Source organism: Rissa tridactyla, chromosome 1 (genome assembly GCF_028500815.1).
Source record: "Rissa tridactyla isolate bRisTri1 chromosome 1, bRisTri1.patW.cur.20221130, whole genome shotgun sequence".
NCBI classification, from domain to species: Eukaryota; Metazoa; Chordata; class Aves; order Charadriiformes; family Laridae; genus Rissa; species Rissa tridactyla.
The window spans coordinates 9119308-9262302 of NC_071466.1; the positions used below are offsets into that span (position 1 = coordinate 9119308).

Genomic DNA, 142995 nt, shown 5'->3' on the forward strand with positions numbered 1-142995 from the left:
ATCTCTGGGGGGTGTCCATAGGCTCTGACATGCTTATCTTTCTCTCTGTGCCTCTGTCTACTCCACCCCTGGAGGTGTAGACGCAGCCTCTATGCTATCAAGGTCCTTCACAGTGTGTTCTTGCCCACCGTGGCAGCCTCTCAGCCCCTAGGTCACCACTTTATCCGCGTCTCTGTGTTTTCTCCAGGGTTTCCTGATGGAAAATCTATCTGCAAATATTTGTGGATTTATATCTGCATCTCTCTAGCCTCCCGCACATCCCACCTTGAAGGTCTCCCTTGAGAGCCACCTACTCACAGAGCTGAGACTGAAGGAGTGGCTGATGTGCAAACCCACCATGTCTCAGCCTGGCCAGACCCACGTCCTCCCTATGTGGCTGCTCGTCCTCCTGCTTGCAAAGATTTCTGACTATCTCTGTATTTGTGCCCATCCTCTGCTCCAGAGCACTCCTGCGGTCACGAAAAATCAGAAACTGGGGGAAAAAAAAGGTGAGCACAGATTCCCCAAAACTTTATGAGTGCAATTTGGGTACATCCAGCTGCCAATGTGCAGTTAGGTCAGGTCACTGAGAGGAGCAGGAGATGGGGAGGATGGAAAGGGAAACCTTTTTTAACAGCAGGTATAACAGCAAGAAGGTTTCAATAGCAAATTTAGCTGGGGAACGTTGTTTTTTTTTTTTTCACTAAAGTTTGCTCAGAAAGTTATAACGGTGTGCACAGCTTGGAACCATCTCAGGTTCTGGTCTCTTTAGCAAATGACATTTTAACTAGAAAAGTGAGGTGAGAGGGATTAAAATGTTATGGCAGCCTTTATCAGCGCCGTCTGAAAGCACTTCTGTCCTTCAGCGCCCTGAAAGCAACAGATTAGGGTGAAGCTGGGAATATGCTCAATGATGCAGTGTCAGCCCTTATCAGATCAGGAGGATAAAGGATGTTGTTCCCTCGCCACAATAATTTCAGAGCCTTCAACAACAAGCTCCCGCGTAACTTTGTTATAAGTACACTAAGCTCCAAAGATGAATTTCATATTTCATGAGTAATCATTACTCAACCTGTCTCTAAACACAGAAGAGACTTCCTGATTTATTCTGCTCTGTTTGTCTTGGACCTTCAAGTAAGCACAACTGGAAGAGAAGAGGGGAGGGCAGTCGGAAATCAGTAGGAAAACGCATTCAATTGAGCAACACGGGGAGATAATTTTGTGCCTCAGAGTGCAAGGGGTCACACCTTCTCCGCATAGGACAGCAACTGAATTCTGGTGAATGCCAATTTCATTGAGAGGGATATTATGAGCTTAAAACTCTTATAATGAAGGCACAGCATCTTGGCCAAACCCCAGCAAATTCTGCTTTTAGATATACTCTTCTGCATTCAGGCACCTGCCATCTCCCCCGTGTCCTGCTATGCTCTTGGCCAAGGGAGAGAGAGGTCACCCCAGAAAGGTTTGCATCCCATGGGTGGCATGGTCGCTCCTCAATGCACAGCTCATTAATTCTTTATTTTTCCTGAAAGTATTTTGAGATTCAGCTGCGTGAAGAAAGGTTTGTAAATGGCAGGTCCTCTGTGACCTTCGATGTCACGGTTCTGTAAGGAAATGTTGACCCAAGCAACCAGGACTGCAGTGCAAGTACCTCTTGAAAAGGACAGTCAAATGCCATGCAGCACTTCAGAGCAGGAAACGAAGAAGGGAGTCATCGGATCAATGGCTAATAGGGATGGTTTTCTTGGTCTTGATCTGGTGGTGCGATTACTGCTTATAAGTAAAGCCCACTCAAGTAAGCAGCAGCATTTCATGGGATGTGAGATATTCTTTCTTGGTTCCTGATGTCTGAAAAAGCACCATTTTGGAAAGCGCAGCTGTCTCCTACCTCTCCCTGCCCTGCACCAGGCAGACCCCACCTTCAGACACCAGTCTGAAGTGGTGGTGGGTCAGTGATCAAACCCAAGAGCAAAGCCAACCATTAGATGACAACAATGTTTCCTGCAGGACACAGTCTTTTCTTGACAGTCTTCTGTCTGAATAGTGGTGCTGCCCCTGCCCTACTCATCTTGTGGGCTCTCATATGGTTTAGTGGTGGGTTTTGTCAGTGTTGGGTTGATAGTTGGACTAGATGGTCTGAAAGGTCCCTTCCAACCTAGGCAATTGTATGAGACATTTCTGGAGACATTCAAGGTCAGGCATGATGAGGTTCTGAGCCATCCAATCTAGTTGAAGACGTCTCTGCTCACTGCAGGGAGGTTGGACTAGATGGCCTTTAAAGGTCCCTTCCAACTCAACACTTTCTATGATTCTATGGTACTATGATTGTCCTGGAGTCAATGCATGTCTCCAGCTGTTGGCACGACTGCAGTTTGCTTGGAGAGTTGAAACTCTTTAGAGACTCTATAGAAAGTAAAAATTTACGGTTGACACCTGTTAGGCAGTGGAGAAACATCTGTGCCACTTCCTTAACCGGCTGCAACAAGGTATGGTCATGGCACAGAGAAGCAGAGGAGCAGCACAGATCCTTCCCGAAGCCACAAATCCCTCAGCTCTCCCATTCCTCCTTTCATTCAGCATGATGGAAAAAGCAGGTTTTTGTCCCAAATCTGGGTTCTTTACCTGGTGTGCAAGCCAATAAGACACAGGGCAGAGGTATTTCCAAGTTTATTCCATTAATGCGCAGAAATGGGGTGCACCTTACTTTCAAAAATTTCCCTTTTTATACACTGATTATTATATATTCGAACATTTAATACATATTCATTGTTATTCTCTTCAATGATCGGTCAAGATTTCTTTGTTTCCTATGTAAATTAGTGCGCAGACTCTGTCTTCTTCTTCTGTTGTTCTCTTTTGAGTAAGTGGTATCACTTGGGTAGGTGGTCAATGAGTCGGTGGTCGTGATCTCCCCCTGCTGAAATTACCTTTTACCTACTTCTCCTCTAATTTTGGTAGTTACAGGTGGTTTTCTCAGTTTGCCGACCAGGCCTGCGGTTCATCATTCTCTTGATGGAAATATCCTGCTTATTAAAAAAGCTGCATTTTCTAGTAGTTTGTTCCTTAATCCAACCTTAGATAAATCATGTCTAGTTACTATTTCTCTGTAATTAATGAAATAAGGTTGGGGCTGTACAGGTGACTTTTAGCAGCAGCAGCAGTTTCTCTTGGTTGCTTCAATTACATTTCATTTTTCTAGTTAGCATCAATTTTATTACAACAAGGTGATCTGTTGGGGTGCAGCTGCTTCAGTGTGAGACATTCTGGAAAGGGGCATCAGATCAGGTTACACAGGTGTGATTGAATCATCCCCTACCTGCTACAGCATTACAGGGTCTCTAAGCCTTCCTATTGCCTTGTTCATGGATAGTCTGTGCCAATCAAGACAATGTACCCTTGCTACTGGGGTGGCAGATCCCAAAATCTGCTCCCACATGTCTCCTGGTGCTGGGGTGGGAAGCCTGGCTGAAACTCTGGGGTCTACAGGCTTGTAGAGTGCCTGGGATGCTGGCTCTGTCCCTATGCCCGCATCCAGATACATGGTCAAAACCCACAAAGGAAGGCAGCAAACCAGCCGACGACTGCGCCGGAGGCTGTTTTCATGCTTGCCTGCACAGTGCAGACATCTCTACAAGAAGCATGAATTTCTCTTACACGTTTCCATGTCAGGGTCTGCTTTCTTTCATGTCACCAGCTGGGGAACAAGCCACAACACCAAGACACGTGTTGTTGGACACGGGTGCTGCCAGATCATATCACAGCAGCGCTTTGCATGGCTTTATAACCTGCCTCACATGCTGGACCACAGCAGAAACCCCAAAAGAAAGCTCTCCTGCTCTCCACCTGCTTTGAAGTATGAGATTTTCTTCCTTTTTACGTTTGCAACCATGCCTGATGTAACTCTGGGCATTACCAAGATCTATATGAATCTTAATCATTCTAAAGTCCAAGTTAGTCTTGGCTTTAGCTCTCCCACCAGCCAGTGAGACGTGCAGGTGAAAAAAAATGTTGTTCTTTGGGAAAGTGTGTCCTGTGACCGCGTTGAACATGTTGCCTGTCAGGTTGACTCACCGTCACACAGCTGGCAGCGCCAACACGGCGGCGATTCTGCCAGCTCCCGAGCAGTGCCAGCTTGCACAGCATCCCCACGAGGTCTCGAGACATCCTCTCCCTTTCGCTGCTCTTCAACGCTTCAATAGAGCCTGGGAAGGGCAGGTTGGAAGGGGCTCAACAGCATCATATATATGCTGGTTAAAGAAAAGACTTTGCCTTTATCTGCAGTCACCCTGTGACTTTGGATTAGGTACTTGCATCTCCCATTCCTAGAACGTTCCACTGATGATCCCAGGGCTTTGCATTGCAGCTGGAGCTTCTTCCTGCTCCTCCTCCTTCATCTTTTCCCCAACTGAGACTTTTTTTCTCCTACAAACAACTGATCTTCCCTCCTCCTTAGAGCTACTCTGCATGAGAGGCGGCTGCCACATCCCCTTTCTCACAGGGCAGGTTTTGCACCCCAGCCCTCCTCTATCCGTTTGCTCTCACTGTTGAATCCCAGCCTTATCGATTTCAGGCCAATCTGCTGTGAGTGATTTGAATTCAAATCCTGCCATCCGCAGCACTCGCGACTGCAGGCAGAAATTTTATTAGCTCCTCTTTCTCTCATCATCCAAGTCATTAATTAAAACATTGATTAGTGCCAGAGACAGGACAGACCCTAGTGAGATTCTACTGGATAAATCCTTTCAGGTAGGCAGTAAACTACCCGTAACCTCTGGAAGTGAAGCTTTCCAATTAAGCATGCTCTTTCCCCTTCTTTTTCTCCTCGCTGCAAGATAATTTCATATGGCTAATTAGTTTATGGTGGGGTAGGGTCAAAATCCTTACTTACGTCAAGGGGTAGCACAGCTTCCCCAGATGGGCCAGATGCCTCCCCAAAAGAGAAATTAAATGTTTGATGTGATCTGTCTGTGACAATCCACGACATTATTAGCCAAGTGCTTGTACATGGATTAACAAATTCTCAGCATCTCTCTGGTGCTCAGTGCTGAGCTGCGTTTGGATCTGCCCGATTTCTCCCTTTTCCCTGTCTATGACCCTCCAGGAACCCCCAACCTCTGTGAATTTTGGGGTTAATCGATGGCAGTTCAGTGATGCCTTGGATGGTCTTTTCAGTATCCTAATGGGAACTTCCCAGACCTTCCTAAAATGACTATTTCTGCCTTTTGTATATACCTATATGAATTATTTGCTTTCCTTTTCCCCAGCTTGGGGACTAGGTTTTTCTCTCCCAGCTCTGCCTCAGACTATGGCCAGGCACAGGGATTCTCCACATTTTTGCTACAAACTGGGTCTCTTTGCTGAGCCTTTTCAGGGAACAGATTTCGGGTTGCCGGAGGCAGTTTGAGGGAATTTTAATAGAAGCGTTCAGTGGGTTTTGATACACATTTTTTTGTTGGCAGTCTGCAAACAGTCGCCAAATCCACGTGGGACCATCCCTACCCCCCTCTGCTGAAAAACCTGCTCCTTTAACAGCAGCAGACGACCAGGAGAAACCCTTTGGGCTTTGATTGCAGCAGAACGGTGGCCAGGAGCACCGCAGGGAGAGATCTAGCTGAGATAAATAGACCAAGGGGATGCTAGGTGATTTAAAAGCTTTAGCTTTGCTCTTTTCCAGAAGAATGAGCATTGTGCTTAGCTATAAAGTAGCTCTCAGCTCCATAAATGCCTTGGATCCTTCCCCGCTCAGACAGACAGCGATGAACCAGGTTCGCTGAATCTTTGGCAAACTCTGCTGATGTTTTTCTTCTCCAGCCTGCAGAGATTTGAACCAACAGTGAATATTCATGGGCTGAAGACAGAAGACAGGCTGTTGAGTGGCAAGGGGTTAAAATGCCACGAACCGCACCAGTGCAGTTGTCTACCAGATGCAATGTGTTAAAAACCCTCATGGAGATGGATGTCTGGAGTCTGGGTTCCTCTGCCCCAGGCAAGGATTCTAATCATGGGGCAATTGGATGAGGAAAGAGAGATGCTATGGCTTGATCTCCCCCAGAGAGGGCAGAGATCTCCCTCACCCCTCCCTGGTATTTGTCTCTGCTGGGTTCAAGAAACACCCAGTACTGCACCTCAGCTTTTGTGAACCCTGTTTTGAGCTGCTGGTCTCCATCCCTGCCTTGTGTAGACACTGTGGGGGAGGGTAATCCCAATCATGAGCGGGTCCTCACCATGTCAAGCACTGGAAATGCATCCATGTCCCTTTTTGAACCTTCATTTATGCTTGGTGGGACTGCAAGGCACCCAGCTCCCCCTCTACTGCTGGATGGATGGAAGTCCGGGTGTTAGCCAGGGACACCCAAAGAACTGCTACGTTAAGCTGTCTCAATTTAATACAGTTGACAAGAGCAATTACAGAATTTGCTGCTCTCAGCATTTGCACCACTGTTTGTCACTCCTCAGTAACAAGTCAGGCATCGTCCCTGGCTGAGACACTTGTGTCACATCTGCCTGAGTAATGGATGGCCTCTGGCAAGGGGCTGCTGGGAAGGGCTGGGTTACGTCTCCTCAGGGGTGGAGGAGGTGGACTTGGCCATGCTTTGAGGAAATCAGATCAGCCTGGGAAACCTTTCAAATTCCTCCCTATCCTCTTTTCTTTAGTGTGCATCTCTGTTGAGTGTTGTGCTGATCCCCATGCCATCTCTCATCCCGTTCCAGCCATTTCCCAAACTCCTACACAACAAAGCAGTGCCCTTGGGTACGAAGACCTTGTCCTGGACACAGCCATGCTCCAGTGCTGTAGGGTCTCCCAGTTGATGGGGCTTTGAGGGTGAAACTGTCCTCCATGTGTTTTAGCACTGAGCATCATCATTTCCTTGTTCTGGCCAGCCCTGAGGAAGCCCCAGCTCTGCCAAGCCAAGTGCTACCCTTTCAGAGATGTATGAAGGAACCAGCGAGAGAGCGGTGGAGACAGTGATGGATTTATTAGGGGTTTAGAAAACACAAGCTAGGAGGGAGAGGTTGAAGCTGTTGGGTTTGTTTACTCCAGAAAAGGGAAGGTCAAAGGGTAATGGGTAAATGAAAAAAAAAGGTTGTTCTCAAAAGGATAATAGCCAGGTTTTCCCCTGTGTCTCCTGAGGAAAGACAAGAGGAAGAGTATTTATTTTGCAAAGGAGAAGATTTGAGCTGGCTGCTCTGAACTGTTTCCCAGTGCTCTGACGACTGGGCCGGGTAGCATGGGTGAAAGGGGAAGGGAAGCTTTGAGAGGGCTAGTCCAGCTTTAATTTTGGTGTCCCATCTCCTTCTGGTTTGAAATTGACAGACGGTCACAGGACAGACAGACTTGTTGAGGTACTTCAGGTTGGTGCCTCACCATCCTGGGTGCCACTCTTCTACCAGCAGAAAATCATAGAATCATAGAATGTGTTGGGTTGGAAGGGACCTTTAAAGGCCTTCTAGTCCCACCCCCCTGCAGTCAGCAGGGACATCTTCAACTAGACCAGGTTGCTCAGAGCCTCATCAAGCCTGGCCTTGAATGTCTCCAGGGGTGGGGCCTCCACCACCTCTCTGGGCAACCTGGGCCAGTGTCTCACCACCCTCATTGTGAAGAACTTCATCCTAATGTCTGATCTAAACCTGCCCTGCTCTAGTTTAAACCATTGTCCCTTGTCCTATCGCTACATGTCCTCGCAAACAGCCCCTCCCCAGCTTTCCTGTGGGCCCCCTTTATGGACTGGAAGGAGCTCTAAGGTCTCCTCGGAGCCTTCTCTTCTCCAGGTGGAACCCCCCCAACTCTCTCAGCCTGTCCTCCCAGCAGAGGGGCTCCAGCCCTCCCAGCATCTCTGGGGCCTCCTCTGGCCCCGCTCCAACAGCTCCATGTCCTTCTTGCGCTGAAGGCTCCAGAGCTGGATGCAGCACTGCAGGTGGGGTCTCATGAGAGCAGAGCAGAGGGGCAGAATCACCTCTCTGGATCTGCGGCCCACGCATCTTTTGGTGCAACCCAGGATGTGATTGGCCTTCTGGGCTGCGAGCACACGTTGTTGGCTCATGTCCAGCTTCTCATCCACTAGGACCCCCAAGTCCTTTTCCGCAGGGCTGCTCTCTGTCACCTCATCCCTCAGCCTGTATTGATAACAAGAATTGTCTCGACCCAAGGGTAGAACCTTGCACTTGGCCTTGTTGAACTTCATGCTATCCTGGCTTCTGAGGGGCTCTGGGCAGCTGTTGGCACTGAAAGCTTGTTGGGGCCGGATGAAAAAGGTGTGGGTCTGGGTTAGATCTGACAAGAAAATGGGTTAGGGACTAGTAACAGAGGTGGAGGAACAGGATCCATCAGGGGAAGGTTCTGGGCTGGAAACCTCAGGCTGTTAGAGACCACAGGTGACTACAGCAGCAGTGCAGGTGGTTGGAGGCTCCTCTGCAGGACAGAAGCACCTACCTGCTGGCCAAACCTGCTGTTTAGGGGGGTTTTCTGCTTACCTGGAGCCCAGATCCATTATGGTATGGAAAAACTTGCTAAGGCTCATGCAAATTCCCAGCTTCCCTTGGCTGTTATCCATGTGGTCATCAGCGACTCAGCCAGGGGACACCGTCAGCAGATAAAGATGAATACAGCACTCAGGGTGTGATGGAGTGGGGAGTTATCTGTCTCTGCTAACCAGCTCACTGCTTTTGATGGAACCGGTGCCAGCCACCCATCCTCCTAGCACCCTGCAAAGCCTTCTTGTAGTTGGGGAAATACCATTCCCTCCTGTTTTAATTCATCCTCTTGTCCTTGTGCAATTCTCACCAGCCCCGAAGGCACTTGTTTTATCTTCAGGTCTGTGACCCTTGGTACCGCAAAGTGCTGCATGGAAACACCCAGTGCATTCAACTCCTGCTCTGGACATCTTTGCTATACCTGCCTTGCTGTAGGTTATCTCCTTCAACCTTTCTGGAGCACAAAGGAGCGAGACTGAAGAAAGTCAATGGACTTATGGCACAGCTGGATTCACTCGTGTTACCCTCCCCTCGGCAATTGATGGCTGTTGCCTAAGGTATACCTTTAAGTGCTTTGTAAAATCTATTTTAAGCTATCTCCAGGGGTATATCTTCTCAGGGGAAAACCTGGCAAAGCATCAGAGCCCAGGGCGGATTTTGCTGATGCTACACCTTCCTTTGCTTCCATTTTTCGCAGTCCTCCTACCTGCCTGCCCCTTGCTCTCCATCAAACACTCTTCCTCTCACCTTGGTGCTGGCAACCTTTTCATATTTCCTGGGTTTTATCTCCCTCCCTGCTGACAGTGGGAGCTAGCCTTTCCAAACTGCCTCTTTTTAATCTTCTCTTGCAAGTCAGTCCCTTTCAACAGTGTTCTTAAAGAACACAGAGGAAGGGAAGGGGAAAAAGTGGCTTTATTTCTCTTTATAGAAACTCCAGCCCAAATTAATGGAAATTACCACAGCAAAAGCATAACAGGCCTATACTTGACCACAAAGCTAAGACACGCGGTTCGCAATTGCCTTGGATGCTTACCTACAGGGAACTCTCCTCTGCTGGAGGGGTAATGAGGAAAGGAAGAACTCAGGCTGCACCAGCTCGTGCATTGCCTGAGAAAAATCTCTATAGGATATGATAGGAGTTTTCCAAGCGGAAAATGGATGCAGACTCCCAAGCCCAGTAGTGAGAAGAGGCCATGCTGGGACTGAGCTGGCCAGACTATCCGGTGGGTTGTTTCTGCATCTGTCATGAGCCCAGCAGACCTGGCCATCGTTCCAGATGGATGGCCAAGGGATGGTGCGGCCTGCTGGCTGCCTGAAATAGCACCATGAATCCAAGGGAGGTAATTGAACTCACTGTTTATTTTTGCATGAAGTTGTTTGTGAACAAAGTAACAAGACAAATTGCTGTGTAAGGATTTTTCCGCCCCTCTTTTTCTTCCTCATAAGCAGCACAGTGTTTTGGTAATCATGAGGATTAAGGAAGAGTGGTTGGAGGACTTTCAGAAAGGCTGCAGTCATCCCTCTGAGGGTCTCCCTCCGATTTCTAACAGGAGAAGTCTGGTGCTACGCTGTCTGCTTTGCAAGAGCACAGCTACCCCCTGAGCCTGTCCCCACTGCTGCCCAACAGCCCGGCGTGGCAGATCCACGCAGCAAAGCGTTGGCAGCAATTTTGCAGAAGGATTGCACCGGCAGACCAAGACAAAAAGCCTAGGACTCCTTGGACTTGTGCAGTGGCCACCAGCCAGGCTGAGTTGCTCTGGTGCTTGAGCATGGTCTGGCCCCCAGCTGAAGTCAGCTGTCCTAATGGTAGGGAGGTGCAGCCTTTCTGACTTTATAAAGTCATTCTGCTACCCCATCTGGGGGTGTTTCTGGCAAAGTGCACTGCAGCTCGACTTTTCACACCATATGAAATGAATTGTGTTGTTATTAGCTTGTTGTGGTTTGGAAAGTACCCTGGAGCAACTTGAGGTTGTGCTGAACAACACAGGAAACCGTCTGCAAGCTGAGGACTTGTGCTTAGCCAGGAAAGAACCTTCTTCTCCACTGGATGCAGCAAGGAGGACAGAAATCCATGGGCTGCCAAGAGCTGGAGGGATAACTGTGAACATCATGGCCCACCTCTTCCCTACTCCTGACCAAAGAACCTTTTTCTTATTCCTAGTCTGGTTTATAAACAGATGCTACATAGTCATGGCTTGAAAACCAAGAATAGTGCAAAACTTCCCTGGATTTGGCTTTCTGATGCTCATGGTGAGCATGTGCTATTCATCCTTCCTTGAATGGGTCCACCTACAGTGTCCACTCTCATGTCTGTCTTCTAACACCTTCTTCTAAGCCAGAAGTCACTTCTGTGTGTAGGCACCATGAACAGGGCTGTAGATTCTCTTAACCATCTCTTCAATGAACAAAAGGTACTGAACAAAAACATGCAAAAAAAACCCCCAACCCTAATAAAATAAAATTAATCTTTCACTCTGAAGTATGTTCATTTGGTCTCTCAAAGTGTCTGAGCAAACAGTCTGGTGAAATATCTAAACCAGCCACTTAACGACTGGCCTTTCCACCCTCCACCACTGTACTTCTCTGCACGTCTTACCATAGGACTATTTGTCAGGGCGTGAGGAGTTAATGAATTTTCTCTACTGAGTATTTCTTTCCTCTTCTGCGTATTTGGGCTGAACTCAGAAGTTTTGGTTTCTCTACTGAATTCCATTCTGGAGCCAAAAATGACAAGTTACCCTATGGTCTGTGGTTGCACATTGATGGTATGAGACCAGCAACACAATCTGTGCTTGGGTGGAACGGAGCCCCGAGATGGGAAGAATGCAGGAAACAGAGGCAGCTGCACCAAAATAACACCAGACTTGGCTTTTACCCCGTAATTACAGCTGCATCTGACAGTAACCCCTTCAGGGAGCACAGCAAGGCTGTCTGGCTCTGTGGTCAAATGGCTTAGCCACAAGCTCTGCCCAGTCTGCTGGGTTCAACCTCCCTTTCTGGTCCTGCAACCCTGGGAAAAGTTCTGCCTTTCTCAAACTGGAAAACAGGAAGGAGCCTTAATACTCACATGCTTCAGTAAGCTCCCGTAACAAGTACTGATAATGCAAAAATAAGGATTATAATTATTATTATTTGGGCAAAATGTGGCCATGCTGCCAAAGCTCTACAGATCTGCGGGCATTGGTGTTTCTCTCCTGGGCTGGACCTGAGGTTCCTTTTGATGTCCTCCCCTCCCCAAATCCTCACCCCTGCCCCTCGCTGCCAAAGCAGCATCTACACAGCACCATGGGACTTGGTCCTTGCAACGGTCCACAGCCTGGGACAAAACTCCCATCAATGTCAGCTGGAGCTGGATGAAGCCTTCAAGAAAGAGAGACCATCTAACACCACGAAAGCAAAAGGAACAAGCACAACTGACGTTTTGGGGTCAAGGACAGACCATCACTCATGGAGATGTATGGGTTCAGTAAAAAACCATTTCTTAAAAATGATTTATTAAAACAAAACAAACCACAAAACCCTTCAGCTATATGGTTAATGCTCAGTGCTGGCACCACCAACGTTGTCAGCAGGAACAAATGCTTTGGAGGACATAAATCCAGAAGACTGCAGTGTCCAAAGGTTAATGTGTGTGGACTAATCCACATGAAGGAGCGAGCTGCACCACTGAGGTGGAGATGACAGGTGTAGTACAGCATATGGACAGACTCCCACACTGTACAGATGTAGTACATCCCACCCAGAAGATTAGGGAGCATCCCCATCATCTCTCTCTCCAAGCATCCATCCTTCACAGTTCAAATGTTGTGTGATTCACATGGCTTCACCTCCCTGGACACGGATTGCAATTCACATTTTTGGCATCACACTTTGGATTCTGGGCACTTTATGGAGTTTACTGCCAGTTTCTCCTTCTCTGGGTCTGCCTTTGTCTCTGCTGTGTCACTGGCTTCCCTCTCCTGCCGTCTGAGAATCACATACACCATCACGAAGCACAGGAAAGCGCCCACCTCAAAGAAGAACTGGAGACCGAGATATCTGTGGTGTGGAAACACAAGAAATCAGGGCACCAAGCACCAACGCCCTATGTCCCCAGGCCCCCAGCAGATAGTGAACATGGGGATGGGCTCCTTGGGCACACTAAGCAGTGGGCAAGCAACAGGTGTATGCCTGGCTCCCGAGAAGGGTGGCAGAAAGAGGAGGAATAGCTAAGAAGAGCTAGTAAGAGCTACTTCTTTTGGTGTTACATTAACAAGTCATATCTCCTGGCGAAAAGGAGGCACATAAAAACATGTCTTGGGGTTGAGGGCAAATAGGACTTGCTGTGGCTACTGGGCAGGGCGCCACTTAACGACGGATTTACAACAGGGATGGAAGACCACCTACAGCTCCCTTCCAGCCTCCCCACCGTGCACAGTCTGGATTTGGTGTCAAGCTGGGCTGTTCTGTTGGAAAATGAATCCCGTGGTAAAAGGCACCCTGCATGGACTCTGCACCACCTCATGGGCAGCTCTGAGGCTGGGGTCACCCCTGCTGCTGCCTTACCTCCAAAGAGGAGGTGTCAGGACAGGCTGTTTTTGTCTATGCTCACGAAATAAGTAATCATAGCATTATAGAACAGCCCAGGTTGGAAGGGACCTCAGAAGATCATTTTGTCCAACTTTTCATGGGAAAGGGAGCCTAGATGAGGTTACCTATCACCTTGTCCACTTGCATCTTGAAAACTTCCAGCAATGGGGACTCCACCATGTGTCTGTGGAGGTTGTTCTGATGAAGGATTGTTCTCACTATAACGCAGGGAGTGTTTCTGGAAGTGGACCTGTGTGGTCTTCTAGCATCAAGTTAGCATGGTCCTTGGCATGGTTTCAGCTTGTGCCAATGACTTCCCTCCAAACCATTCCTGAGCACTGCTGGGAGTTAGCACTGGCCAGGGGGATGCCAGCGTCCCTGCTCGCTTACCGCGACATATACAACATATCCAGGTTGGAGGTGACCTGATGCCACATTCCCCCTGGGATTGCCTCTGCCCATCCCTACCTTTGCCTGAAGAGGTTATTGTTGTAGTATCTGCAGGCCGCCTTCCTGTCGCACTTCTTCTCCCAGAGGATGCAGGTTGTGTCGATGGCGCTGCCATACAGAACGGGCCCCGGCATCCACGCTGGAAGCAGAGGGTCAGAGGGGGGTTTGTTATGGGAGCACCTCTGCTGGGACAGTCCCAACCCTGGTTACTTTCCCATGTCTTAGGGAGGAAAGTGGCTGGGGGTGGTTTCCTTTGCTCGTGAAGCCACTGGTCCTGCACAGCACACCAAGGGCTGGTTGCATGTTTGCACCCCACCATGATGCGAGAAGGTCCTTATTTATCATTGCTCTTTGGCAAGGGACCATCACTCATCCCAGGAATGATGTTCACCTCCTTCATGCGCTGTGCATGTACCCTCCTTCCCACAACTGCAGTGGCACGTTCTGGGGGCCTCCAGGTGAACGTGAATTTTCACCATAGGAAAAATAACTATAGTGGGATCACAGGGCATGGTTTGCAGCCACCCTGATATGCTGGAGGACAACATGGGAGTATCTACACACAGCCAAGGGTTGTCCTCCTGGACCTGAACTTATTCCCTGTCCTCTTTTATTTAGCTGCATAGATGCACCCCCATGGAGATGCCTCATTGTCTCCCCACCATGTGCAGCCCCCCAGACCCTGCAAGGTGGCATCTTTCCCTGGCTCTGGACAGGCTTTGACCAGTCCGTAACTCTGAAAAAACAGCACTTCTGCAGCCCTGGGGCTGCTCAGGGATGAAATGCCCACGAATGCCCAAGAGCTGACACGATTTTCCAGGACGGCATTTCAACACATTTTAATTTACCTAAAACTCTCAGCAGCATGAACTGTATCCCCACCGCAAACGATTTGTCTTCAGGCTGGATGCTCCTGAAAAACAAAATGGAAAGTGTGCCCTCTGGCATTCCCGCAAAGATGTATGTTTCCCTCCCTGGCATTGCATGAGGCCTTACGGCACCTCACCCAAAAAAATGATCCTTCGACCCAACCACCAAGGACCCCAGGCAGCTCCCATTTACGTCAGCAAAAATAATGAAGTTTCATTCATTAGGGCTAGATGCAAACCACAGCCTTTTCTTGGCCTGAAAAACCTACCAAACTCCGTAAGAGACGGGGTGGAGCTCAGCTGAGTATTTTTGCTTTAAATTTAAAGAATGCGGACAAGGAAAACACAAAGAGAAACCAATATAGCCACTGGCTCTGCCAAACAAGAGCAACACAAGGGATGCTTTTTGTAACTGAAAGAGAAAAGTGATTTACCCATTGAGGAAGTGGCTTTTTTTTGAGGTGGGATGCCCCAGTGTATATTTCGGTAGTACCCCAGTTTCCTGAAATAAATATTTCAGGCTGTGGTTCCTGCTGGGGTCAGACATGGGAGAGGACTGGGTGGCAGAGGACCTCCAGGTGAGCACACCTCAGGGAACTTGGCTTCCCTTTCCTCTCTGTCTGCCTGGTGTGTGCACTCATGGCATAGAAGGAGATTTAATAATGCCTGGGAGCCAAGGTAAAAACAGGTTTTAACCACAGCTTTTCCCTAAAAAGACACTGTTCGGAGTGCTTTGACCACAGAAGCATCATAGAATCAAGCAATGGTTTAGGCTGTAAGGGACCTTTAAAGATCACCTAGTTCCACCCCCCTGCCCTGGGCAGGGACACCTCCCACCAGACCAGCTTGCTCCAAGCCCCGGCCAACCTGGCCTTGAACCCCTCCAGGGATGGGGCAGCCACAGCTTCTCTGGGCAACCTGGGCCAGGGGCTCACCACCCTCACAGCCAAGAATTTCTGCCCGAGATCTCAGCTCAGTCTCCCCTCTTGCAGTGGAAACCCCTTCCCCCTCGTCCCATGGCTCCCCTCCCTCATCCAGAGTCCCTCCCCAGCTTTCCTGGAGCCCCTTGAGGGACTGGAAGGGGCTCCAAGGTCTCCGTGGAGCCTCCTCTTCCCCAGGCTAAACCCCCCCAACTCTCTCAGCCTGTCCTCCCAGCAGAGGGGCTCCAGCCCTCCCAGCATCTCTGGGGCCTCCTCTGGCCCCGCTCCGGCAGCTCCGTGTCTCTCCTGTGCTGAGGCCCCAGAGCTGGAGGCAGCACTGCAGGGGGGTCTCCCCCGAGCGGAGCAGAGGGGCAGAATCCCCCCCTCGCCCTGCTGCCCACGCTGCTGGGGATGCAGCCCAGGATGCAGGGAGATTCTGGGCTACCAGAGCATGTTGCTGGCTCATGTTGAGCTTCACATCACCCATCACCCCCAAGTCCTTCTCCTCAGCATTGCTCTCAATCCAAAATTGTGTTTGGGAATATCATTTATAGACTAACATAGAGATTCCCCAATGACTTTCCCCTCCTCCCCAGCACAGTCCCAGCCTCAGCCTCTCCTGCCCATCCCAGGCTCCAGCCCCATCAGCCCAGGGCTTGTGTCGAGGCTGGCTCCAGCCTGCCCCATAGGCACCTTTCCAAGGGTGTGGGAAACCAAAGTCCAGGTTGCTTGTCTGCACTGGGAAGGGAGGCTGTATTCAAGCGAGATCCTTCAAGCGAAGGAAGGTAATTAAACTTCTTAACTCAACACAGAGATGGATTAAGAAGTGCCAAAATACTGCCGTGCTAAATTAAAGCTGAGTTAATGGTGCATCTCGTTACTGAGGTATCAACCGTGGGTGGGGAGAAGGAACAGGATGGCTGCTGGATCTGAAGGTTGTGCTGACACCAGGAATGGGGGTGCTGAGGGTAATGTAGGGATCCTGTGACCCCCACGGCCCCATCGGTGGATGGAGGTCCTGTAGGGGCCTGACATGGTGTGACACCCACCCACCCACCCACCAGCTGCTCTTTGCCTGAACCTGTTGGTGAACACCACGTTGCCTGCAAGAGCAATTGGCCATGCAGCGCTGGTGGCTCCATGGTAGAGCCTTCAGGAGCCTGAAATCTCCATTTGCTGCTTAACTCTGCAGGGATCAGCAGCCGCAGCCAAGGAGACCTTGGAAGAACCTTTGTAGTCTTAGGGCAGCAGGACCTCTGTTAGTGCAGGGTCTTCAAGAGCAAGTCCTGAAGGTCTCTCCTGCTTCAACATTTGAGACTGGAGATGCTCTGTGTTTCTGTCCTGCCCAGACATGCCAGGTCTTTGCAAGGAAAGCACAGCCAGCTCCTGAGCCAGGAATATGCTAGAAGACAGACAACCACGTGCAGGAAGCCCCATTCTCCATTCCCTGCACCAACACATGCAAAACCCATGTAAAGGCAACTGGAACAAGCAAAAGGAACTGGGCGCAAGGTGCAATATTGGGGTGGTTTAACCCTCCGATCCCTCAGCTGGAGAAAACCTTCCTCCCCAATTCAAGGACCCCTTGGTTTCCCAAACCCAGACCCTGGATGCCTTTTCTGCCACGCTTAAAGGTGTGGTTGGGTTGCACCTAGACCATGGCCAACCCACGTCTGCTCACCTGAGGATAAGCATGAAGGACGGTGTGTGGGATACACTGGCCAGGATCCCTGCCAGGCAGGACAGGACCACAAAAGGCAAGAAGAGGTGGGAGCAGCCGGTGCCGCAGGTCCCGGGCTTGGCAAACCCCGCAAAACCGTTTTCGGAGATGCAGCTGCAATGGGTGTAGTTCTGCAAAGAGGAGAGAAAACCCAGAGGCTGCCCATCTGCTCAAGGCTGTGGAGATACCAGGGATAGCTGCCAGCTGTCAGAGGGTAGGAGAGTATTTAGGTTTTGTCTGTAAATAATTAGCAATAATTAGCACTCAACACTTAAGGGAGCAGAGGGAAAGAAACACATAGAATGAAGCTGGCTGGGAATAACAGACTGAGGGGATGAGGAAACTCATTTTCCTATCCCTACTTCCAGCCTCCAACATGCTGCCATCTCTGAAAAGAGGTCTCAGTCCCATCAGGTCCCACGGGCGTCGCTAGGATGTCACACGGGAGAGCATCCACAGCTGACGGAGATGCTGGGACAACCGTGGTACCTTGGTTCGTCTATAGTGGTACCTTGGCTCATCTCTCTGTGCTTCCAGGGGCCCCTGGGAGTTCTCCCAAGCCAGAAACATCCATGTCTTGTTGATGTGAGCCCCAGCCATGGCTCCGTACCCGCTGCAGCAACCCTTCTATGCTCGTGCTTCCAGTCCTGTGTTTCACGCCTGTTGTGTGTTGAAGATACTTATGCACAGGTTTATTTCAATGTCATCCTTTGCTGCTGAACGCTTTGGCATCCTGCATAAAAATCTGGACTCCTGGCATGGAAAAATCTCACCCCCAGCTGATTCAAGCCTGATGTGAGCTTAGTGGCCTGTGTTATAACTTTTGGAGGAAATCTCCAAGGGAGCAGCCTGGGCTCCACCACCTGTACCCAACTTGTCTCCTGCTGTGAGACCCTTCATCCAGGGGCTACGTCTTGAGCAGAGCTGGCAATCAAAGCCAGAGCCCAAGCACAGGGGAGCATTAAATCAGAAAACACTTGCTAAGGGAAAATGCAAAACTTCACCTTTGAAAGAGGGTCATAAATAACCGGCTCAGCGTTAGCAATGGAAGAATGCCCTGGGGCGAGGGATATGGATTTTTTACTTTTCTCCAAATTTTAGTCACAACTCTCTTTTTTTTTTTTTTAATTTTAAAATAAACCTCTTTTTTTTTTTTTTTTTGGAAGAGACCTTTAAATAAAATGAGCATGATCTTATTGTTGCCAGAGGGGATAGATTCATAGCAGGATGGCAGTTTACAGAAGGGTGATCCAGAGGCAGGGGCACCTCAGGGTCTCCCAAATTCCCTTTCCCGCCTTGCTGCCTGGGGAAGTGGCATGTCTGACGCCCATAAAAGCTGCCCTGCTCCTTTCATTTGGAACCTCGGAGGATTTTAGAGCAGGGAGCATGACCCTGGCTGCAAAAACCCCTGAGCATCAGGGACAAGCCACAAAGTGGCCGGTGGCCGGTCTCCATGAGATGAATCAACTGGGCAGCAGTGCCACGAGGCTGACGCAGCACCGGGGATGGGGAAAACCACCCAGAGTAGTGGAGAGAGAAGAATAACTGAGAGCAACCCCCAGACAGGGCTATGGTTTCTGGGCAGGATGGGCAGCTGGATGGCACATGGCCAGCCCTGGGTTTCTTAGGAGACCTTAGAGCCCCTTCCAGTCCCTCAGGGGGCTCCAGGAAAGCTGGGGAGGGACTCTGGATGAGGGAGGGGAGCCATGGGACGAGGGGGAAGGGGTTTCCACTGCAAGAGGGGAGACTGAGCTGAGATCTCGGGCAGAAATTCTTGGCTGACAGGGTGGTGAGCCCCTGGCCCAGGTTGCCCAGAGAAGCTGTGGCTGCTCCATCCCTGGAGGGGTTCAAGGCCAGGTTGGCCGGGGCTTGGAGCAATCTGGTCTAGTGGGAAGTATCCCTGTCCAGGGCAGGGGGTTGGAACTAGATGATCTTTAAAGGTCCCTTCCAGCCCAAACCATTCTGTGATTCTATGATTTTCCCCAGTTGGGACCTCCAGGTACCCCAGATTTTGGAGTGTGTGTTGACCATCTCAGATCTGACCCAGCTCGCAGCAGAGGGATGTTGTCCCTGCTCCCACCTGTGACCATGTATGATGAGAGCAGAGGAAGGCTCAGAAACCCAGGAGCCCCGTGGCATGGATATTCCTGCAGTCCCAGGGGAGCCCCTGAGGCCACCTCACTTCAACAGGTCACGCTGGACCCAAAGAAATAGCAAAGCACTAAAAGGTTGTTACTGCAAGGTCCTGCTCTTGGGGCAAAGCTTCCTGTTGACCATGAAATTTGGGGACATCCGGCGATGTAAAAAGCAAATGGCTTTCAGCGTACGAGAGCTTTCCAATGAAAAAAGCCAAGCTTGCACTGTGCAAGCCTCCTCTGGAAGGGCTGCAGCAAAGCTGAGCAAAAAACTGTAAGTTTTTTGGCACACTGGGAGGGTTTCTAGAAAGCCAGGTGTTTGGGACATGGAGAGCAGTAGGCAATGAATGCCACAGGTCTCTGCACTGGAAAAGAAATGCTGAAAATGGTAAGAAAAGTGTAATATAGCAGAGAAAGCAGGAGCTAGAAGAATGCCATAAAACGCAACAATCTCTTTTTTCCTTTCCTGCAAGAGGCAATACCCAAAATTGGAGAGACTGAGGTTGCTCTGTGGACACCTGAGCTCAGCTCCTCGTCCCGCACGACAAAGGAGCAGAGCTCAGCATCTGCAGCCACGTCACTGTGTGCCATGAGCTCCCCCGTCCTGGGGAGATGCAACCTGCTCTGGCCACTGCCTGCTGGCACATGGCTGGGCGTCTACAACACCATACCGAGACACCGTCCCCGTGCGGAAGAGCCTCTCACACAACTGAAATTGGGTCAAGATGCGTCAATAGGTGGAAAGAAGATTCAGCAAATTATCTCAGTGCTAGAGGAAGAGCTAATGCTGGTGTTACCATGTGGTGTTTGCATGGCACCATCAAGGGAGCCCTGATTTTGTTGTAGCATGTGACTACATATAAAAATACGTATAATGAATGCAGGAGTGGGTCACGTTCCAGACCCCAGGATGCCAAAGGGCTGGAGGCATCTTTGAGGAGGAAGAAGCAGTTGAAAAGCATCTGCTGCGCAAAGGACAGGCACGGGGATGCAGAAAAGCCCATTTGGGACCAAGCTCTGGCAGAAAACATAATTGTTATTAAAATGAAGTGTTGTTAATTAACAGAATGCTGCTAAAAAGTGCCCAGACAATCCCATGCTGCCATTATATCCCGTGCCAAGAACACAGCGGAAAGCTACTCACCCTGTATGGATTGCTAGCGTTTTTCAGATAGGTATTTGAATTGGCAAAGATTTCCTTACTATTTATTTGTTGAGCTGAATTGCCTGGAGACCCAACAGGCAATTTGCACTCTGAAAACTCAGCCCTGTTGGGGTTTTGGTAACAGGAAGGGAGTAGCAGAGGAGCGAGAGGCACAGGGCAGCAAAATAACCCTGCCAGGTCTGCAAATCAAGGCAAAGCCAAGAGCAAAACCCATTTCTCTACCCACTGCATTGGGACTCTCCCACTAAATTATCCTCTCAAGTAGATACTTGGCTTGACAACTGGTACTTATGGAGAGGATGCACTCTGCAACTGGATCATGACTTTTTGACCTCCAAATCTGCAGGATGAAAGGTGGAATAACACTGCTCTGACGCAGCCGTCCCAGGGCATGCAGCGAAGGTCTGCTAAATGTCAGTGCTGTGTGTACTGGGGCAATGGTCCCTCCAGGCTTGGCTTGCCCACAGCATATACTCTGGTCATAGAATCACCAAGTCCGTTTGGTCACAGAATTGTAGAATTTAAAAGGTGAGTAGGTGCTGAGGGACACAGTTTAGTGGTGGTTTTGGCAGTCTTAGACTGATGGCTGGACTCAACGATCTTGAAGGTCCCTTCCAACCTCAATAATTCTATGATTCTATCATTCTGTGACTTAAAGTGCCTCCCTGAGTCCCCAATATCACGATTTACCTTCCCTCTCTTCATCCCTCCACATGATCTATAGATGAGGCATAACTAGAGCAAAATACGTGATGGAAACACCCAGGCTGCTTCTGCAACTGTAGGTACCAGTGGAGCGTTTTCAGCTGGTATTTGCCCCGACTCTGCAGGAGGGCGGTTTGGACCAAGCGCAGTTTTGCATTTTGCTTCAGCAAATAAATAAATAAATAAATTGTTCATTCTTGGCTTTGAGCATTTTTTTAGGTCAAGCCCCCCCAAGCAAACACTACTGGGTGAGCAGTCTGGGTTGAGACCTGCTGCAAGACATGGAGGTATGTGAAAATGTGTACCACCTGCATTAATATTTTGCCTTTACAACACTGCAAAAGTGGAAACTGTCCAGTTTCAGCTAACTTTGGGCATATGATACTTAAATTAGGACACTGATTTCCGTAGGTCCCTATTGAAGGAAAACAGATGGAGAAATTCACAGCCGGAGCCTAGAGGTGGCTTGACTCACCCCATAGAGAAAACACCCCTTGAGTACAAGAGGCATCCATGGACCTGGGGTCGTGCTAGGTGCTGTGATTAGTCCTTCCCATACTGCACTTCCTCCTGTCCCACGACAGGAAACATAGCTAAGAAAGGTGACTTTGTTGGTCATCATTTAGGTGGGAAGGGAAAGCAGATCCTTGCATCATCCATGCAAGAAGTCTGCTCAATCTGCTGGGTAGCATGGGAGATATTGAAAGTACGGTTTGTGGAGCAAAATCTGACCTGAGGTGGAGCAGTGGGTGGGGAAGGACACCTTGACATCCTAAAAGGTTGGAGACCTAGAAGGTTTCCGCCTGCTGTCTTGGCCAAGGACCTGTACTGGCAAGGGCTGTGTTATACTGGAGAGTGCTGAGAGACACCATCTACAAGGGGTTTTCCTGGGACATTCTCAACCTCCTCATCCCACAGGGTCATGCAGAGCTTGTCCAACACTAACGAGCTTCAGAAAACCTAATTGCCAGACTTAAGTGCTGCATTGGTCATCCCTCATTAGCCATCCCAAGACAGGACACTGGCGCAGACAGAATGACTCACCAGGACTGAGTTGTCCGCATCGATATTTACGACTCTGCAGCCAGCGGAACAGGGTGAGATGTATTCAATGTTGTTGGAGCCGCAGATGGGGTTATAGGCTTTCTCGGGGCAGTTACACTGGAGGTTACACTCCAAGGCGTAGTGTTCAAATTCAGAGCTATGACAGGAAGAAAATATTAATACACGCTATTGAGCATCATTAATACACATGCTACATAGAAAATATACTGCATGTATATTGAGATTAATAAAGAAACACTCGATTGCTAAACAAAACCTTCCCCGTATGTAAGAGAGGACCCACAAAAATTCAACTATAACCCCCCTGGGCAAAGCATCATGACCACAAATGGTGAAGGGAGTCACCCACTTCCTTCATATTTGGCCCCAAACGTGGGGTCTTGGGGTAACGCAATACCACGCTGTGGGAGGTGGTGAGGTTCCCGCTGAGAACTTGGGCTGGCTTCCACCGAGACCACAGGATGCTGAACATGTGAATTTACAGAAACTTGGATCAAGCCTTGAGGGAAGACAAGGTGCTGCCTGCGGTTAGCTCCGTAGGGAAGCAGCCACAGCTTCAGAGGTGTGATCCCAGCGCTGGCCCTTGCCCAAATTATTTGCCTGTGAGTAACGCGCCGCACTTTCCAAGACGCGATTTTAATCTTGTGCTGCTTGTGTCAAAAACGCGTTCACCTTGGGTTTCACAACCAACGAAGTTAGAAGGAATAAGGATGCAGAAGATCCAGTGTTTATGCACAAAAGCATTATTTTCTCGTGTTATTCTACCACTGTTAACTGTTTCTTTTGAGGGAATAAACCAATTTTGGGGTATTCTGCTTAATTCCCACCCAACTCCACCCTGAGGAGTGCAGCTGGGGATGAGGGGTACCCACAGCCCTGGGAATGACCCCTCTGTTCCCAGCTTAGCTGGAGCTGCCGGTACCTCTCACTGTAGGTAACACCTGCGACCTTCTGCGTGGGGCAGCCGAGGAAGAGGAGGGGGAAAGCCACGAGCAGGCAGAGGAACATGCCGAGGACGCACATGGCGCTGCATTGCCGTAGGGACATCTGGAACCGCTTCAGGATGGCACCACCCACCACGATCCCCACCATCGCTCCGGGGATGTTCACAGCACCTGGGGAAAGGCAGGTCCTTGTTTTCTATCTTCCGAGCTGCATCATTCCCTTCATTATAGTGAAGGGCCAGAGGATTTGCTGTTGGGTTCCTGTTTTTCAATGTTGGTGATCTGGAGGGGACCAAGGCTTTTGCAGAGGCTGGTGGAATAATGCTAAGAAAGAGCAGTTTTGCAAAACCAGCAGGTTCCCACAGCAAACTGGCCGTTACTTATCCGCACATGGAAGATGTAGGGACCGGTGAAAAGCTACGCTTCACCCAGCAAATGTGATTTTTCAGTGTAGATGGAGGAAAATATCAAGTAAACCTGGAGAGGATATGTAATTTCTGCACAGTCATGTGCCCACTTCTGTTGTCATCAGCATAAAAATGAAGATTTCCGTGACAGACTTAGCGTTTTGCAAAACCCAGCTTTCTAATGGGATACCAAAGAAGCGCAATCTGTTTAATTCAACAAAGAATCAACAGGGAGGTTGCTTTCAGCCCATAAACAGCCACAGAAGGAAGGGATTTCTGACTACAGAAAGCCTTTTGATCTAACAGAAAAAGGCAAAGCAAGATTCAGTAGCTGGGGACAAAAACTAGATAAATTCGAACAAGAAATACGGCGCACGTCTTTAACAGAGCGGGTAAATCAAGGGTGAGAACAGCTCAGCAGGGCGCATGGGTGGAGGACCCCACTGCTTCAGCATTTAACCTTTCCGCCTGTATTTAGCCAGGTTTGCTGGGCTTTGCCAGTCTGCTCTGCTCACTTTCTTCTGATTTATTTTTTGCAGACTTCAGAAGACTCCTTCTCTGAGGACGCGTGCTGGTTTTTTTTTTTTCAAAAACATATTTTAAATCCTTCTGTGTCTAGATCTACAAACTGATTATAAGAGTAAGGCTTTATTCTTCGTATTTTTATTACCATGAGAAGCTCGCACAGGGAGACCTCAGTGCCGGACAGGACGTTCTGGATATCACAGTGCAAGCAAAAGCAGTCTAATCTCACGAGCACATATCCTGCTTAACACTTACTCCTTTCCTTCCTAACAATACCAACAGCAAGCAATTAGCCCAACCATTACGAGCAATTAGTTTGACTATAGCAAACCTTTTGAAGGGTTTAGGCACGATCAGTACACCGGCCTGAGTGGCCTCTTGCTGCAGACTATCTTCAAAATGCATGCTTACATTTCTGCAGTTTTTAATTTTATTGACTACCTACTTTTTTAAAGACCCTTAACCCAATGATCGATGTAAAGTAATCCCTGCTACAGAAATGTGCACGATTCATATCTGATGTTTCTTTGCTCCCTTAATGCAATCAGTTGGTGTCCTCTCCTTGATTATAGTGAATAGCTTTAGATAATAAACATTTCCCCAGGTCTTAAAAGGTTTTATTCTAGCAAGCTCAGGCTGCAATGTAAAGGAAAGAAGGCAGATAATAGCTAAGAAGTTGTATGGGCAAGGACCTGGTGCCACGTCTGTCTGTAGGTAATGGAAGGAGCCTGGCAGCTCTCAAGGAAAACTTGCTTTTTAGTAATCTCTAGATTATTTTCTAAGGGACGCTCAAAAGCTGGCAAGCCTTGACAGCAACACTCACCGATGATCATGTTGGCCAAGGACGCCGTGAGGGAGAACTGCCTCTCCAGGAATTTCCCCATGAACGTTGCTAAACCAGCAACCATGGCAGAGAGGTTGACCTGAGCCAACACCACCAGCAGGAAGACGGGATGACGCAGGTTCCTCAAGAGGACCACAGGAAAATCTGAAAGGAAAAAGGGAAACCTGTTGCATACAAAGGAGGTGTACAGCATAATATTAATCCACAGAAAGTGACAAACCCTTGAATTTTCCTATATTTTTTCGCACAGAATTAACTCTTTAGGAGCAGTGAGCTCTTCCAAACATTTCAGAATGCGTGCTTTCAGGGTTTATCATTTGAGGGTGTGATTGCATGGCCATTGGAATATTAAAAAGTCAGGATGACGCATCAGGACATTGCAAAAATTAAACACTTGATATCTCACATCAGCCTTTGGGTAATGTGCTCAAGCAACCCTGAACATTGAGATGGGATGGAGAGCAGCCCTGGGGAGAAGGACTTGGGAGCATTGGTTGGTGAGAAGCCCAACATGAGCCATCAACGTGCTCTGGTAGCACAGAAACCCCCCGCAGCCTGGGCTGCATCCCCAGCAGCGTGGGCAGCAGGGCGAGGGGGGGAATTCTGCCCCTCTGCTCCGCTCGGGGGAGACCCCCCTGCAGTGCTGCCTCCAGCTCTGGGGCCTCAGCACAGGAGAGACACGGAGCTGCCGGAGCGGGGCCAGAGGAGGCCCCGGAGATGCTGGGAGGGCTGGAGCCCCTCTGCTGTAAGGACAGGCTGAGAGAGCTGGGGGGGTTCAGCCTGGAGAAGAGAAGGCTCCGCGGAGACCTTGGAGCCCCTTCCAGTCCCTCAAGGGGCTCCAGGAAAGCTGGGGAGGGACTCTGGATGAGGGAGGGGAGCCATGGGACGAGGGGGAAGGGGTTTCCCCTGCAAGAGGGGAGATTGAGCTGAGATCTCGGGCAGAAATTCTTGGCTGTGAGGGCGGTGAGCCCCTGGCCCAGGTTGCCCAGAGAAGCTGTAGCTTCCCCATCCCTGGAGGGATTCAAGGCCAGGTTGGCCGGGGCTTGGAGCGACCTGGTCTGGTGGGAGGTGTCCCTGCCCAGGGCAGGGGGTTGGAATAGACGATTTTTAAAGGTCCCTTCCAACACAAACCCTTCTGTGATTCCATGATTGTGTGATTCTATTCAATGCTAATGCACAGGACAGATCTGCCGCCTTCTGCAGAGATACCTCCTGCTGAGCTCTGAGCTGCCAGGGTCTTATGATGCCTTAGGAGAAATGCAAGTGGCTCCATAATAGTTTTTCAGCCTCAGCTGAACCTGTCGATAAATAGTGTTGACATCTCCCGCTTTCCATGGGTGGACTGTACTGGGATGGCTGAGAGCAACATGGAAACCTGCCTGTCTTTCCCCCACCACCCATGGGCTGAGGCTGCAGCGTTGAGTCATTACAGGGGCTGCTACAAACATGCATGGCCCCAGCAAACACGGCCTCAGTTCCTTTCCCTGAAGCTTTCTGGCAGGGCTTCCACTAAAGCAAATACAAGAGTAGCTGGGAAGTCATTAAAAGTTAATTTATTTGTTTGCTGCAGTTGCAATTTCAATGTCCTTTTTGTTTCCATCACAAAAATGTATTTTTTGATTACAAGCAAGAAACACTCAGGCAAATTCCCCTGTGGCTGAACCCTCGCTGCTTGAGAAGAAGACATCTTTAGCTTGTTCAGCAAAGACATCTGCCCCGCTCCCAGTGCCGTGGGAATCGGGATGCCTGATGCTGACACCCGCCAGCTGGGAGGCTACAGTTCTCCATCCCCGAGCGATTTCTCCTTCGTGCCCATCCCAAACCCGCTTTTCTGCTCAAGCCTTTGCTCCCCCTGAACCATTGCCTTCCCCCCGTGCTCTTCGTCCTGCTCTGCAGCTCGCAAGCAAAGGGCGTGCATAAAGGGCAACCTCCACACAAACAGATGATGAGTTTCCCAGATGAGGGCTCTGAAAGTCAATATGCTGAAGCAGAGATAAGGAATTAACTGGGGGGATTAACGCAAGGGCCTGCCATAAATTAATGGTGTTAATTCTTAGCAGCTCACAAACAAGTGGGACAATCTTTCTATCTGCTCCAACACGGAGGCGCTGGGAGACGGCAGCGGGGAGAACTTTCTGGTGTTTGTCTGGGAGTTGCCCCAAGCTGTGTATTTGGTTTAGCTGTCCTAAAAAGTTATGTGAAGAGCAAAGGGCCCTCCGTGGATGCGAAGGGGTGCCCCGTAGGGAAAGGCGAAGCTCTCATTCATGAGAGTATCACCTCTCCAGTGCAGCCATCTGCTCTTAGGGGTAGGCAAGCAGCTACAGACCTTGGGGAGCAGCAAGCTCAGGGGCGCTGGAGAGGGTCCAAGTGTGCAAGGAATGTTCAAGGACCCTGAAATACTGACACGCTGAAGAACTGTGAGGGTAGGAATCCACCAGAGAGGGAGTGAGCCACGATGGTATCTCTAAGCTACATAGAGACCAAGTGAACCCCAAAGAGGGCAGAGGGTTTTGCTCTTAAGTATCAATAGAGCTCTTGTTTTTTGAAGTATATTCCATATGGAATATCTCATATACTGGAATATCTCAGACATATTGCAAATACGAAACCTCAACTTGCTGAAACATCTCCTGAGAGCTAATCCAGCCCTTTGTGGGAGGTAGTGGGAATCTTCCACCAAAAAGGTTTTTTTTCCCCAGACTGCTTCGGTCTTTTCAATCAAACTTCGCCCCCTCTGCCATCCCAGATCAGAGCCATAAAGGTAGGACAGCGAGCAGGGCTCCCACTTCATGGTGGGAGGCGGCAAGATTGCCATCCTTTGCAATCACCGTCTCATCACTAATTCGATCGCCCTTATAGCTCCAGGGAGGAAGCTGAGTAGATACTAAAAGCAAGTGGAAACTTTAAAATAATGATAAAAAAAAATCTTGAAACCATCTTTAGGCACCGTAGAGAAACAAACAAGTCACAAGCCCAGTGTTTTAATTGCTTTGAAGATCACCTTTAACGGATTAATTCCCAGTATGCACAACAGAAGCTGCACATCCTCCCAGGTGTTTTCAACAGAAGCCTAGAAATTAGCAATGGAAATGACTTCAGGCTGGCTAAATCCTACTTTCTTGATTACTGGGAGCAGGTCCGATGCCTGCAAAAGGAGCATTCTGTGAGTACGAGGAGCAGGGTGCAACCCAATGTCACGCAGAACATCTGTGCAAGAGCCAAGATCCTTCCCCACAGTGCTTTGATTTTCCTACTTTTGAATAACTCCGGCATGCGGAGCCTGATCCCTGCTTGGGTAATTGACCTCATTGTTTGGAAATGTCCCTAGTGCTTTGCCTGAGTATTTATCCTGTACACAGCTCCATCCTGTTATTGCTGATTGTGGAGGGAGAAGCTCTTCCTGTCCTTGAGGCAGAGTTCCCAGGGCTTGGCAAACTGCTCTCTGCTCATCACACCTTGCCCCAGAAAGATTTAAGGCCCGGTGGCTTCCAGAGGAATGGAGAACGCGAAGAACCTCATGGCATGGGCTCTAAGCCGTCCTCTTTTTGTTCCCAATAAAGCAAACGGCAAAAATTCCCGCAAGCCTTATTTTGCGCTCAGTTATCTCCATGTGCACTGAAGCAACAGAACAAATGACAAAATGCATTTCCTTCTCCATAATCATGCTTCATTTTGCATCATTTAAGCTGAAATAAGTGACTAAACAGCATTTCTGAGCATGTTCCTCCTCCAGGTCAGCTTAGTAATTTAAGGCTTGCCTCTGCCAAGCCCTTAAGAAAATTATGAACTATTACAGGCACTCTTTAATCTTCTTCTGCTCAAGGAGCAGCCCCAAGCGTTTTGCTGAATCACAGCCTAAATAGATAGTGTCTTTCTCACCTGGAGTTTCCCCAGGCTTGGGCCAGGTGATGCATCTCCAACAGGAGATCCATTTTCCCCACTCATCAAGAAAACCCATCCCCATTCCCTCCAGCTGACAGGCAAAGGGACACTTCTCAACGGGAGTTGCTGTCTTCCTCCCGGGTGAAGCGTTCCTGGTCTCAGGTTGGGTTTGCAGCCATCCTGCATGGGTGGCCCATGTGAAAGTGTGAGGCCAGTTTGCAAAACTTTTTAACACCAGTGATGAGCCAACTCCAAGCGTTGACTCAATGGACTCCAACTCCAAGCACGTTGTTTGGCCAGACACAACACCAATGGTACAAAGTACTTTCTAACTGAAAGTGGACAAAGATCTGCAGATGAGCCAAATAACCAAGCACAGCCCTGATCTCTGGGGCCATTTGTAGATGTGTCAGTTAGGGACATGGTTTAGAGGTGGACTTGGCAGTGTTAGGTTTGTGGCTGGACTTGATCTTAAAGGTCTTTTCCAACATAAACGATTCTGTGATTCTACAACCTACTTGAGGTATTCAAACACCTCAGCCAGAGGGAGGACTCTGTCTTACAAGCAGTGTGGGAGGAAAAGGACTGAAATATCACAGGGAAAAATCAGAGACCTTGTGTGGTCCTTGCTTGATCCAATCCCTGCTGGCATCTTAATGCTTTCCTTCATCCCACCCTGAACAGGGGACCCAGAGTCAACAGCGACCTTCATCCCACCCTGAACAGGGGACCCAGAGTCAACAGCGACCTTCGTCCCACCCCAAACAGGGGACCCACAGCCATTAGCATTGGGCAGGGCTGGGGCTGCCTGTCCCAGGGACAGCACCAAAGTACCAGGCAGCTCTGGGGAGGGGACCATCTGTAAAATATCTCCTCGAGATGCAGATGTACCAGTGAGCAGAGGCCCAATCCACTTCTTGCCAATAGCCATCTCCAGCATTAAACTTGGCCCCTTGCCCATAAAACTAACATATTTTTTTACAAGCAGAGAAAGCTGTGAGCATAAGACTGAATTGGCATGCAGGTTGCTATTTCTCCTGTAAGATATTATAAAAATCTGCCTTGCTGTCGTTTCTGCCGGTAGATTGGCATTGCTCACCTCCTGCCTTTCTTCAGAGTGGGCTCCTTCTCCCCACACCACGTCCAGAGATGCAATTGGAAAAACCAAGGAGGTACGCCTCAAAGATCCCCCAGCTCAACCCCGCCAATTCCAGCCTGCTGAGACCAGCAAAGCGGGACCCTTCTCCTTCACGAGCCGGGTCATCCTATTGCACAGGGGTGTGGTGTAAAATGGGATCACTATGAACACTATGAACCTGGTAAAAGGACCAGAATGTCCTACAGCATTTCTCCATCACACATGTTTTGTTCTGTCTTTCTTTTTAAGCAACTGAAGGTATAAAATTCCAAGGTGATTCAGGCTGGAAAATCTCCAAACGCCGCTTTCATAAACTCTCATATAGAAAAGAATAGTAACAATAGAGAGGAAAAAAATGCTTTGTGACAGAAGAAACAAAATAAGGAGAGGAGTTACAAAATAGGAGGTAAATTTCTCTTTCCAGTGACCCATAGATGAGCCACCACTAAAATCTTCAGCCTTTACTCAAATTGTCCCCATCTACACCATCACACCCTAGCTACCATCCAGATTCTGGCTCTAAAATGAGTTTCGTATTAGAAATTTCGGTGATTTCAGCAAGATCGCTCTTCTGAGAAAAAATCCAGGCACTTCATTTTTTTCAGAACTGGGCTTTAGGGGATAAACTCCCATAAATAATGAATTTATTAACACAGATCCCGCAGCCCTGACGACACCGAGCCAAACCTGTGGCTCGAGCGGAGGTAAGATCTTTCCTTCTCTTTTCACCCAGGGGCAGGAAGCTCATTTTTATTCGTTTTTCAGAGGCAAAGAGCAGAGCATCGGTGTGAAAATCCCATCTGAGCACCATAAATCTGTTCCCACGCCATCACTTCCATCACCCAGGTTTTCTAAATGACGGTGCAACAAGGTCAGCGGGGGAATAAAACTCCGACTTGCTCCTCTAATTTAGCGTCAGGCCAGCGAGCAAATGGTGCAAACCAGCAGAATAAAAACCTGCCCACGCTTGTCTGGCTGTGCCTGCCCTGCGCTGACCTTAATAAAGCGGAGAATTTCCAATAAATTAAAGGGATGATATTCAGGAAATATGGAGGAAGCTGACATGGATTGACTTCAGAGGGCCACTTTTCTTAAGTAATTGCCAAAGCGCAGAGTATTTCCTTCACAAAAAACAACCCTGAGCGGCAGCCTCCACAGCCCAGCTGATTCCCTTCAGCACAAAGAGCCTCCTCGTCTCTAAACAAGCTAATTGCACCAGGTTAAGATCACCCTGTACAAACATGCATCTGATTTTAATTGCTCAGACCCTGGTCCCAGGCAGCGCCAGCTGTCTTCAGTGGGACAGGGAGGGGAGCCTGGCTCTGATATTGTTATCAGCCTTGAAAGAGGGGGTCTGAGGAGGGTTTTGGGGATGAAGAGCCACCAGTGCTGCTGGCGGTCTGGTTTCTGCTATGTCCTGGAAGCTGAGAAAGAGCAGTTGGATGCACCCAAACTGCAAAACCCCTCTAACTGGGGGGTTCTTTCCCTTCCCATGGCTCTGCTCCAGGCTCACAGCTTGCACCCCTTTTTCCGGCCTGGCTTTGGGCTCCGATGAGGTTTTGGCCTCCGTTTCCCCCTGCCCAGATGAGCTCTAAAGCCACGCAACGTTGAGAGCTACCAACCCCAGATGCTTTGATCAGCATGAGCTGGGTAGTCTGGACGTGATGGCATGTGCTGTGAGCAGACCAGGAAGAGATCTGCAGATAGAATTAAACCCAACAGTAGGTCTAAGTTGCATCTTGAGGGCTTATCTAGGAGGTAGCACAGGGAGGAGCATCTCTTTTTCTTACCAGCATTGCAACCCCTTGCATTGCCCGTTGCCGGGACGTATGTTTGTGCAAGCAGAGGAACCCCATCCGTGTGGGAGGCAGACACTTACGTTTGATGAACTTGGTTAGAGAGAGGTTTTGGACGTGTTCAGACCTCGACCTGAGCTGGCTCAGCATACCCTTGCTCTTCTTGCTGTCGCTCTCCTTCCCACTCGCCACCTGGGGACAGACGAGAGGCTGTCACTACAGTGACCGTGCCAAAGTTTCCACTGAATTCACTTTTTCTCTCCCAAATCAGGGCAGACAGCAGCCCGTGCTTCTTGCAGACGGAGTTTGAAGCATTTCGGCCAGCACGGTCCATGTCCAGCATGGGATGTGCAGCCACCACCGAGAGGGATCTTCCCACCCTTGGTTGCTGCTTTGTGCCCACACCGTTGGGTTTCTGATGGGGCTGAGAGCATCCACGCTGTGCTATAGGGGTAAGAGCCAGCTTCCCTGCCTTTTCCAACCGCAATGAATCACTTTTTATAAATATTGAGCCAAGCCATTACCCAGGTACAAGCACACTTTGTGCTCAGCTCACATGCATATGGAAATTCAAGATTTTGCATCGGGAAAAAGCGATACCCTTAGGGAGATGCGTTTCTTCCCCAGAGGGTCTCCTTTGCCCCTGTGTGGGGGGGACACAGGAACAGGAACCCAAGGAGAGATGCAGCTAGGCCTGCACCCAAAGCAGGTTTGGACCTCGGGTTTGGATGGAAGATGAGGAAAGACTTTCCTTTGAGGGTGGCAGAGCCCTGGCACAGGCTGCCCAAAGAGGGTGTGGAGTCTCCTGCTCTGGAGATGTTCCAAACCCATCTCCAACCTGCTCTGGGTGACCCTACCTGAGCAGGGGGGTTGGACTCGATGGTCTCCAGAGGTCCCTTCCGACCCCAACCATTCTGTGATGAGCATTTTCCCTGCGTCTCCGTGTGTGCCGTAACAAGCTGCTGTGCAGGTGCCAGCAGGGAGAGCAAGCAGCAAATGCAGGAGGAAAAGATCCAGGCAGTGAGAGGGTTTGGGATGGAGGCAAAATATTTTTCACCTCCTAAACTGAGAGGGGTTGACCCAGAGCCATGCAGAGCAGGGGAGCAAGGGGAGCAGCCACAGACCCCTCAGCTCTCCCAGCCCCTTCCCTCTCTTCTCCTGCTCCTGGAAACCTCAGCTGAATTCTAGCAGCTCCTACTCTCGTTAATGCTTTTAATTCTTTTTAGCCACATCTTTCCCACTGAACAGCAGCATTGTGGAAGGGGCATCCTTTCCCATCCTGGTCCATGCAAAGGGACAAATCCTGCAGCTCTCCTCTTTATTCCTTCTCTATTCAGGGGCAAAAACACTTTGCAGCTGGAAATCAGATGGGTCCAGGTGTCTCTGCTTAATTTAGCCTCAGCTGGTGCTTAGGCTAATGAGCAGCTCTGCAGGACATTAATCCGGGTGCTCTCAGGATCCGCGCCCTGAATGTCATGTTGCCACTGCTCACTGTTGGCGGAAGAGGAGAGATGGAAGATGGAGGGCTCGGATCATCTCAGGTCCATCCCAACCTCATTAGATGACTGCATGTCCGAGGCAAGTGTCCAACACCCCATCAGCAAGCGGGAGGTCAAGGGAGGGGAGGATTTCTTGGATGCGCATCCCATCCCCTGTTCCGCAGGATTTAGGGGAATCACTGGAAAGGAGGGCATTAATTAAATTAGATGTGCTACTCTACACGTGCAATAGCAGAAAGCATTCAGTGGGAGTGCGGTTTTCACGGAAAACCACAGCGTATTTTTAGCCAGCAGGACAGAGCCAGCGGCCCCGTCTCCCACATCCCGCATCAGCTCGGCAGCAGCGCTGCTGCACCTCTCGACACAACTTTAATGTGAGTCAGACAAACGAGTTCATTCACCAGAAATTATAGATGCTCTTAATTCACAGAAAGAACCGGGCAGGCTAAAATGATCTCTTTTCCGAAACCGATTATTAAACATCGGAGAGGTCAAAATGCCCCACACTGCGCTTGCGCCACATTCCCTTTTTGAAGAGCCACTACAAGGCAAAAGCAATAAAATTCCTTTCATGGTTTTTATTGATCAAGCTTGGGGTTTAATATATTTTTTGAATGCAAAGATAAAATCCAGCTTCCTTTCACTTTTCAATTAGGTTACAGGGTCTCTTCTCTCTGCTCTAAAACTGGAGTGTTTTCCAAAAGTACGTTCAAGCTGTTACTGACTGTGCCTTTCTCAGCTTCCAGCTGTTTGTACTTCAGAGAGCTGACAGTCTGCTGGGCACTCTCCGTGCGTCCAAAAAAAAAAAAAATTTTTAAAAAGCCCCAAATCTCCCCAAATTCCCCAGTCTGGGATGCCTCTGCGTGAGCATGACCCTTGCAAGCAGGACGTTTCTGTGCACATCTGCTGGCTCGGCACCCACCTGAGGAGCAGCTGGACATGGAGCAGAGCACTCAAGGAGGAGAAAAACTCCACTCTCCGTGCTGGTTTGGCCCCAGCATTTTTTTTGCTGTCTGAAAGGATCCAGAAACGCATTCCTCTGGGATGAGGTAGGCATGTTCACACGCCGGGAAAGCGAGTTGTGGAGGGACCGGCACTAATCACAGAATCACAGAACGGTTTGGGTTGGAAGGGATCTTGAAGATCATCTCGTCCCAACCCCCTGCCCTGGGCAGGGACACCTCCCACCAGCCCAGCTTGCTCCAAGCCCCGGCCAACCTGGCCTTGAACCCCTCCAGGGATGGGGCAGCCACAGCTTCTCTGGGCAACCTGGGCCAGGGGCTCACCACCGTCATAGTGAAAAATTTCTTCCTGAAACAAGGAGCATCCCTAACATGACCTCGACCCGGGGAAAACCCCCTGTTTCCCTGCACGGACATGAATAAATCGGGTAATGACTGAGCAGGGCTGAGACCTGGACTTGCTTTGCAGGCTCCTGCCTTCACCCACCTGCTATTGCACCTGCAAAAAGGGCAGCCAGAGGTGCTGGCGGTCTGGTTTTATTCGAATATAGCACTGGAAAAAGGGAAAAATAACCTGCTCTGTGACAGTGAGGTTTTCCTTGCTTAATTTGAGGCTTCTGCAGAGTTTCCCTTTGGCTGTGCAGAACCTGGCACTCCCGGCTCGTTGAAAAATAAGGTCAGAGAAGCTATTTTCGTGTTAAACAAACAAAATGTAAAAACTCATAGCTTGAAAAAAAGAATTATTTTCCTCCTGACAAGGTCATGCTCCCTACACACACTTCTTTGTGCCTCTTCCAGCGAGTGTGGGTCCCACCAGGGACCCAGTTTCCTAGAGTGCTAAAATAACCAGCCAACAGGCACCTCGCTCACACGGAGTGGGATAATTATTTTTAACTGCTGTTTTCGCCTGTCTTTGAAGCTCCCTGGGGAAAATCTCAACGCAGAGACCAGCCCATTCCTGTAACATACCAGTGGCACCACCACGCCCTGCCATTTGGCCCCCAGTTGCTCCCCAGGTAATGCCCTGTATTTTCCGACTGCCTTTGCTGGTGCTTTAGGAGATTTAATGAGGTAGCCTCGGAGCATCGCAGCCTCAGGAGCAAAAGTTTCCAGGCAAAGACTTAGATTTCCCCGTCCCCGCTCTTTAACCTTTCCCTACTGGCTGATAACCCAAACTGGAGCAGGCGTTTAAGAGAGTTTCCCCCTCGGTTATTTTCATTTCAGCTTTTTGTCTGCACTGGAAGCGCACCAGGTCACTGCTGAAGAAACGTGGGAGGAGGGTTCATATAAATGCTGGCAATCTGTCCCGAGACAGAAACCGGAGAGGTTATTTTTCACTTCCCCAGCGCCGTTGCACAATGTCTCTGCCTGCGCAGAAGGGGCTGAGTCGCTGCCCCAGCACCATCCCACCACGCTGGACCTGGGATGTCCACTTGGAGCCCTGAGGACAAGCCCAGACAGAGCTGTCAGCTCTTTGCACCCTGAAAATAACTTCCATGGGTTGGGAAGTCCCCAACGACCCTGATATAAGGCAGGAGGATCCTTGCAGGCTTGGACATGCTGGTGCAATCCCGTGATGTAGCCAAGAGCAGCTCCAGCATCCATGGAGCATCTTCAGGGCAGGGCAGGAGGGATCCCAGCTGCATTTTACCTGCAGCATCTTCTCCTTGTCTCAAACCTTTTGCTTCAAGAGCAGAGGGACAGGCATTGCCTAGACCTTGCCAAGCAATGCCACCTCCAAGCAGGGATGGTGATGACACATCTCACACCTCATTCAAGGTTTCTCTGTGCTTGCAGCCCCCTCCTGCCACCATGCACCAGGTGCTTTTCGGGATGAAAAAAGTCCACCCAGTCTGCAGGCTGTGGTCCTAAACTGTCTAGCTCTCCCCGCTCCACGGCTTGAAGCACTGTCCAGACAATGGGTTTTGCCCTGGGAAACGGGGGGTGACTTCTTAACCCTCTGCTCTGCCATCTACATCTCCTCCAGGACGGAGCTGCACGTCCAGCTTGGTGTTCCCCTCTCTTGCCAAGCGTCTGCTCCAACTATCCAGCAGGGCAATTGAAAATAAGCTCTGGAGGTACTGTACAGATGTCAGGGGGCACATTCCCCACCATCCCAGCAGAAAATCCCATCAGATGCATTTTGCTAGGCCACCACAGAGCTGTCGCATTGCTGCACGCCCTGAGCACTCCCGCAGTTCACATCCCTCCAGCTCCACTACGAAACACCCCTAGAAATCCACCTCCTCTCTTCTGCAAAGGATTTAATCTCCCAGCCTCTCCACCCCACAGGAGATGACCATGCCCTTTCCACCTGCCCCGTTAGCAACACCAAGGAAGGAGCATGGTTACTTTTCCATCCCATTTCTGCACTTCTCCCAGTTGAAGTGACACATGTGAAGCTTTGAGATGAGGAAGGATCCAACGTGAAAGAGGCATCACCCTGCTCCATCATCCTGCTCATCCCTTCTGGTTGGCACCCACGTGTCCCCCAGGTTGATGGGTACCTTGGGCTAGGGACTGAACGTTCAGCAGCAGCCTGTTGTCCCTCCTCAACAATATCGGTGGCTAGATAAATAAAAGCAATGCAGTAGGTCTAATCTCTACAGCCCTAGGCAAAGCAGAACGTGCAGCACCATATGGGAAACCGTTAGCTAAGCTGGAGAACGTGAAAATTAGGAGAGTAAACACAACATGAGTAAATAGGAGAAAGAAAACAGAGCATCCCAGACGGATGTACTGCGCTTCTGGGAGGTGCTGGTGGCTTCCTTAGTGGTTTGGTGCAGAAGCTCCAGCAAATATTTTCAGTAATCCCCTTGGCATAGCGAGAAGACAAGTACTACTTAATCTGCAGAGCAGAAGGAAGGTGGGAATTGTCCACACAGAGTGAGGTGGGGTACCATGTAGGAAAAACTAGGCAAGTAGAAGGCTGAAATAACAGTAACTGAACCAAACTTAGTAAAAAGGCATAGCTGTACAATTGGGGTTTAAAAATAATTTCTGCTGCACGTCTGGAAATGCTGGAAATGAGAGGAGGAGAATGACAAATAGATCCAGGTGTATCTCTGCATAAGCCTATGGTGCAGCTGTGGAAGGAGTAAGTGTGATGTGAGGAAGAACCGAGGACGGTGTTTCCAGGAGAGCCAGGGAAGTGCAGACCCCGCTGCACCACCACTGGAGACCAGATCCAGACCAGTGCAGCACCAGGAAAACCAGTTTGTGAGTGGGATGGGTGAAGAGCAGAGCTTCTGGGATGGAGAAGCTCTCTGGCAGCAGAGGACTAGCTAGCATCCCCCGCCCCGCAAAAGGAAGGCTTTTTTTAACGATGCCAATATGGCAATGAGTAGGAAAGAATTATTTATTCAGGATTAGGGGCAGAACAAACTAAGGGATAAAATATAGACGGGAGATTAGACAACATGCTTTGCAACATGCAATAAATATCTGAAACCATCTACTGGTGAGACCTGAGAGGAAAGCACTGCTGAGATGGATTGATATCCAGAGGGCATTGCGTGACGGTGAGCTGGAACCACTAGGGCTTGGAACTGGTAGACCTGCTTCCTATAAAATCTATCCGAGCTTTCTCACGGGGCATCTGTTTGCAGATGACATGTGCTGACACTACAGGGGAGGCTTTGTCAGGGTGAGGAGGAAGTGTCAGTCACCCCCTTGGGAGATGTTTGGTTCTACATGACTTCAGAGTGTCAGAGAACAAAATTTGATCTGGGAGATAATTGAGTCTACAAGACAGATCTTGCACAGGAGCAATGCTAAGCAAGGTCAATGCTCCTGCTGTTGTTTAAGGGGCTCCCCAGAGACATGGAGGTGCTGGAGTGAGTCCAGAGAAGGGCACCGGAGCTGGTGAGGGGTCTGGAGCACAAGTCTTGTGAGGAGCGGCTGACGGAGCTGGGGGTGTTCAGCCTGGAGAAAAGGAGGCTGAGGGGAGACCTTCTCGCTCTCTGCAACTCCCTGAAAGGAGGGGGTAGCCAGGGGGGGTCGGTCTCTTCTCCCAAGGAACGGGTGATGGGACAAGAGGAAATAGCCTCAAGTTGCCCCAGGGGAGGTTTAGGATGGATATTAGGAAAAAGTTCTTCACCGAGAGGGTTGTCAAGCATTGGAAGAGGCTGCCCAGGGCAGTGGTGGAGTTATCATCCCTGGAGGTATTTAAAAGCTGGGCAGACGTGGTGCTGAGGGACATGGGGTAGTGGTGGGTTTGTCAGTGTTGGGTTGATGGTTGGACTCGATGACCTAAAAGGTCCCTTCCAACTTAGGCAATTCTATGATTCTACCTTTCCCCTTTTCAAACCCTTTTCACGTCACCTGCGAAGCTGCAGGGACTGGGGAGGTGCTTCACCAGCTGCAATGCAACAGCCGGTGAGATGGCAAGACAGACAGACACTGTGCCCAAGCAAAAGCACAGGGAAAGCCTGTAGCAGACAGGCTACAACCGCCTGGGTTGGGATACGATAACATCGCCAGGGATAGGTGGTAAAGCATGAGCTAAACTTTGGCTACTCAGCAACCGGAAAACACTCAGATGCTGTAGTTCCCCAGAATCCAGGACACAACCCCGAGAAATCGTTCAGGCTCTTGGGGGCAGGATTAAACCATAATTACTGAACAAAAGAACTGGTCTTGACTGGAAACAGTTTGTCCAGTAACAGCCTTATCCTCATCCCCTGCCTGAGATCATGACAGCTTTACAGCTTTGCTGTGATCGTCCCTCAGATAGGATTATTGAGGATAATTTGGTGCTAGAAATTTACTGACAAGTTTCAAAGCAGAGGAATAAAAATGTTCCGGGTCTGGAGTGATTGATTTATGAAAAAAGATCAAAAAGAGCAAACTCCTATTCTCATTAATGTTAACACTAAGTACACAAGTCATTCCAGGAACTTCAAAGAAAGAAGCTATCAAATAAAGGTAAAGCTGGAATGTGGCTGGAGAATAAATAATCTGCCTGGGTTGGTGGGGAGAGGCAAATAAGTCTCCAAATAGACCGAGGACTGTGCTATATTCAGTGTTTGCTGGATGATGCCCATTGACGAGGACGGTCCTTGGTCCGGAGAAACCACCAAGAGCTCAGATGAGTTGTATAGAGCGGGGCAGGTGAAAGAAAGGCAAATGAAGGCAAGAGGAGAATCAGAGAAGAGAACTAGTGCTTTTGGCAGTGAGAAGGACCAAGCTATGGGCCAATCTTTGCTACAGGGATCTCGTTTAGTGGACTCTGCAGTGGGAAAATGTACCCACAGCTTGGTGTGGACACATTATTCCCAGGTTGTTTCATCATCTGCTGAGGAATGTGTGGTCCCAGGGGTCTGCAGACAACAAGTGACACAAGGACAGCTTGGCCTGGGGCACCTGAAATTCATTTTGGGCCTCTTGAAATGAAGCTCACAGCTGGTGGTGGTGCAGAAACATCTCTGTGGACAGAGCAGATCTGTGCTTTTTCCATGCGTTATCACAGCTGCCATGCCTGGAGGTGTTTGGTGTGGGTAAGATGTTGTGCTAGACCTTTACAAACACAACGAAAAGCCCGGCTGACGCCTTCAAGGACTTGCAGCTTGTGGTTGTTCTGCTGCTGATTGCTTTCTTCCTGCTTTGGACAGGCAGAAGCCCTGAAACTGAAGGCAGCCAAGGAAATGCCGATTGTCTTTGAAACTGCAACTGTATTTAGACAGGGTTGACCCAAAGGTTATCACAGTGTCCGTTCTTGCTGATTTGCTGGTCTGCAAAACCCTGGGCTGACCCCATCCCTCCCTTCCCCTCTGCAGTGTGTCGGGGATGGGGCTTTGTCCTGCAGAGCCTGGCAGGGAGCTACCACGGGGATCCCACCTTTCTTCACTGCAATGCCGCATCTCCATCCCAAACCAGAGCCAAGCACGAGAGGAAACAACAGCTCTGCTCTGCGCAGTGAGAGGGAACCTGGAAGCAACCCTAAAACCGCAGCGTGAGCCACCGTGACTCTGGAGACCTACCAGGAAAGGGCCGGCTACTCCAGCTGGGCAGAGGAAGGCAAAAGCGGGGTCAGAACTGAGCTTTTTGGCTGGAAACACATGTTTCCTTCCTGCGTTCATGTGTCATACCAACTCTCCCCATCCCTTCTGTGGGGTGTTGCAACATGTGCCCGGCTGATGCTCTTTTGGGGGGGAACCACATCTCAAACAAGCTGCAGTAACTCAGTGGCCTTGGAGATGCTGCTGCCTCCAGCTCACCGCAGAAGAAAACGGGCTGCCCTTCGCCATAGAAAAGCGGTCATGCTTATACCCTTAGCCAAACACTGATTTACTCCAGGGGCAAGCAAGAGAAAGTGATTTATAATTATATTTTTTTCTGCTATACCTACAGAAAATCACCCTTGATAATACAGATTTTCCTACAAAGCTTTGAATGCTCCCACAGCAGACAGGTGTCTTACCCAGAATAGCATCTGTCAAAGTTTCTAAAGAGGCTTTTTTTTCTTTTTTTTTTTTTTTTTTAATTTAAGCAGGGCCCTTTGCTGCTGCTTGTGGCACTGACACCCCCATGGGACGGGCACAAGCCGGTTTGGCTGGCCCTGGCGTCCCCTGTCCTGCAAGGGGGTCAGAATTTTGCCATCCCTTAGATTATTTTCCCTTTTATTATTTTTTAACTGTAAACAGTTTCCAAAAGCTTTCTGGGGGAAATGGGGAGAAATTCAAGAAGATCTGGGCTGCAAAGGGATAAATGGGTGCTGAGCCATGCGGGAGCATTCCCTACAGGCATCAGCCAGCAGAGCGGGGTGAAATCTCCCTGCGGCTTTTTTAAAATCAATATCCAACCCATCCTCCCTTTAACTCTTTGAAACTCCTCAGACTGGTCAGAGGAGTGCAGCGCTTGCAAAAAAAAAAAAAAAAAAAAAAGTACAGTTGTTTTAGTTTGAAGTACCTTATTTTGTCTCAAGAGCCGTTTATGAAATTAATATTCCCATCGGCCCTAATAAAGAACGTTTGCCCTAAGATGGAGTGTGCCGCTCTTGCACACCGAGCGGGTTCTGCTAACATAGATCATCCGTAATGACTTTAAAGTGAACCAAGCTTCAGGGGCATAAATCAGCCACGTTGCATTGGGTATTGCCCTCATCCTGCAAAGCGCTGGGCGGTTTCCACCCCATTACCTCGCAGGCCCACAGCACCTTTGCAAACCTCACACCACGTATAACCCATGAATAGAGCATTATATCCCCAGAAACGTAACTGGTACATCAGGTCACATTTTTCCCAGGCAGGTGAAACCCAACTCTCCCTAAGAATCACTCATTCCTGTGAAAATTCAGGAGGCACAGCAGGAGGAATGAAGAATTATTACACACCAGACAGCGCATGCACTTGTTTAGACAAGAAATTTTCAACACTGCCCCAAGGTAAAATATAGGTGAAAGGCAATTACACAGGCTAGAGTAAGGCCAAGACATCGAGACGAGCCCAATTTCACCTACTAAGCGCGTCCCGGCGACTTCAATAACATTCCAAACCGTAGCGTGATGCCTCCTCTAAAAGAACAATTTGTTTTGTGTTATTCCTCGCGATGTGTCGGTTGCCAGAAAACCATGACCCGCAGCCAGCGAAGCGCTCAGGGAAGCTCGCAAGCTATTTTGCATCTTGGCGTGAGCACTGAAGCACTCAGGAGGGCTCCGGAGATGTAAAAACCTTGGTAGTAGACACAGAGCAAAGTACAGTCCCACCAGTGGGCTGCAGCAAGAGCCAGGGACACGCATTCCCTGAGCAAACTGCAGGAAGGCAGATGTTTGCCCGCAATAACGAGTTCAGGCTGCTAAAGGCTTTTTCCCCACCAGAAAACTCTGAGGACTTTACAGAGGCAGCGTTCAGGGGCTGGAAAGTGTCTAAAATCCTTTTTGGCCAGCCAAGAGGTGGCAGTGAGAAGGTGGTGGGGGAAGTTTGAGGCTGGAGCAGCAGTTAACCCCCTTCTGGAAAGTGAGAAGGGGCTTTCGCAGTGGAAATGAGACAAACTGCCCTCCAGCCTCAGTGTTTCAAACACTCCCAGGGTACAACCAGCTTCTAAGGAAAGGCTCCTGATTCATCTTTCCAAAGAACTGGGACTGATTTCCTCATCGGGCGCACATGGCGTCTCTTGAAGGAAAGCAAGTGCCATTGGCGCAGCATCTCCCACCACCTCCCAAAAGAGATCATAGAATCATAGAATGGTTTAGGTTGGAAGGGACTTTAAAGACCATCTAGTTTGATCTGCAGCAGAAGGAGCAGGACCATCTCTTTCCTAGGGAAGGCAAGGAGTCCCATCTCCAGGTGAATCAGGAGGGCGGCTGTGAGAATGACCTCAGTCTACACAGGACTTGGCTGGTGCTAGATGTTCCTATGCAGAGGAACCAGCATGCAGGTGCTGCTTCAGTGCCCCACCAAGGAGATTATCACATCCATTAAGCTGCTTGCACCATGCTGGGTTTCACTAAGCATTTCCAAGAGCCTCTGACGCAGGAGATGAGAGCAAACCACAGCTCACATCTGACTTTGGGATGCAGATCTAAACTACATGACCACTTCCACAGTGGTGCTTCCCACCCACGGATGCAGCAGCGAATGCTGTTGGTGAGGGGGGAACGGCGTACTTGTGTGCAACGGCAGAAGGGCAATCTGCAGCACCTCTCTCTCCTACCTCTTTCGGCATTTCCCGCGGGAAGAAGAAATAAGGCACCGCAGATATGGCCACGAGACTGGCTGCAACCAGGAAACCAAGCCACCAGGCGCCGACCCACCGCGGGTCTTTGTTCGTGAGCTGGACGTCGTCTGGAACACAAATGGAGAAATGGGCAGTAAATCAAAGGTGAACGGAGGGACCCCAGTGCACCAAAGGGATGGGGATGAACGGCCCCTGTCATCCCAGACATCAGCGTGCTCCAAAGCGGTGGCCCCAACCTGGTGACCATCAGCTTTGGGGTCTGAGCAGCATTTGCACCCAATTCGTCCCATGGCGCTAAATCACATTTTGTTCTTTGTGTCTTAAAAACCCACTCAGCCCTTTGGATGGAGACAACTGGGACAGGGATGTCCTAGGGCTGGAAAGGCAAACAAAAGCATCCCCATCACAGCTTTTTCAGACAAGGGACATCCCTGTTGTGAAAAAGCTTCGAAATACTCACTCGAGGGAATTAAGCCATGGTGACTGTCAAGACAGAAGGGAAAATCCTTTCATAAGAGCATAATGGAGATAACTCCAATTAACTTTTGGCATCCAAGAGCGCTGGTTTAGTTTTTTACAGTCTGGCTGCCTGCACAAGGACCCCTGTTCACAGCAGGACTTGGACCCTGGAGCTCTGCCCACCAGTCTGGTCCATCAGCCAGTGCCTGGCTTGCAGCTCATACACTGGAAGCCAATCTTAAAAAATAGTTTAATAAAAATTATATCCCTTTCTCCTGGCTGCCTTCCTTCAGTTCACAGAATCATGGAATGTTTTGGGTGGGAAGACACCTTAAAGGCCACCCAGTGCCACCCCCTGCCCTGGGCAGGGACACCTCCCACCAGCCCAGCTTGCTCCAAGCCCCGGCCAACCTGGCCTTGAACCCCTCCGGGGATGGGGCAGCCACAGCTTCTCTGGGCAACCTGGGCCAGGGGCTCACCACCCTCACAGCCAAGAATTTCTGCCCGAGATCTCAGCTCAATCTCCCCTCTTGCAGGGGAAACCCCTTCCCCCTCGTCCCATGGCTCCCCTCCCTCATCCAGAGTCCCTCCCCAGCTTTCCTGGAGCCCCCTGAGGGACTGGAAGGGGCTCTGAGGTCTCCGTGGAGCCTTCTCTTCTCCAGGCTGAACCCCCCCAACTCTGCCAGTTCACCCAGCCTCTTCTCCTGCCATCCTCAGGGCGCTCTGACAAAAATAACATTTTCTGTGGGGAGGATACTTGGCATAAATAAAATGGGATATGCAGAAGCCAGAATGCAAATTCACAACAGGGTGAGTCTGAACCAAGAAATATTTCTACAGAAAAAGGGGATGCCTGTGGTTAGATAGCATTCATGAGCAATCCCAGGAAACGAGTCCTCCTGGAAACCTCTTCCTCAAGTGTGAAGTTTAACACAAGTGAGCTATTCTCACTGTGAGGGGGGGATGCAATTAAAACTGCAATCAGTTTACTAGATTTTGGTACTGCCACATCTAATCTCCCATCTCTGGAAGTAACAAGTGATAGGTCAAAGAAATTTGATAATCTCCTCCCTGCACGATGCGGTTAGCAAATTGGAATTTTAAATCCCTTCTTGAATAAACACCAAGTTTATTTTCTAGGAAAACATGAGGTTAAATTGCACTTAGCATTAAGCAGCCACTAGCTTTTCCCAGTAGGCTGAAGACATCTTTAGGCTGAAGATGGCTCTAAAATTGGCTGTTCTCTGGTTCTGGCTACTCAGGCACATTTCTCACTCAATGCCTATCTGCAGAAGATGGCTTAGAAGAACTGAGCATCCCATTTCTTCACCTTTCAGAGGCAGGTAAGCCAAGACTCCAGACACCTGGCCAAGGTCCACCCACTGAGGAGGATGGATGGCAGCAGGACTAAGTCTGGAGGTCGCCTGATAGCAGGAGGCAGTGTCGAGACTCAAGTGTGCTCTTGTGCTGCAAATACCATAAACGTGCGGAGTGACAAAGTCCAGAGGAAAAAAACGTCTGGCGAAGTCAGTGAGCAGGAATGAGCCCGAGGCACCGAGAAGGAGCCAAAGCATCCTTAGTGTCAACACCCGCTGCTCATCCAGCCCCAGCCCTGATGCTCTCTGGTCATCACCCAAAGGAGCCTGTCCATGTCAGGATAAGCTGAGCCGTACAACGTATGTCTGCTCTGCTAATAACCAGGAAAGAACCTCTTGTTTTCCCAGCCAGGATTCAAGAGCAGACAAAAAGGAGGCGACTAAAAATGCTTTAATAGCGTGGCTCAGGAAGAGACATTTGAAAAAAAAAAAATCCCCTTTCATGCTCCTTTCTTGCCCTATCCAGCATTTCTCTTCTACTGATTTTCACCTTCCTCCCATCCTACCCTTCCCTCTGCTGCTTCACCTCTCAGGATCCTGGTACCCATTCTCCATTCCTTCTCTCTTACTTCTCCCCTCTGACTTTCTCTTTTGTGCTTCTCTCTGGGTTTCGTTCATCGTCCACATCCCCACTCTTTCCCAGTGCTGGCAGCAAAATGCTCCCACTGCTGTTGCTGGCATATGGCAGAAAATTCGTAGGAGAATGAAAATCAGGTCTGGTCTAACAGCACAGTGCAGATGGGAATCTCTCTCTAACCAGACCTGGCAGCAGCCCAGGGCTGAGGGTTCCCCCAGGTCTTGAAGGAGGAGAAAGCACCGATTGAAATGCAGCGGCCATGGGGCCAGGTTTAACCCTCGCAGACGTGTGTGTGACACTGATTCAGGTGGCAAGGACCCACTTATTTGGGGAACTCACCCCAGCACTGATGGGACCCAGAGCATCCCCAGGTGATGGAAGTGATAAAGGGAGCCAGCCCCTGCCAGACAAGTTGTACCCTCATCCCTTGGTGGTTGGGATGCCCAGAGAGGGGCTGGACCACTGCAGGCTCAGTCAATGGGATGCGAAGGGTGCTGGGTGGCTCTCCGAGGGCGCGTTCACTCACCTCCAGCAACTTTGTCAATGTCGACGTAAAAACGCAGCATGGCAGAGCCTAGCATGAAGGCCACCCCCGGCCCGATGACGGTCACGGAGAACAAGATCCCTGCAGAGGGGTGAGAGCAGAGAGGGGCTCAGCCCCGCACATAGGGACCACGGGGGACAGGAGGTGCCTCGAGGCAGGACCACGGTGAACTAGGGTCCGCCCCATCTGCCTCCAGTGCAGGCTTTTTCCCTGGCAGCTTTCTTATCTCCCACCTTTCAAAGGATAACAACCCTGTGTTTTCCACGCTCCCTTCACAGAAAAGGTTTTGCAAAACTCGGATCTTTCCTGCCACTTTTTTTCAGCCTCCCAGAAAGACCGAAACACAACCAGGAACACGATGTGCCCCTTGGCGTAAGAAATCCAGGAAACGCAAAGGTTTTTTACAAGGTCAAGGAGATAAAAGTTCTCAGCAAACTCTCCCACGTGAATTACTGATAAAGAAATTAAACACATGTGAGAGTCAACTCCTATCTTACAGGGGATCCTTTTAAATACGGTGCAGAGGTTTGGAGCATCTACCTGAGCAAAATCCGATGCGGTACTTCCAGTCTCTTGACAGTTATGAACTGGTTTTGAACCACCCTTGCTGTCCCATTCAGTTCAAAAAACCATCACAGATAACAGCTGGAAAAGGGCTAGAAGGCCCCGCAAGGCCCTATCTTGTCCACCCCACCACCCTGGGACATCCCTTTTAGGTGTGTACCCAAGCTGTTCCCCAGTACCCCCTCCACTGAAGGATACTTGCCCACCTCCCAGCTGGCTGACCCTGCTTTTTTAGCTTCCTATAACATTCTCTATATCTAAACAAAGTCTTCCTTGCTGCATCTTGAGCCCATGGCTGTCCCCTGTGAACACAGAGGTCAGGTTATTCGTCTTCTCCTTGTTGAAGCATTTTTGAAGGAGGACACGGTTATTGTGCCCCTCTCCAGCTTACCACTCTCAGGCCAAAAACGCCAGCATCTCCCCTAAATCACGTTTTCCAGGACTCCTGGTCTGTCAGCTGCCTGTCCAAGCTTGAAACAGATAAACCATTTCCGCAGAAACCTTCCTAGCACTGGGTAGAGCAGAAGGGCTACAGCAATCCCTTCTCTCATTAATGCAAATTAGTACTGTCTGGCCCTGCTACAGAGGGCTAATTCTGCTCTCCCCTCTTTCCACAGCACACCTAGGCTTACCCAAATAGAGGGGGGAGTTCCTCTCGCTGGCGAAGTCGTCGATGTAGGAGATCCCGAAGGGCTGGATGGGGACGCCGCCGATGCCCAGCAACGCCTGGGCGATGAACATGACGAGGAGAACCTCGTGGTTCTCCCTTGCAGCATAGGGGGTGCAGCCGGCATCACTGAGGTTCCCCCGGGACCCCGGGACCCCGGGCTGGCACAGGTCGGTGGTGTTGCTGAACATGCCTGCCGTGACAAGGGGAGCAGGTCTAAGGAGCTGGAGAAAGAGCTTCCCTAAGACAGCAGCAAACACGTAGGTGTGCACTCAGTAGATGTCAAGTGGGAAACAGTGGAAGAAAATGCAAAGAAACTGCAAGGATTACTGTGCAGATGTTTCACAGAGAGATGGACGCGCGTGCCCTGAAAACCCAGCTCCATGGAAAAAGCAGAGCTGAAATCACTTCCAGGACCTTCGAGAGATCTTGCAATGAAGGTAAGTGAGTAAAACTGCAGATTTTGTGAATAGCTACTCAGGAAATGAGAACTCCTTTTACCCAGAAATGGGTTACAAAGCTGCTTAAGTGCTGACTCTAGCATCCTTACCTTCCTTAAAATACTGGGGGAAGGGATGGGGTGTGTATAGCAGGGTTTCCATGGTTATGTCCCGAATCATATGCAACTCTGAGTGCTCGACACAGGGCCACCTGCACCAGCCACTCCTGAAAGGCATGGCTAATTGGTTCCAAACTGCTGTTAGCACCTGAACCCTGTTTGCATCTGTGAATTATTCACCTACTAAATCTTCTTTTGGTGGCTGCAGCTGAGTGAACCAGCTGCGCTCTCTCTGAGGAGCCAGGGAAAAGCCGTTTAGTGGAGGTTTCTGAAAGATTTCCTGGCGCTTCATGGCGGGATTTAGGAACCTAACAGGAGTGTGGTTTTCTCCTTTCTTTCTTTTCTCATCTCTTCACTTTCTATCAGGAAGAAAATCCCAAGTCCACCCTGACCTGCTCCTCCATGAATGATTTACACCTGCATGTTTCTTTCACAAAAGATTGATTTTTCTGGTGGGGTCTAAAACCTCAAAGCATTCCCTCAAAGACAGCTCAGCTAGACAGGGGGAGATGAGGGAGGCGCCCCACAAAGAGGAGAAGTCAGGTGGGAAATGAATGTTCCCTCATTGCAGGCAACAGCATTTCACCCCCAAAGCTGCCCCATTGGATTGAGTCCAGCTCCTTCCGTATCTCTTGTTTCCTTCCCATAAAGGGCTTCGGAGTTTATGAGACCTTATCTACGTTATGGAAACAAGGGAGAAGTTCATGTGTATGAGGGCAAGTTGCCTCAACTCACAGAAGGTGAGATCTCTGATGGCTGGAGAAGACCTTCCTGCTACATGGATGTGCAGAAGGCAAGGGGAATCAGAGGCACAGCCTACGTTTTGGTGGTTTTCATGCCCTTTCCTGTGGTTCCAGCTATCCCCTGCCCCTCTGCTTCCCATCATCAGCTGCTGCCTCTCAGGACTGAGATGATTTCATCCTCAGAAAATTACAATTCCTTGAGGACCAAACCTACAGCCTGCAGCTCGCAACCCCTCAAGGGAAGGTTATTTCCTTTTTCTGTCCCAAAAGGCATAAAATGAGTTCCTAGAGTACATACTGGCAACGGACTGGTCGTACTCATAGGGTCCAGTTATGAAGTGGGGGAGAGACATGAGGAATCCAGCCAGGGAGACGAGGATGGCACCGCAGCCGATGAAACGGGGTCTGTGCACTCGGCTCCCGAAGTAACTTATGAAGACGATCAGCAACGTGTTTCCAACCTGCAGCAGGACACACAGACCAAGCATCTGACTATGAGCCAGCAGTGTGCCCAGGTGGCCAAAAAAGCCAATGGCATCCTGGCTTGTATTAGAAATAGTGTGACCAGCAGAAGGAGGGAGGTGATTGTCCCCCTGTACTCAGCACTGCTGAGGCCACACCTTGAGTATTGTGTCCAGTTCTGGGCACCTCAATACGAGAGAGACATCGAGGTGCTGGAGCGAGTGCAGAGGAGGGCAACAAAGCTGGTGAAGGGCCTGGAGAATAAATCTTATGAGGAGCGATGGAAGGAGCTGGGACTGTTCAGTCTGAGGAAGAGGAGGCTGAGGGGAGACCTCATCGCTCTCTACAACTACTTGAAAGGACAGTGTAGAGAGGTTGGTGCTGGTCTCTTCTCACAGGTCATTAGCGATAGAACAAGAGGGAATGGGTTCAAGCTGCAGCAGGGTAGGTTTAGGCTGGACATTAGGACAAAATTCTTCCCAGAAAGAGTGGTCAGACACTGGAATAGGCTGCCCAGGGAGGTGGTGGAGTCACCATCCCTGGATGTGTTTAAGACTCGTTTAGATGTGGTGTTAGGGGATATGGTGTAGGGGAGAACTTTGTAGAGTGGAGGTGATGGTTGGACTCGATGATCCCAAGGGTCTTTTCCAACCTAAATGATTCTATGATTCTACGAGGTCTCACAAGCGAATGACAGGAGCATGGGAAGAGCATTGACCAGGTAAACTAAGAGAATCAAGCTGGTTTTCACCTCATTGAAGGAAGCGAGCAGCCCTGAGGTCTGGCTGGAGAGGCCATATCGTCTCTCGATGGTTGAGATGGAGCTCTTCAGATAGCCAGAGACCAGGAGCTGGGAGAGCTGCAGGAGACCATGGCAGAAAACGAAGAACTGCCAACACAAAAAGAGAGCATCCAACATGATAACTGCGAGCTGCAACATAACAAACAGCATCTCCTACACAAAGGCACGATTATTGAACATGAACCTTTGACCCTGAGCCTTTGAAATATTACCCTCGCTCCTGCCGTCAGTGGTTGTCTAAAATTAGGTCCGGGCCATTAAACAGTCCTCTGCTAAAAATGACAATAGGTTTAGTATTTCCAAGGAGAGAGTAGTTTCTTCAGCTGAAAGTGGCTTTGGACAAACAGATCATTTCATTTGGGACGCTGCTAGTTTGGGTTGGCCTGGACCCCCTGAGATCCAGCAGCAGAAGTGGGAGGTTGCACAACCTTCCCACTACCGACCGGCTTGTGGCAGGCAGCCATCCCCAGTGCTGTCAGGAGCGCTTCTGGGACAGGAACGAGCCCTTCCAAATGCAGCAACAAGCAGCTTCTTTAGAGAAAGTCAGGAGAAGGTCAGGGAGAATAATTCAGACTTTCCATTTTCCTTTCCTTCTTGCGAAGTCCTGGATGTAAAGAACATATCTCCATTGAGAAAATGTGATCGTTCTTTCCCACTTCCAGAAGGAAACCTTGTCAAAGACCATCGTCTCCCGGAAAATCATCTGACCTCAACTCCTCCAGAGCTTGGGACGTACTGGTGTTTGGCTGCCTGGGGGAACACATGGCTCGAGCTGCCCCACCATTACTGAAAGCACCATCCATCTTCCTGCTCCTCACCCAGAAGAATTTCACGAGTGCTGAATGAACTGTCCCAGGAGGGATGGACACCACCACCCCTCCATCCACAGCTCTGCAAAGTACTCAGCAAAGGAAAGGAGCTGGCAAGCCACCTCCTTCCCAGCTGCCACGTGGCTCTCCACAGGCATCCTTCCAGTCCCCGCATTAGTTAAAATAAACTAACCAACCCAAACAGTCGCATGCCCTGAGGAGACGGACCACTCATCTCTCTGCAGGACAGGCTGACTATCACTAGGTCCTTGCAGAGCTGCTGCCCTCGGCCTTGGATGCTGCCCAAAACTGTTGGCAGCTCTTTTCCCAGTTGCTGGCCAGAGCTGGGCATTGCTCCGGCTCTGCGTGTTTTGCAGCCAGCTCCCACCAGGCAGGAGTCTCGGCCAGCGGAAATGCTCAGCTTGGCCTGGGGTTCTGCTGTGTCTTGTTCTGATCCAAGGCTGAAGAGGGGTCCCTGCCAAACTGGACTGCTCTGCAAGCAGAGGGGCTATTTACAGCACAAAAAGGGAAAAAAGAGGGTGGTCAAGCCTCCTCGACTCCCTGAGAGCTGGAGCATCAGGGTATGGGTACCACCACCAAAAGTGATGCGTTGCCATCATGCAAAGCAGAAGGTAATCCAGGACCTTCCCCCTTTCAGGCTCGTGTCACCACTGAGGCGTGCAGCATGTTTGGACTAGGAAAATGTCACCCAGCCAAAGGAAAGCTTTCCCAGAATCAGCTTTGCTAGAACTTCTACGCTCCTGCACGACATGCTGGCTATGTCGGGACACCGTTTCCTGAATACAATGAGTTCAGCTGGAAAGGTTGAGGCCAGATTCATTTTTTCCAGGCATCCATAACACAGAGCCCAATGGGTATCCAAATCTTGGACATTCACAGTGTGTTGGTTTACATCAGCTCAGCAATCGCCCACCACTGCCCCACGTCCTCCTCGGCACAGGAGGTCAAAATGGGTTGGGAATCTGGTATTTTATTCTCCCCTATCTGGGCAGAAAAAAGAGATGGCCTGGCAAAGGACTTGCAGTGGCTTGGTGTCAGCACCGGGCAAGGACCCCGGTTCTTCTGGTTCCTGGGGCTGCTTGTTGTTAGCCATCGGATCACAGTTCGGCTGGTGATCTGCCAGGAAAAGAAGGAAAGGCCTCACGGACTTTAGATCTGCTGGAGAGATAAATGACCCTGTTTGTCTCTGGCTGCACACATGACGCTGCATTTCATCCTGCAGCAAAAATCGCTTGTTTACATTTCTGTATCTGATCTTCAACTTGTGCGGTCTGGAAAGATGCTCTTCGCGCCTGGAAGAGCGCGAACTTTACTGACATCAGTGTGACCCTCGTAAACAGAGGGAGAGATTTCCCTGAGGACCAACTGCTGCAGAGCAAAAACTCAGCTCTGCTCGAGAGGCAAAGGGCTTAAATGCCTATAATATCTACGCCAGAGGTCATATGGACACACACACCCCAATATGCACTTCTGCTGCCCCAGGAGATCTCAGCAGGGCTAACCCTACAGATAAAGCCTGCTTTCATCTAAATCCTTCCCTGCCAGCAGAGCCAGCTTCTTCGTACTCCCAGTAAAAGGAGGGAGAAGCAGCAGACTGCAGTGTTGTTAAGCGTGAAGGCAACACACTAAAAATCAAATTATTCCTGCTTATCAGCTCCCAGGAAACAGACGTCCCAACCTTGAGCATCCCTTTCCACCCTTTCAAAGTACAGGCTCTATTTACAAGCCTAACGTGGGCTTGAAAGAGGGGTGTGACACCAAGAACCATGATTCAGGTCTCCTCCTGCAAGCCTAGTTTTAGTTGAGTCCCAAAGGTTGAGTCCATACTTGTAAATGAAACAGGCTGGGGGCCCACTTTGATGCCAATGTTAGTGGGGACAGAATAACCTGCATCCATCCTACCAAACTCACTGAGCCTTCAAAATAGGGGGGCTTCACCCAAAATGCTTGCTGGGAATGGTCCATACCCATGGTCCCATGGCTGGGAAGGGTCCCATTTCCCATTTTTGGAGGGGAAAGCAGTAGTTGGCTCAGCGTCAAGCCATGGTGATAATTCAGAGGTACAGCCAGATGAGTTGTAGCACTGAAGTCTGTTCAGGGTCTCGGTACCCAAAAAGCTCCCTCCATCCCTGGCGTTAATATGTCCAGCCATGCTCTTCCAGCCTGTGCTGGGGTGAGGGTGCAGGGCAAGCTCCATCCTGTCTTTGGGATGTGCCAAGGAATGTAGCTGCACCGCCATGCCCACCATAAAAGAGGGGTCTGGTTTTCTCCCAGCAAGCTGCTGCTTGCAGCTCCGGTCATCCAGACAAAAACCCTACACTGGGAGAAGGATACAGTGCTTTCTGCAGCCCTCAGAACAACCACCACATGTCTCCCCCCCAAGTCTGCTTGGGTTTGGGGGATGCCCTCCATGCCACAGCCTGGAGGGCAGGGCTTCCAGGGGATGAAGATCCAGACCTGGAGTGAAGAGAGCTCCTTCACTGAAATCCGTGGTGCACATTTATAGGCTTCTCTTTCTCTTTTCTGCAAGAGAGAAGCCATACTGCAAGTCCTGGGGAACACGGCTAAAGCTTGTCATTGGTGGCAGGACATCACAAGGGGATTGCAGCAGCTTAAGGAAACTGGAGGTGGAGGACGGGGGTCCTGGGTGATGCCGGGAGCTGGGGGGGTGGGTAAAGACAGCCCAGCAAGAGCCCTCAGGTATGCACCCTGTCCCACCGAGGCAGCAGGGGCAATGGAAGAGCCGCAAAGGCATCCGACCACAGTGCAAACAGCAGGATGAAGCGAAGGGAAGGAAATCCCCACGGGCTGCCCGGCAGAGCTTCCTAAGATCAAGCTATCGATAGCAGTTTTTAATTAAACATTTGAAGCTCTTTTCCTCAACGTGTGCCTTTTTAAAAGAAAAAGACTGCTAACAACCAAACGTATTAGAGGGGCCAACATCTAATGCTTCTGCACTGCGTGTGTTGAAAGAGAAAAGACCAAGGATTTTATAAAAACCTGGGTGCCCAGATAGTAACCGTGCTAGTTACGGCAAAAAAGGTTTTAGACACAAGTCAGAATCCCAGAGCAACCAGGAAAATATTTAGAAATCAAGATGGAAATGGTTGAAAAGGAGGAAACAAACAGGGATTTGAAGACCATTGCCTGCATTGTCTCCAACTTCTGCAGCGATTCTGAGGAAATGTCACATAAAACCTCATCCTTTTGCAAGATCTGACAGATTTCCCATACTTCCCACTTCTCCATGATGGTGATTAACTTTCCTAAGGTAGCAAAGTGGGAGGTCTTGCAATTAAAGTTCTGCAAGGCCAAGCTTCCTTCTTGCCCCTCAGGGAGTCATTGCGGGCAACCACCCTAACCACGGGGCATTTTTAGGCTGGGGAATGTTTTAATGAGTGAGAAACAGAGAGCTGGTAATTGCTAGTGTGTGATTTCCAGTTTGCCCCACGGTAGCTGTGATGATAGTGGTGGGTGGTCGAGCCCCAGCAGTGTGTCTATCGCAGAGCTGCTCTGGGACCTCTCATGATATGTGGTGCAGGGCTGACCATGTGCAGACCTGGACGCCACCCTACTCCTTTCTCAGCTACATCTGGGAGATATCCCATGCCGCAGGGCAGGCAGATCCTCTGCACCATCCTTCTGTGCCATCTCGTTACTTTTCCCGAGGACTTGAGGCTGGGGTCCCTCCATACCTGGACTTGGGACTGGTGGGATCAGCCAACCTGGGTCTGCGAGGCTATTCCAGCAGTGGGAGAAGATTAGAAGGTGTCCTGGGTCTGAAGACACCAGCCTTTTCCCAAGACCAGGGCCCTGACAGCAAGTCACAGTCATAGAAAGACAGAAGCAGCCCCAGAACCGGGCGGTCACAGAAGCCACCCCAATCCCAGCTCTCTGGCACCTCTTTCCCATTGTGGGCCAAGCCACATTCACATCCTTTCCCTTCTACATCAGTAGAGTTAAAACAACTCAAAGAATCCAAACGAGTGCTTGCGTAGGCTGAGGAGGAAGGAAGGGAGAGTTTTTTTAATGGCTTTTTTTAAATAAACATCTGTGCAGCGTTATTACAAGAGCCTGCTCAGGCTCTGTGTTGGGATCACACCAAACATTGCACTACATCAGGGTCAGATAGTGCTTGGTACTGATGTACCCCTGCCAAAAACACCCACCTTGCAAAGCCAGGTGCAGAGCAACCTTCCTCCTCTGGAGCTGTGCCACGAATATTTCCCATCACCCGAGAGTGCCCAAGACATCTTCCCAGTGCCCCAGAGGTAAGAGCGGCACCCCCGCCAGGTCTTTGGTGAGGTGCCCTCACCCACAGGCAACAACATCCCAACACCTACATCTACACCCTCCACAACCAGCACCAGGATGAGCAAGTCTCCGCTCTACCACACGTTGAACAAGGATCTTCTCTGCAATCATGCACTCTCAGAGGAACTCGCTGCTTTTCTGCTTTTTTCTATATTTTGGAATATATTTTTGCAGGCTTTGCTCTACTAAGCCATGCATCGTGTCAGTGAGGTATTGCTGCTCCCACTCCGCACGTGTAAGAGAATGGAGAAATGTACTCAATCCTACGCAGCCATTAAATTGCAGAACTGGGGATTAAACACCAATATCTCCTCTTTCGGTGGTCTGGAAAAAAACTTCTTACAAAGCTTCCATTGTGTTCCTAGTGTTGGTCATGGAGTTTGGCAACAAATCCTCCATGTAAGGGCTCTGGAAGGCGCACACACAGTCTTGCCCCAATTGCCAGAGGGAAGTCCGTATCACGCTGTTTCCATGTGTTTAGGAGACTTTTGCTGCTATTTTAAGGAAGGGTTTTGTGCCTCAGCACATGATAAAATCCCATGTGCTGGGCTGTACTTACAGAGAGGAGAAAACAAGCCGGGGAGGAATCAGCTTGTTCCAGTTTTATCACAAGCAGTTGTGTGTAATCAGGCACAAGTCCCTACCACTGCCCAGAAGCCCTTGTAATAAAGGCTTGGGGCAGGGACAGCTCTTGAACTAAAGCACAGAGCAGAAAACACCAAAGCCTGAAGCTTGTATGTAGAGTGAATGTCCTCTGCCAGCTTCTCGACAGCTTTAGGAAGTGGGCACATGCACAACATCCCTTGAGGAGGGGTGTTGGGACCACAAATGTGGTCCCAATGAACCTGGAAGCCACCTCTAGGGCATGAAGGTCATTGTGTGTGTCCTCAAGGTGCAGGAAGGCAACAGGTAGGGTCTGGCAGGGGTGGGAAACATGTGGCCATGGGACCATGGCATCCTCCTGTGGCCATTCACCTTGCCATGCATGTCCCTACCAGGAGGGGTTTCACCAACCTCGCCTGATGCCTGAAAACATGTACACCTCAAACAACCCAGCAGTGAGCACATTAAGAACCCCAGTTTACAAATGTCCAACTGGCCTTTCAGATCTTCCAGATTTCCCAGTTTTATTGGCCAAAACCTCTTTATATTGACTACAATGGATCACACTATGGACTATGCTTTACCGCCCAGCAAGTCATTGCTCTTGGTCTGCTTCCTCTTCATCTGCAGGTGATCAGTTGCCATAACACTCATTTAGTCTTTCCAAAAAAATTTCTCCTTCTGTAGCAGTCTTCATCAGAGGTTCCCAAAATACTTCTCTGTGTCTTCGCATGAGCAGCTCTTCATCAGAACTGCTCTTCCCAAACCCGTGTGTCTGGCATGGGATGCAAAATGCTCCTTGAAAGCCAAGCCAAGACATTGAAATTTAATGGAAGCAGCAGCAGACCTGATTTAATCTGCTCTGATGGACTGGACAAATTCATGCCAGGTATCTTAAAGGCTCAAGGACCATCAGCCCTGGGAACATTCCTCCTAAGGACAGTTTTGAGTTATGCCTCTCAGTTGCATTTTGGCATGTGGCAATTAGTTTTTGTGACACGCTCTCTCTCCCTGGAGATATATATATAAAAATGTATAAAAATTGCAGTGCTGTGATTTTTGGTCCTTCAGCCACTTCAAACACATAAACCACATTGTGCAACCGTTTTGTGTTTCTGCAAGAACCATTCAGACCCTGGACTTGAAGTTATGTTTTCTGAGGAAGTCATTTAGAAACCGGACAGGGTGACCTAACTTCTTGAAAACAACAAAAAAAAAAAACCCAACAAAAAAAAAAACTGCCCAGAAAAAGAGATCTGGGCAAAACATCCTGTACTGAGTATAATAGTGTGCTTGGAGACATTGCATGGTCAGGTCAGCTCTGCCTTAGGGGTAAAAACAAGTCCTTCAGCAGTTTAATGGGAAACAGAATTGGAAGAGAGGATTTGCCCTCTTTGCTGTCAGGATAAGGCCTGGCAATCACTTCATCGAGGCTTTTCCCAGCCTTCTGTGATTGCAATCATCCCTGAAGCCTCCCATGATGCTCCTCTGACCTGGAGGGATCAGTCAGGGCTTCCCTCCTGAGCTCCAAGCAGAAACCCAGCAGTAGGGTGTCCATCATGAGAAGAACCAGTCTCCACCAAAATCCCGCTCAGGGTGAGCTCCAAAGACCCTCCAGAAAGCACTAGACCAGCATTCACGGGCAGTTTCAGAGCTGCCCATCACCCTGTCCAGGTCCGGCCTGAAATATTCTCCATGAAGAGTTCCTCTCCATCTAACTTCATGGATACCTTCACTCAGCAAAACAGACATTGATTCTGCTCACAGACCCGAGCTGACTTTGCATCTCAGTGGTTTTAGTCTTTGAAGTTTCAAAGCCCTTTAAAATATCTCTGCATGGAAAAATCAATGGGATTTTATTTTTAAAGATAATCTTGCTGTTATGTGAAAAAAAAAACAAAAACCCAAACAAAACCAGAGTTGAACGGACTGAAAAGAGGATGAGGGGAGAAACCTCAGGACTGTATGGCACCAAGCTCTCCCCTCTCCTGTGCCTCCAGCCGCTGTAGCTGTGGTAACCCTCTGCCTCAGTGACTTCTTCTGAGCTCAATTCCCCCCTGCCACAAGGGGTGAGGTGATTAAACTCACCAGCATTTGTGAAAAATAGCAGAAAACCCCAAAATCTTCCCCACAAAAATGACAGAGAAATCTTGAGCCTTGAAGACTGGCTGTCGTCTTTTGCTCTACAACCTAGTGAGACTCCCTAAGGACTCAGGTAATTGGCTTTCAACTACACCCAATATAGCATCGAATTGGTGACAACGCTGTCACTATCGAAAAGGTGCAGTTATTCAACGAAAGGAGAACGAACCAGCCCATGGTTCTGCAAAGAGCTCCTCAGACGCTCAGCTGGAGAGGACCTGGGGTTGCCCTGAGTCCAGCAGGACACGTACAGCATTGCATGGCTGTAAGACTTCGAAGAAGCAAGGTACATATGACTGGCTCTGGTTTGTGTTAAAATTAAATGAAGACAACAAAGAGAAGGAGGAATCTGATCTCTCAACTTACCAAGTCACTACCGACTCTCCTAAGTGAATGAAAGCATCATTTCCTGCACACGCTTGCAGCGACATGCTAAGAGAAGCTCATGTTGTGTGCGTATTGCATGTGTATGAAGAAAATCCCCAAACTTATGGCTGCATAACAAGGGAAAAAGCGTTTTCCATCTTCTTCTCCATTTATTCTCCCAGCAGTCTTTGATCTGCTCCCACATCGTACCACCTCTGGCTCCCCCAGTGCCTCAAGCTCCCTCTTCGCTGTAGCCCATTCCCACAGCAAACCACTCCATACCTGTCATCTCTGTGTGTTTAAACAAGAGCATCTTGAAAGCTGATGTTCACATGCCAAACTACATGCTCCGTTGAACATAGCAATCGCCCTCCAGCTAGACCAAGAGTCGGCTTACTTTTGGTTTCCTGCTTCCTTGCGATATGTGAGAAAAGAGCACAAAACTTCCAAAATGTCCTTTTTGTAGAAAAGAAGATGGAAATATTAACTTGTTCCTGATGCAAGCTGAGCACTCGCTTTTTCTGATATCACTGCGGTCGATGTTGATTATTATTTCCCCTTTGCAGATGCTCGTCTGGTCTAAATGTTTACACCTTTTCTTTTTTTCTTTTGAGTGTTGCTACACTTCTCCAATAGCAGACCACCAGTTGCTCAAGGGATGTGATCATACCATCATTGTAACATGGGATTTTTAAATATGCCACTGTCACTATACAAAGAGAAAAGGATTATCCACCACCTCCATAGCCAAGGATCATGGATCCTCCTCTGCAAACCACTGAGCAAGCAAACAAGGAGCTGAGGAACCCCTCTGGTGGTGACACAGCCATGGGTAGGAGGCAAGAGGCCATGAACATCTGCGGGCAAGCTCAAGGTCAATGTGCTAATCTCGCACAGGCAGCACTGGTCCCACCACCAGAAGATCTCAGCTTCTACTGCATACAGCCTCACACCCCTTCCCAGCTTTGAGAAGGGGAAAAAAAGGGACCTTCACACAGGGTTACCCATGGCTCAGCGGTTTGGGTGCTCCAGGACAAAGGGAACATGACTTCATGCCCATGTTGGTGAGTCGAGCTGGTCCTCTGGGCAGCCCTCTGGTCATGAGACTGCTGTGCAAAGTGACGACCATCTCCTGCCTCCTGTGGTTCCCACCACAACCAACTTTTGGGGCTTCTCCAAGGGGCTTAACAAAGCCCACTCCTCTGGCTGCCTGCCATGGACCTGTCAGAGGGTGGAGGAACCATCTCCCTGCATGACCCCAGACACCCAACAGCAAGACAAGGAGGAGCCGGGTGAACTTACATCAGGGTCAGGGGGCGTTACAGGATGTGTGGCCTAAATCATTGCTTAGGACATATGTTTTCAGTGAATAAATTCAATCAACGACAGGGTTTAAGCCAACTAGATGCCATTTCTTGCCTAAATGGGGACTAATACCCAAAGCTTTGCAGGCTGCTGCGTGCCAAGCTCCGAGCGTGAGCATCGAGTCCCCCTTTCCTCCATCTCTGCTGCCCCCGTTACACACATGCATTTATCATGGACATAATAAACAAATTATTTCCAGGAAGACTGAGGCTCATAGCTGCTTTAAGACCTGGGATTTGTTTCTCTTGAAGGTTTGCTCTGGGCTCTGGGAGTTTCACTGACAGAAGTTAAATACCTCAGAAGCTGAAAGTTAAACTTGCGTTGCAACATCCCCGTCCCGGCTGCACGTCCAATGGCATTTCTTCCGCGGGGAGCACCCCATCCATATCCAAATACATTTTGTAAACAGAAATGCTATCGATGCCTTCCGCAGAAATAGAAACTCCTCTTTACCAGGCCAGTAATCCAAGAGGGGGATTAGAGAAAGCCGGAGGTATTTACCTTGATACTGAGAAATGGGTTCCTGCAGAGCGTTTTCCGGGACCCATCCGGGTAGCTGCTCTTTGTCGCGGTACTCGTCATTCTGTCAGGTCTCCTTTATCCGCCTGCCAAAATAATAAATTCAGCACAAAGCTAAGTTGCTCTGCCTGAATTCGCCTTGCTCAGCACAGCAAAATCCTGTCGTGCTTTGCAAACACCCACACAGCAGGCGCAGGGTCGTCGTAAGCAATTATTAATTATTCCCGTTTTTCATTTTCTTTTAGCATTTCGCTTCTGCAAAGCAAAAAAGCAGCCTGCAAAACACTAACACGCTCATCACCAGGGCACCTGAGAGGTTAAAAATTATCAATCATTTCACTCCAAAGCAACAAAGCAGCGCTGAACCAGGATCTTGGTGTGCCTAAATCCCAGCCACACCAGAGCATAACTGGGGCTGGCGCTGTTTAACATAACCAAGGCCAATATTGTTTAAACATTATCTGAATGGGTACTGTTTAACGCCCTTATCAATGACCTGGGTGGTGATGGGGCAGCCAGTTGGCAGGAGATGCAAGACTGGGAGGCGGGACTGTCACAGCCGATGATCGTTGTGCTGCCCTCCGTAGGGACCCAAACAGGCTGGAGAACCTCATGAAGTTCAAGCAGGAGAAGTGCAAAGTCCTGCGGCTGGGGAGGAGCAACCCCAGTCACCAGCACTGGCTGGGGTCCAACCAGCTCCACAGAGAATGACCTTGGGTTGGACACGAGCCACCAACGCTCATGGCATGGCAAGCCAGCCAGGCTGCACTAAGAGGAGTGTTGACATGATCTCCAGAGTTCCCTTCCAACCTCAGCCATTCTGTGGTCCTGTAATAATAATTTCAATACCCCTAGGAGGAAGGAGGGCAATCTTTACTGTCCCAAACTGTGGGACTCTGATTGCTCTGATTAACTCCTTCATATCCTTGAACTACACAGGACATCTTGGCTTCTTTTTGTCTGGTATCAACCACACACCTAGATGGACCATCCCAATTAGTAAACAGGTTTCCAGATCCCCTAATCCCACCCTGAACCTCAGCCACAGGGAGCATCCTGGGGTCCTCACATGGTGCCTGGGGCAAGCTCTGCTCTCCACCATGCTGGTGTGAATCTCCTTGAGCCTTATTTCCTTCCCCTTCTTTCCTTCCTTGCAGCTCCACAAACCCCAGAGCACCTTCTCTGATTTGGTTAGATACAGCTGAGGCCAGGATCCAGCCTCCATGTCATATATTGCTCTATGTCAAGTTGTCTTAGCTTTCTAGGTATGTTTTTAATTACTCAGTGACACCAGAGTTGAAGGTCAATGCTATGGAGTTAGAAAAATACCCACAGCATTGAAGAGAAGGGAAAAGCGGTTGAGAGGAAAACCCAGCTGGGCATTAGCTCAGCTCTTGGTGCTGGAGCAGCCTTGGGCCAAATGTGAGGGATCTGCTCAGACATGAAGAACCCACAAAGGCGAGGCCAAACTCACCAGCTGCAGCTGAGGTCCCATTTACTGCTAAATGTCCTTATGGGATGCAACTGGTTTCAGCTCCCCATCACACAAGGCTGATGGTTGCAAGAGGGCAAGACGTACAGAAGAGTGCACACGAGATCAAGCAGCTTTGGAGATGCTGGCTGGCCAAATGGCCTTCCCAAGAGCAGGCTATAGACAACCAAAGCTCTGCCTAAATGAGGGTGGGTTTTGGGGACTGTGGGCTTGAAGCAGGAGGCACAGACAGCTCCTGCCTGCGGGAGAGGATCATAGAATCAGAGAATTGTCCAGGTTGGAAGAGACCTTTCAGATCATCGAGTCCAACCATCAACCTAAGACTGCCAAGACCACCCATGTCCCTCAGCACCACGTCTGCCCAGCTTTTAAATACCTCCAGGGATGGTGACTCCACCACTGCCCTGGGCAGCCTCTTCCAATGCTTGACAACCCTTTCAGGGAAGAAATTTCTCCTAATATCCATCCTAAACCTCCCCTGGTGAAACTTGAGGCCGTTTCCTCTTGTCCTATGGCCTGTTCCTTGGGAGAAGAGACTGACCCCCCCTGGCTACCCCCTCCTTTCAGGGAGTTGCAGAGAGCGAGAAGGTCTCCCCTCAGCCTCCTTTTCTTCAGGGTCCAGCAAATCCTTCTCCATCCCTCCATACGCTGGGTCTCTGATGGATTAAAGCCTTCCTTTCCTGCCTCTCATTTTCACCCATGGTGTTTTTTGAATCCTTCCACATGTGCTTTCTGCCTCTCAACCACCACCTAAATTTAACCGCACCAAGAAATGTAAATCTGTGGGAAGCCACCTTCCCCCTGCCTGCACCACTGACCTCCTTCCCTTTGGACCTGCTCTCCCTCCTCCCTTCTCACTGGCTACATCTGCGGAATGAATGATGTGCGGGAGGACGATGTCTTTGTTGTGTTTTTAGTGCCCAGGCATCCTGCTCAGGAAGCTGTATTGTTTGGAGGCACGTTAAACCCATTAGGCTTTAGCTTGTTGTTCAGTACACTCTAATAGATGTTTCCATCTCAGCGGCATCTGCGAGCTCTGCAGCAAATGGGGTGAAAGGCTTTCCATCATTATTTCACCTAATTCTATTTTCCCCACAACGAGAGGCAAAGGAGCAAGTACCGTAGCCTCAAACAAATTAACAAATGTACAGGTTGATGTAAATTCTGGCAAGAGGATACTGTCTTAACTGCGGCGTTTATACAACCCTTAAATGCCCTGCACTGGAGAGGTAAATTCAATGGGAGGATCTGCATGTGGCTGAGTTACGAGCTCCAGCGCGTTCTCTGCAAAAACCAATTGCTGCCCTCAGCCCCATTTCAACACAAGGAGATATTGCTACAACAAAATACAGGATGGGATCAATAAAGTATATTTGACCATAAATTAAAGCCTCCATGAAAAGCTCCCCTGAACCTCTGGAGGGTTAAGCAGCGCCGGAGCAAAAGCACCTGCCTGTCTCCAGACCACGGCGTCCAATATCTCCTGTCTCTGGGAGCAGCCCTGTGATGAATTATTTGCAGCTACTGACTTTGCTGCTGGAGCCTCTTGAAAGCTCAGGGGCTCCACCGGGAAAAGAGGAAGGGTGCCAGGGTAGAGAGGGAGGAAAGCAAAAGGAGTCTGAGCCCAGATTTGCAGGGATGGGCACGTTCACGGAGCTTTAATGCCCTTCTTTCCCTGGTTAACTCTATTAATGTCTTTCCTGGCCCTTCTCACCAAAGATATGCTCAAGCAGACCTGCAAACAGCAAGTCCTGTGTTCTCTAGGAGTATTTTGGTCTCCCTGCCCATCCTTTCCAGCCCCTCCTTTAAATGTGTTCATCCTTTAACCCTTCAGGGTGTCCAGGAGCCTCCTACACCTGGAATTAGTCCAACCTCTTCCCTAATGAGTTTTCATAGACTTCTTGTACAAAAAAATAGTAGAAAGCACTGGTAGGAATGTTTTTGCTAATCCCTGCCCAAGCAGGGTGTAAAAGTCCCTCACACTTCACCGTGCACCATAATGACCCCAAATTTCCCACACCGCCACAGAGGAACTCAGTTCCTCTTTCTCCTGGGGAGTCCCCTGCGTGAAGGAGAACCTGCATCGTCTCTCAGCAGCTGATGGCCAAGGTTGAGTCCCCAGCATAATAAGGACATGGAGCTGTTCGAGCGGGGCCAGAGGAAGCCTCGGAGATGATCCAAGGGCTGGAGCCCCTCTGCTGGGAGGACAGGCTGAGAGAGTTGGGGGGGTTCAGCCTGGAGAAGAGAAGGCTCTGGGGAGACCTTGGAGCCCCTTCCAGTCCCTCAAGGGGCTCCAGGAAAGCTGGGGAGGGACTCTGGATGAGGGAGGGGAGCCATGGGATGAGGGGGAAGGGGTTTCCACTGCAAGAGGGGAGATTGAGCTGAGATCTCGGGCAGAAATTCTTGGCTGTGAGGGCAGTGAGCCCCTGGCCCAGGTTGCCCAGAGAAGCTGTGGCTGCCCCATCCCTGGAGGGGTTCAAGGCCAGGTTGGCCGGTGCTTGGAGCAAGCTGGGCTGGTGGGAGGTGTCCCTGCCCAGGGCAGGGGGGTGGCACTGGGTGGCCTTTAAGGTCCCATCCAACATATACCATTCTATGATTCTATGATTCACGGCCAAGCCTGACTCCATCCTGCCATGCGCACCTTCATCTCACCTTCAGCAAGGTTTCCTACTTCCATTTCACACCTGAGAGCATGCACTGCCTTCGAAAGAGGGAGGATGGGTGAGCCACGGAGACACCCAAGGGGATACACTCAGCAGAGATCTGAAATGCTGCAAAGGTTGCCAGCAGTTAAAAATGATAGTAACCTATTGCATTCAGATACCGTTGAACCACAATGCTGCTTTAAGAAGAAAATGAAACAGAAAAGTACTTTGATCCAGCAGAAGGGGCAATGACCAGTGCAAATAGAAAGGCAGATAAGACTTAATTGATAAAAATCAAATTGCATGAAGACAGCAACGTGCCAAGGTCAGTCTGGTTCTTGTTTCCTTCAACTGGGTCAAGCCCAGCCGTGGCAGCACACTCCAGGGATGGCACTTGCTTGGGGATAGCCATGTTTTTCTCCTAGGGAATGGACATCTATAGATGGAAAGAAGGATTATTTTCAATTAATGCAATTTCTCCTAGGTAAGGCCAAGAGGTCTCACCAAATCTGCTGCTCTGGAGGAATGAGGCAGAGCTGGTGCTGCAGGATTAGTGCTGAGGCTGGGTACGGCAGGGGAAGGAGGCAGAAGGGAGCGATGAGATAGCAAATCCCAGAAGATACACCTGCATCAGGGTAAGGAGAGAAGAGAGCAAAAAAGACCAAATCCCAAGGTGATTGGTGTGAGGGGGGATGTGCCCGGGTCAGGTCTGCAGCCCTGGGGTCCCTGGTGGCCCAAAGACCCTCCAGCATCCCAGGAAGAGGATGTACGGTGGGGATCACTATTGCTCCAAGCATCCCCGCGCGTCCACGGTGGCACCCACAGAGAATGCAGGGGCCATGCCAGGGCCACAGGAAAAGGGGAGAAATAGTCAACCCCGAAGTGCCACCCCTTGATTTTGGAGAGCCTGACCCACTCCCAGACCAGGACCTGCACCCGCATCCTGACCTCAACTCCGGAGCAAGCTTCTTCCCACCTTTGTGCCTCAGTTTCCCCAAGAACAAGCCAGGGAAGAGACACCACCTGCCCCTATAAAGTCGTTGGGGAGCAGCAGATAAGCTGGGACAGGCAAATGCTGGGGGTTGCATCAGCGGGGGTGGACTTAGCACAGCGGATGCCATTCCCTGGACATGCTGTGGAGGAAAGGGAGCTGCAAAGAGCCTTGTTTACTCCTTCCTGCAACTTCTGCAGGCTGCACTCAGCTGTGCCTGAGAAGGAACTTTGTCCTAGACAATAAAGCACGAGCTGAGATGCTGCTGCAAGAGCTGGGACTCCAGCTAGGGAATGCTGTCTAGACGGTTGGGGTGGTTGAAGAACCAGGCTGTGGCCATGGGCAAGTCCCTGCCTGCAGGACTGAGGGCAGAGGATGGTCCGAGCTGCCTTCAGACCCAAGGGCAGCCCAGCAGCAACCCTTCTCCTTCCTGAGTCCCCTCCAGCCATCCCAAAAACACGGGTTCTGCATGTTGGTCTATTGGCGACGGTAATCACGAACTCATAGAATGGTTTGGGTTGGAAGGGACCTTTAAAGGCCATCTAGTCCATCTTCCCCTGCCATGACATCTTCAACTAGATCAGGTTGCTCAGAGCCCCGTCCAATCCGACCGTGATGGGACATTTCTGCAAAGCTGGAGTAGATGCCACCGCCTGGCTTCAGTCCTCTGCTCCTGGTGAGACACTAAGCAGGACAACATGGCCGCTGGAAGCCTGCTTGGTGAGCTGGTGGCCTCTTGCTGACCAAAGGCGATGAGCTTATCCCATGCATGGATGGGAAGGGATGTCTGAGAAACACAGCGGTGGGGCAAGTAGTGGTGGCAAAGGCATGTTTCTCCCTGAACACCTGCTGATGGACATGCCTTAGGAGTGGGCTCTCCTCCTCCTGGGATGATCTTCACCATGGATGTCAAGCAGGCCAGTGTCTGCTCCCCACTACACTTTCACGCCTCGCTAGCGCACAGAGCAGCCCAGTTCTGCTCTGAGAAACCCCTCCGAGAACCTCCATCCAAACGCTTCACCGTTCGTCCTCCCTTCTTCCCCTCCTCGACTGCAGGGAGCGAAGCCCCACAGCGCAGCAGCGTTTCTGCACTGCTCTGTCACGCCCAGCCGTACCCACCAGCTCCGACACAGCTGTATTCCCTTACACACTTCATCAGAGGGGAGAGGTGTTACCCCAGCGAGGTACTTATGATGCCAGATGCTGCTCTGCTGGAGCCCTCAATGATGCATTTCACCTTTTGTCCCCCAAATCACAGGAGCGTGAAACTCATTTTCTAGGGAGACACAGCCACCGAGAGGCAGGGTGACAGGCAGAGGTGACAGGAGCACCACGAGCGGAGTCACTGACCCTGGCACAAAGCCCTTTAAAGCCAGCGCTGCACCTTGATGAAGCAGAAAATTGCTTCCTTATACGCCTGCAAGTAAACTCTTGAGCAAAATTGCTTCTCCCATAAAATCCAGAGGGACTTGCCGTGCTCAATGGCGGTGCTTAGGAGCCTGGTGAGGCGCGCGGGTGGCTGGGTTTCACCGAGGGTGGCCTCTGGGAGACAGTGTTTTCGGTGCAGGGGCCCAGTGGGGCGGCTCATGCAGCGGGACCCCAACCAGCAGCTACCCAGCACCCACGGAATTGACCCATAGACTCCCGGGAAGGTGACGGATGGGTGGTCGTTCAGAGAGCAAAGTTGCCTGTTGCTGGCGATCCATCGGTTGATATTATTCCTTCAGCTATGGATGAAGGATTTGTCCTCAGAGACCTTTTTTCTCCACGTTGCTGTCCTGGGGCACAGCATCCCTGGGGAAGGTGGAGCCTGGCACGACAAGCCCCGGGTGTTGTGGGGACAGGGAGCTGAGCCGGGACACACCAGCAGGTCAGTCCCGCACCAGATGATGCCATAAAATATTGCCATTAATTACAGCCTTGCTTGCCTGACCTCTCATCATCGCTCCCAGGAGACAGTGACAAAGCGACAAAATGGGGGGCAACAATCTGGGGAATAACCCCCCATCTGTACAGAGCTCGGCCAGATAATCCCATAAACCTTCGCAGCACAGATTAAGATCACAGAATCACAGAATCTTCATGGTTGGAAAGGACCCTTAAGATCATCGAGTCCAACCAAACAACCTACAATCTCTGCCACTAGAGCATGCCCTGAAGTGCCACATCTAGACGTTTCTTAAATGCCTCTAGGGGATGCTCCACACGTGCTCCCAAGATGTCCTTTCTTTGATGCCAGGGCAGCCAAAGTACCCCAAAACCTCCCAGTTTCTCTGGGACATGTGCAATGGTCCTGGCTGCGATGTCAGGGGACCAGGCTCGGTGGCACCAGAGTCCTGTCCCATTCCTGAGGACGTAAATCTATTACAAAGCCTTTATTAATAGCAGTGAAGCTCCCGTTAACTGAAGAAGGAAAAGCACGCGCTGGGCTCAGCAGAGCTTGAGTAAACAACAGCGAATGTAACACAGCAAATTAAATCCCAGCAGGGGAGACAAAATACCAGCAAATATCCTGTAATCTGTCTGCCTTCTACTGAATTTCTAGAGAATTTACATTCACCGGTGGTAAAACTGGGAGAGTGTCGGCGTGCGTATTGATGAGCGTGCCTGTGTTAAATGAGAAGCTGGCTTGGGAAATGTGGGTGCAAAGATGTTTTGTAATCCAATGTATACACATCGTTCCCTGCCTGGAAAAAGATTGAGGGATAAAATGGATGTGTAGATGCGCCCAAAAGCTGTTTCCATCTTGCACCAACTGGCAAAAAGAAAGTGAAAATGAGATCAGCCCAGCTCAGTGACTCTTTGTAATGAGAAACGTGTCAGGGATGACACATCCCAGAAACCTCACAAGAAGCTAAACAAAAGGAAATCTGTTACTGAGAAGTTAAAAGATGAGAAGGAAGAGAAAAATTGGTGTTGAAACCCATGAAATGTAACCATGGTCGATGAGGGAGAGGCACCAGCCCTGCTCCGGTGTGAAGCACGACCGGGTGCTCTCCGGAGATCCCTGCTGGCCCTGACCCCCACTGACCTGGGAAGGATGAAGTCCTCCTCCCCATTTGCGTGATGAGGTCTCACAGACCTCCTTGGTGTGCCCTGCCAGATGCCGGAGTCTTCTTGGAGGGGTCCTTACCTGCTGCAGCACTGCAAGATGCAGTGAAGGGGTTGCATGGGGACTGTCCCCATGCACTGGATGACCCTTGTGGTGGTGGTTGCCATTGTCATAGGAGCATAGAATCATAGAATCACAGAAGGGTTTGGGTGGGAAGTGACTTTTAAAGGCCATCTAGTCCAACCCCCTGCCCTGGGCAGGGACATCTCCCACTAGATCAGGTTGCTCCAAGCCCTGTCCAACCTGGCCTTGAACCCCTCCACGGATGGGGCAGCCACAGCTTCTCTGGGCAACCTGGGCCAGGGGCTCATCGCCCTCACAGCGAAAAAATCTAGGAAAAATTCTATCTGGTCTAAATCTATTATACCCAGTCTAAACCTTCCCTCTTTTAGTTTAAAGCCATTACCCCTCGTCCTATCACTACAGGCCCTGCTAAAAAGTCTGTCCCCATCACTCATCCTTGGGAAGAAGACAGCGTCCATTGCACGGGCTGGGGTGGCCTCGCCGGCAGGAGAGGAAAGCACCCAAGAGCAGAAGTGGCTCGGAGCACAGGGGGAAAGAATCGCAGAGGTTACAGGCGAGGGAGGTTTTGCAGCCAAGATCCCCCTCTCAGCCAGCTACAGCAGCATCAAGGCTGGGAATCATAAAATGACACGAATCATTCACCCGGTTTCATTTTCAAAGGCTGCCCAGGGCTTGGGAGCCATCGGTACCCCCAGAGACCCTCCCCGTCTTGCCGTCCTGCTGCTTCCTGAGCTCTTGTGGGATACATCCCGCTCCGTGCTAAAGCAGCGTCTCGTTACATCTCGGCGCGGCTCCTGCCCTTGGTTTCTCCCCGCGTGAACTCCGGGTTTGTTTGTGCTGGCTGTTGTGCTCTGGGTGAAAGCGGTTCAGCTCAAGGACACATGAGACGTTTGCCAGACAGGGAGCTGCCGGCTTTGCAAGTTTTACTCCTTCTCCCTAAGATTTCATGCAGTATTTTGAATAAAAAAGTTAGCCCTCTCCTCCGGACCATGCCAGATGCTGAGCGTACCCTTGTACGGGGGATGAACAGGTGTGGTGCGTACTACAAAAAGGCCATATCTTGTGTCCTCGGTGGGAATTTTCTATTTTAGCACCACCTCCTGTGTGTTTGGCAGGGAAATATTCCCTACTTCAAGCAGCTCGAAACCTCAGGATAGGAGTTAAAGTGATGAATTACGTACGAAAAGCCCTTTCCCCAGCAGGGACCGGCCTTTCCGTAGGCTGCAGACACGTGCTCAAGTCTATGAAGAACACAACTGCCAATAGAAGTCTGAAGGAAGGCGATCCCAAACCAGAGTTTTTCCTCATTTGGGGGTTTTATACACCGCAAATACCTTCCTGATAATTTTTTTCCTCCTTACTTTACTGATGCTTGGGCAGGAGTGAAAACTGAAAAAAGGATGGGCTTTTTGCTCCGTGTTTCCAAAGAGCTGTAAGACTTTGCAGGGGCGTTTGCTGGAGGAAAGGGGTGAAAGCAAGAAAAAGGCAGGGGGTAGAGGGGCTCCAGCGACCGACGGATGCAGACACACACCGATGAGAAAAACTGACTTTTCGAAGGGGAAGCTGTTGCAAAATGAAGAGCAGGAGACGCTGCAAAAGCCTTGTAAACGCAGCCTGAGCGAAAGCCCCAATAGCTCCCAGGAGCACAGTGTTCCTGCAGCAGTCCAGATGTTGCTTGCTATATATTTTCTACAACTTCTTTCAAAAAAAACACCCAAAACCCAATATTTTCCACCTGCACACACCGTCTGCCCAGAACCGTGGACATGATCCCCCACGCTGATGCTGAGCATTGCATGAGGAGCACCTACACACCAGTTCACTTGCTTCCTACACATTTATTTCCACGGGACATTCCAGGGCAGCTCTTTCCTCCCTCCAGATTAACCCGTAGATTAGCAATCAAGGCAACCCCAAATTTTGGGGAGAGACCAGTAAGTTTTACTTCACCGGGAGCTGGGAACGACGCCGGCCACCCGCACGCAAGAGAGATTGATGGAAGGGTAGGTGCAGAGAAACGCTGCCGCGATGGACGGGGAACTGAGAGTAGAGCCTAGGAGAAGTGAAAAACTTCCTGACCCAGCAAAAAGAGAGGCAGAGAGGAGCTGGTTACAAACACCCAGGGGGAAACACTGAGGGTAGAAGAGAGTTGGCGACATTACGGGGTGATGTTGGGACAAAGAGCAAGCGCTGGAGCAAGCCCCAGCCCAGTGCGGCCATCGAGAGCTGAAGCTGGCACGGGAAAGGGAAGAAACATGGATATTTTGGGCAGCGGAGGGGATTAATTCACAGAATCATAGAATCATAGATTCATTTGGGTTGGAAGGAACCTTAAAGGTCGTCTTTTTCCACCGCCCTGCCATGGGCAGGGACATCTCCCACTAGACGGACTAGACGTCATTCTTCCATTATTTAATGTTAATGGACTGCAGAAAGTCGTCTTTATTACAGAGGCATCTTGCTTCTCTTCTTTTTACTGCCAGGTGGTTTTTACACCATTTAGAAGCAGCATCTCCTGCTCACCCCGAGAGCAGGTATGGACTGGCACACTCCAACGGATGAAGGAAGCCCAATGAAAAAGGAGATTATTTTCTGGAAGTCCCCAGACCAGCGGCTGGAGCCACATCTGGCCCCAGCTGAGCTGCTCGTCTGCAGCCCGGCACCCGGCCGGCGACGAGCCTGCTCCTGCATCCCTGGGAACAAACTTGTCCCGGGGTTTCTCCAGCCAGACGCCCACTATCGATCCCTCCCGGAGGAGATTTCAGAGCCTCGCAGTCTTTGAATCACGTTTCAAGCCAGAAATTCCCCGCGTCGCTCCCTGCGTCTTAGACCACTCTCTCCATTTCTTGTGAAAATTAACATTTTCAAAGCTTGGGGGCTAACGACAGGTCCCGAGATGGGGAATGAGGCTCCCAAACCATACCTTTGAGTCTACATTTAGCAAGGCAATGGCTGGAGACACCGAGCATTTAATCCCCACGATGGCTGGAGCCAGGGCATGTGCCGGAGGTTCAGGATAAAGACGGGATGTGCTGCCGAGCTGCAGCGAGAACACAGTGCACACCGGCACCCCCAGAGAAGCACTGGGACCAAACTGGGAGACAGGAACCACAGAGAGGGTGGGTTGGGATTTATTTTTGACGAGACCAAGGTCCCCAGAGACCCCCGGGCTGCTGCAGGGGGAAGGGCAGCAAACCAAGCAGCCCAGCAAGGCTGATGGCTGGGTGAGGAGTGCTCGGGTGAGCCAGGACGAAGCATTTCAGAGCCTGGAAATGCCAGCAAAGGCAAGAACACTCAAAGAACAGGGGGGAAAATGAAGAGAAACTGGTGTATATCGCAAAATATACAGCTGCTGCCTGTGGGCGGTGATGCAGATGGATGCCACGATGGATGCCGCAGCAGGGAAGTGACGCTCCTTTCTAACGTTTTTCACCTTTTAGCCGTCTTCTGCCTGAACACAAGACACCAGAGACCAGTGCAGGGCAGAAAAAAAATAAAAAATGCAGTCATGAAATTTCTGCACACAACTGATAAAAGGCCTTTTGGAGCAGATCGATACGGCTTGGACCACGGATGAGAAATCGGATCCTGATGGGAGCTTGGATAAAGGATGCTCCGTTGCCCACTGGAGCTGTACCAGCAAACGACGGGCGAGCTGCACTGCGCTGCCTCAAACGGATGCTTTATCAGGTTATCAAACAGCTGGTAGGGTGAAACGCAGACATGAATTTTGATAAGCTCCTGAAGCAGCTCAGCTCTGGCCTGTTTGTGTGGCTGGGTATCCTTCGTGCTGCTCATAACCAGCCCTAAACGTTTCTCTTTTTTGCCTCATTTGCCGTTGTTCTTTGACTTGCTCCAACATCCTTCAAAAGCAGCGTGGGCAGCAGGGCGAGGGGGGGATTCTGCCCCTCTGCTCCGCTCGGGGGAGACCCCCCTGCAGTGCTGCCTCCAGCTCTGGGGCCTCAGCACAGGAGAGACACGGAGCTGTTGGAGCGGGGCCAGAGGAGGCCCCGGAGATGCTGGGAGGGCTGGAGCCCCTCTGCTGGGAGGACGGGCTGAGAGAGTTGGGGGGGTTCAGCCTGGAGAAGAGAAGGCTCTGCAGAGACCTTAGAGCCCCTTCCAGTCCCTCAAGGGGCTCCAGAAAAGCTGGGGAGGGACTCTGGATGAGGGAGGGGAGCCATGGGATGAGGGGGAAGGGTTTTCCACTGCGAGAGGGGAGACTGAGCTGAGATCTCGGGCAGAAATTCTTGGCTGTGAGGGTGGTGAGCCCCTGGCCCAGGTTGCCCAGAGAAGCTGTGGCTGCCCCATCCCTGGAGGGGTTCAAGGCCAGGTTGGCCGGGGCTTGGAGCAAGCTGGGCTGGTGGGAGGTGTCCCTGCCCAGGGCAGGGGGTGGCACTGGGTGGCCTTTAAGGACCCTTCCCACCCAAACCATACTATGATCCTTGACTGGCATTTTCCTTTTTGCACTGGACCTGGAACACTAAGCACAGCAGTGAAGAGCTCAGAGCCTGCCCGGTTTGGACACGAAGCAGCAGGACCTGACAGCATCAAGGTCCAGAGATCCCACCCATTTCCCAGTGCACTGCAGGGATTCCAGCTGGAGAAAGCCCATGGCACGGCTGCAAACCCATGCACATGGTGAAAAGGTGCCTCAGACACGTATCCATGTGAGAAAGGAGTGAGGGAGGGATGTGCCCTTCTGACACGATCATTGCCCAAAAAGCACCAGAGGTAGAAGAGATCTAAGGTACATCCATACACAGACCTTGCAGAGAGCCTTGGGCATAACGTGCCTCTTTAACGATGAGAAACCTGCAAACCTGCTCAGTAACGGGACCAGTAAGAAGTTTTACAGCCTCTGCAGGTGGACATAAAGCATCCTTGAGCAACCCTGAGCCCGTGCCCTGAGGCGTCCCCAAATAAATCACGGAATCATAGAATGGGTTGGGTTGGAAGGGACCTTAAAGATCATCTAGTTCCAAGCCCCCTGCCATGGGCAGGGACGTGCTGATGGATTTCATCAGGTCGCATGGGCTTATGTACCTTCAGGTTCCTTAGATGGTCTCTGCTCCCTCTTCCTACAGCCTGGATGTACTGCCATGGACCGGGCAGCCTTGCCCCTGTCTAACCAGATCCGCAGCGGCTGGAAGCAGAGGGGTGCAACAGCCCCCGCCCAGGGTGGGAGGTCTCCCCCACCCCATCCCGGCACAGCCAGCCCCATTGTACCCATGCCCTCCAGGGAAACTATAGCTGAAACCCAACAGAAGCAGCAAGCATGGTCAAGGTGTGATCAGCTGGGCTGTGGGAAGCACAGAGCCTTCTCCCAGCTTTTAACCTCACCACTATCTGCTAAAAATCAAGGTTTTCAGGAAGGACAGGCTTGGCCCATGGCTGTCTCCCAGGAGGCTATGCCCACCTCCAAGGCTTAGAGCATTGGCTGATTTAACAAACATACTATTTGCAAGACCCATGAGAAACCAAGAATCCTAATCATAGAATGTTTTTGGTTGGAAGGGACCTTAAACACCATCTAGTTCCAACCCCCTGCCCTGGGCTCCAGGGCCAGCCCTCCACAGGGCTTGTCCCCAGACTAAGCCCTCACCTCCAGAACAGCAAATGTACATAACAAATAAGAGGGATGCAGCCCATCACCTTGGTCACTGGGCTATTTGCACCTTCCCCCTCAGCTTGCAGAGCTGCACAAAAGCTTTCCCCCTGCTGTTAACCCTTTCCTGCTCCCCGCCATCAATTTTCTCAGAGCCAGGAGGGTCACATCGGCTTTTTCTAACCAGCACGGGGCTCCTGCCTTGAACTGGTTCCTCTCCCAAGCAATGCACTGCTGGAGAAGTTTGGGTTTGGCCAGGGTTCCCCGGGTGGCACCGACACTGTCCCAGCCCAGGTACAGGTCAGGTCCATGCTTGCATGGCATCCTCCCTGACAGCCCGCCAAGACCTGGGGTGAGAAGAGGAGTTGACGTAAAAGAAGCAGCAAAACTGTAAAAGAAATGAACGGCGGCAGCCTCGGGGGTTGGGAAAAACTCCCTGCAAAGGGAGAAATAAGTGGAGCTGCTGTATTGGAAAAAAACGACTCAAATAAATAAGGGCAAGCAAAGAGGAAGCAACAAAATACATGTGCAGAAAGCCAGCGTGGAACAGGCGTGGATAACATTTGTAATCGCTCCTTGTTGGTTTTTTTGTTTGGTTTTTTTTTTTTTTTTCCTTTAGCTCTTAAGCCATTGGAAAAAATCCAGCTCCTGAGCCAAAACAGGTTCAAGGAGTTTTGCGAAACACCGCGGGAAGAAGCAGCGTGTGGAAACTTCACGTCTCCCGAACCCCATCCCCGCCCGGCGGCTCGCAGGCGGACCCCGCGCCAGCCCGGTACCCGGCTCATCCCCGGCATCTCCCGGCCGCGGCGAGGAGCCAGCGCTGCCGTACTCACGGTTTCAAGAACTCTCCCGATCCCAATCCCACCGCGTTGGGAGCAAAAAGTTTTCCTCGGGGCCGGCGGCTGCTGGGGCCATTCACTACTTTTACTTCCCAGCCTGGAGGTGGGGATGGGTGTGTGGAGGTGGGGCTTAGGCTGCAATTTCAAAAGCCGGACTGCATTTTAATCAAAACTTTTGCAATCTCTTTCGATAGGATTTTTTTTTATTTGGGGGGTTTTTGTGTGGGTTTGTTTTTTTTTTTTTCTCTTCTCCTGAAGTTGCAATCCAAAAAATGACAGAGCTGCCTATGCGGTTTGCTGAGACAGGGCTTTGCAAACTGCTTACACAGTCCCAGTCCAAACTGGGCTTGGCTTTGACTCCGTCTCCTGGCTCCCGTCCCCTCTCCCCTCCGACCAAGAGTCCCATCCCTCCGGGGCTTCATTTTCTTATTCCAATTGCTTTATCTGCATTTATTTCTTTAACTTTTGAAGCTGTGGTGTTAGCCTGGGATTTGTGACCGGGAGTGTGTGTTTGTATAACCCCGGGATATTCATTTTTCAATAGCTCTCCCTATTGCTTTTTTCCACTGACCACTAAGATATTTCCAGATAAAAAAACAGAGGCACTAACAAACAGGCAGCCCCAGTTAAAGCTGTCAAAGGGAAGCCGGGATTTCTCCCGTTGGGCTTCTTTTGGTGCCTTTGTGTGTGTTTGGGTTGCGTGCAGGGAACGGCTGTGGGTGAGCACTGGGGATGTCCTCTCTTTGCTTGGGTCCATCTGGATGCTCTGCCTGGCTGCTGGCACGGCTCCTTCCCAACACCTTCACTGTGTGTTCCTCCTCCCCTGGATGTTGGGTTTGCTCCATCTGCTGATGGCTTGTCTGGGGACGGTGACCTGTGTGTGCCCGCAGTGCCATGGATGGAGCTGGCCTTGGACATCTCTGTGCCACAGATCTCTCATAAGGGAGATGAGGTGCTGCCTGCACTCGGACACCATGAGAGGAGACAGAGCTACCAACTTGTTCTGGAAATGCAGCAGTGAAGAAAAACTCGGCGGTCCGTTTTGCATAAACAGGGGTGTAGAAGTTCTTGTAGAACCTGGTAGTCATCATTGAGCATCACTGGCTCGTCACAGCCAGGGAGACACCCACAATCTTCGGGTGAAGGCAACGGGAGAGGACGCAGTCCCCAACAGGAGCTGGCTGGAGGGGCTGTGTTTAATCTGTGGGCTTGGAAATACATCTGAGCACCCAGGTGAGGACACTTGCCTTAACCACCCCGTGAGCTTGATCCACCCCAGGAGGCTCCTCTCGGTCACCTCTCCAGAAGGAGGTGATGGAAACATCACCAAATCCCCCTGGAGATATTGCAGGTGCTCCAGAGAGAGGCATAAACTGATCCTTTCAAATCAGGTCCCTGCACATCCATCCCCAAGACCTCTGGTCCCGCCGGCCCTTCGCAGCTTCAAAAATCAGCATTCCCACAGTTTACAGGGCTCTCCTCACCAGCCCTAACCCTGCTCATACATTTCCCTGCTCAGAAAATCCAGGAACCTCACCGCAACCACCTGCAGATGGACTACCTCTGATGCAGAGCCCGATTTATAAAGCTTTTAGGTGGGACTGGGAAGATGGTCCCTCTCCAGCTCCCTCCTCCTGCCACTGTACCATGGTGGTGCGAAGCCCAGGGGCTGCTCAGTGATCTGGTAGCATGGAAAGGAGGTCAAGGAGGGAAAGATTTTAGTAGGGCAACCTCAGTTATGGATTCTCCGAGGCTCAGCCATGCTGTCCATCCAGGGGAACCCAGGTTTGGTAGCTCTCAAGAACTGCTGCAGCCATTGCTGCCTTCCTTGAGCTTTCAATGGGATGAAGAGGGCAGCGCAAGGCTGACATGAGATATTGGGTCCGGGCAATTAATGCTGAAGGTTTTTTACTGCTTTGCTTCATAAACCCAAGTCCCTGGAGGTTACATTTTCAGGACCAAATGCCGTGAGACTCCATGAGCTGCTGCTCTCTCAGTGGATCATGCACTCTTATCCTGCACACGCTTTTGCAAGTTCACTCTATAGTCTCCATAAAAGCCATTTGTGTGTATCTTTTTCAAAAAAAAAAAAAAAAACAAAACACCCAACCAAACAGTTTGCTTTGAACCTCTTCAAACACCTGGATTTCAAATGATTTCAGAGCTCTGGAGGACTGAGTCCATCTCTTCACCTGCTGCTACCCCTTGGCCAAAACACTGCACACTGCCCGGGCACTGCTGCCGGTTCCTGCCACTGCCTTCCTCGAGGCTGCCGGGGTGTACACGGCCTCAGCGGCCCCAAACGTCAGTGTCTGGGGCTGGAAAGGTGTGCACAAACCCAGGTGAGGCTTTGCCAGGGCAAATTCACACTTGGATTTCATGACGTTGCGGCCTGGGGACCAGGGCAGCTGCAAAGTCGCATCCAAGGAGAACACAGAATCATAGAACTGTCCAGGTTGGAAGGGACCTTTCAGATCACCGAGTCCAACCATCAACCCAACACTGACAAACCCACCACTACCCCATGTCCCTCAGCACCACGTCTGCCCGGCTTTTAAATCCCTCCAGGGATGGTGACTCCACCACTGCCCTGGGCAGCCTCTTCCAATGCTTGACAACCCTTTCTGTGAAGAAATTTTTCCTAATATCCATCCTAAACCTCCCCTGGTGAAACTTGAGGCCGTTTCCTCTTGTCCTATCGCCTGTTCCTTGGGAGAAGAGACCGAACCCCCCTGGCTACCCCCTCCTTTCAGGGAGCTGCAGAGAGCGAGGTCTCCCCTCAGCCTCCTTTTCTCCAGGCTGAACACCCCCAGCTCCCTCAGCCGCTCCTCACCAGACTTGTTCCAAGGCACCAGGGGAGATGGAGAGACCTTTGGTGGGTTCTCCATTCTCTTTTCATCCCCAAAGCCATGGGAAACTCCCAGGTGGAAACTCTGAATGGGATATTTTTCAACTCAGGGTTGTGGTGCAGCACAAGAAAGGCACGGCCCCATTTTTCCTCCCGGCATTTCTCATTGGGGTCTGACGGATGGGACAGACCAGCCAGGGGAAACGGGACACATCAGAGGGACTTGATGTTTCCAAAGGGAAGATTATCTGCTTTCCCTGTGCAAGCTCGTTAAATAATAATTAAACAATTGCTTTATTAGCTCTAGCAGCAGAGATACATTTGCTAAGTAGGAGACAGCCAAATCAGTGCGTTCAAAAATGCTCTTCGCCCAAGTGACCCTGAGCTGTCCTCCCAAGCAGGGCTGCATCAGGCAGATAATGCACTGCAGAGAAAATAAACTTTATCAGCTCTCGTCGGCTCTACAGTATCTCAGGAAGGCATTATTAGATCTAAAAAACCATATTATTAATATTTCACAGCTGCATAACTCCTTTCTTTCCAGAGAGGCTGTGCGGTGTGCACAGACAGCCCCTCAGGACCCACAAAACGTGGTTTATTTTGGGGTGGGAGGTCAGAGCTCCTCGACAGGGGGAATAACCCAGTGGGAAGAGGAGACTCTGCAAAGCGGCAAGAAGCAGACACCCAAAAAGGCCCGGACGAGTGGACCCTTACCCCCCTCATGCCTAGAGAGCGGCAGGGAAACGTGGACACCCCTTTCAGCAGCAATATCACGAAAGAAGAGCACCATCTATTGACTCCTCTTCCTCTGCACCTCATTTCTAGCTGCTGGGAGCCTGCATGAATTTTGCCAGCGCATCCAGCCGTCCCAGGTCCCCGGCATTTGCCAGAGCATCCTCATTTACAGAAGTGCATCATCTCATCAGAGCAAAACTCTTTTGTCCCACTGGTCCAAGCTGGCCGCTCGATGGCCCGGCACCAAGTTGCATCTCCATGGTCAGACAGGTTCCTCCTGCAGCCCCAAAGGCTGCTCGCCCGTCTTTTCCCTTGGAGGATGCAAAGAGCTTTCTGCAAAGCGTTAGACCTGGAGGGGAATTTGGCTCTAAGCTAATGAATCCATGGGTCGGTGGGTGCATCCAGCCCGGCTGTGGTCACCAGGCAACCCCCCCTGTGCGAGGGGTGTACAACAGCCACCGTCCCCTTGGGCTGCAGGAATTCAATTAGCTATATATTCATTATCTATACATGAATGAGCAATACGTATTAGTATTGCATCGTGTGGGAAAGGGATGCAGGTGAGCCCCTGGCCCAGGTTGCCCAGAGAAGCTGTGGCTGCCCAGCCCTGGGGGGGTTCAAGGCCAGGTTGGACGGGGCTTGGAGCAACCTGGTCTAGTTGAAGAAGTCCCTGCTCATGGCAGAGGGTTGGACTAGATCACCTTTAAAGGTCCCTTCCAACCCAAACCATTCTGTGAATCTGTGATTCTAAAAAGCCAATGAACTCCTCGGAAGGAAAGCGTTTCTCCTGGCGTCCAAGCCGTGTGGCTCCCAGCTCGGAGTTGTCTCCTGCCTGCTGCTGCCACTCTCTGACCAAGAGCTTTCCTGCAGTTATTTCAGCTTTTTGGTAGCTGCAAGCCTTTGACCTTCAAATATTTGGATGTGCGGACCCCGAGTGCATCCAGTGGGAATGAGGAGGATAATTCCTGTTGAAAAGTGAGCATTAAGAAAGTCCCAGTGACTAAAACCGAAATGGGCTACATGAAGCGCTTTAATAAAAATAAATTATACCAACCTCATTACAGCCAGTTCCATGCTGTTAAATCCTCCAGAGGATGTGGTGGAAGGACTATTTCTTGGAACAATTAAAACCAGTTTGCAGCAAATGATAGCAGCACTTATCTTGTGCAAAGAGATTATAAAATTTCAACTGTGTGAGATTTTAAGTGTCCACGGATGAATAAACTGGGGCTTCCAGCATGGAAGAGCACACTTTAGCCAGCCCGTATCTGCCCAGGCTTTACTGGTTACCCCAACTGTGCTCTAGATCCAGAAGCTAAACTGGGTTGGCAACGGAGCAGCTCAGTGTCCTGCACTGGAAATGGGACACATCCCCACGTGTGGGGCTGAGGCTGATGCTTTTCTGCACATGGCATTGGGAAAAACCGGGATTAGGACCGGGGTTTTACATCGAAGCTCTGCTGACGTCTTAGAGATCCCAAATCCCAGACGCAAATGTTTTGAATTCTGCCAAAATTGTTTGCAGAGCTGGGATCTAAACTGGGTGGGCTGGAGTCCACCAGTGGCCATTGGCCGCCTCGCTTCTAGATATTTTTGGGGCTGCTTTCTGAATCCCTGCCTCCCCTTTTGCTGCAGGCAGGAGTCGCAGGGAGAGCTGTCAGGAGCCGCAGCACCAGCGTCGGTGCTGAGTTCAGAAGAGGAAAGACAAAGACAAAAACAGAGGCTGAACTCGTGGTTCCCTTTCCTGTCCCTCGACCACGGGACCTTCATTCCTGCCCGCCCTGAAGAAAGAGGAATCTTGTGGGCTGTGCAAATGCAGTGAGGAGTATCCTCATTATTCCACCGCTGAACTTCATCCTGAAATTCCTCTCCATATATTCATCCTGAAATACTTCTATATATATTCTTCCATAGGGAAATTTCAAGGCATACATTCAACCAAAATTTCAGTTCTTATGAATGGGCAGAGCCACTGGGACACACAGGAGAGTGAATTGCGACACAGCTGGGTTTCAACATCTGCAGCAATAGCTGGGAAGGGGCAGAGAGAAATCCTGCCCTGGGTAAGGAGAAGGAAAGCAAAAGAAAGGGAAAAAAATACAACTTTCCCCCGTTCTGTTCTTGCGAAACCGCCAGCCCGCGCCCTTGGGCGTAACTATTTTGGGACAGCATCGCCTGCGACGTGTGAGATGCCTTCAGTCTCGGAAAATCTTTCAAAAAATATGAGAATGGGTTTTTTTATGAATAACACAGAAGCAATGATGTTTCCTGAAGGATGTGCTTTGACTTGAAAACTTTCCAGCAGGGGATTAACGCCGCGCTCAGAGGCTGCCGGAGCTCAGAGCATTTATGTTGCTGCGTAATTGCACAAGATGCACTTCTTGGAGAGTTTCGAGTCTATTATGCACTTCACTCCTGGGGGAGGTGGTGTCAGAGACTGCGATTTATGGACAGAGGCCATCATCCTGTTTGTAATTCAGTTTTTTTTTTTAAAAAAAAAAAAAAAAGAAAAAGAAAGCAGCTTGCAAGTCATGATGCTTCGCAGCCTGGGCCAGGTTCCCACCCCTCGCTCCATCTGAGTGCTAGGTGTTAGTTAGGGGAACTAATGGCATTATATAAAGGCGAGTGGCTAAAACGTGAGTGTACTGCACATAGCAAGAATGCACCGAGAGAAACATCTGGTTTCCTATTTTCTTTCTTTTTTTTTTTTCCTTTTTTTTTTTTTTATGAAGGATGTCACACAAGTGGGAGCATCGCAGAAAACAAGATCTTTCCTTGGTGGAGGACGTCAACTGTGAGAGCACCTGCACCCACCGCCCTTTCAGCGTGGCTTTAAAATGCAGAAGGTGCTTTTCGACGCCTTCGTCAACCACGCCGTCCTTCTGCTGAGCCTGCAAATGGGTTCTAATTAATGTCATTCGTGATGGCAGTAGTTTTTTGGAAGCTTCATGTATGGGAAACTGCCCCCTGCCCATGTCCAGCATTGGCAGCTCCATCCACATCTAACGGGGAGATGGAAGGTCCCGCCATCCCCTGCCAAAGCCTTTCTGTCCGTGTAGGCTTACAATTAGTCTTAATTGCTTCTAACGACCTGAGTGCCGATAGCAATGCTATGAGGAGGGGCAGAGTTTCTCCGAAGAAGGATCTTACTGAAAAGTAATTAGTCACCAAGCCAGACTGCGCAGCGCTTCGAGCCGGGTGCTTAATAATTGAACGAGTTCCTGTTTCTTGGAAGCATTTGTAATTTGCAGTTGTTATTGAAGTGAAACTTTACAGGAATCTATACGCAGAAATCCTTAGAACGGTGCCTTTATCAGCCCTCAAAGTTATCTAAATTCTAGTACATTTTGTCTTTACTAAAGTATCTTAAAGAAATTACTACGTAAGTAAATGTTATTACAGCCCTGATAAAGCACTGCATTCTTCCCATTTTCACCAGTATCCTTTGTCTTTTTTTTTTTTTTTTAAAGATGTTTGCTATCGCCTATCAATTGGAATATGATCCCACCAAGCCTAGACGCAGTCAGACCTAAAGGGATGAGAAATTAGTTGGCTTTTAGGATGGAAAAGTCCTTGGGAAGGAAAGCCGGGCTGCGTGGCCCAGCAAGGAGAGATGTACTGCTTGGACTAAAATAATTTAAAAAATCATTTTGGCATTGCAAAAGCCCATCTGGGAGAATTTCAGTTAAAAATGTGCAGGGACAAGAGATACCATCCTTCATGAAACGCAGCCCATGGAATGAATGAGACATGAAAACCTTCGGGGCAAGAAAAGGGCTCATGGATTTTGCTCTCTGCGATGCCACTGGTTGGATATCGCTGAAACCGGGGAGTGATGCTGCAAGGATGCAGGGGATGGGGAAGGGCAGATCATCTCCAGCAGTTTCCAAATTGGGTTTTCCCCCTCAAAAAAAGCTAATATTGGAGGCTAAAGATGATTTTTTTTTTTACCATGTCCTCACCAGGACAACCCAGTAATAACAAAAATCATCCTGAAATTGCTCTGCCCCAGCACAGATTTTGCTGGGGAGAAGGAGGCTGGTGGAGATGCAAGAGGGTTGCATGGCGTGCAGGTCTCTGCACAGAGACTCGCTGGCTTTCATCCGTAAATCCTGAATGAGGAGCAGAGGCAGCAAATGAGGAGAGCAGGGAAGGAGAAGGATTCGGATCAGGACCTAGACCCATGCAGAAATAGGGTTAGTCCTGACAGGGGTAGAAAAGAGGGATGAAGACGATGATGGGTCAGTCCACCCAACATCCCAGATGTCTGTATCTTAACGCAAGGTGTGTGGAGGGGAATAGGAAAAGCTGGAAGCCTGGAGTTGGGTCAATGGCTCATTCTGCCCCACCAGAGACTCAGCAAAACCATCTCCATAACTAGAATATTAATAGAAAAAGAACTAGAGTTTTCAGGAAGGGCAGACAGGAGCAAAAGAGGAGCATGATGGTTTCCATACCATCACAGAGGTACAGATTTATTCTGAAGTTCAGACCACGCCAAGAGTTAGACCAGCTGAAAGTCTGTAGGAAATGGGACAAGAAAAAGAACACTGTTGTGTGGGTCTGCTACACATGAAGATCAGGTGGAGGAAGCTTTGCAGGCAGCTAACAAGGTCAAAAAACCCTGGAGTTTACACAAATGAGGGATTTTCAGTTCAAGGAATGGATGGAGAGTGTTGTAAGAGCATCATCTGGCGCTCTGGTCTCAAGCCAAGAAGGAAACTCAGAGAAGGTGGGAACTGGGTGAGATCGCTGGGACAATACTGAAGAGCAGCAGGAACACATAGAGGGGATGCCTCCCGCAAGGATGGCTACCAGAGCCGCAAGGATGGCCACCAGCACATGGAAAGGGGATGATATTCTGCTCCATGGTGGCGTTGCCAGCTGACGCTGCTTAATGGCTTTTTCCACGTCAATGTTCATCAAAAGGTCAACTGCAGCTGTGAGCAAAATAGACACCTACAGTGGAGGGGAATGGACAGAGCCAAAAATGGTGAAAGAGGAGTTTGGGGAGTGCTTGGATAATCTCAGTATTTTAAAATTGCTTGGGCTTTATTTTGGAGGACTAAAGGACAGGGTGATTTCCAGCGCTGGCTTTGGAAAGTCATGGTGAGAGGCTGTAAAACCTGGTCAAACGCAGAGAAAAGCAGCTGAGAAAACAGGCAGGAGCCCCGCTAAGCCCCGTCGTGCCGGCTGCGTGCGGAGATAAGCCAAACTTAGAGCCAGCTATTGCTGAGAGCCAAGGAGGGATGGTGTGAGCAGAGCCATGGTGACATTCAGCAAGCTCCAATGTCCTCTCCGTCAGAGCCTCTGCCTGGGCAGGATGACACAGAATATCCTCAAAGTATTAAAACTTAATTGTTTTCTTTCTTCATTTCCAAGTGACCAGCAAGTCTCAGAGCAAAGCTGACATGTTCCATCACTGATCTGTGTTTTACACAAAGAGAGCCTCCCATGAGCAGGACACTTGGCCACCTCTCGAAGGGCTGAGCTCAGCTGTGGCAACATCAGAAAAATACCTCCCAGGCACAACGACACCTTCTTAATTAGGCAGACTAATTGGATTTTCTAAATGGGAGAGGAAAATGTCCACATACAAGCAACTATCCTGCTTGTGAGGAACTCTCAAAGGTTGCAGGAGCAATTAAGAAGAGGACACCCATGTCTAGGTGGCCAGTAGCCCACCTCATCCATGGGATGGTCCAACAGTGGCCCCAAGACTATAGCCCTGAGTCAGGACAGTCTTTAACTGTTTAACAGCTGTCCCTGGATTTCTCTTCCACGGATATCCCAAGTCCTTCCTCGAACTCCTGTTGGCTTTATCTCGCAGTATCCTGTGGGAGGGCATTTCAAGGCGGGATGGGATCCTGAGTGAAGAGCCACCTCCTCTTGTTTGCTTTGATGCACCCACTGGTGGCTTCATTGGATGTCCCTGAAGTCACTGTGCGAATTTGGGCATTTAGGTTGCCCAGAGAGGTGGGAGATGCCCCATCCCTGGAAACATTCCAGGCCAGGTTGGACGGGGCTCTGAGCAACCTGGTCTAGTTGAAGATGTCCCTGCCCATGACAAGGGATTGGACTAGATGGGCTTTAAAGGTCCCTTCCCACCCAAACCATGCCATGATTCCGTGATTCTAACATGAAGTTTGCAGGTCCGTGACCAGCCCATGTCTCATGGTAGGTTTTCACCTCACCAAGTGGAGATTTCCACCTCCAGGTACCTCCTTTGGGCTCAACAGGAAAAAAAAAAGGATGCTGTGAGGATGTGATGCCCTGACCCATGCAGGTGACAGTCCCGTTTGGAGGGGGAGGCTGGACTAGTGACCACAAAGGTTTTTCCAGCCAACCCTTCCAGAGTCTGCACCGAGCGTCCAGGGCAGATGTTGCAAACCCCAGTGGTCCTTGCTCCACCAGCACGTTTGTCCCAAGTCCCCGGGCTAGGCACGGCTGTGCTGATATAGTCCCGAATCCTTTCTTGTCTCATAGAACTGTGCAAGGGAGGCTCAAAAGGGTAACCATCGTTCATAAATCCACTTGTAGGTGAAAACCTGAATGCTGGAGAATTTGCATGTGACTGATGGACACTGCAAGGAAGTAAGACATGAGGGACTCACACCCAAGAGGCAGTCACCTGGGACATGTATCCCCACCGAATAACTAGGTGGGGGCTATTTACCTGTGGAAAAGCTGGTGGGAACATGCAGAGCCATGAGCTGGTAGTTACTACTGCTGCTCGGGATGGAGATGGATGGATGGATGGATGGATGGATGGATGGATGGATGGATGGATGGAAGGAGGGAGGAAGGGATAATGTTTTTAAACTGAAAGAGGGGAGATTTAGATGAGATATTAAGAAGAAAATTTTCACTATAAGGGTGGTGAGCCCCTGGCCCAGGTTGCCCAGAGAAGCTGTGGCTGCCCCATCCCTGGAGGGGTTCAAGGCCAGGTTGGCCGGGGCTTGGAGCAAGCTGGGCTGGTGGGAGGTGTCCCTGCCCAGGGCAGGGGAGTGGCACTGGGTGGTCTTTAAGGTCCCTTCCAACCCAAACCATTCTGTCATTCTATGGATGGAAGGATGGATGGAAGCAGGGAGGGGGGATGGATGGATGGATGGATGGATGGACAGAAGAAAGAATGGATGACCTCTTCTGCCACTGGCAAAGAAGAGGAGGGGTCCGGCGGGTGCTGGGGGCGCTGGTGCCCCCATGCCGGGGAGCTGTGTTCCGGTGTGCCGGGGGGTGGCAGTGTGAGTGCAGAGAAGGAGGACGCTCCCTCCATGCAAGCAGGGAGCCTGTGGACTCCCGGAGTCGGGATGCCCTGAGCCCCCACATCCTTCACCCCACAGCCCAGCAGCTCTCCAGAGAGTCCTGGGGCCGGGGATGAATTTTATTTCTGTGCACGTCCCTGGGCAAAGGCAGGAAATAAAAAAAAAATAATGAATGTAACTAACAATTTTCAGCTAGACAAAGGGAAAAACCAAACTGCAGTTCTGGTTTCTCGCTGCTCATGGTTTCGTGTGAGCAACGATTGCACCCACCTGTGTCTTGAGTGGATTCTTGGGGACACTCCAGCTTCCCGCCAGCCTCAGTTTCCCCATCGGCAAAGTCAGGGCTCTTCAGATGAATTTCCCAGTGACTCAAGTCACCGCCACCCACCTCTCACCTCGCTGCACAGAAAACCCCCAGCCCTGCCTATAAATTTGGGGCCGCTCACCCCAAGAGCATCCCGCAGGCTGTGGGGTAAGAGCTGCATGAGACCGGCTGTTCTTTGGGGTGTCACTGAGTCCTTCATCCCTTTTTAACAGGATGGCACATGCCTCAGGAATGGAAAAAACAGCAGGGGAAGGAAGGTGTCATCCTCACCCTGCCCCAATACTCCTTGTTTTTGCAGCTTGAGCTGTGGGGGTGATTTATATGGAATTCACGCTCTGTAGGGAAACGCATTTTTATGGCATCCAAATATTGATTAGATCCAACCGTCTCACTCACCTTGTTCATAGCATATCCACTTATTAATCTTCTCTTATTCGGCTATTTTATTAAGAACTGATTGATCACGCTTTGCAAAACCGGGTAGCTGAAGAGTGACATCCAGCATTTTATGCACGCAAAACGAAATGAGCATTTTTCTACCTAGAACTTCTGAAATTCGAAATCAATGGTGTGGTCAAGAATCTTTTAAATCGGGGCGAGCTGGGTTCATTATTCCAAAAGCATTGCTTTGCTCCTATACAGGATGACTCCCAGCAAGGGGCAGGGTGGAGGGGATGAAGATAAATTGAATCTGATATTTGCATCACCCCCAGCAATAGGACCAGGGGATGCTCCCTGAAACCACTAGAAGACTGGTTTAAAACAGGAAAGCTCTGGTTTTACGCAGCGGGCAAATCCTCAAGGATTTACAGCCCACAAGGTTGTCGAGATGCAGAGGACCAGCAGGTCAAGCGGATGGACAACAGGTCGATGAGCAGATGGCGAAGGGACGGTGTGACAGTGTGGGCTGCTGGGGCAATATGAAGGCAATGGACCCCGGGAAGGGGCTCTCTCCATTAGCATCTCCTTTGCTAGTTTATTTTTATGCAGACATGTTATTTTTATTTTCTTTAAAAAAAAATAAATAGTGAAATAAAGAGAGAGAAAGTTATTTCAGATGGCATCAATGTAAGAAATTTTGACATAAGGGAATTCTTTGCTGGATCATTTCTCTTTAAATCAAAGATATCTGTGAAAATGAAAGTATTTTCCAGCAAGTCATAATTAGGAGAATGAAAGCACTTGTGCTACGCTGGGACACCCACAGGGTACACCAGTGTCCACGGCTTTACTCATAGGAAAACAAAAAGTGGCTCCAGGATGATGCTCCACACCTGCAGAGCAGCCCAAAGTGTAACCTCTCTCCACAGACCAAGTCACCCAGAGCTTCTTAACTTGATAGGGCTCAAAAAAAAAAAATAGTTTAAAGGGTTTAAGAACTTTAAAACTCTTACTGTGTGCTCACCGGGACCTGTGCAACTGGAGGCTCAGGCTCCCCGAGGCTTTGGCACACTCCAGCACCCGCCGCGCAAGCCCTGATTACGATGTCCCTGGGTATTAATTATTCTGAAAAACATTTCTCAAACTCCAAAGACCTGCAAGCCACCAAGAGACCAATTTGCGATGTTTTCACTGGCATTGCCACCCGAGTGTAAGAATTAGTGTTTCGAAACAAACATGTTTGGAAACGCAACTTCTCCTGAATGTTTACAGGGAGTATTTTTAAAACGAGGACCCAGGAGCTCCGTCGTCAGGGGCACCATGTCACTTGGATGCAATGAGAAATTCAGGGGGGGAATTACTCCAGGAGGTGTACATTAGAAAATGCACGGAAATGAGTAGAGTCATCACCTGTCCTGTTCACGCTGAGCGTGATCGTGGCTTAGCGTTGGTGTTACTTGCTCTTGTGTCCATGGAGCAGGGCCAGATCCTGCCTCCTGCACAGGGAAAGGGGGACACACGCCCTTCTGGCACCAAGAGGTGCTCCAAGAAGTGACCACAGAAACCAGATGACCGGGGATGAGCATGCGAGGGGGGACAGGGTAGGAGTGGTAGCACTGTTGATTTGCAAATTGGCAGTTTTTGAAAATTTGCAAAAAATTTTGCAGATCAAGGGAAGGTGAGGGTGGGACATGGAGAGTTAGGGGTCCAGGGAGAGGAAACCATAGGGAGCACCACGGACATTCAGGCCATGGCAGACAGTGGAGGAGAAGTGATTCATAAGCTGGAGGAGCAGAGTGTGGCAGTGAGGGAAGGTAGCTCAGATAAGTCTGAGGGCAAAGGGAAGGACGAAGAAGACAAGGAGATGAAAAGAAATACCTTATGGGGTTTTAAGTAATGAACTGAGCTGAACCAGCACGGGGCTTGGCTCTCCTGCCGTTCCAATGGGTGGTCCCAGCCAGGAAGAGTGGGAGCTCCCAGGAGAAAGGACTTGACCTTCAAGAGGCACCAGGGTCTCATTTGCTGCCCTGTCCCACAACTGGCCAGAGTGCTCGGGAGGGGGATGGCGTGGGGAGGCTGCTGCTCAGAGCAACCGTAGTACAGGGAAGGGATTTGTCCCCCACCCAAACACTGTCAGAGATTGCTGCGAGAGGTCATGGTGTCTCCATCTGTGGAGATGTTCAAAACCTGAGTGGACACAGTCTTGGGCAACCTGCTGCAGATGATCCAGATGATCTCTAGAGGTGACTTCCAACCTCAACAATTCTGTGATTTGGTCTTACAGAATTTATTAGCCTCCTTTGCCAACATCTACTAGTCACACTTGAGCAAGTCCCCGCAGCTTCATGGGTAGCATTTTCATGGTGCAATTTCTCCAGCTGTAATAGATGTCTGCTTCTGAATGAGATGAGTTCCCCCAGAGGAGCATCTCTCCCACCATGACCTGGAGCAGGAAGAGGGACCTCAGATCTGCTGAGGGTATAACCATTTGTGCTGACCTCTCCATCCTCCCCTGACCATGGCCACCCCACCTGGGACAGATGCAGACACCACGGTGGGGATGGCACCAGGGTCCTACAGAACCTGGGAGGAGATATCTCAGATGCCACCAGCCATTGTTGTGCTCAAGACCATACAACATTCAAGTCTAGCGGACTGCTGTGAACCAGTTGGCACCTTGAGCATCTCCGTCCTGTCCCCAGGGAAGCCAGTGATGACATTTTAAGCCGGAGCAGCTCTTAGTCCTAATTATGTGGGTGTTTCACAGAATCGGGTAGTTTAATAAAATTGCCATCCTGAAGGAGGGATTGGTGTCCTGTAACATATTTTTCCACCAATTTGTTGAGACTGAGCAGAGGCTAGATAATCCCAGGATCATTTATAGTGGGTGTATCCGAAGCTACCCGTAACTAAAAATTAAATGAGAACTGACAAGACAAGATCCCAGCTCAAACAGTTTATAATCAGCAATCAGATCCTCCTTTGTGCTATGCAAGAAACATTTTGTTACCTGTTATCCTAGAAGAATATTAGAACTAAATGTTAGGGAGATTTTTCTCATCCATAGTCTAAGCTCAGGAAACCACAGTTACGTGGGTTTTTCTGCTTGGAAACGTAGCTGGTGTCCTCCTGTTAGTCCCTGGAGCAAGATGTGGACTGCAGGATAACATCCACGGCACAAATATGATGGAGAAGGTGTGAACCTTGCACCAAAACCTCAACAAGTGTCGTGAGCACTCGGAGGCTCTCAAGGACATGAAGTCCAATCAGGAGGAACTTTGCACAGCTCCACCATATTACTCGTTTCTGGCTGTGATGGCTTTCAGTCAGGACGTGACTGGAGACTGGCAGGGGGTGAGATATTAATGAAAATATGCGGAGGATTCAGAGATGCATGTAAACCACCCACTGAATCTTATTTCAAAGATTCTGTTTAAAAACTGACCCAATCTGGCATGAATCCCACCTTTACAAATGAAACCAAACTACGGTCCATCTTTGTGTCCTCACGTTCCCCAAAAGGTCTCAACCTCTTGCCAAGCCCTCAGTGATGCTCTCCTGATCCCAGCTCCCCTAGTCTTGAGGATTCAGACTCAGGATGTTGGACCCAAAGAATTGGTGTCCCCCCACCCTATATTCTGGCTTGAGTGAGCAGAATTGAAGGGAGCTTCCTGGGCAAAATGACTTTGAGGACACACTCCAGGAGCACCACCAGATCCCACCACCTGGCAGAACTTTCCATCTCTTTCATTTACCAGAGACATGACTGCAATTCAGAGGAATAATTGGGTCGGAGCAATGTAAATGAGATTGGTTTAAGGTTTTGTATCTAGATGTTCCTGAGCTGCAGGTCCTTGCATTATTCACAAATTTCTAAAATAGTAATTAAATCTGTATTTTTCTGTATGGTGTCTAAAGATGCATCCTGCACCACAGAAGACTGAGCATGTCAGACCCTATCTACACAAGACAGGATTTAGCCCTTTCTAACTGTCATCCCACAACTTTCACTTAAGGATGGTTAGGGGACAGTGGAGATATTTATGGAGGAATCTGGAGCAAGAGGATGTTGGTCTGGGAGGACATTTGGAGAAGGTGTTTACTTTAGTAACTATGAATTGCCCCTCAAAGGGCAACATCCCCCTCCACTGACTTTAGAGCCAGGTGGCAATGTCTTCTCATGCCACGTGCCTGGATTTACCAGTCCACACAGTTCCCAGGGGCTGTCATTTTTCCCCTTGGCCTCAGCCATACTTGACAAAGCCTCCAAAAGAAGAAGCTGTGAGGTTTAGAGGTAATGGTCTCAGGGCAAGGAGATGGGCTGCTCACAGAAACAGCCCAGGGATGGCTGAAGTTGTCACCTGGTTGTCCATGTAAAGTGGTTGTATGTTGGCCAACATACCTAGACATACCTAAGCATGGTGCATGGAGCAGGCCTGGGCTCCTGTTCGAGGTGAAATTAAGAACCAGAGGCCAACATACAGGGATGACACGCAAGGAAACTCCCGAGCAGCCAGAGAAGTTGCCCAGCCCAGTCCCATGCACGTTGTATTTCCGATTGCCCGCTCCTCCTGCACCAGCTTGACCTGAAAATCCTGGAGAAAGGAGACGGAGTTGGAAAAGATACAGATTGGGATCCTCTGTGGTTGTGTTTGCATTCGGGCATGCTCATGCGTTTGAGCGAGCTGCTGTTGGCCCCACCTGAGAACTGCTCCTCTGCCTTGGCCATATACTGCATCTTCAGTGTTCACCTCGGGTGGTGTAGAGGGGGAGATGAGACTTTCACACCCTCCAGAGTGCAACACAGGCATTGGAAGGGTCAGTATTGAGCCATTGGAAGCTCCTCCAAATTTGAGAAGAAAAGACCTGTCTTCCTCCAGTGTTTCTCCACCAGCCATTGCCCGGGCCTTGACACAATGACACACTTCCATCACACAACAAACTTCATGTGGTGAAAACTCTTGTCTATGCAAATCTGTTGCACGATCTCCACCTGCTGTGACCTGTGGCATGCAATGAGGGGATTCAAAACTGCTCTGTCGGGAAAATAACATGTTGGTCTCCCAGCTGAAGGCGAGAAAACATCACGGAGAGCATCTCTGGGGAGCATCTTTGGGTGGGGAGCAGGGCAGCACGTTCATGTGTATTGAATATCAGTAGTGGCTTTGCCCGTTGATATATTGCAGGAGCTTTGCACTTATCGCTACGGATAACATTAAGGAAGGAGAAGACCTTGTTACAACTTCAAAGTGCGAGTGAGTTATTGTTGCTACTATTCTGTTAATATGATAATATTTTTCAGACTAATTAAGTGTTTCACTTTGATTTACTTTTTTCTCATGGGGTCCAGAATGGAAAAATATGATCGTAATACATGTCAGCAGGCTCCAAAGAATGAGAATTTGATCTACTATGTCTGAAAACAACTTCAAATCAATGTTGATTTTAAGGCCATTACACGCTGGCAATTTTAATTCAATACAATACATTATCTTGGGTTTTTTTAATAGCGCGACATTGGTTTATACAAATTACATCCTTGAAGCTTACTAGTTTGGAAAAAATAATAACAAGAAAAAGAAATGGAGAAGGTTAGATTAGATGAGAGGTAGAGAGTAAACAAAATATCAATTATATTTAAATCTCAGTGGGGCAGAAAATCTATTTATTTGTAATATTAAATGGATCTCTCCTATATGGTTATGGAGATGACTTTCTGGGTGAAAGGTAAAACTATCTGAAAATTACCAGAGATTTAATAATGTTAGGAAATTGCATAGACCAACCATCATTCTCAACTACTTGTGGCCAAGCCGAAAACATTTCCAAGAGAGCTTTATTTCCCCTCTCTTAAATTGGAAAAAGGGAATGAAAACGCATGAAAACTTAATTAAGCTTCATTTCTCCTTTTTTTTTTTTTTTTGTTAACATAAGCCTAATGAAAGCAAGGGTGGTTTTTCTTCTGAACGTTATCTTAGTTTTGATTTACCCAATGTTAGAGAAAATGGATAAATTCCAAAGGAATCTGTGCCTATGAAAGTGCAGCGGAAGTTTCGTGGCTTGAAGAGAAGATGCTGGAAGTTTCCAAAATACTGCTTTATTCCATAGGGTTTGGGCAGAATGCTTCTTTCTAACATGCATTAAATCTTTATGAGCAACAAAGGAAGGATTTCCATTGAGAGGAAAGAAAATCTTTGTAACTCAGGAATCTTAAAAGCTCATAATGTAAAATAAATGGAAAAGGACGACATGCTCTTTCTTACCCTTCCTGGAGAAATCCAAAAAAGTATCACAAGTTTATATGAATAATGCAATTGTAGAGCTACTTTATGTAAAATAAAGATATGTAAGGGCTGTGAGCTGTCACACATCGTGTCCTCCTCCATCTGAGCTGAAGTCACTGACGGGTACTTATTCCTAGTTTTTTTTATTACAGTGTCTTTGAACTTCATGAATCTCTAAAACATTGCTTACTATGGTAAAAGACATGCTGCTGACCTACGTCAGCCAAAAAAAATTACGGCGAAAATTCCTTTGCTTTTATGTACCAGGAAATGACCTGGAAGTCAAAAGAAATTCTACAGTTTCATCTGAATTTCAGCAACAGCAGCAGAAATCTACTGTGAGCTGCAATGACAGTGGGAAACGCAGTGAGCTGGAAGTAGCCAACCAGAGGTAACACGGGCGTGAAAAAAGGGTGATGAGAATGACTTTGGGTAGCAAAGATTGCAGTAATCAAGCAGAAGAGAGACAGCTGATTGACTGCTTCTCAGCTAATTCCCTGAATTCCCTTAGAGAAGAGAAATGGCCATTTCCGTAACGTTGTTCGTCTCCTCCTTTGTGCAGAATGGGGCAGAGGAGCTGCATCCCCAGAAATGCTCCTTTTTCCCACGGACAAGAAAAGGGACCCAGGAGGACCACTGCAGATAGAGGGGCTTTGCACAGAGAGCACCCAAAGCTAAGTGAGACGAATCATAACAAAGAATCATAGAATGGTTTGGGTAGGAAGGGGCCTCAAAGACCATCCAGTTCCAACCCCCTGCCCTGGGCAGGGACACCTCCCACCAGCCCAGCTTGCTCCAAGCCCCGGCCAACCTGGCCTTGAACCCCTCCAGGGATGGGGCAACCACAGCTTCTCTGGGCAACCTGGGCCAGGGGCTCACCGCCCTCACAGCCAAGAATTTCTGCCCGAGATCTCAGCTCAATCTCCCCTCTTGCAGTGGAAAACCCTTCCCCCTCATCCCATGGCTCCCCTCATCCAGAGTCCCTCCCCAGCTTTCATGGAGCCCCTTGAGGGACTGGAAGGGGCTCCAAGGTCTCCGTGGAGCCTTCTCTTCTCCAAGCTGAACCCCCCCAACTCTCTCAGCCTGTCCTCCCAGCAGAGGGCCTCCAGCCCTCACATCTCTGGGGCCTCCTCTGGACCCCTTCCAACAGGGAAACCTTGGCCTTCATGCCCAAAGCTGAAGAGCGTGCCACCTATAGACATAATCCAGACCATCAACAGAGAATCCAAATCATCTTAATTGTGGGTTAGAGACATGAGGGGACAAGCTGTGTCTTGCAATGTGCTTGGCTCTGTGTGATTCCACCCAATGCGTGTTTTCCTTGCAGAACCTCTGCAATGTTCCTTAGAGAAATGTCTTCCTGCACATCAGCTGGTTCCCTTACTCCTTCTTCATCCTTGCAGGTGTTTTGACCAGCCCCGCCATGGAGACTTGCAGCGGCAATGCTTCCACTAAAGTCTTTTTCTTGGTGGGGTTTCCAGCTCTCCAGGATTTCCAGACCCCACTCTTCGTTGTGTTCTTGCTATTCTACCTGCTGATCCTGGTCGGTAATGCCGTTATCATCACCGTGGTTGTGGTTGACCACACGCTCCATAAACCCATGTACTTTTTCCTGATTAACCTCTCCGTGTTGGACGTGCTATTCACAACCACCACCATCCCCAAAATGCTGGTGATGTTCCTGGTCAACGCTAAAACCATCTCGTTTTGGGGCTGTTTTCTGCAGATGTACAGTTTTCACGGGTTGACGGTAACTGAAGCACTTCTCCTGGTGGTCATGGCTTACGACCGCTACGAAGCTATCTGCAACCCCCTCTGTTACCCGGCCAAGATGACAAGAAGAGTGAACATCCAGCTGGCAGCGAGCGCCTGGATCACTGCGTTGCTAATACCCGTGCCCGTCATCATGCAGACCTCTCAGCTGGCTTACAGGGACACAACCAAGGTTCACCACTGCTTTTGTGACCACCTGTCAGTGGTACAGGCTGCATGCTCGGACTTCAGTGCTGATTTCCAGACCTTCTTGGGGTTCTCCATTGCTATGACAGTGTCGGTGGTCCCTCTATTGCTCGTCACCCTCTCATACGTCCACATCATCCTCTCCGTACTGAAAATCAACTCCAAAGAAGGACGCACGAAAGCTTTTTCAACATGTACTTCCCATCTGCTTGTGGTGGGCACTTACTACTTCTCCATCACTGTGGCGTACATGTCCTACAGAGCGGACATCCCCGTTGATGTCCATGTCATGAGCAATGTTGTCTTCTCTATTTTAACTCCCTTGTTAAACCCCATCATTTACACTTTACGGAACAAGGAAGTAAAATCTGCGGTTAAAAAGTTTATTTTTCTGAAAATCTTTCCCCTTTTGAAAAAAATTTATTTATTTGAGTAAAATTTACAGACGGGTGGACGCCTCATGCCTTTTATTATTTCAGTCCTCTGTTTAATTAAGACATCATTGCCTTTGGAGTTTTGCTTGGTTCCCCTGAACTGTGGTATGACCTCTGTTAATGTATTTCAGCCTATTTCTGCGAAGTTTTTAGTAAACTTGCTGCAATATTTATAATTTTCTAGTTTGGTTTCTATCCTTCAGTGACTAAATCCCTGAGGCACTAAGGAAAGCTGTGAATGCACCAAATAAAGCTGAAAATGAACTAAATAAAGCTGAACTGGGGCGGTACCGCATTTCTTTACACTTTCCCCTCCACGTTGCACTGTGGAAAATGCATTAATTCCTTCATTTAAGAGTTTCAGGGGACATAGGAGTTATTTTCCCTACAAATGACCCTGGACTGTTACTCCTGGGTGAGGAAACTACAAAATCACTTTACAGGACTGCAGAACTGCGGGAAACATTAAAGATAAATAAAAAATGCAGCACGTACAGCTGGATGAAACGGTGTCTGTGTGCAATACGGTACCATCAACCACCTCTTATATCCAACAGCCCGATGTGAAGCAACAGGCAATAAAACACCCTGAACCTCAAATTTAAGGCAGAGGTGCTACCAAGCATCAGAAAGTGTGATTGTTTATCTGGAGTTTATTTATTTCATTTTTTCCCTCCTGAGCAGGCAGAACGTTGGGTGCAAATGAGCACCTCTGATCTTTTGAGACAGGCTTGATTTTTTCCTAAGATTAACATACTGAAATATATGTCCTTCCTTCAGCATCTGCTTAACAGAACTTTTCAAAGATCGTTAAAGGTGGTGTAGTCTGCAACAGAGATTTGGGAGAAGGCTCAAGCTACCTCCTCACTCATTCTTCCTCTAACATTTTTAACTCGAGATGCTGACCCAACCCAGGTTCAACCCATTGGTTTGATAGCCCATGTAGACTAGAAGGGTCTCCATTTCCAGTGTAGAAACAACTTTACACTCCTGTGACCAACCTTTGATGCTCTTGGCTGCCTCTGAGCAGAGGACCTCCAGCCAAGGGGGCTGGAGAGGAGAAAACTCTGCCAGGTGGGCAAGGAGGTGACACGTTCACTCTCCTGCACTGACCGCCACCAAAAATGTACACAGAGATTGGGAATGAATTGAAAGAGAGTTAAGGAAGAGTTCGTCTAAACATAGCAGTTGATTTTGGTGGAAGATGTTCGTTTTAAAATGTGTTTTTTTAAATATTTAATGCTTCCCCCTACGTTGAGTCTCTAACATGCAGAGCATCTTCTCTATCATAAGTGTGTGAGCAGGACCTGTGAGGTTGTAAGAGTCACTGAAAGAATTGTCATGGCATCGTCTTGGTTGCCTAAAAGTGTCCACCATGCTTGGGCACAGCCTCTTCCTCCAAAAGAGGAGGCACCATGGGATCCAGAGAGGGAACAAAAGACACCTGTGTGTTTGTTAGCACGTGAAAACTCAGCGCTGATCCCCTGTTCACAAGAGAAGAGACCTGCATGCGTGTTGAGAGAGAGGTTTCCAGCAGAGATCTTGCAGACACACTAACAAGGACATCAAGTTCAGGTGCCTGAAGAGCTTTTGTGGGACCTGGATTCTCTAATGAGCTTTGGGGACTTCCAGGATCAGACCGTGTTAGTGAGTGGGTGCCACAGATCATTTATTCTCCCTTGGTCACAACTTTTTCAGACTGTAGCCTTTGGGTCTGACACCTCCTTGAAGAAAACGCCCCATCACTTCTAGTTGGACTAGAGGAGAGTTTTGAGCTGAAATCCCCTCCTGACAAAATGTTTAGCAGCAAAGAACTGTTCATAATGACCAGTAAAATGTTCTTTTTTTTATTACTTGCACAGTTAAAAACCTAAGCAATTTACACTTTGATGTTACTCATTTCCAGCCATAAGATCTCATTTCATTTTCTGTCTGACGCCAGATCCCTGCTGTCCGTGTAAATTCACATACGGAGATGATCAAACTCTTCTTTATGAAATGGGTGCCCAGAGGCTTTCGCTGTAATACGCATTTTCCAAACTTCTGACCATTCTCGTGATTTTTCTCCCAACCCTCTTTATGTTTCAACATTCTTCTTGCAGGGTAGTCATAAAACCTCAATACAATAAGCCTGTATTGGCTGCGCCATCATCGAACAGAGATTACCACTACCCAATCCTTCTGGCATTCCCCCTGATGTATATGGGATTGCTTTACTCTCAACAAGTCATTTTGCAGAGACAAGCGCTCCCAAGAAAAAAAGCCATAAATACATGAATTTTAGCTACTATTTTGATGGCAAGGATTTTTCCGAGCATCCTGAGGATCGGAAGCAGCCAGCAGGGAGCTGTGCAGAGCATCGTGGAGGTGCTGAGCCCAGAGGGGTATCCCCCAACCCAGTAGGGCTCGCATGCCTTTTTCATCCACAGCTTGGAAACTCCTTCTAAAACCCTGGGATGAGGCACTGGAAAGGGATTCAAAATTCATCGCCATCTGGAGGAAAAGGGAGCACGGTCTACGAGGAAATGGGGAGTGCTGTGCTCTCCCCTCGGCTAGTCATCAGGAAAAGAAAAATTAAGCCGTGGAGAAAGGATGCATTCAGGTTTCCCCCAGCTGCAGTGGGGAGGATGTTACCAGCTGCCATAAAAATCCCAGGGTGGTCTCGGGTGATGGCTCATGAACACGAACCGTGGTGGGAAATCAGCCACCACAGCCACAGGGGTGAGATGCTGAGAACCACCAGCAGCATCTTTCCTCCTCTTCCAACGCCGATGGGCAAACTGGGGTGAAAAAAGCCAAAAATGAACAAAAAAATGAATGGCACCTGTCACTTCTTAGAAGTTCGTTCCATTATAAGGGAATGAATCTCCTCCAAACGGCAGCTGTCCCCTCTGTCCTTCACAGGAGGTGTCTACAGGAGCTGCACCCAGGAGGCACCGCTCCAGCACAAGTGCCTTTATCTCAGGAAGTGATTAATAGAAAGCCATTAATTGGACTTCTGTCCCCCCCTTGCACATATTGCTGGGACTTAGCCTCGAGGAGGAGGGGACCTTTCTAGGACCTCCCGAGAAGGAGCGGAGCCTGCAACAAAGGGAAGAGCCCTAGCGCGGCACCTCGTTGCTGGCACGACTGTATAAAAGAACCAAACCCACCCAAAGGATTTTACATAGTTTTTAGAGTTTTCCCCTTGTACAATGTGAGCTGTTCCTTTACGTTGAGGAACTGGACTTTTTTACCTGGGTAAAGCCTGATGTTGTTCGTTGCTCAAGAGGGAAGCAAAGACCTCGGTTGGCTTCTAATATCTAGGGCTACAAAGCTGGTGAAGGGCTACAAAGCTGGTGAGGAGTCTGGAGGACAAACCTTACGAAGAACAACTGAGGGAGCTGGGGTTGTTTAGCCTGGAGAAGAGGAGGCTGAGGGGAGACCTTATCACCCTCTACAACTACCTGAAAGGAGGTTGTAGAGAGATGGGGGCTGACCTCTTCTCCCTGGTGACGAGTGATAGGACGAGGGGAAACGGGTTCAAGTTACATCAGGGGAGGTTTAGATTGGATATTAGGAAACATTTTTTCACTGAAAGGGTTATTAAACATTGGAATAGGCTGCCCAGGGAGGTGGTGGATTCACCATCCCTGGAGGTGTTTAAAAAAAGGGTAGATGGGACACTTAGGAACATGGTTTAGAAGTGGCTCTTGTCAGGGTAGGCTAAAGGTTGGACTCGATGATCTTAAAGGTCCCTTCCAACCTCAACAATTCTATGATTCTATGATTCTATGATCTGCATTCAAGGGCAAGATTAGAGCAGGCAGGGTAAAGAGGCTTGCAACCAGCATTCAGAACAACATTACAGAACAGAACTACCGAAATAGGATGCTAAAGCCTCCTCCGCTTCCCTCATTCATCACATTTGACAATATAATAATTTTGCCTAACAGCTAGAAACCATTTCCAGCTAATATTATTTGTTATCTGCAGCAATAGCATTATACCGATATCCAGAGGGTCATGCAGCTGCCTTTTACAAGACGTTGCATTCTCATAATGTGTTTTCTGCTCCAAACTTTCATCTCGGTTTTATAGGAAACAAAAAATAAATAAGAATTACATCCAGCAGAAGAACCTGCAGACCCTGAGCGCCAGTTTTCCAGATGCAGCTGGGTGTTTCTGAGCCATGAGATGCAGTCTGGTTATGAATGTGAAACCCTGAACCCTTCCCATAGCCAATTTTTATGTCAGCCAGAACAACACTGGGTAATACTCTCCATCCAGCCAGCAAATTTTCTCACCTGATACTCATTATTGTCCTTAAATTACTTTAAGTCCCCTTCGGGGATGTCAGCCCCCCTTCTCCAACCCCTCCACATCCCAGCAGCTCAGACCATGCTCCTTTCTCAATGGAAATCTTACAGGAAAACCATGATTTTTATTTTTTTTTTCTGATTTCAGAAGGAAAGAAAATCAGAAAATCAAAAGATGTCAGGTTTGGCATCCATATAAAACAAAAAAAAGCCCCCCAAGGAGCTTATCAGTGCACACACTCATCTGCTGGTCTCCCCCTTGACTCGCTGCTGCTCCTTCATGCCTGAGATGTCCTTCCCAAGTGGGTCATGAGCTTGTACGTTGTGCAAATTACGTGCACATGGATGCGAAGCAAAGGCCAGATTGTTTCAAGTGCCATTATAATAACAGCTTAAAAGGACAAGAGAGTTTATGTAATCTCTTTTGCAATCAGATTCGTCTACAGAAAGTTCTTGCACAAGCAGATGTTATTTTTCCGTGGTTCCTCTGTGCCCACCATCAAACACAAGAACATCAAAATACTTTTGCTTTCCTTGGGTTTTTTTCTGGTTTGTTTTTTTTTTCCTGTTTTGACCTGGTGTGAAGTGAAAGCCTCATCCACCGCAGTGCTCCATGGAGAAGGCACCCGAGGGTACCCTCATGCACCTCCTTACCCCCCCCCAAAAAAAGCACAGTGCTCACTGGGATCACTCAAAAGCCTCCAAAGAAACCCCTGAGCACCACAAGCAACACCCTGTCCCCCTCAAATGATGTCTGCCCCTTCTCATCCACCAGGGCCAAGTTCTCCAGCTGGCCTCCTCCATAGCCAACAAGGAAAAAAAGAAATATTCAGGGGTAAGCCATCTTGACTCTTGTATTTCTCCATGCGGGACAGTCTGCACCTGGAAATGTTTGCAATCACCAGGGTGATTGGGATGGACACTTCTCTGCATAAAGCAGATCAGTTCTGGTCAGCTCACGAGGGATTTTGCTGCAGCATCACGGCAGGGAAATACAAAGCTGTGAGGTTTCCAGAGCTGTTTATAGATCTAAAAGCCAGGGAAATCACGGCTGGAAATGTCACAACATCTGCAGTAAAGCGATACACATTTTGATCATTTTGTTTTAATAGAATAAAAGTAAAACTGCAGGTTGAGGAGCGAGTGTCCCTGCAGGCAAATCCCCAGTCACGCAGCGTCTCCGCTGGGACACGTCATGGCAGAAGTCCCAGACGCTGGAGAATGAACTCATCATTTTCTTGGTGGTTTAACACCATTTTTCATCGTTTGCACCAACAGTGCAGCACTTGGTGACACGGATATCTGGTTTTTTCCCCTCTGCTTTTTGCGTAGATTTTCCTGCTTTTGACCGCATCCCTTCACTCCCGGAGAGCTACATGACATTTGCCGTGTATTTGTCATGCTGGGAGAGTATGAAAATAGTTGAGGGGGTTGGAAAAATGACCTTTTTTTTTGTACACAGAAGAAGAAAAGCCTTATGGCCCGAGCCCCAGGGAGCCCAGGGAACAGCTGGGAAGCCACTCCCAATTCACACTCTACTGCAGTTTCTCCGCTTAATGGCTTTCTTCACCATTTCTTCCTCGGAAATCTGCACAGCTGCAAACCCCGCCAGGAGCTGGGTGTCTTTCAAGGTCTTCCGGTGGTCATGAAACCCTTGGTCTTCCCTGCACACCTCCGCTTTGGTGTCTCTCAAGGTCTTCTAGTGGTCATGAAAGCCTTGGTCTTCCCTGCACGCCTCTGCTTTGAGATGTCTCCTTTCCCATGTCCTAGGTTGATGACCTGCCCTTTCAGAGCAGGGACGTTGCTGTGTTTGAGATGAGACGGCTCCTTTCACCCGACCAGGCAAAGAGGGATCAAGAGGGATCTTCCTCCCTGCTCCTGCTGCTGAGAGCCTTCTCCTTGGTCGCTCTCCAGGCTAGTGGAAACAGGGGCGCCACCATGCCCTGGAAGATGCTTTTCCCATGTGAGTCTTGCTTCTTGCCCTGGGAATGGGCTAAGCCCTGCACACTGCCACGACAGGGAGAAGGAGAGGCAGATGTGCAGTGTCTCACCATGAACCAAATCCTTCAGTCTTGCTCTTAGAAAGGACGGGGCTTGGGGTGGTCACTGCAGGGATCCTGTTTGGCCCCACACACCTTTCTACGAGTCTTCAAGACAAGAAAATGTGCATCATCCTTCTGCCCTTGCAGCAACGAAGGTGAATGGTGTCCTGGGCTACAAAAGGGTTGCCAGCAGATCAAGGGAGGAGATCCTTCCCCTCTGCTCGGCACTGGTGAGGCCACAGCTGGAGTGCTGAGCCCAGGGCTGGGCTCCCCAGCACAAGAGAGGCAGGGCCATAACTGGGGAGAGCCCAGAGAAGGGCCGTGAAGATGCTGAAGGGACTGGAGCATCTCTGCTACGAGGAAAGGCTGTGAGAGCTGGGACTGTTCGGCATGGAGAAGAGAAAGCTCAAGGGGGTTCTTATCAACGTCTGTAAAAACCTTATGGGAGGGTTCCAAGAAGATGGAGCCAGGCTCTTCCCAGTGGTGCTCACTGCCAGGACCAGAGGCCATGGACACAAACCGAAACACAGGAGGGTCCATCTGAACATCAGGAAACACTTTTCACTGTGAGGGTGACCAAGAACTAGCACAGATAGTCCAGGGAGGTTGTGGAGTCACCATCCTTGGAGATATTCAAAAGCCATCTTGACACGGTCCTGGGCATGTGGCTCTAGGTGGCCCTGCTTGAGCAGGGGGTTGGACCAGATGGCCTCCAGAGAGCCCTTCCCACCTCAGCCACCCTGTGATTCTGTGATTCTGTAGCTGCTGGGGGAGATACTTGATGTGGTTGCAATCCCACTGCACGTCACCATCCAGGCCAGGGAATTACTGCTCTGCAAAACTGTGTGACTCCTAATTCCTTGGGGGGTTCGAGCTTTGTGAGTAAGATATGGGCTTATACTGCCTTTGTGCCACTTTGCGCGCTTCTCAGCCCTTGGATTTCCTGTCCATAACAGTCATTTTATTCATTTGCCTCCAGGAAGCTTCTGGTCTTCCCAACATGTGTGCACAGATACGTCGAAGGAGGGTTTTCTGGTCAAACCTGAATCTGGTAAGTCTCCATGGTACTTTGTGCTTGGGTGTATTTAAAGGGTGTCATCGTTGGCTTTCCTCGGCTTGATAGATGCCTCTGTGCTGGTTTGACTTTGCAATCTGCTTTACGGATTAAAATGCAATATTCCCTTCGGTCACAGGCTGGAGAGGTGGAAATGCAAGGACACTTTCTTTGGTGAAACACGTTTCTTATTCATAGTATCATTTACGGTTTTAGGAGTAGCTGCCCAACTTCTATGTAAATTATACTCGCTAACGTTTATCAACTTCATTGCTAAGGAAGGAGGATGAAGGTGAATTTAAAACAACACCTTGGGAAAGCGATGAAGCCCTTGGCATGCAAACTATTGGATTTGCTGACTGTGGGTCATTCAAACAAAGATGTTATGAATCACTCAAAGACGAGCAGCTCCTTGAGCAAGGTTTTATTTTGTAGGGAAGTTGGGGGCTTCTGCCCCAACCTGGGATCCTCAGCGTGAGCTCAGTGCCTTGGGGCAATGATGCTTTCTTACTTCATCTCATGCACAAAGCCACAATGTTCTTGTACCAAATTTATCACCCTTTCTTTGTTGGATGAGATCTAACTTCAACCCTATTTCGTACCTCCTGGCTACCCTCACCAGAGTGTTCTAATCCCGGGAAGAGTCACTGCTGCTACAGCTTCTCACAGCAGCCATTTCCTTTGATTCTTCCCCTGACAGCTCTGTTTTGCTTAATTTAAGCTTAGCTATGTTTGGTTGTTATGTTTTGCAAATTATCTAGCATTTCTGTTTTGAAGATCTACAGAAGCCTGACAACATTACTCCATCCCCTCCAGCAGTCTCTGTACATGGTTCCTCCTCCTTTATGCTTGAATAGTCCTTACTTTCTGTCTTTTAATCTCCAAAAAAAAATCCAAAACCAGAACAAAGTTACCATGGGTTAAAAGAAAAGGTCTCCTGTAAATAAATACCTTGTTAAAAGAGAAGACATTCACAAGAGTAGAAATTAAAGGGGAGACAGCTGGGAACTGTTTTGAGTTCCATGTCATTTGTCATGCTTCTGCAAGAGAGAGAAAAGAAGAATGGGATGGGATGGGATGGGATGGGGATGTGGATGGGACAGGATGGGATGGGATGGGATGGGGATGTGGATGGGACAGGATGGGATGGGGACGGCATGGCATGGCATGGGGATGGGATGGGATGGGGATGGGGATGGGATGGGATGGGGATGGCATGGCATGGGGATGGGATGGGATTAGATGGGTGGGAAAGGATGGGTGGCAATTGGTGAAGGGGTGGGGTGGCATGACATGGCATGGAATGAAATGGCATGGCATGGCATGATGTGGTTGGCAGTTGGAGAAGTGAGGGAAAGGGAGAGAAGAGGAGGGGAGGGATAGCACATAGGTTGGGTTGGGTTGGTGGGAGGTGGCAGATGGAGCCCAGGTGGCAGGTGGAGGATGGCATGTCAGGGCTGGGTGGTAGCGGGATGAGGGGTTGGGGCGGGAGAAGGATGGGTCCAGGTCAGGACAGGACATGGAGGGGCACCAGTGCTAGTTGGTTGTGCAGGAGTGGAGCTGGATGAGGGCAAGAGCAGGGGCTTGGGTGCTGCTCAGGGCTGGAGGGTCTGGTCGCAGTTGGGGGCCACCAAGGGAGATGGGGCCAAGGGAGATGAGGAGTGGGACTGGGCAGCTGCCAGGATGGTGGGATGGAGCCACGGGCGAACAAGGTGTGGGGATGGAGACAGGATGACATCAAGGAGGTGGGGCTGTGCTAATGGAATGTCCCCAGAGTGCTCTCCTGGCCTGGAGGGACACAGGGCTGGGCCTGGGGTTCTGCCCACCCCTAAGGGGCATGTGGGTCATGGCCTCCAGGTGAAGGGCAGGGAGACAGGAGGATGGAGCAGGGCTGGGGTACCCCAAAGGGCAGGGTGGAGGGGCATGGGGGGACGTGGGTGGAGGGACGTGGGATGGGAAGTGGGCAGGGGGATGTGGGGGGTGATGTGGGATGGGGGACTTGCATGGGGGGATGTGGGTGGGGGCATTTGGGCCAATAGGTGGAGGGATGTGGGATGGGGGATGCAAGCTGGGGACATGGGCCGGGGAACGTGCACTGGGGGGCGTGGGCTTGGGGACCTTGGTTAGGGGAAGGCAGGGTGGAGGACGTGGGCTGGGGGATGCAGCCTGGGGCACATGGCTGGAGGATGATGATGGTGGATGTAAGGGCAGGGGTAAGGCGGGGGGATGTAGGCTACAAAACACAGGCAGGATGGGGACAAGCATGGAGGGACATGGGCTGGGGACCATGGGCTGGGGACGCAAGCAAGGGGATGCATGCTGGGCTCAGCATCTTGCAATTACTGACGTCAGCTCATTTTTCCCCTTTTTAAAAAAATCTTCTCTGCAGTTTCTTGTACGCTAACCTTCATTAGAAACCAGCATTGACAGCAGAGAGCTGCTCAACCACCTCCTTTATACCTCTCTCTTGAAGACAGATGGACTCTCAAAATTTAAACACACGAAATTTTTCAAGCCTTCGCTTTAAATCCTCCTTTTGCACTGCAGGGGTGGGAAATCCTTCACTGCCCGGCGTGATTAATGGCCTTTTTCCCTACATGCAGAGCCTCTTTCAGATTGCACCAAAGCATCAAGAATCGTCTCCTCCGAGGTAACCATGCCCAGGTGGCTGGTGGCAAAGGACGGGACCTTCACAGAGGTCATTTGCTTTTTAGGAAATGCTTTTTTGACCACGAGTTGACCATGACCACGTCAGGGTTCCTGGGTGGGTGCCGCAGGGAGAGTGGGGTGAAGAGACAGCGCTGGCTTCCCAGCCAAAATTAACCTGTAAATCATGTTTCCACTGTCGGATTAATTTCTGAAATTAATCAGTGCCTGGGCCATTCCAGGGGGACATGTCCCATTTCATAACGGCAGAAGGGAACCACCACATCGTCCATCTGACACAGGCAAAGTAAGGCTCTTCCCCAGTTTTCCTTCCTCTGCTGTTCTTTTTTTTGCACGGGGTGATTATGGGGAATTAATTAATCCACACCGAGGATTTCTGCTTTGCTTTTCAGAAATTTGATAGCCAAGGACATCCCGGTTTTCACATACGGTCCGGAGAGAGACCTGGTAACTGAGTTTCTGTATATTCAGGTAAATTTAGATGTCTGTCAAGGATGCACAAACGGGCAGAACTAAATGACCCTCCTCCTCCTCGCAGGCTCATCCAAACATACCAGTGGATGTAAGCAAGGGATGGCTTTCTGTTTCTAAAAAAATAATTATTTTTACAGCATTTGTTTAAAAAAAAAGGAGGGAAACCGTACAGAGACTGATAAAAACCGGAAAAACCATTTCAGATCCAGCAGCACACTTGATTTCCCTCTCAAACTTGTATAGTTTTTAAAATAATTTTACTCCATCAAAAGAAAAATCGAGAAATCGAAAATTACCCACTCTGAAAATTCATCGTTATCCAACGATGAGCTCTCAGGCTCCTGCTTTTTTCACTGCTTGCCTTCTCTGCCTTCCCTTCCGAAGTGGTGAAGGGTGGATCTGGGGAGGTTTTGTGTCTCCCTTTACTGATGCAGGGGTTTTTTGGGGAGCTTTTCCCACAGCCTGTAGCCACGTTTGCACCTCGCAGGACGAGGGGTTTGTGGAAGGCTCCCCAGGATCTGTCGTCTCCCTCCGCACACGCTTCAGGATCAGGCAGGGTTCTTCCCAGGGGAAAACTGGGACTTCAGTCCCAAATTAACTGGGCTGGGCATTTCTCTCCCTTTTTAAAGCAGGTACCATCACTCCCGCGTGCACTGCTTCCTGCTGCATCCCGCTACTAAAATCCAAATCTTCAAACACAACTGAGATTATTGGGGGGGGGGGCATTACAGTTTTTACAGCATCTCCACTATAGATTTTAAAGGCAAAGAACATGAAAAAATTAATTTTTTTGGCCAAATAATGAGCTTTATATTCTTCTGGCAGCAGGTAGCAGGTTGGACACACCGAGACAGATCAAAGACTTACTTTAAAGACAATAAACTAGATAAGCACTGCTCAAGAAACTTTCTGGTTCAGACACGCTCCATGTCTGGGTTGTGTTTATTTCTGGTAGTGCAAGATCTGAACACGAGACAGAGAACATATCCGTGCGACCATAACAGTCTCCGGCACATCAGACTTCCCAAAACACGGCATTAAAGTGGTGGTCACCCATGGCCATCACCAACATCCTTCTTGAAGTTCCTCCTGTAGAACTTACTCACTTTATAATATTAGTCAAATGGAAAGGAATAGCAGCGTAATCTCTCCTCTGAAGATTAAGGGCATGTAGCGATAGGACGAGGGACAATGGTTTAAACTAGAGCAGGGCAGGTTTAGATCAGACATTAGGAAGAAGTTCTTCACAATGAGGGTGGTGAGACACTGGCCCAGGTTGCCCAGAGAGGTGGTGGAGGCCCCATCCCTAGAGACATTCAAGGCCAGGCTTGATGAGGCTCTGAGCAACCTGATCTAGTTGAAGATGTCCCTGCTCACTGCAGGGGGGTGGGACTAGATGGCCTTTAAAGGGCCCTTCCAACCCAACACGTTCTATGATTCTGTGATTCTATATTTAAATGCACTGTGCGCTGCTCAGCAGTTCCTCTTCTTGCGTTATCACTCTGCAACGCTATCAAACCCAAACCTTCAATCTTCTCCAGAAATAGAGATGGGTGGTGTGTACTGAGAGAGCAGCTTGAGAGCAGCCCTGAGGAGAAGGACTTGGGGGTGCTGGTGGACGAGAAGCTCAACATGAGCAGGCAATGTGCACTTGCAGCCCAGAAACCCCCCCGCAGCCTGGGCTGCATCAGGAGAATCGTGGCCAGCAGGTTGAGGGAGGTGATTCTGCCCCTCTGCTCTGCTCTGATGAGACCCCCACCTGGAGTACTGTGTCCAGCTCTGGAGCCCTCAGCCTAAGAAGGACGTGGAGCTGTTGGAGCGGGTCCAGACGAGGGCCATGAAGATGATCAGAGGGCTGGAGCACCTCTCCTATGAGGAGACGCTGAGAGATCTGGAGTTGTTCAGCCTGGAGAAGAGAAGGCTCTGCAGAGACCTTATAGCAGCCTTCCAGTCCCTCAAGGGGGCCTACAGGAAGGATGGGGAGGGACTCTGGATGAGGGAGGGGAGCCATGGGACGAGGGGGAAGGGGTTTCCACTGCAAGAGGGGAGATGGAGCTGAGATCTCGGGCAGAAATTCTTGGCTGTGAGGGTGGTGAGCCCCTGGCCCAGGTGGCCCGGAGAAGCTGTGGCTGCCCCATCCCTGGAGGGGTACAAGGCCAGGTTGGCCGGGGCTTGGAGCAAGCTGGGCTGGTGGGAGGTGTCCCTGCCCAGGGCAGGGGGGTTGGAACTGGATGATCTTTAAGGTCCCTTCTAACCCGAACCATTCTGTGATTCTGTGATTCTGTACTGAAGAGGCCGTGCCATATAGTCAATTATCAGAAAATGAGACGTGGTATTTCTGGAGATGGGGAGCAAGAACCGCTTTTTTTTAAAGAGATGTAGGAGGAAGTGTAGACTTGTGGACCAGGGATCTGCATCCAGGGCACTTCCCTCCAGACTCTCCTCCTCTAGGACTGTCCAACTGAAGAGCCTGGGGAGGACACAGCCTGGTGGGTGGGGTATGCTCAGGGATGTGGGTGCTCTCAGCCCCTCTGAGCAGTCTTGAGCTCCATCTCGTAGGATCATAGGGTGATCCAGGTTGGAAGGGACTTCAGGAGGTCTCAGGTCCAGCCTCCTCCACGCAGGGTCATCTCTGAGGGCAAACCAGGTTGCTCAGGGCTTAACCCAGTTGGGTCTTGAAGACATCCGAGGATGGAGACCACACAACCCCTCTGGGCAACCTCCTGCAATGTTTGAATCTTCCTTATTAATGTGTCAGAAATAGATGCCCTGAGGATGTAATTCCTCTTTTCTAGAGAAACCTCTGAAAACCTTCTGGTGGCTCTGTCTGTGCTGCCTTTCACAGAGGAACATGGAGGCGTGAGTATTCGCGGACATTAGTGGATGCCTATAGACCTGTCAGTCTGACCTCCGTAGCAGGGAAGGTCATGGAGCAGATCATCTTGAGTGCCATCACATGTCATATAACCAACAAGCAGGGGATCAGGCCTAGTCAGCATAGGTTTATGAAAGGCAGGTCCTTTCATAAGTTCCATCCTTTCAGAAGGAACCTGATTTCCTTCTATGACAAGATGATCCGATTATTGGATAAGGGAAAGACTGTGGACATTGTCTACCTAGACTTTCGAAAAGCATTTGACACTGTTCCGCATAGAATTCTCATGGGAAAACTGGCGGCTCATGGCCTGGATGAGCATACGATCTGCTGGATCAAGCACTGGCTGGATGGGCGGTCCCAAAGAGTGGTGGTCAATGGAGCTAAATCCAGCTGGCGGCCGGTCACAAGTGGTGTTCCTCAGGGCTCAGTGTTGGGACCATTTCTGTTTAACGTCTTTATTGATGACCTTGACAAGGACATCAAGTGTATCATCAGCAAGTTTGCAGATGACACGAAGCTAAGCGGGAGCGTTGATCTGCATGAGGATAGGGAGGCTCTACAGAGAGACTGGGATAGATTGGATTGATGGGCCAATGCTAATGGAATGTGCTTCAACAAGGCCAAGTGCCGGGTCCTGCACTTGGGCCACAACAACCCCATGCATCGCTACAGGCTTGGGGCAGTGCGGCTGGAGAGCTGCCTGGCAGAAAAGGACCTGGGGGTTCTGATTGACAAGCGGCTGAACATGAGCCAGCAGTGTGCCCAGGTGGCCAAAAAAGCCAATGGCATCCTGGCTTGTAGTAGAAACAGTGTGACCAGCCGAAGGAGGGAGGTGATTGTCCCCCTGTACTCGGCACTGGTGAGGCCACACCTTGAGTACTGTGTCCAGTTCTGGGCACCTCAATACGAGAGAGACATCGAGGTGCTGGAGCGAGTGCAGAGGAGGGCAACGAAGCTGGTGAAGGGCCTGGAGAATAAATCTGATGAGGAGCGATGGAAGGTACTGGTCTCTTCTCACAGGTCATTAGCGATAGAACAAGAGGGAATGGGTTCAAGCTGCAGCAGGGTAGGTTTAGGCTGGACATTAGGACAAAGTTCTTCCCAGAAAGAGTGGTCAGACACTGGAATAGGCTGCCCAGGGAGGTGGTGGAGTCACCATCCCTGGATGTGTTTAAGACTCGTTTAGATGTGGTGTTAGGGGATATGGTGTAAGGGAGAACTTTGTAGAGTGGAGATGATGGTTGGACTTGATGATCCCAAGGGTCTTTTCCAACCTAAATGATTCTGTGATTCTATGTTTCTCTCCCAGCAGTCCTTTTTGCCAACGTGTTGTGAGCAGAGTAAGGGGGAAGGTTATGTCACCTGCCTTTACTGATGCTACCCCTGCTCCTGCATCCTATTTGTTCGCTTTTCTTTTTCTTCGCTGAGTAGCAGCATAATTTCGAGTCACATCACAGTTCACCGTACTTCTCTGATGGAGTTGTTCGCAAATCTGCCAGCACGCTGTGATAACCGCGGGTTGCTGGGATAGATCTTGAACAGTTTCTGTGCCGGGTCTGACTCCCTTGGGACTTCATTTCATGCATCTTTACATCTTGGCAATAAAGATCAGCAACCACGCTCTCTGTGCCTCTAGTTAGTATTCACCTCATAGTAAGCAAATTTGAACTCTACTGCCCTGATTTCCTTAAATTACATGAAAAAAAAACCCCTTAGCAATGTCAAAATGCACACATCTGCTGGTTCTCTTCTGTTCAGAAGCACAGTTTCTATGTTATCAAAGGAAATTAGTTTGTTCTGACATCACTCGATATTGGACATTACTGATGCAGTTGTTTTCAGAAACACCTTGGTTAGAAAAATACTCTATTTGCTTTGATTTGTGAATGCTTTTCGAGCTTGTGAGGACTTTTGTCGTTGCTGTTCCTGCTTTCAAAAGAGATGAGATAGTGTGTTATTTTTGTACCTAGGAGTGTGGATTATTTATAGCGAGAGTCTGGCCTATGCCAGCATACTGCGATTGCATTCGGTGAAAGAAATAAAGAGTGACATTCAGAGATGCTGCCTCCTGTAATAATATGAAGCATTTAGATGACAGAATTACTTATCAGCTCCCACGGCGGAAATACAGTTTTATAAATTGCTACAGTTTTGCTGAATTTACTGAGAACCTGCCAGGCAAAGAGGATAATTCATAATAATAATAAAGTGGTATTTGTTCAACAGTGAAAAGAGATGAGTCCCCGTGCTTAACATGACTCAAGCAACAGCATTTTTTTCAGCCATGCATACTTCTGCAACAGCCAAACCATTTAGATAGTTGTCTCTCTGAGAGATAGAAACTCCTCCTCTTCTCTTCTACCACCAAAACACCTGGGAACTACTCAAGAGAAAAGCTAACGTGTCTTCCTCAACCCATCCTCAGCCAACGCCAGAGCTTCCAGCCAGGTTTTTGTAGGGTCAGCTGCTTTTTCTCCTCGTTACTTGAGCAAATCTGCTGATCTTGAATGTTCTCACAGTCTCACTGCGTGCTCACCCCGTCGGAGACGGGAAATTGCTGCCAATGAGCGATACCTGCTCAGAGGAGAAGAATAACCCCCCCAGATTTCCCATCAACCAGTTGCTACCAGCAATTAATGTGCTGGATGTACAAAATTGCAGAAGTCAATGAGCTCTACTCAAGCCCAAAACTGAGCGCATCACACCTACAGCAGATTTTAACTATGGAGCTGCCCATGCAGAGGTAAATGTGCAAAGGGCACAGGCAAGAAATAAAAAACCTTCTTTCCAGAGGCTGCTGGATCCTAGTACGTGGTGCCTCTCGCTGGCTGGGTCTACCATTGGGCACTCTCCCATTTGCTATATTGCACAGGTGTGCTGGGTAAAATGAAGCAAAACTAAGTAAGAATTCATAGAATCAGAGAATCAGAGAATGGTTTGATTTGGAAGGGTCCTTAAAGATCATCCAGTTCCACCCCCCTGCCATGGGCAGGGACACCTCCCACCAGCCCAGCTTGCTCCAAGCCCCGGCCAACCTGGCCTTGAACCCCTCCAGGGATGGGGCAGCCACAGCTTCTCTGGGCAACCTGGGCCAGGGGCTCACCGCCCTCACAGCCAAGAATTTCTGCCCGAGATCTCAGCTCAGTCTCCCCTCTTGCAGTGGAAAACCCTTCCCCCTCGTCCCATGGCTCCCCTCCCTCATCCAGAGTCCCTCCCCAGCTTTCCTGGAGACCCTTGAGGGACTGGAAGGGGCTCCAAGGTCTCCGCAGAGCTTTCTTTCTCCAGGCTGAACCCCCCCAACTCTCTCAGCCCGTCCTCCCAGCAGAGGGGCTCCAGCCCTCCCAGCATCTCCGGGGCCTCCTCTGGTCCCGCTCCAACAGGTCCATGTCCTTCTTGTGCTGAGGACTCCAGAGCTGGACGCAGTACTCCAGGTGGGGTCTCGCCAGAGCAGAGTAGTGGGGCAGAATCACCTCCCTCGACCTGCTGGCCACTTATCTTAGCAGCTTTCACATGGCTTGAACAACTTCAGTTCGGGACCAGTTTCTAACTGCAATTATCTGTTCACCCTCCTGGTTTCGAGCACTGAGCTGCTTGATGCAGGCAGCTGGCGTTGACCCCACTCAAGTCTCCCGTTGACGCAGTTTTTGTGGTGCCAAATTACCGACGAAAAAGTGGCCTGAGCACGTGCAAAAGTCCGCAGCTCATAATGAGCTGGTTTAACATGAGCAATGCCAGGTAATCCCCCTGCTACCAAGAAAACCGCACTTACAGCTGTTTTCTCTCTTTCAATTGCTCTGTTCTCCCCATGATTACTCGTCACGCTCATTAATCCTTCTCTGATGCATAATTGCTCTGTGTTCTCGTACTTAAGGGAAATTCTGGATTAGTTTGAGTAACGCCACCTTGGATTTTGCAATTCGGCGTAAGCTTTTAAGCTCCGGAACGTACCTCAATAAGTGCAGCGTGATTTGTTCGCTTCCAGGAGGTCCCTGGTCTTCAGAGCCTGCCTGTGTCCACCAAACGCTTGGAGCTGGCTCTGATAATGAGCAAAAAAGAGCTGGTTAAGCATCAGAAATTATCACCACACTCTGGCCATTGTGTTATATCGGAGGTAGTCCAACCGGTGTTGTAATTTAGCCCTTCTCCCCTTTCAGTTGAAAGTTAACAACTACAACGAAACCCTGATGCTACATCTGCTCATTTTCATAAGCAGCCTCCTGAACACGGTGAGTTTTAATGAGACGGTAATTATGATTGCCGTTCTGCTCCGCTGGTTTTCTGTTTAACCCGCTACTCTGGGAAAGAGAGGAATGATCCCTGCCTGACTGCAGCTACTCTGCCATGAACCGATGTCTTCCTCAATGCCATAAAACCCACTTCAACTGTTAAAAAATGGCTTCAAACATGAGTTTAGGAATAATTTTGAAATCATCCCTATAAAACGGTTGATTTGGAATATGCATTATTGCTACAAAATGCTTTCTGGCAGCTCATTACAACCTCCCTTTCTCTTTATCCTCTCCTTGTTCCGAGTCCTCCAAAACAGGACATGAGTTTTCATCTGCTGCTGCTTCTGTGTGAATACACCAACAAGGCACCGGTGCACAAGCCATGAGGCACTCGAAAATGAGCAACACAGAATGCTCCATTAAATTAATACAATGCATGAAAACAAATGCTTGGCTCTTTCAGCTTTAGCAAGAAAGCGTTTCTTGCACAAATAACGCACGGTGCCCAAGGTCATTGCACGCCCCATGAGCGGCAAGGGATGGAAGCTCTAGCCATCTTCCGGGTCTACAAGCGCATGAAGCTGCAGATTGTCATCAGCGTGGTGGAAATATAGAATCATAGAATTGCCCAGGTTGGAAGAGACCTTCCACATCATCGAGTCCAAACATCAACCCAACACTGACAAACCCACCACTAACCCATGTCCCTCAGCACCACGTCTGCCTGGATTTTAAATCCATCCAGGGATGGTGACTCCACCACTGCCCTGGGCAGCTTCTTCCAATGCTTCACAACCCTTTCGGTGTAAATTTTTCCTAATATCCATCCTAAACCTCCCCTGGTGCAACTTGAGGCCATTTCCTCTTGTCCTATCGCCTGTTCCCTGGGAGAAGAGACTGACCCCCCCTGGCTACCCCCTCCTTTCAGGGAGTTGCAGAGAGCGAGAAGGTCTCCCCTCAGCCTCCTTTTCTCCAGGCTGAACACCCCCAGCTCCCTCAGCCGCTCCTCACAAGACTTGTGCTCCAGACCCCTCACCAGCTCCATTGCCCTTCTCTGGACATGTTCTAGCACCTCAATGGTTTTTTTGACATACAAGAAACATCACTTCTCCCATAAAAGTTGGCTTCCTTGGCTCCACTGGTCACAGTATAACTCTTCATTTATTTTCCTCTGCTTTCTCCAAGTGATGCTTGCTTTTGGCTTCTTCATAGCTGTGTTCTGACGCTTCCCACAGATGTACAGGTTACTGCATCCCCTCCTCTTGCTCTGGTTGTTTACAATTACCACACATGAAAACGTATCTCTCAGAAAAGGTGCCTTGTGTACAAGGAGTACAAGTACTGCCTCCAAGTACTGCTGATAATACAATGTCTTTAAAAATGACTGGTTTCCACTTCTTCTATTTATCCTGAAGTCAACGACCTGGGTGAGGGGACAGAGGGCACCCTCAGCACATTTGCTGGTGACACAAAGCTGGGAGGGGTGGGTGACACCCCAGAAGGCCGTGCCACCATCCAGCCAGACCTGGGCAGGTGGAGAGTTGAGTGGAGAGGAACCCAATGGAGTTCAACACGGGCAAGTGTAGGGTCCTGCCCCTGGGGAGGAACAACCCCCCGCACCAGGACAGGTTGGGGCTGACCTGCTGGAGAGCAGCTCAGTGGAGTCTGGAGACATTCCAACCCCGCCTGGACACGTTCCTGTGCAACCTGCTCTGGGTGACCCTGCTCTGGCAGGGGGTTGGATTGGATGGTCTCCAGAGGTCCCTTCCAACCCTTTCCAGTCTGGGATTCTGTGATTCTGAAGCACTTGCGTGTTGGTATCTTTGCAGCTCTAATTCCAGGATCCATGAACTTTGGAAAGTTTGTTTTTTCCAATGGAAATTCTTGTTTGCGTTTTGTGTAATCGTTATTTGTACAAAGCTTCTGTCACTTTGTCAAAACTTAGCCTTTGCACTGACATTTCCCGTGTAGAGCCATTGGCATGTATGTTTTACCCAGATTTGGGCTGAACATCCTGCACCTTGCTGGAAAGGATAACTCAAATCCTACTACCTACAGCCCCCAGACCTCTGGTGTCTCCAACCACTCTTCTCAATCAGGCATGGGGCTCAACCATCAGGAGACCCTTTTCATTGTTGTCCCCCCTCTTCTCCATTTCCCCTTACTTGTTCCTCCCCGATCCACGTTAATCTCTCCCCGCCTTTGGTCCCACCCCCCACCATCCCACACAAAGCTTTGCACATCCCCACATTTGCCTTAAAATGTCCCACAATAACTTTTACACAATCCTACATTCCCTCTCAAATACCATAATGGAAGTTTGGTTCCTTCTTCAGGAGACCCAAAAAAACCTTATTTTCCATCAGCGACCTGAGAGCTCTGGTCTTTGCTAATGTCCCCATTACTTTCGTGTGGTCAATTCATTACTGTTCCTGTGTCTTTTTCTTGTTTTTTATGCTAAAAAGCCATTAACCAGGTCTCCTTACAAAGCAGACACCCTTACATCCTAGGTATCCTTAAAATTTGAGTAATTAATTTTATGGGACAAAGTTCAGAGTCCTAGCACCTTGAATGATTGGGGACTGGGAATTTGAACTTTTAAGGAAGTGGTGGGTCATTGCTGAAAGAGCTGAAAAAGGGGAGGAAGGAAAGTATAAAAGAAGGAAAAAAGAAAAGGCGAGAAAGGGAGCCTAATCTCTCCCATTGTGCTCAGAAGGGTTTCCAAGTATTCTGGAAACATTAATGAACCTATTCTTGGGGCACCCCTGTGAAGCAGGTAGGTTGGCTGATTAACAGAGGAGACGAGATGGAAGCATTAATGTTGAGAGAAAACTGCGAATTGTTTTAAAAGTGTCTACATGAGGCGTATTTCCCCTCGATGCAGAGCTCCACAATGTCCAGAGGTTGAGGAGTAGCGGAAAACAGCATCCTTTTCCCCCCTAATTTCCTTTAATTCTGTGTCTCTTAAGCTAGAGAAAATGACCGGAATAAGAAACTCTCGTACCAAGATGGTATGGCGTTATTTACTTCCAGACATGCCTCCAAGGAGGTTGGGGCTTCTCCTCCAGCTGCTTGCTCAAACCAGGAGCTTCTTATTACAGAAGTGAATGCTGTGACAAACGTCAGGTAAATTAGAACAGCAAAAACTGCTATTGGCTTTGCAACGCAGGGTAAACTAATGATTTTATTCTTTTCAAAGCTGTTAGGTGCTTTAAGGTCTATTTCCCACGTTTCTCAGTATATCTGGTCAGAAAACACGCATAAATTTGACCGGGAACTGCTCGAGCTTAGGTAGAAAACAACTAGCTTAGAAACATCAAAATTATGTCAGACAAAACCCGTCAGCAGGAGCAGCAAAGCGAGGGTGTAAGGATGGAACCGACCAACCCAACACAAGCACCGGTGTCGCAGACCAAACCTCCACCAGTCGCAAGTTTCTGGAAGGAAAGAGATTTTAAAACCTCATTTACTTTCCTGCTGATTTGGAGCTTTTAGGGAAAATCCAGCAACACTGTATTTGTAGAGGCATTTCAGACTCAACCTGAAACGCGCAAATAAAACCACGTGTTTCTCTGCTGGAATATCAGCAATCACTGTTTGTAATGTCTCAGTTTCCCCAGGACAGCAAGGACTTTAATCCCTTATGCCCACCTCCAGTCCTTATTCTGCCTGGCGTTTTGCAAATTCAAGCTGTGGTTCTTCATCTTACACTTTTTTGGGGTCTTCCCTAAGATTTTGCCACATGGGTTTCAGTAATTTGGGCCAGCCACTCTAGGGGAAAAAAAAAATCCATTTAAAACTTATTTTGTGGGCTTTTCTTTATAGTTTCATCCAGCAAGAAAAATCTGCAGAGAAGGTAGGAGCATACGGGATCTTCACTGTCCTGCCCCATGGATGTATTTAAGCAAGACAGAACCCCATGTGGTGATGGGCACTGCCACAGCCACAAGGCACAACGCAAGGCTTAATTTGGCAAGGCAAGATCAGAGAATCATGGAATTACGGAACGGTTTGGGTGGGAAGGGACCTTAAAGATCATCTTGTTCCCACCCCCTGCCCTGGGCAGGGACACCTCCCACCAGCCCAGCTTGCTCCAAGCCCCGGCCAACCTGGCCTTGAACCCCTCCAGGGATGGGGCAGCCACAGCTTCTCTGGGCAACCTGGGCCAGGGGCTCACCGCCCTCACAGCCAAGAATTTCTGCCCGAGATCTCAGCTCAATCTCCCCTCTTCCAGTGGAAAACCCTTCCCCCTCGTCCCATGGCTCCCCTCCCTCATCCAGAGTCCCTCCCCAGCTTTCCTGGAGCCCCTTGAGGGACTGGGAGGGGCTACAAGGTCTCCGTGGAGCCTTCTCTTCTCCAGGCTGAACCCCCCCAGCTCTCTCAGCCCGTCCTCCCAGCAGAGGGGCTCCAGCCCTTGGATCATCTCCGGGGCCTCCTCTGGCCCCGCTCCAGCAGCTCCGTGTCTCTCCTGTGCTGAGGCCCCAGAGCTGGAGGCAGCACTGCAAGGGGGTCTCCCCCGAGCGGAGCAGAGGGGCAGAATCCCCCCCCTCGCCCTGCTGCCCACGCTGCTGGGGATGCAGCCCAGGCTGTGGGGGGGTTTCTGGGCTGCCAGCACACGGTGCTGGCTCATGTTGAGCTTCTCATCCACCAACACCCCCAAGTCCTTCTCCTCAGGGCTGCTCTCCAGCCATTCTCCGCCCAGCCTGGATTTGTGCTTTTAGTATATATTGTAATACAATTACAATATATATTACATCACAAATGCAATATTATAATAATATATATGTTGTAAATATATAGAATCATAGACTCATTTAGGTTGGAAAAGACACTTAAAATCATAGAGTCCAATACTATGTTTTATATACACATTGTTGGATATCATAGAATCATAGTATCACAGAATTGTTAGGGTTGGAAGGGACCTTAAAGATCACCTAGTTCCAACCCCCCCTGTCATGGGCAGGGACATATATATATGTAGCTATATAGGTATTGTTATAAAATCATGGGTCATTTTAAAAGTATTCTTTAGTATTTTTTATACAAGTACTTAGATTCTTAAGTAACTGATTCTTAAGCAACTTAAGTAACTTAAGTAACTGCCAGCCTTATAACGAGTAAACAGGGAATCTTCAGTGATTGTGGAGAAAACAGACTTCTTCAAAGCTGGGGGCAGGGAGCAGGGAGGAGGCACGAGATGAGGCGTTATCCGAAGGCAAGAGCTAATTCCGTATCAGATATCAGATATCTGTCAATTCCTCAGCTATCTTCTTCCTATCTTCTTCTTCTATCCTTCCAGTCCCTCAAGGAGCTCCAGGAAAGCTGGGGAGGGACTCTGGATGAGGGAGGGGAGCCATGGGACGAGGGGGAAGGGGTTTCCACTGCAAGAGGGGAGATTGAGCTGAGATCTCGGGCAGAAATTCTTGGCTGTGAGGGCGGTGAGCCCCTGGCCCAGGTTGCCCAGAGAAGCTGTGGCTGCCCCATCCCTGGAGGGGTTCAAGGCCAGGTTGGCCGGGGCTTGGAGCAAGCTGGGCTGGTGGGAGGTGTCCCTGCCCAGGGCAGGGGGTGGCATTAGATGATCTTTAAGATCCCTTCCCACCCAAACCATTCTGTGATTCCATGAATAGTCAGGGTAACAGAAGAGGGGTTTTCTCGGGCAGTAGTTGTTGCAGTGCTGTTTAGGAACATCCCATGCCCAGTGTGAACAGCAGACATGGTCACCCTCATCCATTCACCAGTAGAGGGTCCCAGAAACAAAGATGTGCTGGAGACGGTCATTGAGAGCACTTTTATGCCTCTGAAATCAACCGCACCCTACAGCTGGTGAATCTACATTTCCCCCAGTGCAAACTTGAAGCAGGCCTGTGACTTTTTTTTTTAATATCTGCCCACATCTTCTTTCAGATTATGTCAGTTCTGTAGGAAGTAACCAAACTTCCCCAGTGCAAGTGTCCTGAAGCTGCGGCGGAGCAGATCTATTCTGCACTCCCTCACTGGTGATAGCAGTGATATACCCACCATGATCTGAGCCCTAGGCTTCTTCATGGACATTACGAAAGTCTTCTCTAAGCAAAGCCACAGTTCCCCTGTGATCTACCACATTTGAGAGAAGTCTGGAGTCTCTAGAAACCCCTGCACACGAAGACGATAGCATTTCTCACAAAAGGCGTTGCTGGGAAAGGCAAGGACATTGATAAGGCATAATATTTTGATAAGGCGGAATATTTTTGTCATCATTTCGACACGGGACATCGAAGGAACTGTCCCGTGAACATTTATGTGGTGCTAATGTGGCCAATGGTGATCTCGGCCACCTCTGCAGGAAAGCTGGGAAGCCTGGCAGTTGGTTTTACTTTGAGAACCTTTTGGATGCTTGACATTGTTCCCCACAGAATTCTCATGGGAAAACTGGCGGCTCATGGCCTGGATGAGCATACGATCTGCTGGATCAAGCACTGGCTGGATGGGCGGTCCCAAAGAGTGGTGGTCAATGGAGCTAAATCCAGCTGGCGGCCGGTCACAAGTGGTGTCCCTCAGGGCTCGGTGTTGGGACCATTTCTGTTTAACGTCTTTATTGATGACCTTGATAAGGACATTGAGTGTATCATCAGCAAGTTTGCAGATGACACGAAGCTAAGCAGGAGTGTTGATCTGCATGAGGATAGGGAGGCTCTACAGAGAGACTGGGATAGATTGGATTGATGGGCCAACGCTAATGGAATGTGCTTCAACAAGGCCAAGTGCCGGGTCCTGCACTTGGGCCACAACAACCCCATGCATCGCTACAGGCTTGGGGCAGTGCGGCTGGAGAGCTGCCTGGCAGAAAAGGACCTGGGGGTTCTGATTGACAAGCGGCTGAACATGAGCCAGCAGTGTGCCCAGGTGGCCAAAAAAGCCAATGGCATCCTGGCTTGTATTAGAGATAGTGTGACCAGCAGAAGGAGGGAGGTGATTGTCCCCCTTTACTCAGCACTGCGGAGGCCACACCTTGAGTATTGTGTCCAGTTCTGGGCACCTCAATACGAGAGAGATATCGAGGTGCTGGAGCGAGTGCAGAGGAGGGCAACGAAGCTGGTGAAGGGCCTGGAGAATAAATCTTATGAGGAGCAATTGAAGGAGCTGGGACTGTTTAGTTTGAGGAAGAGGAGGCTGAGGGGAGACCTCATCGCTCTCTACAACTACTTGAAAGGACATTGTAGAGAGGCTGGTGCTGGTCTCTTCTCACAGGTCATTAGCGATAGAACAAGAGGGAATGGGTTCAAGCTGCAGCAGGGTAGGTTTAGGCTGGACATTAGGACAAAGTTCTTCCCAGAAAGAGTGGTCAGACACTGGAATAGGCTGCCCAGGGAGGTGGTGGAGTCACCATCCCTGAATGTGTTTGAGTCCTTTAGATGCGGTGTTAGGGGATATGGTGTAAGGGAGAACTTTGTAGAGTGGGGTTGATGGTTGGACTTGATGATCCCAAGGGTCTTTTCCAACCTAAATGATTCTATGATTCTATGAAAAACTTGTAAAAATGCCTGATGCCTGATGGGAGTCCTGCATCGACCACGGGCTCACCGTCTTTTCCCTCGCTGCTCTGTTACTCTTATACAGCACTTACAGAATCACAGAATCATGGTGAATGTGAAGATGGTCCGAAAAAACTGGGAGTTCCCCGGCTTAGAAATGGTTCTGCCTTACTGAAATACAGACCTGTGAGCAGTTTGAGAGGATTTAGCAGTTTCTAAAAGGAATTAGTGTTGTTAACGCTGAATATAATGGTGGTGAATCTGGTTTCAGGGGAAAAGTTAAGATATATTGACCTGTGTCACACAGCAAGTTAGAATTAAATAAAAAAAGTAGGTTTGGGAGAGATTTTAGGCTTTTAATCCATTTTTATACTCCATGATGTTCTGTATACGTGACCAGCGTCCATTCTAATCATTTGTTGGTTTCTTGGTGCAAATATATTCACTCAGCCATTTCATTCTCACATTGATTATTCTTTTGCTCTGCAGCCACCCAGTGTGCTCCACTGAGCTGCTTCAGGGAACTGAATGTTCACAGAATCCCAGGATCACAAACTGGAAGGGGTGGGAAGGGACCTATGGAGACCATCCAGTCCAACCCCCTGACAGAGCAGGGTCACCCAGAGCAGGTGGCACAGGAACGTGTCCAGGTGGACTTTGAATATCTCCAGAGCAGGAGACTCCACACCTCTCTGGGCAGCCTGTGCCAGGGCTCTGCCACCCTCAAAATGAACTTCTCCTTATTTTCTTCATTCCAGTTTGTGCCCGTTGCCCCTTGTCCTGTCCCGGGCACCACTGAGAAGAGTCTGGCCCCATCCTCTTGCCCCCCGCCCTTTAGCTCTTGCTGAGCATTGATGAGATCCCCTCTCGGTCTGCTCTTCTCCAGGCTGAAAAGCCCCAGGGCTCTCAGCCTGTCCTCAGCACAGAGATGCTCCAGCCCCTCCGCATCTCCGCAGCCTCCGCTGGACTCTCTCCAGCAGTTCTCTGTCCTTCTGGAACTGGGGAGCCCAGAACTGGACCCAGTGCTCCAGCTGTGGCCTCCCCAAGGCAGGGCAGAGCAGAGGGGGAGGATGACCTCCCTCCACCTGCTGGCCACGGTCTTCTCGATGCCCCCCAGGAGACCATTGGCCTTCTTGGCCACCAGGGCACATGGCTGGCTCGTGGGCAACCTGTTGCCCACCAGGACTCCCAGGTCCCTCTCTGCAGAGCTGCTCTCCAGCAGGTCAGCCCCAACCTGTCCTGGGGCGGGGGGTTGTTCCTCCCCAGATGCAGCACCCTACACTTGCCCGTGTTGAATTTCTTTGGGTTCCTCTCCATCGGTTCAAAGCAACTGGTGTGGGAACTGTGGCTGGAATGGGACGTACTACACTAAATGCCTCAAAGAGTAAGTGCTGGTTACTGGTGTCCCCATCCTGCCAGTAGCCAGGAAGAACTGGGACACCACTCTTGCGCATTGCTGTAAAAAGCATACGAACAGAACGCTGTTTCTAAGGGGTTTTTAACTTGATTTTTTTTTGTTGGGATTAAGCACAATAAGAGAGGCAAAAGGAAAAACGCTATTGGGAAAAGGAGTGCGGCTTTTTGTGTAGTGGAGGCTCTGCCAGGCTTTTCTGCTTGGTTGTCATAGATGAAGGAGTGATGCGCAGCGTTGCTGAGGGTCCACCTGAAAAACAGTCAAAGTAAGGGAAAAAAGCACATGGCAAGAGGAGGAACTTGAGGTACCATTTCTTCAGGGTGGGTTCTTCTTGCACTTTACTTTCAACCTAGAAAGTTTAGCAAGGACAGTTTTCTTTTTACAGGAACTTACAGATTTTTTCTCCTTTGCTTGTCCAAAACAGCCTTAAATCTTATCTGCCAGCACTAATGGAAGTTCAGTCTGTGATACTTTCCAGCTTTCCCACAGTAAGGGGTCATCCCACCACCAGGTGAGAGCTTTGATAATGGATCCAGTTTGATAATGGGTTCTCTAACCCCTTTTCTCCTATAGCATTAATGCTTTTCATGTTGCTCCCATGTGCAGCAGTCGTCAGTCAGTACATCTTGAAAGACATCTCTAGATAGGACATGGCTGTAGAGAGTGCAGCTCTTCAACCTTCGGACTCATCACTCTCCAAGCCCTCCTCTGCGGTCCTGTCCTGAGAGTAGGACCTGCTGAGAATTACCCACATTTGAGTGCGGGTACGGAAAACCGTTCAAAAAGAAGATTGTTCACCAGGACCTTAGAGATTTGCCGTCCCTACGCACATTAAAATTCACCCTAACCTTTCTTCATACTTGCACAGGCGGCACCTGCGCTTCACTGTCGCCACATCTGGGCACTGAGATGAGTTTCTAAAGAACTGTAACCAGTTCTTCCCGGCATAAACAGCAGCATTTCTCATACAGTACATAAAATGGGCAAAACGCATGAAAAGTGAGGGTCAAAAAGCCAAATGGAAGTGTCTCTGCAGCTTCTGGAGAGATACACCAAAGGGCTGTGCCTATGTGCCCAAGGCCCTGACACCAACTGGCATAAAAGAGTCTGTGTCAATAGCAGTGAAATGCCTTAACCTCAGAAAAGGGGTGGTTGGATGCAAACTGCCTAAAAGGATTGACCCTGGACAAATGGAACCTCTGACCGTGCCCAGTGTTGCTCCAAGTGTGTGAGTTGGAACAGGCCAATTTTTTACCAGGGTGCTCGAATAGCTGACGGCACGGTTGTGTGCCAACACCATGGATCACCACGTCTTCAGATGCCACTATAGACCTTGCAGCAGTCTGGTTGTCTGTCCCGGGAATGTCCTGTGTGGAAGAGTGCAGTGAGCTAACATTGGAATCATAGAATTGTCCAGGTTGGAAGAGACCTTTCAGACCATCGAGTCCAACCATCAACGCAACACTGACAAAAACCACCACTAACCCATGTCCCTCAGCACCACGTCTGCCCGGCTTTTAAATACCTCCAGGAGTAAAATAGTAGTTAAAAGAGTACCAGTGAGGCAAGACGGTGAGACCATGGTCCAGACTACCCTGAACGATCATCTCTGCCGGGGACTTGAAGTTTCACCTGGCTTCAGACACTCCTGACGAGGGATCAGTCAGGTACATCATGCGGTAGAAAGAAGGTACCCTTAGGAGTCTAGGAGGATATACGAATAGTACAAGAGATTAAGTGGCAGGATTTTGCTCCTAAAGGAGATGTTCTTGGTCTCTGATATAAGCCCCATAGTGCCTTCTGTTAAAGCCTACTTTAACAGCTGAAAAACAGCAACACCTTGTATTGGTTTTGGGTTTTTTTTCCCCTCAGGCTGAGAGGTCAACACAACAGCTGCTATTTATTTCCATTAGAAGGGAAAAGCAGTAGATTGTACTCTTCTTCTGAAGCTACTAACCAAACTCAAAGTTTATTTGTTGCACATACTGAAGAATTTGAAGTGTTGTTCCAAGAATAAGACTCTCTTCTTCTCTTTGACCCAGAAGACCAACTTCCTGTCAAGCTGGTGACATACCAAAGGATGAGTTTCCTGCTATTACACAGCAAGGAAAATATTTCTAAGAAAAACAAGAGATGCTGAGTTCCACCAAAGGGGAAGGAGCTGTTCAGTGTTTTCTTCAGTAGAATTCTTCTTTCAGGAGAGGTGGGGTTCACACCACCAAATGCAAACACTAATTCCAAAAATAAATAATTTGCAAGACAAAAACTTGAAAATGTACCTCCTTCATTCTCCTTCTGCACAGAGGAGATGCGTTTGTGTCTCCTAGAGCTAGGATGATGCTCCAAGTGATTCACTGAGCAAACAAAACATCTTCTGTAGATCCAAGGTCTTGTTCACGTCATGGGGACCGGACAGGACAAGACCAGAGCTCCTGAGCCACAAGCTGCCAGGAACTGGAGAGGATGCTGGGGAAATAGTGTTGTATGTACATACAAAGATGAGAACAGTTGTGTAGGAACACCCAAGAGCCCATCCAGCCCCAAATCCTCCCAGCCCAGCCTTGGGCAGGTAGCCAGGGAAGGGTACGAACAGAGCAGGCACACATGACACTTCCTACTAATACTGGCACAACATTCAATTATTTACAGCTCGTAATTCCTCAGCCCCTGAGGCAGAAGTGGTTTCTGTGCAGTTTGCAACCCTCAATGCATTCGTTCAGTCTCCCCTTTGCTTTGTCTTGGACCTGGAGATCTTCATTTTATGCTCCCCTAGTGCTTTTTTGGAGAGAGGGAAAGGAAAGTCTCGAATGAAATGAATGAATTAAAAGACTTGCCGGGCTGTTTCTCACTATATTTCTCACTGTATATCTCACTATATTTTACCTCTCTTCACCAGCCAGTGCCCTTTCCTAATATCGGTCATTTTATCATTTCACTAATATAAATCTGCAGAAATGTATGAACAGGACGTGTCAGCGCAGCTTTTCTCAACAATGATTGTAGGGAGAAAAAAATGAAATGGCAGAGGGGTAAGTTAAAAAGAAAAAAAACATAAAAAACATCTAAGTATCCTTTGATTAGTAGATTATACGAAGAAGTTGTTCATTATTAGAAGTCCAGAACCATTCCTGGTTCAGTGGCACGGAGATAATTTTGGTTTTCACCCATGACAGTCCTCCCAGATTCTGCTCTGGCCATCCACAGCTCCTCACAGCAGTGTTTGTTGGTTCCTTTTAGCATTTTTCTTCTTCATTCTGTTAAATATTGTGAAAACCAACTTCCACATCACAACGCTTCATCCTCCATCGCATCTGTCAGCGCTACTGAATTTAAATTAGCTGGAGTTGGAGAGATCTTCTAAAAAACGCATGCTCGCTTCATTAATTTCGCTTTCCTTACAAATACCACAGAAATGGCACATTTTGTACAACATTGGCTGCACTTAGTCTTACATAAAACCTGCATTTCAGACAATAATACTGGCAGAATTATTCTACATGTAGATTTTTTTCCTATGACCTCACTTCCAAGGTACCTGCCCCTGTCCAGACAGATATTATTGTAGATGAGCAGATCTGCCTGGGTGTTAGTGTGGATGCCAGAGAATATTGGGAAGATTTTACTATCATCTGTCCTTTATCTGTGATATTGCCGAGGACCAGTGAGAAAAGTTACTGGCAGTTTGTCAACCTGTAATTGGAAGGGTCTGAGATTTGCTTTTCTTCTGCTCGGTCACCAGATGTAGGTGGTTGAATCCATCAGAAGTTACGTTCTTGGCAACAACGCTCTCAAAGTAGTTGGAATAACCATGTCTTTTTGCTGTCTCCAGAGAGAAAGGTTATAACCCCCAAACGGCACGCTTTTTCCTTGGGAATTGGTTCTCCAAACTAAATATACATCCTTGAAAATGAATAATTATTGCTTTATATGGTTTGGGCTGCACAAAATGAGTGAAGAATCACAGAATCACAGAATAGTAGGGTTTGGAAGGGACCTTTGGAGATCATCTAGGCCAACCCCCTGCCAAAGCAGGGTCACCCAGAACAGGTGGGACAGGAACCCATCCAGGTGGGTTTGGAATGTCTCCAGAGACGGAGATAAGAAAGGGAAGGGAAGGGAAGGGAAGGGAAGGGAAGGGAAGGGAAGGGAAGGGAAGGGAAGGGAAAGGGAGAAGTTAGCCTCAACGCTTTTTCCTCAAAAAAGGAGAGAAAAATGGTACTCGAAATGGAGTTTGGGTGGGAAACTGTCACTACCTACATGGGCCTGCAGATTTGAGATGTGGGGGAGCAGAGCTACAGGTCCATACTACTAAACAAGAAAACAAACCTGGACTGCTAACAAATAATAGGGAATCAGCCAACCAGCATCTAAAGAGGGTTAGAGAGGCTCACTTCTGCATACACTGACACAGGCTGACCACAGACCCATGCTGCAGCACGAGCCAAAATCAGGGCGGCAGTCCCAAGGGAACTCTTCCCTCCACTCCCGGTCCACAGTGAGGATACTCAGGCTGTTCGGTATCCCTCACGACACCCCGTCAGGTGTTCAGCTGTTACGGACCATGAGTGAGAACCGAGGAAGGGAGGAGCTGAATTATCAGTCCTCATTATCAATACAGGCTGGGGGATGAGGTGACAGAGAGCAGCCCTGTGGAAAAGGACTTGGGGGTCCTGGTGGATGAGAAGCTGGACATGAGCCAACAATGTGCGCTTGCAGCCCAGAAGGCAAATCGCATCCTGGGCTACATCAAAAGAAGCGTGGCCAGCAGATCCAGAGAGGTGACTCTGCCCCTCTGCTCTGCTCTCGTGAGACCCCACCTGCAGTGCTGCCTCCAGCTCTGGGGCCTCAGCACAAGAAGGACATGGACCTGTTGGAGCAGGGCCAGAGGAGGCCCCGGAGATGCTGGGAGCTGGAGCCCCTCTGCTGGAAGGACAGGCTGAGAGAGTTGGGGGGGTTCAGCCTGGAGAAGAGAAGGCTCCGCGGAGACATTCGAGCCCCTTTCAGTCCCTGAAGGGGGCCTACAAGAAAGCTGGGGAGGGGCTGTTTGCAAGGGCATGTAGCGATAGGATGAGGGACAATGGTTTAAACTAGAGCAGGGCAGGTTTAGATCAGACATTAGGATGAAGTTCTTCACAATGAGGGTGGTGAGACACTGGCCCAGGTTGCCCAGAGAGGTGGTGGAGGCCCCATCCCAGGAGACATTCAAGTCCAGGCTTGATGAGGCTCTGAGCAACCTGATCTAGTTGAAGATGTCCCTGCTCACTGCAGGGGGGTTGGACTAGAAGGCCTTTAAAGGTCCCTTCCAACCCAACACATTCTATGATTCTACGATAATCCAGCCTGGACAGGACAAATAAATGTGCAACCAAGGGAGTCATGGTCCTATCTTGTAGGAAAAGTCATAATTTTTGAATCACATGAAGGTGACAAATTCATTTTGGATGTGTTTGTGAAATAAGTTGTCCCAACGGAAATAGTCAAAGCATTCACAAGTGCAGGGTAGCTCTGCAATTAATAAAGACTGCAAAAACGCTTTCCAATTTTGAGATTAAAAATGGCTTGAGAAATGCAAAAAGCACTCCTACTAAGTTGGAAAAGGGCAAATAGAACCATCTTTCACCTTCTATATGCTGCCATCTCTTCCCTGCTGTCTTTGTAGCACCTCTTCCAACAGGACCATCACCTCTAGTGATGGATCCAGAACTCCCATTGCCCTCACGGCACCGATGTAGCAGACCCCTAATGATGGGTATAAAACATACAGCTCACGACAGCCTGTGACCAGGGGCACCAGCCCATCGCCTTGGCACATAACAGGTTGAACATTTCCACAGGGGCAGCTAAACCAGAGTAACAATATTTGCCTTCTTTTAGGTGTGCAACAATGAGAAAAATTGCCACTGCAATTTCAGATGGGCCCCTCCGGAACGCAAGCTGGAAGGATTTGTGTAGGCACCGGACCACCTCCTTCTTCGCACGGTAAGCACGGAGGGGTGGGACTTCTCCGCCTGTCTCAGCTTTATTTTTTCTTGAACGAGTTCATCAGTTCCCCATCTATACTTCCAGATCATTTCAGACTTTGTTCAGGCATCTCTTCGTCCCTTGCCATTTAGCCATGGCAGATTTTTACTTATTTTTTTCTCTTCTCTCTCCTTCTTTTTCATCATTCCGGTTGTGCTTGCCTTGCCTGACTCTATCAGACTACTCTCAGGGCACCCACAGGAACTGCAGATCGATTCCATTAAGCGCAGGGGCCGAGCAGCCAGCGCACAGTTCATTAAGATGGTTTATGAGGGGTGTCTTCTGAGCTCATCAAAACCCTCTTTGGAGAATCTTCCTCTCAACACAGATATCCAGCAGAGCTCTGATCCTGAGAAGACAGGACATAAATAAATATGATCCTGGCACGTTCCTCTGAGAGATATACTTCTGCCTTCCTATACATTAGGTGTCCTAACTTGCTGATTAAGAAATACTAGGCAGTCACCCAGCAGTACTTCACAAATCCATCAGCACCTGACAGCTGACAGCCTTCGAGCTCTTCCCCAACCCTCTTTGCTCATTAGTTCTGCTGCTGACGAAGAACTATTCGATCCTTCTGCTGTTTATTTGACCAGGCAAATGGCAAGCTGCTCAGGCGGTAAAGGGCCCATGGGCACTGCAGAAATATAAATCTTTTGAGCAGATAGATAACAGTTTATACGTCAAATTAGCTGCTCTTCAAGTATTGAGCCATGGTGATATTTCACATGCTCGCATGGAAAGGAAGGTGCCCAGGTGGCAGTGTTCTGCTCCTCTCAATTCACGGAGAAAGGTCGATGCTGAGTTTTAGTTTTCTGCTAGGGTCTCCTTAACAGTTGCTTAGGTGTGCTGGAAGGAGTCAACCTTTTTACGTTTTCCCTATGAAAAAACTCTCCTGCTTACTTATCCATGCACTAACTACACACCGAAGCCTCAGCGATTAGCTGAACTGGGTGGGTTTTTTCTGTGCTATATTTGGATATTTCTTCATCTATGTCCTTATCACAGAACCACATGGGAAACCTTCCTGCTCATTTGTTATGTCCTCAAACCCCTTACCATGCTGCTGCCCCAAAGACTCTCTGTTTCCAGGCCTATCTAGCAATACTTTAGCCTCTACACTGTATACCTCAAGGCTTTTGTTTCTCAGGAAGATAAGAACACTGATAGCTCCCAAGTAGCAGTGGTGGAGGTGTCTTGGAGACCCAGCCCAAGAGCAGAAGGGAGGGAGCATGCCAGTGAGTGTCTGCTCGTTTGGTGTTGAGTGTGTGCACTCGTGAATATCTGAACAGCAAGTCCAGAAGAGGCCCCGGAGATGCTGCGAGGGCTGGAGCCCCTCTCCTGTGAAGACAGACTGAGAGAGTTGGGGGTGTTCAGCCTGGAGAAGAGAAGACTCTGGAGAGATCTTATAGCAGCTTTCCAGTACCTGAAGGGGGCCTACAAGAAATCTGGAGAGGGACTTTTTACAAGGACATGTAGTGATAGGATGAAGGGAAATGGCTACAAACTGGAAAAGGGGAGATTTAGGTTAGATAAGAGGAAGAAATTTTTCACTGTGAGGGTGGTGAGGCACTGGCCCAGGTTGCCCAGAGAAGCTGTGGCTGCCCCATCCCTGGAGGGGTTCAAGGCCAGGTTGGACGGGGCTTGGAGCAACCTGGTCTGGTGGGAGATGTCCCTGCCCAGGGCAAGGGGTGGAACTGGATGGTCTTTAAGGTCTCTTCCAACCTAAACCATATTATGATTCTTTATATGACAAACTGCTGCTTCTACTAGCATTTTGTTGTGCCATAAACATGTGATGTGCACAGAGCACGATGTTCTCTCTTTCTCCCTTTCATTCCAAGTGTTAAGAGCTGCAAGGAATAGAGGGAAAGCTGCTGAAATGCTTTTACTCATCTTGAGTTTGGCCTTTTTGCCGTACAGGAGGGTGGCCATTGCTCAGTGGATCCAAGGGTAGGTGTATCTCCACTAAGCTTTACATCATCTGGCAAAACTGAGGCACATTTAGCTTCTAACCAAGGTTCTCAGCGTCCCTTTCCATGAAGAGCCTTAGCGTGCGTTCATGGTGCAATGCTGACCTCCTCTCTGTCGAATCAGGTTCTTCTTGCTTCAAAGACAACCTGCAGGGTAATGCCACCAAACGTTCCCTCATCAGTGAACAGAGCTCTGTCACAATAGTTTTTAATCCTTTATGGCACTTTTAAAAAGTCTTCCATGGAAATTTTGAAATTAAAATAAGGGTAATTTTTCAGGATAATTTTTCATAAAGTTCAGCTTTTTCTAAATGGCTCTTCCTTTTTTCTCTTTTGGAACGTTTAATCCCTTTTTTTTTTTTTATCTTTTCCTTTGACTTTCACTTTTTTCATTCACTGAAAAATGCGAACTAAAGTTGAAAAAAGAAAGACTTTAAAACAGTGTGCGGAGGATAAACATTCTCTTATCCTCTTACTGTTTCACACATTTTTCCCAGGTCAAATGGGTTTATGAGCTTAACTGAAAGAATATGGGAATGTGTCTGCAGAGAGGGAAAATGTTCAAAATCCCAAACTAGAAAATGAACGATGACATTTCCCTCGATGATCTCTGCCCATCCACATGCTTCAGATTTCCTGGGCTAATTCATTCTGCCAAGAAGTAGGAAAAACCACAGGGAGGTTTGTTCTGCTCTTTGCAGCAAGACTGTGTAGTACCCAGAGACCTCATGTACCACCAATTTAGGTATCTCTACCCTACGTTAGTCTCCAGAGTAGATAAAATAAATGTTTTCCCCTTACCATGGTGACCTGTGGTACCTCTGTATCTCAGGCAAGAGAGGGGATTTAACTTACTTCACAGAATCACAGAATCACAGACTGGCAGAGGTTGGAAGGGACCTCTGGAGATCATCCAGTCCAACCCCCTGCCACAGCAGGGTCACCCAGAGCAGGTGGCACAGGAACACCTCCAGGCAGATTTGGAAGGTCTCCAGAGATGGAGACTCCACCACCTCTCTGGGCAGCCTGTGCCAGGGCTCTGCCACCCTCACAGGAAAGAAGTTCCTCCTCATTTTTAGGTGCAACTTCCTATGGTCAAGTTTGTGCCCGTTACCTCTTGTCCTGTTGCTGGGCACCACTGAAAAGAGCCTGGCCCCATCCTCCTGACACCCCCCCTTTCAGTATTTATAAGTGTTGATGAGATCCCCCCTCAGTCGTCTTTTTTCCAGACTGAAGAGACCCAAATCCCTCAGCCTTTCTTCATCAGAGAGCTGTTCCAGTCCCCTCAGCATCTTGGCAGCCTTTTGCTGTCCCCTCTCCAGCAGTTCCCTGTCCTTCTGGAACTGGGGAGCCCAGAACTGGACCCAGTACTCCAGACGCAGCCTCCCCAGGGCAGGGCAGAGCAGAGGGGGAGGATGACCTCCCTCCACCTGCTGGCCACACTCTTCTTGATGCCCCCCAGGAGACCATTGGCCTTCTTGGCCACAAGGGCCCATGGCTGGCTCATGGTCATCCTGTTGCCCACCAGGACTCCCAGGTCTCTTTCCACAGAGTTGCTCTCCAGCAGGTCAGCCCCAACCTGTCCTGGTGCAGGGGGTTATTCCTCCCCAGGTGCTGCACCCTACACTTGCCCTTATTGAATTTCATAAGGTTTCTCTCCACCCAACTCTCCAGCCTGTCCAGGCCTCTCCAAATAGTTCATACTTCTATTTTCCTGTCATTTTACATATCTATGTCAGAGAACATAATTTCAAAAAAATATCCAGCATTTATTGTAACGTACTTGACCATAAACTAAAGCATCTTCTCCTACATTAAATCACTGTCCAAAGTTCGTGTTCACTGAGCGCTTTATGTTATAGCTGGTGACTTAAGAAAACAGGAAAAAAAACCATAATACCACTCTTCCTCCTCCAAATGAAGTGTGTTGTCCCGTCTCCGATTTACAAATGACATTCTCAAAGGGGGTTTGGAAAACCATAACTTCTCAGTACTTTCCAAACATCTTTTTCCTTTCTCAGTAATTCTTGTTTCCCCCAGTTCCTCCAGTTCAAGTCGAAAGCTGCCAGTGAGGACACACCAAAAGGGCATGCGCAGCATACCTGCAGAAAATTGTTTTGGTTTCTGTCAAAAGACAGTTTAGGGTAAAAATACCAAGTTCCTATAAATAGAAGTGAATTCAGACCGACTGCTTCAAGAGCTGGCAACAGCATGACAACACAGCTGAAGAAAGCACAAACAAAACATTAGCCCTTTGTCAGAAAATAAGACTTTTATCTACATTGGGACAAATACATTTCTCCCAAAATGAGAAATATGAGGTGGAAGACGTCAGAGCATCCAGGTAGGGAGCTGCCAGGCAGGAGGGTCAAGTTCAAGCCTCTGCTCTGGTCCTGGCCATGGGGCTTTTCTGCCGTGCCTGTTGCTACTCAGCAAGGCTGCTCTATCTTCCAGGAATTTGGCTAATCTAAACTACGTCAAAGCTGATGCAGTTTTATCAGATCAACTTTTCCAAGGAAAAGCTCCCTGGAAAAAAAAAAAAAAAAGAATCCTGCCTCTTCTAGTTAGAAAAAAGATCAGGCACCAGAAAACAGAAAATACTAAGAAAGAAGAGCAGCTAAGGTCTCATCTCGCACCCCATGCACAGGGTTCACCCACCCAGGAGGCCCAGAGAAAAGCCCTGGCTTCCAAAACTCAGGGAAAAACTGGAAGATGTGGGTTCTTTCTTTAATTTGAAAACATGACTGAAGGGATATTGGACAATAACCCCCAAATACGTTCAAGGCAGCCACAACTCAGACCTTGCGTTTTAGGTTTATTGCCGGCAGAACAAAAAGGGGGTGGGACTAAACTGCAACACAAGAGATTTTGGCTAGGAAGAAGTGAAAAAAAGCTGTGTTTCTTTTTGTATAGCACTGAGGAGGTCCACCACACCTCGTAGAACACGTGAACCTACACAGACAGATGGGGAAAACCACTTTTTTCTGTCAATAGTTAACTGCTGTACGGCAGTCATTGTCACAAGATGCTGATGAAATCAAGCACTGAGCATAACGCAAAGAAGATTAGTCACATGGGTAGATAACAAGATTAATCAAAGTTTTAACGGCGTATTAGCATAACACACAAAATAAGTAAGAGGAGAGCGGAAGAGGTAGTCCAGGAAACGTATGCTCGGTCTGCCATCTTAGTTGTTAATACATCATGTGCCGTCTCTAAACGCCACAGGAGTCTAGAAGTGACAGATTGGATAAAATGCACGTAAATTAATTCCTTCGAGGCAATGCAATTTAAGAATTTCATTACAATTTGGCAAACATTATAAATGCAAAGAGCCACTGAAGGTAGAAAATGTACGTTAATTAAAAACACCAGGGAAGCGCCGAGACACCAGGGCAGAGGTTGGAAACTCCAGTCCAGGGAACAGGAGCAAAGAGAGGAGGTGCCTGGGCTACATTGGCAGGTGACATCCCTAGAAATTCCATAGACCATGACAACTAAAGGAGTTATAAACAGAACATGAACCAGCCCAGATCAAGATCCGTCCAAAGCAGCATCTCATCTCCAGCATGCAGTAACAGCCTGGGGAAAGCATTATCACCGGGACACAGTGAGCTGTTCCTTGTCTCCTGAAGTTCTGCTGATGGCCACAGGTTGCATGAAGACCACTGTATTTACAGGTCCTGTTGGACTCGCTCTCCACAAACGCATCTAATCCCTCTGGACGTGCTTATCCTACCACCTCCCCAGCATCCTGTGGCTGTGAATTTCACCCAAAAAAAGTTTTCACCCTCTGGAAGTGCATCCTTGCAAACAGTTCCACTGTTCCAGTATCTATTCCTTAAAATTGTGAACACCAGACTTGCGGGGATTCTCTGGTGACAAATTATCATAGATTAAAAAAGACTCATTTATGCCTCTTGGAGAAATACAAATGTCATCTTTTTACAGAGCAAATGGATTGTTTCCACATCGGGGCTAATTGAACAGATAAGCGCCTTCAGCCATGAACCAGGAATGATAACCTCAGCCTTCACTAATTTCATTCCCAGACCTTCAGGGCTGAGCAGTACATTTTCATGGATAAGCTCACCCTTCATACAAAAAGTCTCTGAAAATCCACCGAGTAACATTTCTTTGACTAATACAGAGTCTTTCCTCTAGTCTTTCATCAACTCTAAGCTTTCAGCAGTGACAGTCACCAACCCCTGAAGACTGCAATATGCCCATACCACAATAACTGATTAACTGCAGAAAAACTGTGACAGTAGCCAAAGGGCTCTGCCAGATCTTACCAATCCTCCCTACGTGACAATTAAGGATCACAGAATCACAGAATGGCAGTGGTTGGAAGGGACCTCTGGAGATCATCCAGTCCAACCACCCTACCAAAACAAGGTCACCCGGAGCAGGTTGCACAGGAACGTGTCCAGGCGGGTTTGGAATGTCTCCAGAGACGGAGACTCCACCACCTCTCTGGGCAGCCTGTGCCAGGGCTCTGCCACTCTCTAGGGTAAAGAAGTTCCTCCTCATGGTGAGATGGAACTTCCTATGGTCAAGTTTGTGCCCATTGCCCCTTGTCCTGTCCCTGGGCACCACTGAAAAGAGCCTGGCCCCATCCTCCTGACACCCACCCTTTCAGTATTTATAACTGTTGATGAGATCTCCCCTCAGTCGTCTTTTTTCCAGACTGAAGACACCCAAATCCCTCAGCCTTTCTTCATAAGAGAGGTGTTCCAGTCCCCTCAGCATCTTGGCAGCCCTTTGCTGTCCCCTCTCCAGCAGTTCCCTGTCCTTCTGGAACTGGGGAACCCAGAACTGGACCCAGTGCTCCAGCTGTGGCCTCCCCAGGGCAGGGCAGGGCAGAGGGTGAGGATGACCTCCCTCCACCTGCTGGCCACACTCTTCTTGATGCCCCTGAGGATGCCATCGGCCTTGGCCACAAGGGCCCATTGCTGGCTCATGGTCATCCTGTTGCCCACCAGGACTCCCAGGTCCCTTTTCACAGAGCTACTCTCCAGCAGATCAGCTCCCAGCGTGTACTGGTGCATGGGGTTAGTATCACAGAGGAGGTTATTTCTCTCGTGAGTTCAGAGAACAGAAGTGAAAAGAGCAGTGCCAGACTGCACAAAAACAAGGACTTGGCACTTCAGGACAGTCTGAAGAACATGCCATCTTATAGAGCTCAGCAGCCAGGTTCAGGATCCCAGCAGTGAAGTCAGTCCACCTTGGCCTTTGAGGTCAGCTGGCACCCTGCATGTATATTACGGTTTCCCAAACTTCATCTGTACACACTTAAAGTGTGATAAAAATGAGGATCTGCCCACAGATATCACCTGTACATGAGAGTAAAGGTCCCCAGGGAACTCGTCTTCTTAAACCGTTGTGAGGATTTTTCAGACTCAGGCTGTCCTGAACCCTGGAAGAGTTTTCCCACAAATAGGTAGACCTCAAGAGCCGCTTGGTTTGCTCTGGTAGTGTTCCCTCCTAGCTGGAAGAGCTGACGATCTTGCCCCTCACTATTCCACTTCTGAGGAAGAGGCGATCTGCTGATTGGCACAGCAGAATTGAAGTCTTCAGGTGGCACCGCCAGCCTTCCTACCCCCAGAGTCATTGCTTCAACACCACCAAAGCTGGAACACAGGAGGACCACACTTCTGCAGAAGAAGAAAAGGTAACTCACCTTGTGACAGCCCAGTTTTCTGAGGAGTGCTACCCACGGGTATTCGAGGAACTTCTAGGGTAGAGCAATACCATCGGTCTGTGTGGGACTCCATTCCATATGGGGACAGATTTCAGTTTGTGGAGAAAAGCTAACGAAATAAATTCAAATCATGTGCCAAGACTCTTTCCAAGCTTCTGAGGGTGGTTCAGTTATAGAAATAGCAACTGGAAATATTATTTTCATTCTTCTAACTACTGTGTAACGTTCAGACTGAAGACCGCTCAGACACCCAGTAGGCAAGTCCCATTGCATTTCATTTAGAGAGCATATCCGTTCTCAATGTGATGATTTCCATTCCTGGCACCTTCACTGCTTCCTTTCCCAACGTACGCGTCTCCAAGGCTGCCCAAAAACAGACACAGTGCAAAGTCGGTGGGCAGAGAGAAGCAACCAAGGCTGTAGTACTCTGAGTCTCCTTCGCTTTGCCAGGCTCTCTGCATGCACGGAACTTGCTGAAAAAAAAAAAAACACAGAGGTGTTTTATATTTTCTTAATACATATGGCATAGTCACATGCTGAGGCATAACGAAACAGCTTAGCCTGTTCCTATTATTCCAACTCCGTAACGCATGTTCCCATTTTTTTCACTCATTCCTCTTCAAAGTTCTGAGATTAAAATATTTCTTTTCTGGAGAGATCTTTGAAAGAGCCTTAAAATGTTTATTTTGTTTCAACTTAAATGGTCATTGCAGTTGTTATCTTCATTCACACCTTGGCACTTCAAAACCAGCCTGCATTATCTATAGCACTGGAGAGTTTTTCTTTTTTCCCCACTTATCCACTTCACTCCCTTAGTACACTGGAAAGGTAAAGAGAGGATAAAACAAAAGGCAAGAACGTGCACAGAAAAAACATTTTGGGGCTCTCTGCTTTCCCTACCTGAAATACACAGCGTCCAGTCACTCCCCGCGTTGTTTTGCCTCTTGTTCCTTCTCCTCAAACAGTGGCCACCAGGACATCACACACAATGTAATTTCCAAACTCTTATTACCACCCCCTAAACAGAATCACAGACTGGCAGAGGTTGGAAGGGACCTCTGGAGATCATCCACTCCAACCCCCTGCCAGAGCAGGGTCACCCAGAGCAGGTGGCACAGGAACGCGTTCAGGCGGGTTTGGAATGTCTCCAGAGATGGAGACTCCACCACCTCTCTGGGCAGCCTGTGCCAGGGCTCTGCCACCCTCACAGGAAAGAAGTTCCTCCTCATGTTTAGGTGCAACTTCCTATGCTCAAGTTTGTGCCCGTTACCTCTTGTCCTGATGCTGGGCACCACTGAAAAGAGCCTGGCCCCATCCTCCTGACACCCACCCTTTCAGTATTTCTAAGCGTTGATGAGATCCCCCCTCAGTCGTCTTTTTTCCAGACTGAAGAGACCCAAATCCCTCAGTCTTTCTTCATCAGAGAGGTGTTCCTGTCCCCCCAGCATCTTGGCAGCCCTTTGCTGTCCCCTCGACAGCAGTTCCCTGTCCTTCTGGAACTGGGGAGCCCAGAACTGGACCCAGTGCTCCAGCTGTGGCCTCCCCAGGGCAGAGCAGAGGGGGAGGATGACCTCCTTCCACCTGCTGGCCACACTCTTCTTGATACCCCCCAGGATGCCATTGGCCTTCTTGGCCACAAGGGCCCATTGCTGGCTCATGGTCATCCTGTTGTCCACCAGGACTCCCAGGTCTCTTTCCACAGAGCTGCTCTCCAGCAGGTCAGCCCCCAACCTGTCCTGGTGAGCCCCCAGCCTGTACTGGTGAAGGTGAAACTGCCCTATGAAACCGCCCAAAGCATCTCCATCCTTCTCTGACAACTTCTGCAGGACTGACACTGACAGCACGCTGAAAAGTGAGGGAAAAATAAACAATACGGAATGTCAGATAAGATAGGAGATAGTGTACAGACCAAAAGATTCACATTCACATGTATTTCTGTAAAACCAAGTCATTTTTCTGATTACTCCAGAGCTACCTCAGAAGCTGTAGGCTGCCACCTTGCAGTGTTACAGAAAATAGACCCAGCTTGCTTCCCAACCCCGTGCATGCTGGCTAAAACCCATCCAGAAGGCAGAAGAAGCACAATAATCTGTAATAAATACCCAATTATCACTATTGATCCTGAAGCGTCACAGGCAACAAGCCCACGACTAGAAGCAAGTTATCTGCGCCGATCCTTCCGGACCCCCCTGCAGTGCTGCCTCCAGCTCTGGGGCCTCAGCACAGGAGAGACACGGAGCTGCTGGAGCGGGGCCAGAGGAGGCCCCGGAGATGCTGGGAGGGCTGGAGCCCCTCTGCTGGGAGGACGGGCTGAGAGAGCTGGGGGGGTTCAGCCTGGAGAAGAGAAGGCTCCACGGAGACCTTGGAGCCCCTTCCAGTCCCTCAAGGGGCTCCAGGAAAGCTGGGGAGGGACTCTGGATGAGGGAGGGGAGCCATGGGACGAGGGGGAAGGGGTTTCCACTGCAAGAGGGGAGATTGAGCTGAGATCTCGGGCAGAAATTCTTGGCTGTGAGGGCGGTGAGCCCCTGGCCCAGGTTGCCCAGAGAAGCTGTGGCTGCCCCATCCCTGGAGGTCTTTACCTCTAAAGTTTTCATTTGCTTCCTTGGGCATTTTTCTTTTCAGTAATTTAGTGTCCTTACATTGTTAATTCACCAAAAAAAACTTTTTTTAACCAGCTCTACATATGCTGATTTAGAATTCATAGAACCTTGATTATATCCCATGAACTAGGAGCGGGGTTTTGTTTGCATGGAGATTTGGGTGGAAATTTGTTTCTGTGCTTCTTTTATCCAAACTATTTTTTTGTCTTACTGCCACAAAAGATGTGATATGCGGTATGAGCAGTAAAATTTAACTGTGACAGAGCAAATTAAAAAGGGATTTTCAGCTGTACGCACAGCACTAAATGAGGCACACAGTTGATCTACATCTTTGTAGGCAGCCACAGGGTTCTTAATATTATTTTTTTTTAATTATGCACGTAAGGGTGCAAGATTGTATTGGCTCATGAGTTACAGTTTCCGTGTCAGCTGCAGATTGTCAGAAGCCATCTCTGCCAAAATACCCTAAAGCAGACGTTTCTCCAGAATAAACCGGGCAAAACAAACAAGCCAGGCGACGAGCTAAAGGTTTTTAAAACCTGAATTAATTTTGCAATGAAACATAAATGAAAAAAAAAAAAAGACAGGTTATTAACGCAGGTTTTGGGAATGCAGCATGCAAGGAACGGCTTGTGGGGAGGACCACTGGGAAAGGCTGGGGGCAATGGGGGGGACAATCTGGGGAAGGAGGACAGGGCATGGAGGATAGCGTGGGTGCCCAACCAGGGGCAGGCTGTGGAATGCGGATGGGGATGGCAGCTGTGGGGCAGCAAGGGGTGGTGTGGGATGGGGATGGCAGGCTGGGCGGTGGCGGTGGTGTGGGATGGGGCAGCGTAGGGGGGACCAGCAGGGGCTGCTGCGGGGCTGTGGGCACAGTCTGGGGGTAGCCGTGGGGCTGGGGGGCACACACGCCAGGCAACAGTGGGTCTGGTTGGTGACCTCCCAGTGGTGGGGGCTTCCAGAGGGCAGGGGTGGGCAGAGGAACCCTCCTGCCCCACACCAGCACCACCACCCTACCTCACACCACCACCAGCTGCCTGGAGAGCCCCTGCCGTGGGGAGATGTCGGCCGCCGTGCCCCAGGCAGAGACTTGCTGGGGGGAGAGGGCCTGAGCAGCCGGAGCTCCCTGACCCGGAGACCCTCGGGGACACGAGGGACCCCGTCCTGCCCGCATCAGCCCTCAGGCCAGCAAGGAGCCACCGATGGAGCCATGTTTGGAGCAAGACGGCTCTGGAAGAAAGCTCGAAGTCCCCTGCATCGGCATCAATACAAAGAATAAACTAGTGAACAGGATGGAAGAGGAAATTTCAGCTATGCTTCCTGAAATGGCTACAGCAGAGGGGCAGGCATCGCCGAGCAGCAGCCAGCAGACATGGGGACAAGAGCACCAGCGCAGCAGCCAACACCTCATGGGACCAGAACCAGCAGGTGATGCCCGAGAACCGGAGGCAGAAGAAACCCAGGGGAGCAGAGGTTCACGCACTAAGATGGGTGGCACGGTTCAGCAGCCCAGCAGCGCCGTGAGTGTTATCTCTAAGGCAGGACTCCTGTCACAGCCGGCAGCAGGTCTCCAGCGGGGCAGCTGGTGGTCCCTGGAGCCAGACTCCTTCCTGGGGGACGAGCCATGGCAGAGCAACTGGCATCACCAGCGGCAGGAGTCCCAGCTCAGCATGGACTGCAGGGTCCGAGCAGAGCTAGCGCAGAGGGCAGCCTACAGCCCCGAGGAGGGGGTCATCTGGATCAGCCAGAGAACAAACAGAAAAGTAACCAACAGAAGCCAGCAAACCAGTCAAGTTTGGAGCCAGAAGGCTCTGGCAGAAATACTGAAGTCCCCTGCTCAAAAATCTCAGAGCAACATCGATACAGAAAAGAGATCGGTAAAAGGAGCAGAAAAGGAAATTTCAGATAAGTGCCCTGAAATAATGAGTCAGCGAACAACGCAGGCATCACGGCATGGCAGCGAGACAGTACCAGGGCAGGAGTCATGGTGTGGCAGTATGATGGTGCCACAGCAGGAGTCACGGTGTGGCAGTGTGAAGGTACCACAGCAGGAGTCACGGCGTGGCAGCAAGGATGTACCAGGGCAGGAGTCATGGCGTGGCAGCCAGCAGACATTGGGGCAGGAATCACAGCATGGCGGTGAGGAGGTACCAGGGCAGGAATCACTGCATGGCAGGCAGCCGGTATCAAGGCAGGAGTCACGGCGTGGCAGCAAAAGACATTGGGGCAAGAGTCCTGGCATGGCAGCGAGAAGGTACTGGGGGATCAGTCATGGCCCCACCAGCCTGGAGAAGAGCACTCAGGGCAACCTGAGGCCTCTGACAGCGGCTTGCTGCTGATGCTCCATCTGAAGTGCAGCAAACTCAAGGAAAGGACCTTGTGATGGAGGAGCAAATAGCAGGGGAAGCAGAGCAGACTTTCAACCATTTCTCTCGAGATGGCGGGACCTGGACAGGCAGAACAGAGAAAACCCTCATGAGCTGTGATGAACGAACTGGTAACATAATCCAGAGAATCCACAGAACTGCCCAGCACCCTGCCGGGCAGCCGTCCCAAAGGGAAGGGGCGACCCGCGTCCCTGAGGCGCGTGATGGAGCAGGAGCAGAAAAGCCACAAGTGGTGGGACACGGGTTCCGGCACAGTGGTGGGGCAGACAGATGTGGAGAAGCTGGCTCAGGGCTCCCGGCTGCCTCCCACAGCCCCAGAGGTTTGCTGGGCACGGCCGTAGCCGTGGGGATGGCCCACAGGGCTCAGCAGACACAGAGGGTTATTGCTCTAGATGAAGGGCTCTGGGTGAGGAGGCGAACAGGCCAGTTACTGAGCAATAAAAGCCAACAGACAAGTGTCTCTGCTCTGCAGAAAGGCAGCAGCATGGCGCAGGAGCGGAGGGAAGCGGGAGGCAGCGCATCGGGGCAGCGAGAAGAGGGAGAACCGCGGAGCCAGCCATCAGACATGGATGTGCCAGCAGTTCATCGTCAAAGGTCCTTGCGCAGCAGCCAGCTCTCTGGCCACGACTGACAGGGAATGGCTAGTGAAACCCCACCATGAGCCCCGGCTGCAATGGGCAGCCGGGCTGGGCATTGCAGAGGCTTGAAGAGGAACCGGGTGACAAAAATCTGGGGGGCCTATGGGGTACTTGAAACCAACATCTGGGGCATGACAGGAAAAGTGAAGAAAAGTGAAGACCAAAAATAACAGCAAAGGAAAGACTGAGCTGCAAGGCATCAAAAGGAATAAACCCACATATAGCAGAAAAAAAAAAGAAAAAAAAGAAAAGAAAAATGTCATCACTGAAGTTATCCTCATTACCTTTATCTACAGGTCATGGGGATTTGCTCTGTGGTGGTCGTTGGGTTTGCTCTTCAGCAGCCCCCCGCCATGGGCTGCCCCAGGAGAACAGACTCCACCAGCACCCAGTGTCTGGGGCTGCTGGATCCTTGCCTCCTGAAATGGCCCCACTTGTCCTTCAGCCTCTCCTTTTTGAGTTTTTCACCCGTAAATGGGGACAAGAATGCTTTGCTTTCTCTTGTGCTTTACTCAGGTGATCAAAACCTCAGGAAAGCAGCTGTCTCCCTCTGTGCACGCTGAAAGCAAATGCCTTCTAAACCCGGCAGAGGCCTTTGGCTACCTCGAGAGATGCCTGGAATCCTTATTCTGTTGAGAAATACTTTTCTTTGCGGACCAGAGTCCCACACGCTCTCCTGTGCCGGCAGCTGGGCGAGGTGTGCAGTGCGTGACGCAGAGGGAAGGGGATGGGGGAAGCTCAGCGCAGCTAGAAATTCAAAACGCCACCCAAAGCAAAGCCTGGCTTGGCACATCTCCCATTAAAATCAGAAGAGAAAAGTAATACAGAGCTAGACTTACACTAGGCATGAACAAAGGGAGCAGGCAATATAAAACATTCTATTCTATTCTATTCTATTCTATTCTATTCTGCCCATCCCGTTTGCGCTGGCGCCTCTGCTCTCCCCCCACACAGCTCCACCTGCAGCCTTGCAGGATTTAGTCCTTTCCTAAAGCACCACCTCCCCAATGCTTGAGACGTCCTGAGCTGTTTACCCTGCAACATCGCTTTTCAAAGCTGTTCTAAATCCAAAGCAAGCCCTCTGTTTGTATCATCAAGCTTTAAAAGCACAAACCCTAAAACTTTATATTCCGGAAAGAAAACAAAAATCCTGAGCTACTGTTGGTTTTTAGACCAAATGACTTCAAGCCAATTTCATGAGCATTGGCACCTTTTTGACTTAATTTCATACACTTAGATATGGTTTTATTTCTGAAGGGCTACATAGTGCTTTTGGTTTCCTTCCTTGAACCTGGATTTTTATGTTTTTATGGATTTTAAAGGCAATTTACAGCAGCACTAAGCTATTGCTTTTTGAAGGGGGGGGATTCCGGGAGAGGTGAGCATGAAAGTATAGTTTGTGTTGCAAATCTGCATCCTACTTTAAAATGCAAGTCCATTTGACGTCTTGAAGCTCTACTAAAGACAAAACGTTAGAAACCTGTATCACGACATGAAAGTAACCAGAAATATATACAAATCTAAAGTAGATATTATAAGTTAAAAGACAAAAGTATTTCTTAATGAGAGCTCCCAGTCTCCCTGGGTTACTGCCAATCTTCCAGATATGCCATGAGCTGCCACTGCTGCACCCTTATCCTCCAGCTTCAAGCTGAGAGCTCTCTTTATAAGGCAGTTTTCACCAGCTATTGACCGATTATTGAGCTTTGTGGGACCCATTTGTGTCTGGGAGCCAGTGCCTCAATCCATCTCTCATAAAATCATCTCGTTTTCAAACAATGACGGTGCCTAAGCAGCATGCTGCGCGCTCGTTCCTCAAAATATTGGTGTAGAATAACATTCTTGTGGGGTTTACCATAAAACTGAAAGTACAGAGGGTTAATGGCTTTTTGCACCATTAAAGCTGATGTGACCATAACAGAAGGGTAAACGAGCTCGAGTCCAGGCTGATCGTCAGCTGAGGCTCTCCAAGTTCATTATTTCCAGAATTAGGATCTCCAGACAGCTCCTTGCAGACAGATTTCTTTAGGAAGGAAACATCCTCTGCCACTTTGTATCGTGGCCACCGGAAAACATGTTTTCTAAAAAGACCACCTCATTGTTATCATCTTACTGCTCCATGTCCTGTCTCGTATGTAAAATGACTTCGCTAAGTCTTTAAAAAGACTTTGGTCTACTTAAGACTTTCGAATTATAAGTTAATGGCCTACACTGTTTCAGGTAGAGTTAGGAAAACGCATGCTAACCATAATTTCGTGTCAAAGCAGTCCAAGGATTTTTATCGATGAAATGTTGTAAAGGCTACTGTCTATCAGGTTTCTTTGGATTTCTAATATGTTTTGCATTGTGAAAAAGGGATTTTGGGGAACAGGTTGATGCTGCCAAGGGCAGCTGAAACGACTGACCCAGGAGGAGCTTCTGCATCGGCTGCAACAGGCGGGATGAGCCACAGGGAAAAACGGGGACGGAGGGTCGATGGGATGACAGCGCAGCCGCTGTCACGCTTGCTGGTGTCACCGGGACGGCACACGCAGCCACCGCCGCTCCCC

General features: G+C 49.4%; 2 protein-coding genes across 4 annotated transcripts; one reads left to right on the forward strand and one right to left on the reverse strand.

The window, feature by feature from the left end:
- Positions 1–11913: 11913 nt before the first annotated feature.
- SLCO2B1 (solute carrier organic anion transporter family member 2B1) lies at positions 11914–74479 on the reverse strand. Of its 3 annotated transcripts, none has more exons than XM_054219379.1 (16): positions 74317–74479; positions 59597–59700; positions 49425–49562; positions 48510–48672; positions 46875–47102; positions 45661–45759; positions 42699–42829; positions 41506–41559; positions 31669–31777; positions 24749–24913; positions 22972–23164; positions 22029–22185; positions 16941–17110; positions 14319–14383; positions 13489–13609; positions 11914–12489 (listed from the first exon to the last, which is right to left on the reverse strand). In XM_054219379.1, the coding sequence occupies exons 2-16, from the start codon at positions 59675–59677 to the stop codon at positions 12315–12317; spliced, it is 2049 nt and encodes a 682-aa protein (XP_054075354.1). In that variant the 5' UTR covers positions 59678–59700; positions 74317–74479; the 3' UTR covers positions 11914–12314. The 3 variants fall into 3 exon arrangements, with proteins under 3 accessions (XP_054075354.1, XP_054075359.1, XP_054075367.1); XM_054219384.1 differs by lacking the exon at positions 74317–74479 and adding an exon at positions 59798–60987; XM_054219392.1 differs by lacking the exon at positions 41506–41559 and having other exon boundaries at positions 74317–74474.
- Positions 74480–93583: 19104 nt separating this feature from the next.
- On the forward strand, positions 93584–94516 carry LOC128919455 (olfactory receptor 2AT4; the record flags this gene model as incomplete). Its single annotated transcript, XM_054224780.1, has 1 exon — positions 93584–94516. A coding segment is annotated over exon 1 (933 nt), but the record flags the coding sequence as incomplete, so codon positions are not given.
- Positions 94517–142995: the final 48479 nt, after the last annotated feature.

Coding starts and splice junctions, on each gene's coding strand:
- SLCO2B1 (XM_054219379.1), bottom strand. CDS start 59,677: ATGACGAGTACCGCGACAAAGAGCAGCTACCCGGATGGGTCCCGGAAA. Junction 48,673..49,424: donor TGCTCGCTTCCTTCAATGAG/GTGAAAACCAGC, acceptor GTCCTGCTGCAG/GTTGGAAACACGTTGCTGAT. Junction 13,610..14,318: donor CATGCTGCTGAGAGTTTTAG/GTAAATTAAAAT, acceptor CTCTGCTTCCAG/CGTGGATGCCGGGGCCCGTT.